Source organism: Vipera berus (assembly GCF_964194415.1).
Source record: "Vipera berus genome assembly, chromosome: 6".
Taxonomy (NCBI): Eukaryota; Metazoa; Chordata; class Lepidosauria; order Squamata; family Viperidae; genus Vipera; species Vipera berus.
The window spans coordinates 27,990,061-28,134,239 of record NC_138208.1 but is presented as its reverse complement, the minus strand read 5'-3'; the positions used below and the strand labels follow the sequence as shown (position 1 = coordinate 28,134,239).

The following is a 144,179-nucleotide window of genomic DNA, read 5'->3' as shown; positions in this document are numbered from 1 at the left end:
TCGCATACAGTCTTAAGTCATCCATGTATAGTAGATGGTTTATCTTGCCATGCTGGCTTGAGATGTGGTATCCCAGTTTTTGTGTTTCATAATATTATTGTCAATGGAATTAATGCAATGTTGAACAGTAGTGGTGAAAGTGAGTCCCCTTGGAAGATTCCTCGTCTGATGTTGATTTCACCAATGTTCTCCCCATTTGCTGTTAGAACTGTTTTCCATTTTTGCATATTTGCTTTCAAAAATGTACAGATGTTTTTGCTGATTCCAAAGTTTTCCAAACATGCATTAATCCAACTGTGGGGTAATGAGTCAAATGCTTTCTTGTAATCAATCTATGCCATATTTAAATTTGTTTTTCATCGTTTTGCATTTTTAAGTTGTCAATGAGCAGCTGATCTTTTGTTCCTCTTAATTTTTTATAATTTCCTTTTTGTTCTGCTGGATACAAATTGTTTTCCATCAGATGATTGAATACTGAATTTGCCAGTATTCTTGTAAAAAGTTTGAATGTTGTTGGCAGACAAGTAATTGGGCGGTAGTTGCTTGGTTCTGTGCTCTTTTCAGGGTCTTTCATTATCAAGTATGTTCGACCAGCCGTTAACCATTCTTCACTTGTGGCATTTTGAAGCATTTCATCAAACTGAGTGGCCATGTGGTGATGGAGGCTGGTGAGGTGTTTCAACCATTATCCATGTAGCTCGTCCAGGCCAGGTGCACTCCAGTTCTTGACCTTCTTTACTTGTTTTGCAACCATATCAGTGGTTATTACAGTATTCTCCATTTTGTTTTGTGTTGCTTGTTTTTGGATATCTTTGGTCCAGGAGGCAGTTTTATTATGTTCCACTGGGTTTTCCCACAGTTCTTTCTAAAAGTTTAAGGTTTTTGCTTTACATGGTAGAACAGTAGTTTGGACTTTATTTTCATCAAGTGACTGATAGAAGAGGTGCTGGTTTTTTCTGAACTGGACATTTTCACAATATTGTTTTATTCATCCTTCATATCTTTCAATTTTCTTTGCTGTTGCTGTTAACACACTGTTTTAGGTTTTCCATGATTTCTGTTATTGTTTTTTCCTCCAGGTTATATTTTTTGTATAAACTATTTTTAAGCTTTTCGTTCTTTAGTTTTCCTTCTTTCAAGTATTTCAATTTGCTGACATCTCCTCGTAGTTTTTTTGTTTTATTTTCAAGTTGAATTTTCCACTTTGGTGTTCCAGTGGGTTTCTTTTTTGGCATTTTATAACCCAATTCTGCAGGTATAATGGCGGCTGTACTGTACATTAGTTGGTTTGTTTCATACAGTGTGCTGGATGGGATGGAAGTTAAAATGTTGTTCACAACATTTAGTAGATCTTTCACTCATTTGCTATGCACTTCACGGATGGCAGGCAGTCTTTCTTTCTGTGTTTTCTTTGATGTGGTTTTCAGCATTTTTGCTAGATTACTTAGTTCTGTACTTTCGAGTTGTTGCACAGGGGAATCTTCATCCTGTGTGGCGGCTTCTTCCGCTGGTTGGTCAGTTGGTCAGTTTGTTCAGGTATTGGAACAATTTCTTCAGCCTGTTCATCATCATTGCTTGTTGTTTTCTTTTTAGCCAATGTTCTTAGATGTTGAATTTCCACATCTGTAAAAACTTTATTACGGATGATGAAACGTCTTTGATCCATTAATCGTTGTTTGGTTACATCACTTTCAGGATGCTTTTCCTTCCACAGTTGCATCATTCTTTTTTGAAATCCCCTGGCTGTTGGTTCTGCCTGGTAGTAGCATTGGATGATTTCTCGATTTTCTTTGGTTATCCAGGTTTTGCACTTTTGTTCCAGTCACTTTACAGTTGTACACTCTGGTTCCCCAGCAGTAACAACTGAGCCCTGTGGCCCATTTTTTGACAGATGTCCAGGAGCCATAGCATCTGACGTGGTCCTTGTTGACGCGGGCAACAACCGATCCGGTATGGGATTTTTTTTATTTCTTCTCATCATTGGTGATGGGAGGTGCCTGGGTTGGTTCACAGTGGCTAAGCCACTACCAATCCGAAAACTGGTAATTCCATAACCATAGGGACCACACCTGATAGCCGTCCAGGCCCACCCATGGGATTATTATTATTATTATTATTATTATTATTGTTGTTGTTGTTGTTGTTGTTGTTGTTGTTGTTGTTGTTGTTGTTGTTGTTGTTGTGAAAGTGATTTGACAGTGGTATCAATTACCCAGAGAGAAACTAGACAACCATCTGTCTGCGTCATTTGAATTTGATGGAGCTTAGAACTGATCTTCCAACTCTCTCATTCTACAAAACAGGCAGTTGCATACCACCTGACTAGCCATTCCATAGCCTTCTATACTCTTCAAGGCAAGTCAATTCCTTAAAGCAGGGGTCCCGAACCCCTGGGCCATGACCCACTACCGTGCCACAGTCTGTTTGAAATTGGGCTACATGAGAGATGGGCAAGCACACACATGCAAAGCTCCACTTGCACGATCGGCGGGTCTCCACTTGCACGATCGGCGGGTCTTTGCACTTGCACACAAAGCTTGCATGAGGGGAGCTTTGTGCACGAGCACAAGCATTCTCCACTTAAGCGCCCTCTGCTTGTGCATGTGGAGCTTCGCACATGAGCACAAGTCAAAGGGAAGCTAGCTCTAAGGAAATGGTGGGAAGCAGTTAATTAAAAGAATGAAACTTTTCCCACTCCTCTCTGAAAGTACAGATCATATTGTCCAATACATCTTCTAGTAATTATTATGAGAACAGACTTTAGTTTCGCCAGGACAATTCTTCAGCAGCTTTGTGTCTCACGTTGTTAAAGAACACCTGTAGATTCAAATCTCTCTTCCCTTCCTCCCCCCTCTGTTGGCAAGTTAGAAGCACGCTGCGGTCCTAAAGGCAGTAAGGTTTGTAGCTTGACACCTGGCTCATAGCTATTTGTGCTTCCTTCAATAAACATTAATTCCTTGCAATAGACCTTTAGCCATCTAGATTCTGACATTGGGTAACCCTCCCACTGAATTAAGTACTGCAACTTCTCTTTGTGGATTCTGGAGTTGAGGATTCACTTAGCTTCATAATTTATTTATTTATTTATTTATTTTTGGGACTTATATGCCGCCCTATCTCCCAAGGGACTCAGGGCGGCTTACAACAATAAAAACAACAATACAAAAATTAAAAAACGAATTAAATAACAGCCCCAAAATAAATTAACTACAATTAAAAATTAAAACATATTTAAAAACCCATCATCAATCCAGGTCAGCCTGATGGAAGAGAAAAGTTTTGAGGTCGCAGCGAAAGGACCGGAGGTCCGGGGCCATCCGAAGCTCAAGGGGAAGCTGGTTCCCCTTCCCCTCTATGGGGCCAGGAGAAGCTGTGTTTCCCCTTCCCCTCTATGGGGCCAGGAGCCACCGTCCCTACTTCTCTCAGCATGGATTTCTTGTATGGCTTTAACAGTGCTTTTTTTGTAAAAGAAAAAGGTGCCGGAACTCACACATGTCATACAACCCGCCTTGCCTACCCTACAAGGTTCCATCCAAAAAAGGTGCCGGAACTCCGTTCTGAGCGTTCTATGAGGAAAAAAGCCCTGGGCTTTAATAAGCTGCAATGGAGTACTGGATGCACTTTATCCAATAACCTTGGTAGTTTTAACTCTACAGTTACTGGGTTGATTACTTTCACTATCAGGAAAGGGCCTATGTATTTTGGACCTAACTTCTTGCAACTTTGTTTCACCTTAAGATACTTAGTGGACAGATACACTTTCTTCCCTACATGGAATGCTTCCTGTGGAGCCCATTTCTTTTCTCCCTGCTTTTTCTGACTCTCAGCTGCCTTAACTAGAGCCTTCTTTGCATTTCTCTAAATTCATTGGAACGAACTCACTCAATCTCCCAGGGTGATCGAAAATGGGAGCTTTTGGGGGCATTCTGGCATTGGCACAAACTCCACCCCTGTGGCCAACTTAAATGGAGTGAAACCAGTGCTCCTGTGTCACCTCTGCAAATGGCACCAACTCTGCCCAGTTCATTTGCTGGTAGTTGACATAGCAACATGGGTACTGCTTCACTATGGCACTATGGTCCGCAAATCCATTCATACTTAGATGGAAAGCAGAAGAGAACCCCTGGGAGGATCCAATCATCCTCACAAACTCCCTCCAGAACGTAGCAGTGAACTGGATCCCCCGATCTGAGATGCTATACTTAGGCACTCCATGCAGCTGATAGATTTGCTGCAAAAAGATCTTTGCTAGCTTCTGGGCTGAGGGCAGACCAGCACAGGTGATGAAGTGGGTTTGCTTGGAAAACAAGTCTATTATGGCAGGGCTTTTCAACCAGTGGTACAGGTACCACCTGTGGTACATTGGCACTTGGCAGGTGGTACACCACCATCCTAGAAAAGTGGTAGTGGGGGAGGGGAAGGAGCTGAACCGGTGGCAGCACTGCACAAGCCTAAGCGAGACGGCTGGAGCTGCAGGGCTGTCAGGGCTCAGTGGAAGTGCCAGGATCAGCGCCAGGCTCCAGCTGGAGCTCGGTGCTGATCCTGGTGCTTCTGAGCCCAGAAGAAGTGCCGATCAGCTGGAATGTTGCAGCATCTCCAGGGTCTTGTGATTTACATTCAGATGCTTGGCAACTGATTCATATTTATGATGGTCACAGTGTCCCAGGGTCATGTGAAGAGAGCAAAACCTGCTGCAACCACCCAGCAGATGGGGGGGATAAAAATCAAACACCCCCCCACCCCACCCCCACTGCCAATCCTCAAAAGAAATGCTCACAACAGTGAAAACCTTGGACAGGAGGAAGAGTGCTGCTGGGCAGGCAAGCAGGTGTCTTGCTCGGCTGTGGCTTGGGGGGCACTTTTTTCAATGCCATTGTAATTTCGAAGTCACTAAGTGAACTGTTGTAAGTTGAGGACTACTTGTACTTCATCCCTTTTTTCCTTTTTTCTCTTTTTTTTGTCATCAAGTTTTTGACAGCTTGCTGGGCGACTGGTGTTGCCATATCCTAAAAGTGGTACAGTGGGTGAAAAAGTTGAAAAGCCCTGTATTACGGTACAGATCACGGTATTTCCCCCACTCTTAGGCAGCTCCATTTGCTGTCTATCGGGAATGACCAGACTCACCACCTCCTGCTGAGTGCTTTTGTATTGGGGCATGCAGGACAGGGCATCAGCCAGGAAGTTCTTCCCCCTGGGATGTATTTTAGCTCCAAGTCAAATCTTTTGAAATACTGCTCCCATCTGACTTCTTTGGGAGAAAGTTTGTGGGGAGTTTTTAAGGCTTCTAAGTTTTTATGGTCAGTCCACACTTCAAAGAGGATTTTGTTCCCCTCCAGGAATTGCCTCCAGGTTAGCAATGCCCACCAAACTGCAAAAGCCTCTTTCTCCCACACTGCCCATCTCTCTTCCTTTTTGTTTAGCTTTCGAGATGTGTATGTGCACGGCTGCAGGTCCATCCCCCTTGTTGTGATGGAGGAGGACAGCTTCTACAGCCACATCTCTGGCATCTGCCTGACTCACGAAAGGGTCCTCTGGGTTAGGGTGACTTAGCACTGGCTCAGTGGTGAATAGCCCCTTCAACTTTTCAAATGCTGCTTGACATTCCATTGTCTAGTTCAAGGGCTGATTTGGCTGAGGCTTCTATTCCCCTCTTCCTAATATTTAACAGCTCAGTGATTGGCAGAACAATGTTGGCAAAAGAGAGGATGAATTGCCTGTAGAAGTTTGTAAACCCCAGAAAATTTTGCAGTTGCTTGCAAGTGTAAAGGGCTTATCACTCCAAGATGGATTTCACCTTCCCTGGGTCCATCTCTATTCCATTGCATAACACATGGTAGCCCAAGTAGTCCAGTTTATATTTGTGAAATTCACATTTAGACAGCTTGGCATACAGCTTAGTGTCTAATAGCTTTTTTAGTACTTGCCACACATGCTTCACATGTTTGTCCATGGTTTCAGTGTAAATGAAGACATTGTCAAGGTTCACTAAGACACCTTGTAAAGATACTCATGCAGCACCTCATTTATGAGTTGCATAAACAATGCAGGGGGCCCTATAGTCCAAATGGTATTACTTTAATCTGGTAACTCCCCAGGGGGCAATTGAAGGCTGTCTTCCACTCATCGCCTTCTTTAATTCTCACTCAGTAGTACACCTCCCTCAGGTCTAGTTTCGTGAATATCTTCCCTTTGGCTAAGTAGCCAAGCATGTCCTTAATGAGGGGGAGGGGTACATGTTTTCCATGCACACTCTGTTAATTCCACAAAAATCCATGCACAATCTAAGTGTCCCATCTTTTTTTTCTTTAAAGAATACTGGGGCCATGGCTCGAGATTTCATGGCTTGAATAAACCCCCTGGTACTTCCTCAGGTCTTTCATTTCCTTTGGAGTCATGGAATACATCTTTGGTTTGGGGAGTTTTGCTCTGGGCAGGATCTCTATGGCACAGTCCACGGGGCATTGTGGGGGACAGGACATCATTCCTTCTCACTGAATGCTTCCAAAAGGTCTCAGTACTCCCTTGCGATGGATTGCAGTCTCTCCTCTTCCTCTGATGCTCTCTTGCTGCACTCAGGAGTTCTCTTCACCACTACCTTCTTGGGCTGCTCCTCCCTTCTTTCTAGCCAAGCCAGACCCAGGATCATGTGCTCTGCCATCTTTGGGATGACCATGAAGCGAATGGTCTCCTGGTGCTCCCCTAATTCCAGTTGAACTGGCTCAGTCGAATGGGAAGCTGCTCATTATCAGTGAGCCATCAACCTGTTTGAACATGGGTTTTTTAAGTTTCCTCATGTGCAAGCTCAACTTCTACACCATCACCTGACTAATTAGGCAACGGGAGCAACATGAGTCCACAAGGGCTTTAACCATCCCCTCACCCCTGAGGGGGATGCCTTGATGCCCACGCTAACCTCATGGGTCATCATCACTCACCATCAGGTCATCTTCTCCCTCATTTTGCTATCATAAAGGACTATCAGCGGTTCCTCTTTGATTGGAGTTCCATCCCCTTCACTCTCAGGATGAAAGTCCTCAACGACCTAAGTTGCCACCTGTGACCTCCTTTCCTTTCTTGGGTGGCTTCTTTGGCTTCAAGGGAGTCAGGGGCACAGGAGCCATCTGGGGCATCAGCGCCAGGCACATTGCAGCTTGGTGGCCCTCCTGGCTGCAGCAGAAGCACACAACAGGCGCACACTTGGCCAGCCTTGCAGGTGTCAGGGCCACTGCTGCCAATTGCTTTCTCCCCAAGACACACTTCTCCTGGAGTTTCTTCAGGAATGGGCTGATACCCCCACCACCCTTGTATACTGCCAGGTCCAGGTCCACAGTGGTGACTAGTTGGTACCAGACCTCAAGCCAATTTGGGATCCCTCAGGCTAGACACAGATGGAATAGGTTGCAGCTCAGCTCCTTTTGAAAGTACTGGGTCAGGACCTGTTCTGGCCAGTGCCTCAGCCTCCCCTTCATCTGCCTGAAGTCTCAGATGTACTCAACTACGGGACTTGTCCCCTGCTTGACCCTCCAGACTTCCAGCTCTGCCCACTGGGTCTGCAGGGTCCCCAAACTAAGCTCTGAGGCCACAGAGGAAAGCATCTGGATCCAGCAGCTTAGGGGCACCTTTGTCATGGAGGATGGTCACCCATTCTGCTGCTTCCCCTTTGAGATTAGCCACGACAATATCCACCCGGGCCACATCATCAAGGTAATCATCTCCATGCCAATCTAGGTGGGTTCAGACTTGATTTAGGCAAAACACCAGCTTTTTTGAGCTCCCATTGAACATTGCTCTCAGCAGTTGGGGGTGGAGGTGGCCTGGGTGCTGTTTCCAGCTGAAGCCGCTACAGCCATGCCCTGCGGTCTGGATACTTCCCTGGCTGTGCTCTGTACCTGTGATTCAGTGGGAGTTGCCAACCCACTTCCCCAAGCTGTGGAGCAGGTGGTGACAGCAGGCTGTAGGCTCTCAACCCCAGACTGGGTCTCAGAGTGGAAGGTAGCCCAGACAGCAAGCTAACTGTCCCCTCCCCCCATCATCACAGCTGCTGCTCCCACTAAGTGCTGGGGTGAAGGGATCGATGTCAGCCTCAGGGTCGGGGCTGAACCTCCTTGGTGTCTGGTATCCAGCTATGGGACCAACCCTCCTCCACGGACCTCCAGGCTGCTGAACTGCTGCCTCAGGTGCTCCAGTGACTGACTGCCACACCTTGGCCCCTGGATGCCATTCCCTCTGAGTCTTCACATCTCCCCACTGCTCCATCCCCTTGGCTCCTTTGGGCTGGGGCAATACGATCAGAACTCACCTTCAACAGTTCTCCACAACTCTTCTCTCCACCTCTCCAACTCAGGCCAGTTGAATGCTGCCACTCCCCCCATTCACTCCAGGGTTGGCTCCCTCCATTCAACCTGCTGCTTGGATTGGGTTGAGGCTGGTGGGGTTACAAAGCCTCCCTCAGCTCCAGATGGAGTTCCATTGATCAATCCCAAGTAGCTCCAGCTGGCTTCTCCATTTCAGGCATCTTCCCCTGAGTCTTCACCACCTCCCTGGAGGCTTCCAGCAGGGCAAAGGGGCTCTGGACCTCTCAACAGAATTTAATTTGTTTAGACAGCTAGCTTAGTGTTAACCCTTGGCTGAAAAGCCCAACCAAGCAAAACATCAGAGCCATTGTAAACTTCTAATGATTACTTTTATTGAGCAGAATCAAATCTGTGGGGTCAAAGGGAAGCTAGCTCTAAGGAAACAGTGGGAAGCAGTTAATTAAAAGAATGAAACTTTTCCCACTCCTCTCTGACAGTACAGATCATATTGTCCAATACATCTTCTAGTAATTATTATGAGAACAGACTTTAGTTTTGTCAACACAATTCTTCAGCAGCTTTGTGTCTCATACTGTTAAAGAACACCTGTAGATTCAAATCTCTCTTCCCTTCCTCCCCCCTCTGTTGGCAAGTTAGAAGCACGCTGCGGTCCTAAAGGCAGTAAAGTTTGTAGCTTGACACCTGGCTCTTACTTTCATATTAAAAAGTAGGCATGAAACCTCTTACATAACTATTTTTGCTTCCTTTAATAAACATTAATTCCTTGCAATAGACCATATATTACAACCTTTCCATTAGCATGTCAGACTTCACCCAGTCCAATGTGGAAATAGAAGACACCCAGTTCTTGATAAGTTAATTTTATTTCTAGGAAAGTCTGAGATTGTATAAAGAAAGGCAACAATAGCAGACTCTGAGACCCAAGCTTTATATATACAGAACCAATTTTCAACTCTGACATTTCTTTATCCTGTCCATTTCTCATGACAGGCTGAGGGCCATTTGTTCTTGGGTGGGAGAAACAGTTGACAGTGATGCATTGTTTTTATAATGGATCAGTCTGGTCTCAGGCCCTGTGCTTCTGACTTTGCCCTCACAGAACATTTTCACATCTTAAAATTTCTTCATTCATTTTCCCATCTTTGGTAAGCATTCTATTTTAAGGCAGTGTTTGTCAACCTTGGCAACTTAAAGATATGTAGGTTCCCAGGATTCCCCAGCCAAGATGCTATATTAAAGCATACCAACCAATCTCCTTCTTCTAGAAAATGTATAGCTTGTAACGATTCACTCCAACTGCTTTCTCTGACACAAGTATTTTGGTCTTTTATGCATTAATTTTCAGATCAATATTTCTCATTGTATTCTATGTGAAAAATTTGATTTCTATACACAGTATCATTTTATATGAAAGTATAAGTCCATGCCCATTCACATCTCCAGCAAACACACCTCAAAATCAACATTTATACATAAACGTATGTATAAGCATATAAAATAACCAAGGGATATCACATTCTCTGTATTATTCTCTGTTCAATTTGTTGAAACATTTATCATTACAAGCTTACCAACCATTCATTCAGGGACTGTTCAAAGTACAATGGCACTAAAAAAATTAGATTTAGGAACAGTCCTCAAAGTTGCAGCCATCATAGTGTCCCTATGGTCGTGTGATCACAAGTCAGGTACTTGGCAACTGGTGCACATTTACAGCAGTTACAGCATCCTGTGCTCACATGATCACTACTTGCAACCTTCTCTGTTGGCTTTTGACAAGCAGGGTCAATGGGGAAGCTGGCAGGAAGTTGCAAGTCATGGCATTGCACTTAACAGCCTACTGTGATTTGCTTGCATCTTACATAAGTCAGTGTGGACCTGTGATGTCATGCTTAAAGGCCATGTTGCTGCTGTGAATTATGGTCAATGAGAACTAACTATATTCCATTTATTCTCACACATGCCTTACTTCCATCATATACCATTCTTACCATATTTAACACAAACCATCAACTCCTTATTCATGCCAGGTGATCCATAATTCAAGCCCATTCAGTTTATCTTTCTCTAAATGAACAAAGATACAATACATGCTTTTTCTCACATCCATACATTTCTCATAATTTTTCATTGCTAGTACTGTACCTTTGATGACTGAGGTATAGCAATTATTACAAATGGCAGGATCATCTAAAGCAGGGGTGTCAAACTCAATTTCATTGAAGGCTACATCAGCATTGCGGTTGCCCTCAGGGGGCCGGGTGGGTATGGCCAGGGTGGGCGTGGCCTACTGGGTGGGCGTGGCTAGAGTGCGTATGGCCTACTGGGTGGGCGTGGCCAGCTCTACATCGTTCGCATCAAGGGTGCCTATGGGGGCCTGGGCAGGAGTGGGACAGATCTGAGGGTCTCTGGCAGAAGGAGGGTCTCTGGGCCAGGGCCAAGGCAGTGGGGGCCGTTCCCTCACTGTTTCCAGGATGGCTTCGCGGGCCACATGAAACCACTTCGCGGACCATATCCGGCCCCCGGGCCTTGTGTTTGACATGTCTGATCTAAAGTATGAGTAAAGTTGAAGATCCCCTTGAATATTTGGGAGAACCTTATCTTTAACACTAACTAAGCAAAGGCCAGGGCTTAGTTTAAGCACTGTGGGACAATCACTTCAAATGCTGTGAAAGGAGGATGGCAGCCACCCAGAGAATTCTCATTAATTTCTTTGGCAGTTCTACTCCTTTAGAAGGAAAAAAAAAGCTGCTCTTCCTTTGTATCCATTTGAGGAAATAATCATACGTCATCAGCAAACTTTTTTACCTGAGCTAAAATTATTTTGATGCTAATTTTAGAACAAGGTTTTGGGAAGAAGAAAAACAAAACTATTGATGAAGTGTGGCTAGTGGGGGAAGAATACAAAAAAACAGATGAATAGAAGATAGAAAAAGTATCTTTTTCCTTCTTCAGAGCAAGTAGGAATGGAGGAAGAATGAATTGGAAAATGTTAATCACTCTCTGTTTCTTACTACAGCTATATTCAGTCCCAAAAGTGACTGCACTGCTGTTTTTGAAAAAAGAAATGAGTACAGTTTTATTTTTTAAATGTAAAATGTATTTACTTCTAATTTATGATATTAGGATTACAAAACTGATGGGGGGCTAAGCTATGTAAGATTCCAGAACATTTTTGAGCACTATTGCTAATATTGCCTCACTACATACTCTACTGTAGATTTATTTTCCAATCTGGCTCAGAGTGATATTCCAGATATAGTCTTTCTCTTGCACACACAGCCAGGTTCCATTTGTGCTTAAACTTAAATCTCATAATCAGAAACTTTAGAATTTGTATGATTGTATGATTTTGTCTTTCCATGCCATTATGTTTCTAAATCTTGGCAACTTGAAGATGGGTAGACATGCTGGCTGGAATTGAAATCCATGCAACTTCAAGCTATTAAGGTTGAAAAACAGAGTGTTAGAGCATTTGATGACTATAAATAGATTATAAGTGTGTTTTTAACAAACACATCCATAAGTTTCAATGATGCCAATGACACAGATGTCTAGCTTCTCTAACATTCACAATGACCCTATTATTTATTTAGAGCTGCTTCATGCATGAATAAGGTTAGGTTAGGAAGTCCAACTAAATTCTTGGGAATTTACTCTGTGCCTGGTTTTTTTTTACATGCATGTAATCTTGATTATTTGGGTAGATATTATTCAATTTGGAATGAATTGTACAACCTGCACCTATGTTGACTCTCTAAAAAAGATTGGGACTTTGAAAAAATAGCTCTCTTATGTTTTCTTCAGAAAAATGTCTACAAGGGCTTCTACAGAGGGGACCAAAAAGGCAAAATGGGACCTGCAAGGGCACAATCAAAACTCCACCTCTTTTTTATATGACCCGTATGTGTGATACCTTTTGTGTACTGCGTTCATTGCGCAGGAATGAAGACGAGGCGAGTGAGTTCAGCAAAGATCATGGTTTATTGCTTGCAGGATCTGAACTAAGGAACAGGAATGCAGATGCAGCAATTTATACCCTGGCCTCTAGGCAGTGGCCAATAGGTTTGAAGCAACCCATTGCTGCCCTAGAGACAACCAATAGTGGCGCTGGAGACAGGTTGTCTGAAGAGCTGGAAGCCATTAGCCAGCTTCCCTGCTCAAACAGCCTTCCAGCATTTACCACGTGGTGTTCCCTTAACAAAGCAAGCCCAATACATTACACCCTTCCCCCCTAGAATGAACAAACATTATAGCAACAACAGAAAGTAATTACAGCAATACAATTTTACAAAAGGTATAACAATGGTGTGAGAAAACAGGTTTCCTCTTAGCTAATACAGGTGTTTCCTAGCTAGCAGCTCAATAAGGTACTTACGTATAGTTTCATTATTCAGAACAATCTTGTAGATAAGCAGGCAGTACAATATGGTACATACAACATTATAGCTTTATTATTTTGGGACAAAATCTTGCAGATAAGCAGGAGGTTTGCGAGCCCTTGTGGAACACCTGGGGGACCCAGGCACTTCTTGGCCTACCAGCTTGCCCGCCGGGCTGGGTAGACCAGTGTCTCTCAGTTCAAGCAATTCAGGATGGCTCGGTGATCTCTGGCTGGCCTTTTCAGGTTGGCCCACCCCAGAGTCAGTTTGTTCAGCAGACTTAGCACAGCGGCTGTAGAACTCAGGTTGGCTTTCTTCGTCAGGGGACCCATGTTGCACTTCCGGGCTTTCCTCCCCTACAGCCAACTCCCCGTTGCTTTGGCTGTTTGAGCCTTCACAGTCTATGCATGGATCGGCCTGGCTGCCGGTTTGCACCCCTTGGTAAGGACTTATGATGAAGTCCTCGCTTTGTGGCCGTTCTGGAATACGCTTCCTAAGCTGATCAACTGGACAACTCACCCGCCCTCTAGGCCCACTTCATATGAGAGAGGGCCTGACATTTTAGTGATTTTTCCTGGCACCCACAAGTTCCCATGCCCATAGTTTCTGGCCCACACCCCATCGCCCCCTCGGGGGTTTGGGGCGAGAGGCTTCTGCTGCTACCCGGTCTGGGTGCAACCTGTCCAGTTTCCTATCAGTCGCCTCCCCAAGCGCAGTTCTGCTGGGCTTTTCCCAGTAGCTGTGCATGTTGTGGAATGTTGGCAAAGCAAAAAATTGGCCACTCTGTGGTGCCAGTCCCCAGTCACTATATGCCTCAGCGACTCTTTTGTGGTGCGCACCATACGTTTGGCTTGACCATTAGTAGATGGGTGAAACAGAGCCGATGTCACATGCCTAATGAGGTTTGCTCTCAGGAACGCCTGAAATTCTGCTGCATTAAATTGGGCCCCGTTATCGGACACTACGACATCCAGCAGCCCATGTGTGACAAAGAGTTTCCTAAGCACCTGGATGGTCCTAGCAGTAGTCATATGCCAGTTGCCCTCTGGGTGAGATTCAAGGTGCTGGTTATGACCTACAAAGCCCTACATGGCATGGGTCCGGATTACCTATGGCAGCACGTGCTGCCGGCATCAACTTCCCTCCGTCCAGTGCGTTCCCACAGAGAGGGCCTCCTCAGGGTGCCTCCAATCAAAGAATGTCGATTGGTGGCCCCCAGGGGGAGGGCGTTCTCTGTGGGCGCGCCAGACCTGTGGAACCACTTGCCGGTTGAGCTCCGGATGGCTCCCGACCTAGGCTCCTTCCGGCATGATTTAAAAACTTATTTATTTGAACAATCTGGCCTGGTCTGATGGGTTTGGGGTTGGATTTAGTTTTAACACACTTTTAGTATTGTATTATTGGGCATAATTATTTAATTCTTTTTAATCTCTTTTTTAACTTTTGTATTTATATTTTGATATTTATTGCCCTGAGTCCTTCGGGAGAAGGGCGGTATAAAAATTTAATAAATAAATAAAATAAATAAATAAATATTTGCAATTGGTATAACTTCTAACCATTTAGAGTGGCTGTCAACCACTATAAGAAAGACCTGTCCCTGAAAGGGCTTGGCGAAGTCTATGTGAATCTTAGACCAGGGAGTGTGAGTCTCCTCCCACCTGTGAACTGGAGTGTGCGGCATTTCAGGCCTTGATTGCTGGCATGTATAACAACCATGCACCTGGGCCTCAATGGCTTTATCTAATCCTGGTCACCATAAATAGCTTCTAGCCAATGCTTTCATGCGAACAATACCTGGATGGCCTTCATGCAGTGATTACAAAACCCTGTCTCTTAGTGAGATAGGAACTATGACCCTGTTCCCCCAAAGAATACAACCCTTGTGAGCTGATAGCTCATGTCTTTTTGTAAAATAGCTCTGAAACTCAGGGCCTGGGCTTTTATCTAGCCAACCTGTGTGTACCCAAGAAAGCACTCTACTTAGTGTCTTCTCTGCTGCCGTTTCTGTGGCTATGTCCCCTGCATGGAGGGGAAACTCTGGCAAGTCCTGAATGCGGGCCACTGGGGCCAGATCTGGTTCAATTTGTGGCAGTGGAAGCCTGCTCAGGCCATCTGCATGGCCCATACCCTTGCCGGGTTTGAGAATCAGCTTAAACGTATAAGCTGTTAAAAAAAATGGACCATCTCAGCATTCTAGGAGATAATATGTGGGGTGTCTGTCTGTCTGTAGTGAATAACCCCAAAAGCGGTTTATGGTCTGTGAAGACCATGAAGTCCCTGCTGTATAAGTAGTCGTGGAATTTTTTAACTCCAGCTACAATGGCCAATGCCTCTTTGTCAATTTGAGTGTAATTATGCTCAGCAGAGGACAGTGTCCTTGAATAAAAAGCAATTGGAACTTGAGTTCCATCTTTTTCTAAGTGACTTAAGACTGCACCCACCCCGTATGGGGATGTGTCACACGCTAAGCAAACTGTTTTAGACTCCTTGAAATGGGTGATGGTGGAACTGACCGACAGAAGTGCTTTCAATTCCTAAAAACTTTTTTCGTGAATGCTATACCACTTCCATGGAGCATTTTTATCTAACAGTCTGTGAAGTGGCTCCGCCACTGCGGCCTTGTTAGGAAGGAATGCATGGTAAAAATTGAGGAGGCCCAGGAATGCCTGCAGCTCTCCTTTTATTTTAGGGCTAGGTGCCATCTGAATGGCTTTTACTTTCGACTCAGCAGGGTGGATGCCATCAGCATCAATGCAAAACCCCAAGAATTCAGTTGAAGGAACCCCAATACTGCACTTATTCTTTTTTAAGTTTGAGGCCTGCTTCTCGCAGCCTTTGCAGGATGGCTCTGAGCCTCCTTGCTAGCACCTTAGTGGATTCTCCGGCAATAAGCACATCATCAAAATAGGGGCAAACCCCCAGAATGCCCTTGAGTGTACGTTCCATGATGCCCTGAAAAATGCCCGGGGCTACACTGACCTCAAATTGCAGGCGCTTTACTTTAAATGCCCCCCTGTGGGTTACAATTGTCTGTGCTGCGGCCGTGGCCTCATCAACAGGCAGTTGCTGATAGGCCTGAGCCAAATCTAATTTCACAAAAATGGTGCCACCCTGCAAGGACGCAAGGATGTGGCTTACTACTGGAACTGGGTATGTGTGTTCTTTGAGGGCCCGGTTAATTGTGCATTTATAATCTGCACAGATTCTGACTTCCCCATTGGCTTTTAGTGGTGTTACAATAGGAGTTTCCCACTCCCCACCATCTACTGGTTGCAAAACGCCCTGTTCAACAAGTTTATCTAATTCAGTGTCTATTTTGTGCTTGAGGGCAAATGGGACCCTACAAGGCTTAATCCTGACTAGCACTACATTCGGGTCTAGTTTGAATGCTATTGGCGGGCCCCTGTATGTTACCAGAGCTGAATCAAATACATCTGTGAATTCCACGCATACTGTCGCTAGACTCGCGACTTGTGTCCGGTTGATTCTGGTTACTTGGATACCTAGCACATCAAAACAATCAAGCCCAATTAGGCTCGTTCTCTGGCCCCCTACTACAACAACATCCAGGTGCCCTGAAAACCCCTTAAATTTAATGGCTAGAGTGGTCTCACCCTTGACTGCAACTCTGGCATTCTGGAAATCAGTTAGTACTATGTCAGAATGCCTCAGCTTTGCCCATCTCTTACTGTGGCTACAAACAAAATTAAATGTTTCAAGGGAAATAATAGAAACGGCGGAGCCTGTGTCCAGCTCCATCTTACAGGGGACCCCTTGCACCTCCACCTGAAGTCTATACTTGAGCTTAATCGGGCGGCAGGCCCCGGTACGGCAAACGCTTCTGTGGCTGGAGCAAAACCCCATGCTGTACGGCCCTGGGGCCCCAGTACTTCTCCTGGTCAGATCCTCCAACTGGCAATTCACAGGCCGGTCCCTCTGGCAACCTCTGCAGATGGACATGATGTGGCTGGTCTTCCCGCAGGCCCGGCACGTGGCTGTCTGGAACCTACAGTCCAAGTGTTGGTGGTGGCCGCCACAACCTGGACATCTAAGGAAGGGATCTGCCTTGTAAATAGTCTCTTGTTGCTTGTTGCTGCGACGCTGTTGGTCAGGTTGTTTGTGTAACTTGTTGACTTCTGTGTCTTCTTTGGGGCCTTCTGTGTGTTCGGCGTCCTCGTGGTGGACGGCTTCTTTGCATTGTGCAGTTTTGGCGGGCCAAATAGCTCATACGGCTCCGCCAGCGGCTTCATCTGCCATGACTTCCTTCTGTGCATCCAAAAATGATAGGACCTCTCTGGCGAATAGCTTCTGCTCTGGCGAAAAGCTTCTCGGTTGCAGAGGCCACAGACAAGCCAGTCTCATAGTCTCTCCTCAATGTCAGAGAACTGGCACAGGCGTGTGGCCTGCCTCAAGGCCGCAATGTACTCAGATGCGGTTTCTCCCAGTTGCTGTATTCTTTGCTCGAAGGCATAATGCCAAGCGATCACTGACATCTTTGGCTGAAAATGTTTTCCGAGCTTCTTTTTCAACTCCACGAAGGATACGGACTCCAACGGCATTGGCATGAACAGGTTCTTGGCTAAATCAAACGTTGCTGGGCCACACACAAACAGTAGCATGGCAGCCTTCAGTCCATCCTCAGCGACCTGGTTCACTCGAAGGTAGTTCTCAACCTGGGACAGGTACGAGGGCCACTCTTCTGGCTGCTTGATGTTGAATTCTTTCAGCTTTCTGACCTTGGGCATTCTGCTGGTCTTCACAGCTGGTTTTCAGTGTCTTTGAATCCTGCTCCTCCGTTGCCCAGGGACTGGTCCTCTGAGTGCGTGGTCTCTAGCATGGCTGAGCTAGCCGACCATAGGGGGGGGAATTGCTTTCCCGCCAGGCATGCGCTGCCTCTCCCCTAGTGACTTTCAGCTTCGAAGGAGAAGCAGGATCCCACCTTCATCGCCAGTGTTGTGTACTGGGTTCATTGCACAGGAATGAAGACGAGGCGAGTGAGTTCAGCAAAGATCATGGTTTATTGCTTGCAGGATCTGAACTAAGGAACAGGGATGCAGATGCAGCAATTTATACCCTGGCCTCTAGGTGGTGGCCAATAGGTTTGAAGCAACCCTTTGCCACTCTAGAGACAACCAATAGCAGTGCTGGAGACAGGTTGTCTGAGGAGCTGGGAGCCGTTAGCCAGCTTCTCTGCTCAAAGAGCCTTCCAGCATTTACCATGTGGTGTTCCCTTAACAAAGCAAGCCCAATACATTACAATACCCATAAAAAAGAGTGGGAACTCTAGATATAGCTGCCACTTTTGACTTTTTTAACCTCCTACAATGTCACTTGATGTATGCACTGCAGCTTTTCTTAGCATAAATTTACCAAATTATTTTAGGTTGCTATATTGCACTTACATGCTATAGTGAGTAAACATGAAATTATTGGCTTCTGCTGTATTAGACTATAATCAGAGAGATCAAAGTAATAAATCAAAAGAGCATATACAACTTCACAAATATATATTTCCAGGTTCTTATTTCTTAATGATGTTGGACTAATAATAAAATAAGACTCTTTCTCCTAAATTCACATTTAAAAAAAAAGTTTTTTATTGGTGATCTTGCTGAGCTGCCATGTGACTGAACTGTTGAAGTCAATATGTTGTTGCTGGCAGCCATACTGTGGTTATCAGATCCACTAGGTAAATGTGGTTGAAGGTGCCTGTACTGTATTGTATCATTGTGAGAGGGAAGAGTTGGCTTTTACAAGTTGGCATGTAGCCAGCGGATCAGTCCACACTGAGGCCTTTTCCCCATTGCCTCCTCCATCTCTGTTCTTTCAAGGTACCTCATTACTTTCTGAAGAATTTCTCCCACACTGTAGCCCTTTTGGGTTGCTTTCTGAGCCAGTTGTGGAAGGTCAGCCAGTTCTCCTTCTCTGTCATTTAAGAATGTCAGGTTGGGCACATTGAAATGAGAAGCCACCATCCACTGGAGGACAGCCTGCAGTTCTTTGTTCAAAGAACCATTTTCACCATTCTGATTAGTTACTATAACTCCATTTGTGCCACCTTGTCTCATATTAGATCTGACTAAAGCAGCTGTTCTTGGTCCTCCTGAATTTTGAGATGAACCATTATATTGTTTATGTGATGTGTCTCCACTGCCTAAATTTGAGCCATTGCCTCCAGTATCTAAAAGACACAGTTTAGTCATAGATTTCACTAGCTGGTCAATATCTAGCATGTTCATACGGTCCATGTTGCTATACATATCCAGTGAACCACTGGGTAGTTTTGAGGTAGCCTTTATTCTCTGAGGTTTGCTTTCAGGAGGAGGGGCTTGCCGAAGACTTCTATTCATGTTGTTGCTATTGTTGTCTACATTAGAAACAGCTTCACGCATGACCTTCTGGATGGTTGATGTGAGGATGCTTGAAATATCTTCTTTTCTTGATTCTTGGTACTGAGCTTCCTGCCACCCCCCTCGTTTTGAAGGGTTAAAGTTAGGGATAGTGACACCCATGGTCATCCCTGTCCTCTCGTAATTGGATTCCTGATGTTTGTAGTCAAGTGAAGGATTATTTGACATACAAGGTCCACCTTGCTTTGCTTTTTTCATTAGCTGCTGCTGAATCTTCAGTAATGCACTGTCAATAATAAGTTTGGCACAGTCATCCATTGAAATTATTTGTTCTAAACTTTTGCTTCCACATGGATGAGGCTCTGCTTGTCGATTTCTTTTTTCCTGTCCATTACTACGGGTATACATTTTGCTGTTTCGAAGCTGAGCTTTTCTGATGACCCTGCCAGACTCAAGATGTTGTCTCTTCTCTCAGCTTTCTAAGCTCTCCTGCTCATATCTAGTGTATGCCCAGTGTAGACTAATCGTTTCTATGGTAGCAGTGACATCACAAAGCACCAGTGTATTATCCAGTTGCTCTGGCCTGATGACAATGCTCCCACAAATGATTCACTTTTAAAAATATCATCCCTTTGTTGTTGTTAGCTGCGAAGTCGTGTCCGACCCATCGCGACCCTATGGACAACATTCCTCCAGGCCTTCCTGTCCTCTACCATCTTCTGGAGTCCATTTAAGCTCGCGCCTACTGCTTCAGTGACTCCATCCAGCCACCTCATTCTCTGTCGTCCCCTTCTTCTATTGCCCTCGATCTTTCCCAGCATTAGGCTCTTCTCCAGTGAGTCCTTCCTTCTCATTAGGTGGCCAAAGTACTTGAGTTTTAGCTTCAGAATCTGGCCTTCTAAAGAGCAGTCAGGATTGATCTCCTCTAGGACTGACCGGTTTGATCGCCTTGCAGTCCAAGGGACTCGCAGGAGTCTTCTCCAGCACCACAGTTCAAAGGCCTCAATTCTTTGGCGCTCAGCCTTTCTTATGGTCCAACTTTCACTGCCATACATTGCAACTGGGAAGACCATAGCCTTGACTATACGCACTTTTGTTGACAGGGTGATGTCTCTGCTTTTTAGTGTGCTGTCTAGATTTGCCATGGCTTTCCTCCCCAGGAGCAAGCGTCCTTTAATTTCTTGGCTACAGTCCCCATCTGCAGTGATCTTGGAGCCCAGGAAAATAAAATCTGCCACTACCTCCATTTCTTCCCCATCTATTTGCCAGGAATTGAGAGGGCCAGATGCCATGATCTTGGTTTTCTTAATGTTAAGTTTCAACCCAAGTTTTGCACTCTCCTTCACCTGCAACAAGAGGCTCTTTAGTTCTTCTTCACTTTCTGCCATTAGAGTGGTATCATCTGCGTATCATCTCTTACTCCATAATTAATACTTATTGTTGAAGAATATGAATGTCTATTATTTCAGTCATTGTTGAAATGTGGAAAATAATTACATTAGCAGTATGAAAGTATTGCTCCAGGAATCTAAATATAAACTTTCTGTCATGATTTGGAGCTTCCATTCAATCATAGCCTTTATTAATAGAATTTTGGAAATCATCCTACAATAGGTACAAATAAATGGTGGACTTTAGATGTTGGACTGCAACCTTTATATTCTTTGTCATTCCAGCTAGCATTAATAGGAGTAAGTGTGAGGCTTACCTTCTCAGTAGAGCTGGACCTTACAAGCAAACTTTTCACCCTTGAACAAAAGAATAATTCCCATTTTAGAATTGTTATATAAAAGTTTAAATATGGCTCTTTTTGGAATGAGTCACTAATGACCGAATTAACATGTTTGCTGAAACATTTTTATAATAACACTGTTTTTAGGTGCTCTATCAAATAAATATATCATCTGTATGCTCTCAAGATAAGTCCTCTAAATATACACATTCAATGTAGAAGCAAAAATACAGACAGAAATGGTTTAAAAGATACCAAATCATATTCAATGTGATTTCTTTCTTTTTTTAAAAAAAAGCCATTCACACATAATACCAAGTCATAATCTGTGGTTTACAATTTACAATGGCTGTATTCATACAAAACTGAACATATAAACCACTCAGAAACTGGGAGACCTTGCACTTCATATCACATCACTGCTATGTTAGCATTGAATTCCACTTTCTTTCCAGATGCAATTCAAGATACTGGTTATCCCCATTAAATCTCTATATGGCAAGAGGCCAGATTATTTGAGGGAGCACCTCTCTCTGAGAATATCTATCCATTACATGAGATTGGATATGGTGAGCTAATTTCAGATCCAAGTCTTATCTGGCAAAAACTAGGAAGTGAGCCTTTTCCATAGCTGTGTCTGAGAAAGTAAGGGAGATTGTCTTGCTCAGGTAAATAGGGCTGAAGTATTATTTAAGTCCTGAGAGGCAACATAATATTCAGAAGTGGCTCAGGCAAACACTTCCCTGATTCGCTGATATATAATGGTGAGGAAGCAAAAGTATAATTAGACTTGTGAAATTCAGTTATTATATCCAACCTTAGGTATTGTTCAAGTTTTCCTGTGCAATTGATTTTCTGGTCAGGTTTATAGGTTTACAGTTTCTCTTTTTTTAAAAGAGAAGCTGAAGATCTCACGTTTGTTAGTGGAAAAGGTCTCCGACCTCAGGACATTCCACTGTCTACAAAATACCTTGGTGCAGCTTTTTTTTTTTTGCAAAACCAATAACTAATTTGTAAATAATTTGTAGCAAAATGCTACCATGCAATCAAGACAACAGTTGGAACAGAATTTACTTCAACCACCAACAGCAGAGCAGCCTGCAGCCTCTTGGACTTTTATCTGAATTATTAATTTTCCATTTGATCCCAGTAGAGTATTAATGATTATTTGGTATCTCATTTATCCTACCTTGCAATGTATCTACTAACCAGGCCTTATAACTTTGTCTCCATGGTAGAATATCAAAATGTTTCAGACAACCCATTTTGTGCTTCTATGTCAATCTGTCAGCACTGAACACAACTCAATGGTCCTCTGGCAGTGCAGGAGTCACATGGTCAAAGGTTCATGCTGACTCCATGTCTACAATAGCATAAGAGATAGCTACAGCAATTTACAGGTCTCCATATGTTTTGGTGGCCAAGGCAGTTTTAACAATACATTTTATTTAAAACTGAATTGTGACCTAACTGCTGCCGGAATCATCTTCTGATGGTTAGCTTTGTCAAGATTTGTTATTGTTAAGAGAAGAGAAAGCTAACAGAACATTGGTTGAATAAACAGGAATGTATGTTTACATGATCTTCTGGCTTGCTTCAGATCTCTCTTATATTTAGAACATAAAACTAGTTCTTACTTCTCAGAAAAGTCTCACAAAAAAGTACATTCCTTATTCTTATCCTACATCATAGGTTTGTGACCCCAAAAGACAATCCAAAGTTAAAATTCTATTTTTAAAAGCAACATGCTTTCTTAGTAATTTTCCATGTCCCCAAATATTTCTGTTTCACTAGCTATTAATAACCCATAATACAATCAGAATACCTTGTTTGGGATAAACCTTCCCAGGGCAAAAGCATGTTTCTGATAATGTCACCTAGATGCAATTATTAGGAAACAGTTGTAAACCTAATACCAGCAACCACTCCAATTGGACAGGAAAGTTCCTCCTTTTTGTCCAGTTGATATCCATAGGTGTCATTTAGAAAGCTTGTTGTCCTATTGAAAATAATATATAATATAGTGCATTGTACAGAAGTTGCACTCTGAAATGGAAGATGTGCACGATGAACACAGACCCATTATTTCTTTGACTAAAAACCTTCCTTGTGCTGCTTTTCGGCAGCATTTGCTAATGTGGTTGATCAAAATCAGCAAGATAGGAACATCATTGTGTCACAAGCTCTGCCCACATTGAAGGTGCACTTTCAAAAAGAGGTGTGGTTTCCATCCAGCCATCATGTTGTTGATTTTGACCATCCCCCTCTGGATATCATTTCTGCTATTCTCCTTACAGAAAAACAGATAAGGATAAAAGCCATGCAGCCCAATCACACTAGGATTTTTGACCCTTGCTGAAGATCATATCAAGTGTGCTTTTAGAAGTTAGGAATGACTTCATAACAGGTTTGTGAAACACAACAAAGGCCTTGTTATCATTATCTCATAAACATTGACTATTAACTTCATTCTATGAAGGCAGTTGACTGTGCCTTCATTTCACCTTGATTTCAGCATCAATATCTACAAGAGTTCTTCCACATTCCAGATAATCTAACTTCCCCAGAATATTATTTGTATAATAGGAGCTTTACATGCATAAGATTTACGTATATCAAGATAATCAATAACTAAGCAATCTAGAAACTAGATAGTGAATTCATGACAAAGAGATCCACCTTAACATTGCTTTCCATTTTATGACTAGCTAGAGCTGCTGAAGATCAAATACCATATTTAGGTATTTACAGCATTTTAAGATACAATTTAAAATACAAGTAAACTTTTATTATTTTTTGTAATATTCATAACAGTTTTTAACGACTGTATCTTATACCACAAGAAGTCAGCTTTTATTTCAGTGCAAACTGGATCCATGATATTTGGCATGGGATTAAAGTCCTTATATTGTATACAATTTTACATTTTTTACTCAAAACAAACTGCCTAAATATATAAAGGGATTCCAAAAGCTAACCCCATTATTGTTATGACAAAAATATTTTGATAATATCAGGCATATGTTTTAGTTCTTGATTTCTTGTGTGCTTCATAAATGAATATCCATACAATCTGCACCTGCACACAGGATTCAGAAGACAATGGACTTGCCGGAAGTAGCAGCTTAATTTTTGCTTTGTCTACATTGTTTGGGAGGCTTAATTTTTTTTAACACAGGAAGCAGCAACTCATTCATATTACTAATGGAGAAAAGCAAATTCTGGAAGAGATCCATTCATTCAGGGTGGTCGAGGGAAAGGCAATAAGGAGGACTTTTGTACAGGCCTGGAAATAAGGGCAGGGCTGTAATTGTGCTGACTGCATGACGAAGACTAAGAAACTTCAAAGACTTGACCCTGTGTACCACGAAAACAGATGATGGGGAAGAGGCTCTAGAAGAAAACTAGAAGAATATATTGGAGAATTGCATCTCTGGGAAGCCACCAGTTGCTGCATCTGGATGAACAATGTAGCTCAATCATGGGACCAAGTTGTAAGCAAAAAGCCAGGAAAGTTCCTGATTGTTGTGGTTGAAATGGAAGACCTCTGCAATGGGATTGCTGAAATACTATTCTTTTCTGGCATTGTTCTTGTGCTGATAACAAATATGAATCCTCAGTAAGGATTAACTGGTGAAGTTTTGGTAGATAATGCAAATATGCAAGAACTTTAGCAGTTTAATTTCTGCATACATACGTCACTTAGCAATTGAACACAAAGAAATTAGTATTCCTAGGCTGACCAAAGGAGGAAACACATGATGCTTAGTGGGCAGCAACAAAAACAGAACTGGAAGTGATTTCAAAATATAATCCCAGTGGGTATTACCCTGAAAGCCCTAAACTCTTTAGCTCCCCGTTGTTTGAGCAAATGCCTGTGATCAGGGAGTGAAATTTGGGTTCACATATCACTTTAATCTAAAAATAATAATTTTTAGATCAAAAAACAGATCTGTAAACATCTAGAAACAAAGTTATAACTAGTAGCCAGCACGGGTTTGTTAAAAACAGATCATGTCAAACCAATCTTATTTTATTCTTTTCATTCTGACAGAGTGACTAAATCAGTAGACCAGCAAAATGCTGTTTATACTGTATTCTTAGACTTCAGCAAGGCATTTGACAAAGTTGACCATAACCTGCTTCTTGGTAAACTAGAAAAATGTGGGATAGACAGCATCATCAACAGATGGATTTGTAACTGGTTGACAAATTGTACTCAACAAGTAGTCTTTAATGGTACTACATCTACATGGAGAGAAATATGCAGTGGGGTACCACAAGGTTCCATCTTACTCTTCAATATCTTCATAAATGATTTGGATGAGGAAATAGAAGGGTAATTCATCAAATTTGCAGATGACACTAAGCTGGTAAGAATAGCCAACATCCCAGAAGACAAGCTCATGATCCAAAAAGATCTTGACAGACTTGTACAATGGGCCCTATCCAACAAAATGAAAGTTGACGTGGAGAAAAGCAAGGTTTTGCACCTAGGCAGGAAAAACCAAAGGTACAAGTGCAGATTAGGTGAAATCTGGCTCAAAACGCTAACTGTGAGAGGGATCTTGGACTCCTAGTGGACAATCACTTAAACATGAGCCAGCAGTGTGTGGCAGCAGCCAAAAAAGCTAATACAATCTTTGGTTGTATAAACATAGGCATTAGTATTAGTATGACCACACCTGGAATACTGTATTCAGTTTTGGTCACCACATTACAAAAAAAGATGTTGAGACTTTGGTAAAAGTGCAAAGAGCAACAAAGATGATTAAGGGCCTGGAGACTAAAACATACGAAGAACGGTTGCAGGAATTGGGTATGGCCAGCCTAGAGAAAAGAAGAACTATGGGTGACATGATAGCAGTATTCCAGTATTTGAAGGGCTGTCACATAGAAAAAGGGGTCAACTTATTTTCCAAAGCAACAGAAGGCAAAACAAGAAACAAAGGATAGAAACTAATCAAGGACAGAAGCAATCTGGAATTAAGGAGAAACTTCCTGAAAGTGAGGACAATTAACCAGTGGAACAGCTTGCCTCCAAAAATCATGGGCGCTCCATCACTGGAGATTTTCAAGAAGAGGCTAGACAGTCACTTTTCTGAAATGGTATAGGTTCTCCTGCTTGAGCAGGGGGCTGAACTAAAAGAGCTCCAAGGTCACTTGCAGATTCTATTCTATTCTATTCTATTCTATTCTATTCTATTCTATTCTATTCTATTCTATTCTATTCTATTCTATTTCTCCTACTTGAGCAGGGGATTGGACTAGAAGACATCCAAGGTCCCTTCCAGCTCTATTCTGAATAAAGATACCTCTTTAAGCCATAATGCATGAGAATCCAGCTACTATAGTTGTAGAGCATAATTTATAGTTTTCTGCACTAAATCAATCATGAGTTATTCAATAGACTGGGTGATTAAAATAAACCAAGCATGAACAAAATATGTGAATCCAGTCTAGATAAGGAGGTCCAACAAGAGCTGGAAGCCTCAAGCTTTCCGTCTGCTTTAATGTGCAAAAAGGGAATCAATCAAGCATTAGGACCAGGGCATTATACTGTAAGATGCAAATACTTTGCAAAGTCTCATGCACTCTTATGGCTTTACATATCAGGGTTCAAAGAAGCTCAGTGTGCCTGGGTCTGTCAAATCAACCCCATGTCGGAGAAGGAGATTCATTAAGTGCTGCTTTCCCAACCATCTGATGCATGTTCCAATGAAAGTAGTGATGCAACCTTACCTAGTTAGGCAATTGTGCATGCAGAAGTTCAACAGGTCCAAAATCCATCTACAGTCACATTGAGAGATATACATGTAGAAGTCAGAGTGTTCAACTCAAAGATTTCAACATTGAACTGTGATTATTTTAAGTACAAATTACTCTTCAGGTTTTGACAAGGTAGCATTTGTTCACATGGTTAAATATGAACTGCTGCTGCTTTCACACTAGTCACAAATAGTTAAATGATAGCAAATTATATTGTGTTTGTTATCAAACACACACACATGCATACACATATATAGTGTTCTATGAATTGTTTTATGTAAATTTGTTAAGGTTCTTTATTTGTGACCAATACAATTAACCTTGTAGATCTACTTGATGTTGTTTGAGAAGGGTTGTGTTAGCACCCACCTCTTCCCACTTCTTAAGAAAGCAGCACTCTTGGAGACAGGGTTTTCCAAGCAGGATCTTTTACTAAGAAATAGGAGATAGCAGGCATAATAGACAGGATCTGAGGCATTCTCTTACATGTCAACAATTTTAAAGTGCCCCCAAGCAAACTCCCCCCACAGTTCATTTGGTCAGTTCCAGATCAGCCAATCTCCAGGTGGTAAGTCCATCATGGGAAAAGAAAGATAAAAATCTGTTTGCAGCACGATCATTTCCACAGCTCCTCACACTTCCCTTGGAGAAACAACCCAGATCCTGGAGGGTTGTATTTCTTCCCCCCATCCCCTTTTCTAGTTGCCCGGTGAGTTCAGAGAGAATGCCTAGTAAGAAAGCAATTTGGTTTACATTGTAATAGATAGCAGACAGGCGGAACAAACAAAAGGTTACATTCAATGAAAGAAGTGAAAGCAACAAAGCCCCATGCTTGTTCCATCTCCACCTTGGGAATGGCAGAATCCAGGGGAAGATGAGATTTGGTTTTTGCACAGAGGAGATAGTTAGAAATGAAATATAAATGGATTCTGACAGGTTGTTTGATTTGCTTTTAGCTTTGTTTGAAAATTCTATTGACAAGTTTTAATATCATAAACAATACCAGCTATGGTAGATACTTGAGGTGCTGTTTGTGAAGCTGAATACAATTGGTTTTAGCTTTCATAATGTGCTAAACTATAGTTGTTGAAGAAGTTATAATTATTGAGTTTACAAGTAGGCTAAACTATAAATGATGGTTTAGAAACTGTAATAGACAGCTTCACATAAGATGTTAACCCAAAACTAACAACAAATTACATTATGGATTATTGTCCCATATGATCAGGCATATACTGTATATGGTATGAAATATTCAAAGAAGCCCTGAATCTGCCATTTCCTGGAGCACAAGTGGAACTTATCTTAAACTGTTGGTATTGAAGCTCAGCTACTTGGCAGTTGTTCAACTGAAATAAGTGGGGCTTACTTTCAAGTAAATGTGTGGAAGCTCTGAACTGTTAATAAACAGGATCAGCCCAAAGATTCAGTACTCTGTATGTAATTTCCTGTGCTATTAGCTGCTTGCAAGAACTCTAAAAGTAGGGAGTTGGCTGTATCCTTTCTCCCTGAGTTGCAGTATTGTATTAGGGTGAATTAGTATGTGCCCTCTGTACAGTTTTTGCAACCTTTCACTTCTGAAACATTGCTCTCTCTCCCTCCCTCCCTCCCTCCCTCCCATAATTCTCACTGTCTTACTAACTGCAAAGCTACATGGAAGAAACAAACAGCCTTTATTTAGAAACCATTGTTTCCCTCAGCACATTGAGGCAAGTTTGCATGGCACCATTTTTCAAAAGAGGGTTGCCTCAAAAGTATTTTGTCCTCCAACTTACATAAATATTGCTGCTAAATATTGCATGCCACATCTTGTTTCTGCCATCTGTGGTTATAAGAGAATTAACCCACAAAGCCCAACCCATGCATACTCACAATATATACTTTTCATAAAAGACCCATGCATTTCTGCAAACAAATTCAAAACATAATTCGAACATTAGTGTTTCTTTATGCTGGTCAAATTCTTCTTTGTTTGGATTCCTGCCTTTCTTATTCTCAACCTTCCTGGACTTCTTAATTACAGAGATAACAACCCTACTCTAACATTCTTGGTGTGGCCTCTGGCATTCTTGGTGTGGCCTCTGGTTTCTAATCATGAATCACACTTCAAAACTCTCAATCCTTGATGCTTAAATAAGGATCATGCTACAAATTGCCTGATACTTAAACATCACTAAAAATTCTTTCTTTTAAAGAATCAAGTGATTTCACCTGTTTCACTTCAAGGCATCTTAGAAAAGATGGGAGCTGTACTGTACTGCTCTCCCTGTGATAACTGAAATACCATGAAAAATATTTCAGACATGATGAAGAGTTTACCTGTAATATGAGCCAAGCATCATAATCCATTAAACTTCAACATTTGATTCTGCATTATAGTGTTAATTGATAATACTTATGAGGTTGATTTTATCCTTTATGTTTAAATTACCCTGAAGATGATTTTAAAGGCAGCCTAAAAATACAGAGAGAAAAAAGAGAATCAGCAGTATTGACCACCAGAAAAAAAGAAACCCGCTCAGCAGCCGACCAAAGAAAAGACAAACTGGGTTGCCCAGGAGCCCGTCACCCAGGTCGCATCGCCTACACAGGAGAGAGTGGAAACTCCAGCTGGATCCACCACCACTCTGGCTTCATACGACAGTGATGATGAGGGGGAAAACAACCTGATGGTGGGTCAACCCATTCCACCTTTTTCACTCGCTGCCAAACTCATAGTCCCTAAGACAGGGGTACAAATGGATTTGAAGGTGCAAGTGGACTCAGGGTGTTCCCCATGCATTATCAGCTTGCCAATTGCCCTTAAACTGGGCATACAAGCAAGGTTACTCTCCAAACCCATGAGATTTAAACAAGTGGATGGATCTCTTAACTGAACCAGTACATTTAGAAATAGGTGAACATTGGGACTCATCCATTTTGTGGTGGGCCCAAAATGACTGAAGCTGTAATTTTAGGTCTAGCATGGCTAGACAAGTTTAAACCCTTTATTTGGTGGGAAAACGGGATGAGGACTGTAAGATTGCTGGTAGGACCCAACCCCCCTCGTGACTCTTTTGACATTAGCAGAGAGCCTAGTCCACCAGCAGAAACAGTGAAAGTAGCCACCATTCCCCTGCCAGGGGAGCCACTCATCCCCAGGGAATACCGAGATTTAGCGGAAACATTTAGTGGGAAGGAATGTGAAATCCTACCACACCGGCCCAATGACTGCACCATTGAAATATTACCAGGAGCCAGTGCTGCCTAAACCAAAAATGTACGCTATGTCCCCCCTTCAAGATGGAGGAGCTACAGCAGTATGTGAATAAAAAACTAGCCAGAGGCTTCATTGAGCCGGCTAAATCCCTGGTGGGGGCTCTGGTGTTATTCAAGGGAAAAAAAGATGGGTCGCTGAGGCTCTGCATGGATTATAAGGGATTAAATGCTGTGAGTGTGGAGAATAAGTACCCCCTCCCCCCCCAAAGGACCTACTAATCCAGGGGTGTCCAAACTTTTTTCAAAGAGGGCCAGATTGGATGAAGTGAACATGCTGGAGGGCCGAACATTTTTCCGAACATTCTTTGAACAATTGCAATTAAATGCAAATGAATTATTTTATGCCAAGTTAATTGCAAATGGCATACTTTTCATTTTATAACATTAAGATCAACTGTCAGCTGAGTTTTCACAATGTATTTTAAATAAATTTTAAAAAAAACTTACCTGCACAATGTGAAGGGTGAAACTGAGATCATCTTTTCTCCTACCCTCTCAAGTTGGTTTTGAATGTGGAATCTGATTTAGAATTTTACCCATCCAGTTGTGTATCATCTGGAAACTTACAGAATTCATCATTTTCCCCCCCCCACAAGTCACTTTTAAAAAATAAAGGTAGGGGATGGAGGGCTGAATCTAGTCACATCCCACCTAATCTCTCTTTCTAATTTCATGAGAAAAAGTTGCCAATCACTTAGCTAAAGTGGAATTGAAAAAAGTGCAGGCAACTGACTTGATCCCTGCCAGAAATGGATGTGAAACATTCAGAGATCAAGAAGAGAAAGAAAGAAAGAAAGAAAGAAAGAAAGAAAGAAAGAAAGAAAGAAAGAAAGAAAGAAAGAAAGAGGGAAGGAGGGAAGGAAGGAAGGAAGGAAGGAAGGAAGGAAGGAAGGAAGGAAGGAAAGAAAAAGAAAGAAAGAAAGAAAGAAAGAAAGAAAGAAAGAAAGAAAGAAAGAAAGAAAGAAAGAAAGAAAGAAAGAACTCCCCATTCAGACGACCAGCGGGTATTTATAAAACCAGAAACCGTTTTGATTTGCAATGCCCCATTTTAAGAGAGGCTGCAGAGTTTCCACAGGTGGCCTCTGGAAGTTGCCTGAAGCATCCAGGGTGGGATTTAGAGTTAAGGTTCTGGGTAGAAAAGCCGCCTTTTGCAACCTGGGCTGATTTCCGAACACGCCTGACTTGCAGGAATCAGTGCAAAGCAGAAACCGAAACTAAACGGGCTGCATAAAAAGGACTCGCATCCACTTGAGCTTCACAAAAGCATCGGAAACCTTCGCAGACTGAATATAATCTGTTTTGGCTCCTCTCCAGTCTGATCTTCAAAGGGCAACAAGTGCCGATGTGAGCCTCTCTCTTTCTCTCGGGGGAGGGGGTGTTTTTTTATGGTGGTTCTCACGATTTCTTTTACGAACAGATGACCATCCAGTTGTGTCCTTAACGGAGCATAAAACTTTCTCCCGCAGGGGGTGGAAAAAGCAGAGTATCGTGTGTGGGGGGGGAGAGAGGCAGAGATAGGCTGATTTTCTGGCTATGGACGGTGAACTGAATGAAAGCCCAATGAGGGGAAGGAGACAGATTCTGCAGTGGAGGTTGGGGGTGTCGCGCCTGAGCTACTCGTCTTCCAGGTTTGGGCGGTGACGCCAGGATGCGGCCCTCTCAGAAGGGAGGGCCGCATTTACATAGAGCAGGGAGGGCTGTCCGAGGGCCATATTAATCTGCCCCGCGGGCCGCAAATGGCCCGCGGGCCGGACTTTGGACATGCCTGTACTAATCCATCTAGCACAGGACCATATCTTCACCGAGTTAGATCTAAGAGAAGCGTACTACCGAGTAAGAATAAAAAAGGAGATGAATGGAAAACTGCTTTTAACAGTCCTATGGGCAGCTATCAATTCAAAGTTATGCCATTTGCACTAAAAGGAGCTCCAGCTGTTTTCATGCAGGTGATTAACCAGGTGCTGCATGACCATCTTTACAAGGGGTTTTTGGTGTATCTTGATGGCATCCTAATCTATAGCAAGAATATGGCTGACCATGTGAATTTAGCACGAGAGGTGCTAATGAAACTACTAGATGCTAAACTGTTAAATTATCAAAGTGTGAATTCCACCAAACCTGACTAGATTATTTGGGCTACCAGATCTCCAGTGAGGGCATAGAGATGGATCCTGGCAAAGTGAAACCCATAATTAAATGGCAACCCCCAATGACTCGGAAGCAGCTTCAAAGCTTTCTGGGATTTGCAAACTTCTATCGTCAATTCATTCCTTCTTTTGCTGAAATTACTTTATCTCTAACCAACTTTTTAAAAACGGGTAAAGATGGGGGAAAGCCATAACCAGGCCAACCACTAATATGGACTATGAGCTGTCAAACTGCTTTTGAGAATTTAAAAAGACTTTTTGTGGATGAACCGAGCTTAAAGCACCCCTGCCCGGGGAACCATTTGTGATTCAAGCCTATGCTAGTGATGTAGCAGTCAGAGTGGTACTGTTGCAAAAGAATAATAAGGGGGTCTTACAACCCTGCACCTACACATCAAAAAAATTCACCGATTGTGAGAGGTGGTGGGCAGTTTGGGAGAAAGAAGCTTTTGCAATTCATTGGGCTTTATTAACCTGGCGGCACTACCTGGAAGGGAGCAAGGTGCCTTTCAAAGTATGGACTGATCACAAATACCTAGAGGCACTGAAAACTCCTCACAAACTTTCCCCCAAATAAGTATGATGGGCACAATAACCGATTTAACTTCACCCTAAAGTGCATACCGGGTGTGAAAAACTCTTTGGCTGATGCTCTGTCCATATTGCCTCAGTATAAAAGCTGGCAGGAACAAGTCAATGATTCAATCATGCCCACAGCACAGATTGTTTCTCAATTAACACTGCAGAAAACCCCATCTATAGCAGATCTGAAACCAGGTGACCCCATGACGAGAAAGCTGAAGCACAAACTCCTCCATGATCAATGTTTTAAAGACCATCAAACCACCTTAACCTGTAGAGATGTACTAGCTTACAAGGGGAGAAAATTATATTTGCCTGAAACCCTTCACCTCCTTGCACTTCAACACAGCCATGATGTAAAACAAACCAGACACTTTGGCTATTTGAAAACACTACATTTAATTCATCGGCAGTTTTGGTGGCCATGTTTGAAGAAGGACATGGAAAACTATCTCAAGAGCTGTGCAGTGTGTGCCACCATGAAAAGAATTCTGGGGAAGGCCCGTGGACTATTACAGCCAGTTGTGGACCCTTCCCAGCCATGGGAAGAGAACACTATGGATTTTATAGTTGAGTTACCTGAAAGCAGAGAAAATATGGTAATATGGACTGTGACTGATTTTTTTTCAAAGCAGGCTCATTTCATCGCCTGCAAGGGAGTCCCGTCAGCCCAGAAACTAGCCAAAATGTTCCTTAAGCACATCTACAGGTTGCACACTGCACCAAAATGGATAATCTATGAAAGGGGGGTGCAATTCACAGCCAAGGTTTGGAGGGGTTTCCTGAAAATAATTGGCTCGTCACAAGGATTGTCATCAGCTTTTCATCTGTCTACGAATGGGGCGGCTGAAAAAGCAAACTCAATGGTGGAGCAGTACCTTAGGTGCTATGTGGACTACCAACAAATGAACTGGACTGACCTCCTCCCTTTTGCTGAGGTGGCTTATAATAATATTGTTCATAGCAGCATTGCTTTCACTCCTTTTAAGATTGCCACAGGAAAAGAATTCAACCCAATACCTGAGTGTCCTCGAGGGCCCTCTACCTTCCAGACTCTTGACCAATGGATGTCAAAATGGGGAGAAGTTTAAAACAAAAACAGCACTGAAAAAATCCTCAGAAACATAAAAAACAAGCTGATAAAAAGCAATCTCCTCAGAGATCTTTCCATGTTGGGGAAAAGGTTTATTTATCCACAAAATATCTACGACTTAAGTTGCCTAGTAAGAGGTTGGGACTGAAATACCTAATCCCTTCCCTATTGTCAGAATTATAAATCTAGTTATGGTGGAGTTGAAACTCCCATGACTTTTAGGGAAATTCACCCTGTATTTCATTGCAGTTTATTAAAACCATTCAGGGGTTCTACTTTACAACCTCCTCCCAGGAAAGCACCTGGTCCCCTAGTGATAGCTGGACAAACACATTATGAAGTAAAACATATTCTTGATTCTAGGATTTTTAAAGGGAAATTGCAATATTTAGTACAGTGGAAGGGATATCCATTATCAGAGACCACACGGGTAAAATCCAATGATGTGAAAGCTAAGAGGCTCATCCGTAAATTCTATGACAAACACCCCAACAAGCCAAGGGGCAACCCTTAACCTATGCTTTTGTTTAAATCACAGGATTACTCCTTTCTGTTAACCCCAAAATGATGTCCTTATCATCATGGGGGATTGGAATGCTAACGTAGGAAGCCAAAAGATAACTGGAATAACAGGCAAGTTTGGCCTTGGAGTACAAAATGAAGCAGGGCACAGGCTGATAGAATTTTGTCAAGAGAATACGATGGTCATAGCAAACATACCTGGCGCCCAGCTGTGTGGCAACAGCCCTGCCTGAGCTGCTCGACACCCTCTCAGGGTTGGCGGTGGAGTTCCCCAGGCTTATAGTCCTGGGTGACTTCAACCTGCCATCACTGGGGGGATCGTCGGAGTTAGCTCGGGAGTTCATGGCTTCCATGACAGCCATGGGCCTGACCCAGGTTATTGAGGGCCCTACTCACGAGGGGGATCATACTCTCGACCTGGTGTTCCTGTCTGGACAGTGGTTGGATGATCTGGGAGGGGGTTCTCCATCTATCACCCCTCTGTCATGGTCAGATCATTACCTCCTGAGGCTGGTTTTCCGTCATGCCATCCCCCGCCGCTGGGCGGCAGAACCGACCAGGTGGTTCCGCCCCAGGCGCCTAATGGACCCGGACCAGTTCCAGAGGGCGCTTGGGCCGATACCTATCACCCTTACCCACAGCCCAGTCGATGCTCTGGTGGAGGCCTGGGAAACGGCTGCCACCAGGGCACTCGACTGCGTTGTACCCATGCGACCTCTGACTTGGCGCAGATCCCGTTGGGCCCCATGGTTCTCTGTGGAGCTCTGGGAGATGAAGCGTCGGAGACGAGGTCTAGAGAGCGGTTGGAGATCCAGCCGATCCGAATCCGACCGATTGCAGTTAAAAACCTTTATAAGGTCTTATCTTGCGGCGATAAGGACGGCGAAGTCTAACTACTTTGCCGCCCTTGTCGCATCCGCAGATAATCGCCCGGCCGCCCTGTTTAGGGTGACTCGCTCCCTCCTTAACCAGGAGGTGAGAGAGGATCCCTTGCAGGGACGAGCCGAGGAGTTTAGTCATCATCTGGCGGACAAAATCGCTCGGATCCGGACCGGCTTGGACTCTGACTGGGCAGAGTCTGATGTGGAGGAATCAGGCGGTCTTGAGCATGTTATCTGGACTGAGTTCGACCCTGTTTCCCCTGATGATGTGGACAGGATCATGGGGAGACTGAGCTCCACCACCTGTTTGTTGGATCCGTGCCCCTCCTGGCTAGCTTATGCGGCTCGGGAGGGAACACGAGGCTGGTTCCATGCAGTAATAACTGCTTCTTTGAAGGAGGGTGTCTTCCCTGCCGCCTTGAAGGAGGCGGTGGTGAGACCCCTCCTCAAGAAGCCTGCTTTGGACCCGGCTGTTTTAAACAACTATCGTCCAGTCTCCAACCTTCGCTTTCTGGCGAAGGTTGTTGAGAGTGTGGTGGCGCATCAGCTCCCTCTGTTCCTGGAGGAAACTGATTATCTGGACCCGTACCAATCGGGCTTCAGGCCCGGACACAGCACGGAGACGGCATTGGTCGCACTGGTGAATGATCTCTGGAGGGCTAGAGACAGGGGTTGCTCCTCTGTCCTGGTCCTATTAGATCTCTCAGCGGCTTTCGATACCATCGACCATGGTATCCTGCTGCGGCGTCTCAGGGGGTTGGGAGTGGGAGGCACCGTTTTACGGTGGTTCTCCTCCTACCTCCGGGGCCGTTCGCAGTCGGTGTTGACAGGGGGGCAGAGATCCGCCCCGAGGTCTCTCATTTGTGGAGTTCCTCAGGGGTCGGTTCTCTCACCTCTCCTGTTCAACATCTACATGAAGCCGCTGGGCGAGATCATTCGTGGTTTTGGGGTGGGGTATCACCAGTACGCTGATGATACCCAACTTTTTCTTTCCACCCCGAACCAACCCAGTGATGCCCTCTCCGTGATGTCCCGGTGCCTGGAGGCGGTTCAGGTCTGGATGGGGAGAAACAGGCTTCGTCTCAATCCCGCCAAGACTGAGTGGCTGTGCATATCGGCGTCTCGGGATAACCATGTTATTCCACCTCTAATGATGGGGGGGTGAGGTGTTACCCCCCGTTGATAGGGCTCGCAACTTGGGCGTCCTCCTGGATTCACGGCTCAATTTTGAAGATCACATAGGAGCCGTGACCAGGGGGGCTTTTGCACAGGTTCGCCTGGTGCGCCAGTTGCGTCCCTATCTGGACCGAGACGCCCTACGCACAGTCACTCATGCGCTTGTGACCTCCCGTTTGGACTACTGTAACGCTCTCTACATGGGGCTGCCCTTGAAGACCACTCGGAGGCTTCAACTGGTGCAGAATGCGGCCGCGCGAGTTGTAATGGGGGTTTCACGATACTCCCATGTAACACCTCTACTCCGCGAGCTACATTGGCTTCCGGTTGCCCTCCGGGTAAAATTCAAGGTGCTGGTTATCACCTATAAAGCCCTACATGGCCTGGGTCCGGGATATTTGAGGGAACACCTGCTGCCGGCATCAAACGCCCTTCGCCCAGTGCGCTCCCACAGGGAGGGTCTGCTCAGGGTGCCGCCGGTGAGAGATTGCCGGCGGGTGACACCCAGGGATAGGGCCTTCTCAGTGGGAGCGCCTGCCCTATGGAACCAGCTGCCGGTGGAGCTGAGGACTGCCCCTGACCTCCGATCATTCCGCCGGGGCCTGAAGACCTGGCTCTTCGAGCTCTCGGGCCCAGGCTGAGGAGAAAATTTTAACTGGGGTTTTTAAGTGTACAGGGTGAATTTAATATTTTTTAACTGGTTTTAACTTTTGTACGTTTTGATTTTTAATTCCCTGTAAACCGCCCTGAGTCCTCAGGGAAAGGGCGGTATATAAATATAATAAAAATAAAAAATAAAAAAATAAAAAATAAATAAAATAAACACTCTTTTCCAACAACCCAAGAGACGGCTTTACACATGGACATCACCAGACGGTCAACACAGACATCAGATTGACTATATGCTCTGCAGCCAAAGATGGAGAAGCTCTATACAGTCAGTATAAACAAGACCAGGAGCTGACTGTGGCTCAGACCATGAGCTTCTTGTTGCAAAGTTTAGGCTTAAATTAAAGAAAGTAGGGAAAAGCGCTAGGCCAGTCAGGTATGAACTAAATCATATCCCTGTTGAATACACAGTAGAGGTGACAAATAGATTTAAGGAATTAGATCTGATAGACAGAGTGCCTGAAGAACTATGGACAGAGGTTTGCAACATTGTACAAGAGGTAGCAACCAAAACCATCCCAAAGAAAAAGAAATGCAAGAAAGCAAAATGGCTGTCTGAGGAAGCTTTGCAAATAGCTGAGGAAAGGAGAGAAGCGAAAGGCAAGGGAGAAAAAGAAAGATATGCCCAATTAAATGCAGAATTCCAAAGAATAGCTAGAAGAGATAAGAATGCCTTCTTAAATGAACAATGCAAAGAAATAGAAGAAAACAATAGAATAGGGAGGACCAGAGATCTTTTCAAGAAAATTGGAGAGATGAAAGGAACGTTTCATGCAAAAATGGGCATGATAAAGGACCAAAATGGCAGGGACCTAACAGAGGCAGAAGGGATTAAGAAGAGGTGGCAAAATTACACAGAAGAACTATACAAGAATGAGATTAACGTCCCTGATAATCACAATGAGGTGGTCACTGACCTCGAGCCAGACATCCTAGAATGTGAAGTGAAGTGGGCCTTAGAAAAGCTGAGCAACAACAAAGCTAGTGGAGGTGACAGTATTCCAGCTGAGCTATTCAAAATCTTAAAAGACGATGCAGTAAAAGTGCTACACTCAATTTGCCAGCAAATTTGGAAAACTCAACAGTGGCCACAGGATTGGAAAAGATCAGTTTACATTCCAATTCCAAAGAAAGGCAGTGCCAAAGAATGTTCAAACTATCGCACCATTGCACTCATTTCTCATGCTAGTAAAGTTATGCTTAAAATTCTACAAGCTAGACTCCAGCAGTATGTGGATTGAGAACTACCAGAAGTACAGGCAGGATTTCGAAGAGGCAGAGGAACTAGAGATCAAATTGCTAACATACGCTGGATCATGGAGAAAGCTAGAGAGTTCCAGAAAAACATCTACTTCTGCTTCATTGACTATGCTAAAGCCTTTGATTGTGTGGATCATAACAAACTCTGGCAAGTCCTTAAAGAGATGGGCATACCAGACCATCTTATTTGTCTCTTGAGAAATCTATATGCGGGCCAAGAAGCAACAGTGAGAACTGGACACGGAACCACTGATTGGTTCAAAATTGGGAAAGGAGTCCGGCAAGGCTGTATACTGTCGCCTTGCCTATTTAACTTATATGCAGAGCACATCATGAGAAAGGCAGGGCTAGATGAATCAAAAGTTGGAATTAAGATTGCCGGAAGAAACATCAACAACCTAAGATATGCAGATGATACCACTCTAATGGCAGAAAGTGAAGAAGAACTAAAGAGCCTCTTGTTGCGGGTGAAGAAGGAGAGTGCAAAAGTTGGGTTGAAACTAAACATTAAGAAAACCAAGATCATGGCATCTGGCCCTCTCAATTCCTGGCAAATAGATGGGGAAGAAATGGAGGTAGTGACAGATTTTATTTTCCTGGGCTCCAAGATCACTGCAGATGGGGACTGTAGCCAAGAAATTAAAAGACGCTTGCTCCTTGGGAGGAAAGCCATGGCAAATCTAGACAGCACACTAAAAAGCAGAGACATCACCCTGTCAACAAAAGTGCGTATAGTCAAGGCTATGGTCTTCCCAGTTGCAATGTATGGCAGTGAAAGCTGGACCATAAGAAAGGCTGAGCGCCAAAGAATTGAAGCCTTTGAACTATGGTGCTGGAGAAGACTCCTGCGAGTTCCTTGGACTGCAAGGCGATCAAACCCGTCAGTCCTAGAGGAGATCAACCCTGACTGCTCTTTAGAAGGCCAGATCCTGAAGCTAAAACTCAAATACTTTGGCCACCTAATGAGAAGGAAGGACTCACTGGAGAAGAGCCTAATGCTGGGAAAGATTGAGGGCAATAGAAGAAGGGGACGACAGAGAATGAGGTGGCTGGATGGAGTTACTGAAGCAGTAGGCGTGAGCCTAGATGGACTCCAGAAGATGGTAGAGGACAGGAAGGCCTGGAGGAACATTGTCCATAGGGTCGCGATGGGTCGGACACGACTTCGCAACTAACAACAACAACAACTCCTTTCTGTTAAGGGGGACCAGATGTCAATGCTGTGACAATGGATGTTGTCGCTCTGACAACTAAGAATCAGCAGCCATTTTTTACTTTTGCTTCTAATGTGCTTTTTCTATTCTTTTAAGAGTTCAGATGTAGAAAAGGGGATTGAGTAAATGCTTGAGGGTTTAGCTAGCCACAACAATGTAGAAGTGTGGGAACTCAAGGACATGGTCTGATAAGGTTTTGGCAGGCTGAGGGGCTGGTGAGAAAAGCCCACGTCTTGCATTAATTTGGGAATGTGATTTATGATAGTGTTTGTGGGGTGGGAATTGCAAACTTGTTACTTTGTATCTGAGGGGAAGGAATCTCAGTTTGGGGTTCAACTATGTAAGTGCCAATACTTTGTTTCCTGATAAAATGTTCTTTAAGGAAGAATTCTTACCTTGAAGTTCTTTTACTGGTTTCATCTATTGAACCATGACATAGAGTTGATTTTACTTCTTCAGTGCCAGGATGTATATTCAATAAAAAATTATCTCTTATGGCATCTCAAGACCACAGAGTTTCTTTAATGTTGAATTCAGCAGCCAGAAGGTTGATAGAAACAAACTACAGTTCTTGAAATAAATTGCCAGGCTCACTGCTTCACTTTTAACATCAGACTAACCTAATCCCAATTTAATGACATAATATAATTGCTTACCCATTAGACACTAGAACTGTAGTTTAGAAAATCTTGCAGAGTCCACAGTTGTGTGGTACATTGTCTTTTATTAATATAGTAACCCATTTACTTGTTTGTTTGAAGCACTTTTTTTGCTCTTCACGAAACAGAATCCCAAAGCAGTTGATGTATAATTAATGAAAAAAAATCCTTGTCTGCAGGCTGACAGTCTAATCCAAATAACAAATCTTTTGGGCTTGGCGTGTCAAAAATTTGGAAAATGTCTAATTTGACTCTGCTAGCGTGTCACAAACATATACGCCCTGAACAAAAGAAAAACAACTATCACCACACACACACACACAATCTAGACCAATCTGAATAGCAGCACTGAATGACAGCACTGAACCTGGGCGTGAAGTTAAGCCTCATCCTTGACTTCAGCCCTAGTGCCACCACTGCCCTTCAAATAGGTCACCTCATGCTCTTCTCCAAGATGTGCAAGCCTTGGGAAACATGTGATTGCTTCTGTGGGCCAGAACTCCCCAGGATCTGCCGCATGACACTTAACTTCAGGCGGTGTTCTCTTTCTGTTGAGAGGCCCCTGTGGCCTACTCAAGGCTGCTCTAGGCTGCATGAAGACTTCACCCTTGAAGCAGCTTCAGAGAATGCTTTTCTGTGGCCACTGAAGCCTCCAAAACTATGCAAAAGCATGCCCCATTCTGTTGTGATTTTTCAGAGGCCAGAGACTTTGCAACAATACACCCCATTCTTGCACAGTTTCCACAGCTTCTGAAAACCACCCATGAATAGGGCAGGCTTTTGCCCTTGGATGCTGCTGAATGCTGGCATGTCACTCAAAACATGGTTTTCTTTGGCACTCATGTCATATGCTCACCATCACTGATCTAATCTCAATAAACCAGGAGTGCTTTTCTGTAATGAATGTGTATAATAATGTAGGGGCCCTCAGACCTTTGAGGATAGTCAGCACCTTTAACATCTTGAGAGCAGGTGGTGGGCTATTACAGAGAAGTGGAACTTCCCATTCATAAACTGCCTAAGTGGTTCAATTGGTACATGAAAATGTTTTGTCTAAGTAAGAGTATTATTCATGACTAAAAGACACCTTCATTGATATAACAATTATGAGCTGGTCAGAAATGATTGCACATAACACAGATTGCTATGATTTCCAAAAAGAAGGGTGCTTATTTTTTGGTTGAAGAAATCATGATTCAGTAGCTGTCTAGCAGAACAATATGACCAGTTTCTGTTAGGGAAATCCTTCCTACAAAAAAAATTAGCCCTAAACTTTTAGCAACTTAGGAATATGAAGAACCTTTTTATGTTTAGGGAAGATAGCTATTTTGTATGAAAAACAGAAGTCTGTGTCATGCAGATTAAACAGGAATATCCTCTATTTGTGGATCAAAAGATAAATGAATGTGCAGTTCCCATTGTTTAACTTTTGACTAGTGTTGACTTGTCTCTTTTTCACCTCTATACAACCTACAAGACAAATAGGGTTGCTAATTTTTTTTAAAAAAAGACCTGCATATCTTACTTCCAATCAAGTGAGATCAAAGAGAAAGAAATACTGAGAACCATAGGTGAGAACACAATTTGGTGCAATTGTAGGAATTGCCACAAACTGAGTTCATATTGATATTGCCAGTGTATGTAATACCTTTCTTTCTAATGTTAGAAGAAAACTCAGGTCCAGTTCCAAGCTGGGAGAGAGACGCTAGAAATAAAATGGAGGCTGCTTAGGAAAGAAGGTTTACAGTATTGATGAGCAAAACCAACAACATACAATTCTAGGACAGTTGACAAAATAGTTGGTTAAGTGGATGGATTTTTATGGGGTTATGGCGCTTTGAAGTTGAGATGTTCCAGGTGAGTTGTGCAATGTGTTGAGTTTTGTGTCTTTTGCTATTATAAAGGTGTTAGGTGATTCTTATTGTGCCTGAAAGGTCAACTCCTAATATTTGGATTTAGATAGGTGAATGCAGATTGTAAGAGTCTATATTTTTCTACTTTTTCTAATCCCATCAGCTTTGGCCTTCTGTGGGAGCTGTGTCTGAAGGAGTTTTGTGTATGAATGGATTACAAAATCTACATTCCCAAAGATTTCAGGCTGCCCTGCAACAGTAGGAAGATTGGGGGGTGAATTCTGCCTTTAAGAAGATGTCTCTCCTCTTCTCCTTTAGGAAATATAATATTCTGCTTCTTTTAATATTCCCCAAAATATTACATTCTCTGAAAATAGGGGAGGGGCTTCCCACACTAATACACATTAGACACTTCAAGAAACAAGAAAGAAGCTACTTGTTTTTCCTTCTTTCCTAGTGAAGCAAGCAAAAAATGTGCATGCACTATTTACTTAAAGTAGCCGAAAATGCAAATGATTTGCAAGCTTTCATAATGATAATCATGAAGCGCATAAAAAATGTGATTAAGAGTAAACATAAAGAAGGCCAAACTAATGACAACAGATAAAAGCAAACAACATTGAACTATCAATGAAGATATTGAAGTAATGGGTAGTTTCTACCTTTTACTTTTCAACAGTACAGTTACCAATAAACAAGATCTATACCACAGACTAGCATTTGGTAGGATAGCAATGAATGAATTGGAGAAGCCAAGAAAAGAAATGAATGGATTATAGAGCAAATCTATTCAGAGTTGCCACTCAAGGCTCAAATGACCAGACTCAAATTGTGATATTTTGAACACATTATGTGAAGATCCAACTCTCTTGAGAAGTTTTAATGCTGAGAAATGTGGAAATAAACAGAAGAAGACAACCAGCAATAAGGTGGTTGATTCAGTCACAACAGCAATGGGTGCCAGATTGGGAACCAATCATCCTTTGAGAAGGTTATGTGGTTGCTAAGAGTCAACACTGATTTTATAGCACATAATCAATCAATCACTTAAGATAACTCTCACATAAAATTCAGTAGAAGTTATACAGAAATAAAGTATATTGTTTACACTCTACTAAAGCAAAATTCTTAATACTCAGTAAGAAACTTTGCAGAGTTCAGTTGAATTTAGCTAGGTAGTTAATATTCATAGTCTGGATCATCTTCATCATAAACTCTTCCATGGATTGTTGTTTTTTTTAATTCCACCTACTTTGTACTTCCTTTCTTCTATTTCCTTCAACCTTGCTAAGTCCAATCACATTCTAGTTCATCAAACATTACATACATGAATGTTTACTTCTGGATCATTACCTGAAACTCTATTTGACCCAGGAATTACTTGTTGCAGTCTCTAGAACTCTATGCATTTGTTTATCAAATTTGTATGGTGCCAATTTTATGCCAACTCATGGCAGCATCCAGTTTGAAACTTCTCTCTTCTGCCTGTCCTTCTTTCTCAATGACCTACATTTACAGCCATTGTTTTAAATATTCTAAACAGTGTTTCACTGAAATGTAAAATAATCTTGCCTAAACTTGCCACTGCAACTTACAATATGGTAAATATTTTTAGTGTTGCATCTGGTTCACACACTACATAATAAGCAGTATTCTTCTATGAGCAAGAAAAATCAAGACATGTAACTGTTGTGTACCTATTGCAAACCTACAAAATTAGTGATTATGGAGAAGAATATACTTGAAATGACAATGAAAAAAAGATCAGAGACATAAACATTTAAAACAAAAAGGGCCACTTTTGAAATCTTTGCAGTCCATTTGAGTCCACTCTCTATTTGAATCTACTAAAAAAGTGTTCATTTTATTTATATCAAAAGTGGGGAGGATGTATGTCTTGGAGTCACTGGGCAATAGTTAAATAACTGTTATTTAACAGTGTGTTAAATAACACACACAGAGAGAGAAAGGCAAACACCTCCTCCCTCCTTGTCTGGCCCATGATGCCATTTCTGAAATTATAGTAGTGAAATAATAATTTTCCATTGTACCCCCTGACATACATAAGAAATGATACTGAATTATTGTGAGCAGAGTACTTATTGCACATGTTTGTACAAAACAGCCTTTGCCCCTTATTTTTGGCTCTTATATAGTACAAGATGGCCCTGGAACTTGTCAATCATAACAATGCCTCTGACCACATATGGATTTTCTTTTTTTCATAGTCTTTAAAACTACTTTCTCATAGTAGTCTTTCTACTCCATTATTTGCAGAAGCTAAAACTGAAACTGCCCTTCTACAAGCAAAGGCATGGCCTTGAATAATCAGTAGCGATTGTGTTGTGGCTTGTTTTGTCCATGTTGTGTTTTTTTATTCTTTATTTTTAAAAGCTATAGAATATAAGCTGCAACGCTCTCTACATGGGGCTGCCCTTGAGGACCACCCGAAGGCTTCAACTGGTGCAGAATGCGGCCGCGCGAGTTGTGATGGGGGCTTCCCGATATTCCCATGTAACACCTCTACTCCGCGAGCTGCATTGGCTTCCGGTTGCCCTTCGGATGAGATTCAAGGTGCTGGTGATGACCTATAAAGCCCTTAATGGCTTGGGTCCAGGTTATCTGAGGGAACACCTGCTGCCGGCATCAAGCTCCCTTCGTCCCGTGTGCTCCCACAGGGAGGGCCTTCTCAGGATACCGCCGGTTAAGGAATGTCGGCGGGTTATTCCCAGGGGAAGAGCGTTCTCTGTGGGCGCACCTGCCCTTTGGAATGATTTACCTGCGGAACTCCGGACCGCCCCCGATCTGCGTTCATTTCGCCGGGACCTGAAAACCTGGCTTTTCGATCTATCTGGCCTGGACTGAAGGGGTTTTAGCTTTTTAAACATTGTTTTAATTGTTGGGCTTAATTAATTTAATTTATTTTAATTTATATTATCTTTTATATTGTATTTTATGCTGCCCTGTAAACCGCCCTGAGTCCTTCGGGAATAGGGCGGTATAGAAATTTAAATAAATAAATAAATAAATAAATAAATAAATAAATAAATAAATAAATAAATAAATAAATAAATAAATAAGCAAAGTCCCAAACACATAGATCAACAAAGCAATCCTAAAAATAAAATTAATAAAATCAAGAATGAAGTGGGGAGAGAGAGAGAGAGAGAGAGACAGAGAGAGAGAGAGAGAGAGAGAGAGAGTCTACCTTATATATTACTTATAGATAGGACCAGTGCTTTTTTTTGTAAAAGAAAAAGGTGCTGGAACTCACACATGTCATACAACCCGCCTTGCCTACCCTACAAGTTTCCATCCATTCTATGAGAAAAAAAGCCCTGGATAGGACTCTTCGGATAAAGTTAAGTCTCCAAAACTTAGCTGTCAAAGACGCTGCCTTTCTGAGCATGCGCGGCTGCCAAGTGGGTGCGTCTGCCACTTCTATGGAGCTCTGCCGTTCCTGGGCCGCGCAACTGGTTTGCGGCAGCGGCAGCCGCAGAACGCGCGCCGGGAGGGCGTCGCTCGTGGGGGGTCCTCTGGAGCGTGGTCTGGGCTTGGCCTCCTCTGCCCAGCAGCACTCTAGTGCAGAGCCCAGGGCAAAGGAGGGGGCCACCGACAGGTGGGGGAAGGGAAGGCGTCCCCGGGCACAGCCCAGGAATTGCGCCGCCAGACTCAGGCTGCCCAGGCGAGCGATCATGGGGCTGGAGAAAGAGAAAATGGACACCAAAATCTTCATGGATGAGGACGGCTTCAATCGGAGCAACAGCCCCGCGCCGTCGGAGACTGACAAAAATCTGGAGAAAGCGCCCGACCGGGACCCGCACGGGCTTAACAGCCACCTGAAGGTGAGGGCGTCCTGATCCCCGCGCAGACTCTGGCGTCCCCGCCGGACCCCTGTCCTCACACCTTTCAATGTCGCCTTCGAACCCCCTTTGAGGAAGTGGAGTGTTTTCTCTTTATGCCATTTAAGGTGAATTTAGCGCGTGGGATATTCCCCCCTCCCGATCCCAGCCTGTGAGAATTCCTCTGGTCTGTTATTTGGGGGGCCGGTTTCCTCGCTCGCTCCCTTGCTCTTCAGAAAAGGAAAGGAAAGCCCGTTTATTTAGGCTCAGAGGTAGTTTCTGAGTTCTCGGTTGTACCTATTTTTTGAATCCATAAACGTCTAAATCCTTCCATGCTAATCAACCAGATTCTTTCAGAACAGTAACAAAAGCAACAGGTTATTCCTGCTGCCTGCTGCTTTCCCTCCCCGTGAAGACCCCACTCTGCATTTCAAAAGAGAAGCTGTGTTTGCGGTGCTCATGCTTGTTTCCCTCTGTTCCAGCTGGGGTTTGAGGATGTGATAGCGGAGCCTACATCCACTCACTCCTTCGATAAAGTCTGGGTCTGCAGCCATGCTCTCTTTGAGTTCAGCAAGTATCTGATATATAAGCTCCTCACACTTGTCCTTGCCATTCCCTTGGCACTGGTTGCAGGGATTCTCTTTGCTGTGCTCAGTTGCCTGCACATCTGGTAAGAATTTCTACTGAAATGTTAATTTCCCTGTGCAAGTAATGTGAAAAATGTAATCAGTCATGTCAAGTGATCCCAAAGATTGCAAAGAGTATGTTAGAGTGATTTATTTGGAAGGTAGCAGGCTTACAGTCTAATTGCATTACATTTGCTGCAAATAAAATCTACTGAGTTGATACTGTATGTATAATGAATGCCAATTAGATGGAGTTTAGCATCACAGGGTGCCAACTTACCCTGTGCTCAGCTGGCTGCAGATTAGAAGGCCAAAAACGAAGACCTAGAGATATTGGAGGGTGGGGGAGAGAGGTTGCATCTATTTCCTGGCTGACTGATTGGTTGGTTTCCTTTTCTCCTTAAAACAAAGATATCTTTATCTTCCTTTGCTTACAGTAAGAATATATTTAGAACAGGTCTCATACCATTTTCTGGCAAGACATATGGAAAAACGGCAAGGTTGCCTAATTCCCAACCATATCCTTTGAGGAGATTTTTTTTGAAGATGGGATTTCCCAACCTCAAAAATTTAAATGACTCAACAAATGAAAATAAAATAAAAATCTGCAGTAAATCTAAATATGGGACATGATCCCATATTGAATTTTTTCTCCAGCAAAATGGTTGGCGCTCTTTTTTTCACTATGGAGAGGTTTTCAGATCAGTTCTGCAGTATCTTAGATGTTGCTTCAGGACCAGTGCAGCATTGATTTGCAAAATGCTTTGAACGCTTTATGACATTATTGTAGCTGTAGTTTTAAATTAGACCAAGTTCATACCCATGCCCTAAAAACTTGGCTATTCGAGCTTGCCGGCCTGGACTGAGGGTTTTTGGGTTAAGGTTTTAATTTTTACTTATTAGGGCTAATTTAATTTAATTTATTTTAACTTTGTATAGTGTATATTGTATATTGTGTTTTAATTGCCCTGTACACCACCCCGAGTCCTTCGGGAGAAGGGCAGTATATAAATCCAATTTAATAATAATAATAATAATAATAATAATAATAATAATAATAATAATAATAATAATAATAATAATAATAATAATAATAATAATAATAATAATAATAATAATAATAATAATATAATAATAATAATAATAATAATAATAATAATAATAATAATAATAATAATATTCTTTCAACAACAGTTATCAGGTGATAAACACACATGTGAAGCAGACATTGTTTTTAAACAAAATTGGGCCATTCTTTCCCAGAAAGTTTAACTAAACCCTAACTCCCAAGCACCCCTTATTTATTATTTATTTATGTACTTACATATTTACCTAACAATATGTGTAGAACACCCCACCCCCTTAAAGAATGTCACCATTATTCTCACATTCAGATACGTTTAAGACACGGGTATCAAACTCACCATGTAACATGACGTGTCATGACATATTGCAACTTTTTTTGCATTGTCGGAGCTGGGGTGGATGTGGCATCCGTATGATGCAACCATCCCATGGGCTGGCAGTTTGACGCCCCTGGTTTAAGAGGTAAAGAGATATCTTGCCAGAATGCATAAAATAAGCTGATTGTGACATGAGTTTGTCAACTATGAGCCTCAAACTTTTCAGTCTGTATGTACGTGAAAGATACAGAAAGTGTATGCATGTTATTTGTTGCAACATGCAAAATAATAACAACACTGTCAAAAGGAGCTATTGAGAAGTGCTTTTAGTGAGTATTGAATCCCTGCATTTCAACCACGACTGTAAATTATCTCACTGAAGATGTATCTCCCTATAAGGCATTACTATGGCACAAATATATGAAAGTGATTTTCTATATTATGAGCATTTGTGAGCATAAACCCTTACAAAACTGCATTCAAGATATTAACTTTTTCAGAAGGGATGTGTTCAGTAAATCAGGAAGTGAAAATATTTTCATTAATGAGGTTTTTAACATCCAGAAAAAACTATCTCCAAGCTTATTTAGGGCTTTTTGTGCTATGATTTAACTAGAATTCATTTATAGATTGTAAGCTGTCAAGCAAGTTGATTTGCTGTAGTTGATAATTTCAAAAATTCTATGATCACTGAAGAAAAGTGATACTTGGCACATTTTATAAGTCCTTGGCCAAACAGTAGTCTATCCCATGGTTATCAAGTTCTTGATTATAGTTGTTTTATGGAACCTAAAAACAGATGGAACTGCCTTAGAAGGATGGAAAGCTGAGTCAACCTTGAGCCTGGTGGGATGCAAACCTGCACTAATTGCAGGCAGCTGGTGTTACTTAAGGAGGCATTAGCCCACTGCTCCACCAAGGCTCTTATGAGAATCCAATGCATGTTTCATAACTGAATTCCCCTGGGAAAGTGAAAATGCTGTATCAAATAAGTCTGGTTTTATAGCCCTTACCCATAGAAACAGAGCATTTAAGGTCATTTCATTTTAGGACTCCCCAAAGGGTGATTTCCCATTCCAGTAATGCTTGCCCAAAAATCTGAAGGCTGAGTCAGGTGAATGGACACGTGAGACCATTGTTCTGTCTTCCTGTGGAATCCCTTTGGTTAAGGAGTGTGCAACCGTTGCTTGTTTTGAGGGCAGGGTAGTGAATTCTTCTCAAATGCTCCCAATGTCCTTTGGGAAAGAGCCAAAGTAACTCCAGTTTGTGGATAGTTAGATTACATTCGCAGATGCACAACACACACAGAGACGCATACACAGACATGTACACACGCCTTGCTTCATGCAGTTTCATAAGCGAGTGCAATTCTAGTGCCATGTTTTGTTTCTTCATCTTCAAAACAGGGACTTTATTATTAACATGCTTTAAGACAAAACGTGTTGAAGGTTGAATACCACCACCATGGGTAGGGAAGCACTGCTGACGTGCCAACAGAAAGGAGTTGTTACACTGTTAGCCTGCCAAAAATTCACAGAAAAACTTGACCTCACATTCCTTCTACACCCAGAATGCACCCTGAGTGGAGAAACAATTGCACACCCACATTGGAGGACAGAGAGTTTCACCTCTCCATGAATTAAGAGTATGCTCAAAAAAATAATTTCATCAGGCTTGGTGGACAAATGTTTTTAATGAAATCACAATAATGACAATACAGTAATTTGTTTTTTAAAAGCTATGGTTGCTATTTTAATTTAATTTGGACCTTTAACTTATTGTACCTTTTGTAGGTTTTGTTATACTGGTGGCCATAGTTACATTATCTGTTAGACATAAAAGAATAATCTGAACCTGTGCCAATGCCAAGCACTCTGAATAAGCTGTTTGCAAGCATGTTCTAGAAAAGTTGCTGCTCTGCATTCTTCTGTTGCCTAAATAGATCTTTCTCCTTTTCTTTGGCTGCAGACTTAAATTTAGGAAGAAATGTCAAGAAGTACATTGCAAGTGCTGTATGAATATTTACATATCTTTTAAAATAGATCCTTGTGGTATATGCTTGGCGGTAATTATGTGATCTATTGATTTACTATCAATGTCTCCAGTAAAAGATGCCAAATTCTGTCTGTAATTATAGGAATAAGATGGAAAACCAAACTCCTAAAATGAAAACAAGAATTTTAATACATGCAATTCACTGCAGATTTATTATTTTATTCTTGTTTCCTGGGAGGATTGAAAGAAATGTCCTAGATCTTCCTCACTTGTATGGATTGCTATTGTAACCCTGGCAAAGGTAAATCAAATTTGTGATTAATTGCTTGCCTGTTTGGATTCCAAAACTATCAAAGAACCTCAGCAGCAATTAAAAACACAACTTCTGTTTTTAGATGAAAAGCTCCAACTAACATCAATATATAAATGAAAATAGGGCATTAAAAGTACTACTAGCATCTCATGATACTCTGTGGAAAACTCCAATATTAGCAAAATTTATTTGTTTATAGATATAGTTTAGAACAAGAGTGGGTGGGGCCAAGCAGGCTTGAGGTCCCAATTGTGGGTGCAAAATCAAGAGAACTAAAGTTTTGACAGAAATTAAAGGGGAAAAACAGAAAATCCTAAGAATTGCAGAATTACCCATTGTACCCCTTGAAAAAAATATCTACCTTCAAAATGCAGACTGAACTTTCCTATTTGTTTTCTGAAAAGGATGAGGAGATCATTCTATAGTTCCAGCAGAAAGAAGGAAGAAAAGAGGACAGGGTTGTTTTCAGTTTGTCAGGAATTATTAGACAACACAAGATAGAATATTAACAACATTTTGTTGCTACTAAATTTTGAATCGTCAAATGGCTTAATGTGATACTTGCTTGTTTAAAAAAAGTTATCAGAAATCTTAAGATTATGACAGTCAGAACATACTTTGTTCATATAGAGTATCAAATAGCTGCTTGAAATATAAGTCATCAACATACCCTTGTAATATAACAGCAACCTGTCAGATGTTGCAGGAGCGCCCAAGCTAATAAAGCCATTAGATTGATAGAGGGTCATGCTATGCCAATGCCATCACCGGAGTGCATTTCTAAGCAGAAGTGATTGGATTCTGATAAATTGGTGAAATACATTAATCATAACATGATGCAGGTCTTCATACCGCTTACCCTTAACAGATCAGCATGTAATACAGTGCAGCTGGGAAGAAGAGGTAAGACAGTAAGGATAATTAACTTAAAAAAACAACACAGTGGCATGGATGAGAAAGGTAGAGTGAAAACCAAGAGAAAAGGCTAGAGGTTCCCCCAAATACAAACTTAACCTATCAACTCCCAAACCCTGATAGCATCAGTGCTGCTTTTGTTGAGTAGAATAAGGGTTGCATTTGAGCATATCCAAGTTTTTAGTAGTTGCAAGAAAGTTGTATGAAAGATCATAGCAAGATGATATCTAGCATCTGCTCAAATGTCAGAATAACTAGCTTGCAAACAGGCAAACTGGGAGCAGAAAAAACTTTCTCTTGGGCATTGAGCACATGTTCTTTAGGTAGAAAAAAGGGGGTGGGTATTTCTTTATTAGTTCTACAAATAGCTAAGTGTAATCCTGTTAATTGAGACCTAACTGGAATTGGGAATAAATGTTGACCTATCAAATTAGGGCTACAAAAATTTAGATAACTATGAACTGGGAGGGAAAAAATACAGAAACTCTTTTCTACCATTTAGTGATTATCAGATTTTTGCAACATCACTACAGGAGAACTGAACCCAGGAGAACATTTTTTTTCCTTTTTAATGTGATTAGAAAGCATTATTTCATTTTCATACAACCAAAGAGCAAATGACAAAATAATAAATAGTACTCAACAATGAAGGAAGTTAACAGAGCCCTGCACATATTTACTAAAATCGAGACCCAAAATGTTCTATGGTGTTCATTCAAATTATGTGTTAGTGTGATTGTAGGCTAAAACGAAACAATATCCAGGTTTATTGATCATGCCATTGTGATTTTAATTCATGACTTACTGAATAAAACATATAGTTACTAGATCTGCATATCATACTACATGGTAAACCATGTTTCACAGTCATTTTTGCAACAGGTGATTCTAAGTGAATTAAAAGATTTTGTAGCCATCTATAACCTACAGTAAGACCAATTCTATCTTGCTGGTGCTGTACTAAAATTAGGTGTTATTCAGGATGTTTCAGATCTAGCCATCTTCATTACAAAGGTAATGAAGTTTAAGAAATGATTGCTAATAAGTGTCTCTTTTTTGTCTAGGGTTGTGGTGCCATTCACAAGGTCTTGCCTTTTGATCTTGCCGTCCGTGCAAGCTGTATGGAAGAGCTTGACAGATGTTTTCATTGCACCAGTGTGTCACAGCATGGGACGTTGCTTTTCAGGAATCAACATACGTCTTGACCAAGAGTGAACACTTTGGATCCAATGCTATTTTAGTCTTAAGTTCTATTAAAGTCTCCTTATTGGTATAATATAGAGACATAAGCATTCATTCCAAAGCTACTGCTGTTTAAAGGGCTGACCTTTCCCGCCTTCAGCTGGGTTGCACTTTTTATGGGGGGAAAAGCTTTATTTGGGGACAGAAAAGATACTAGCTTATATTGTAACTAAGAGATAACAAGTGACACTTAACAATGTTAAGGTAATGGTACTTCTAATGCTTGGTTTCCATAAATGTGTTGTGGATAACTAAGAGAGGTCATAATGAGGTATATCAATCAAATGTTCATCTATTGTATCACTCAAATTTCCTGGACATCATGCTACCAATAAATTAGGCCTATTTATTGATGTTAGGCTATACAGCTCTTAGAAATAAGAACAGAATATAAAAGATTACTTTTGAAGAGTTTTCTTATCTGAATTCTGCTGGTCAACTTTTCTAGCCACATAAACAGCTAGCTGTGTTTGTATATAGATTCTATAATCTATCAGCTTCTTGAACTATATAACCTCTTAGTATACAGGTAGTCCTCGACTTACGACCACAATTGAGCCCAAAATTTCTGCTGCTAAGTAATACATTTGTTAATTTTGCCCTATTTTATGATCTTTTTTGCCACAGTTGCTTAGTGAATCACTGCAGTTGCTAAATTAGTGACATGGTTGTTAATTGAATCTGGCTTTCCCATTGACTTTGCTTGTCAGAAGGTCACAAAAGGTGATCACATGACCCCAGGATGCTGCAGCCATCATAAATATGAGTCAGTTGCTAAGAATCTGAATTTTGACCATATGACTGGGGATGCTGCAACAGTTGTAAGTGTGAAAAGTGGTCATAAGTCACTTTTTTCAGTGCTGTTGTAACTGAACTATCAGTAAATAAACTGTTGTAAGTCAAGGACTATCTGTACTTCATATTTCAAGTACTGACAGTTTCCCAAACCCATGGATTTCCAACACAATAGGATCTTAAAACCTGGTAGAATCTATGCACAGCTATATTTGAACTCTTCAGTGAATAGTAAAAGTGAAATTTCGATGATTGTTTAGAGCACAGCAAGTCAGAAATGTTTATAGTACAACACAAGCAAAAACCAGGTAAATGCTTACATGGACACAGCCATTTGAGAAGCTAAGTTCAGTATTGCCTGCAAGCCACTGGGGCTCTTTTCCCTGTTTTTATGCTTTAAAATGTTTTGGAACATATATACACATATCCTTGGGTAAAAATGTGCTCCAAGTGCCGTTTCCTAATAACAGAGGCATTCATGCAACCATTTTTCTTCATTTGCATGAATGTGTATAGGAGAAGAGCCTAATGCTGGGAAAGATTGAGGGCAAGAGAAGAAGGGGACGACAGAGAATGAGGTGGCTGGATGGAGTCACTGAAGCAGTAGGCGTGAACTTAAATGGACTCCAGATGATGGTAGAGGACAGGAAGGCCTGGAGGAACGTTGTCCACAAGGTCGCGATGGGTCAGACACGACTTCGCAGCTAACAACAACAACAACTATAGGAAAGCTCTTGCAGGATTTCTGTGAATTAGACTAACATGTAAAGTCTCCAAGCTGGGTAAACAAGCATATGCCTTATGGAAGGAGGGAGGTTATAAGGGATATCTTTTAACAGGATTTGAGGGTTACCAAAATTCTGTAAAGAGTTGTATAGCAAGTAGACACAAAGCTGAACAGATAAAGGATACTGGCTGAATACTTTTCGTATCGTCCACTGTGTATATTCTTAAGTATCAGAAGAAAAAACCTTCCAAATTCACTCTTTAAAATGAGATGTTTATCTGAGAGGAGAGAAAATCTTTATGCTATATTTAATTAAACTTGACTTTTTTGTATATATTGTGTTTTGTATGTAAATGACAAAGTAAAAGTTATCTTGAAGCATTATTCTTATAATCTTGCCTAATGGTTATTCTAAAAACATGCACTGCTTCAGCCAGTGGTCTGCTCTAGAGATCTGCCTTGCATGGAAAGACAATTTCATGCATGCAAGATAGAAAGAGTAGGGGATCCAATGAAGTTGAATTCTATAAAAGAATCAAGCACAGCACTTATTGTACCTGGTGAACTAAGCATCTCACATAGAACTAAGAAATTTGTAGATATCCTTTCTACCCTAAGATGTGCACATACTTAAACTACAAGCTATGCTCTTACTTTGTGCAATATCTATATCCATTTTAAACACACAAATGTTCAATTAGCTGTATTAATCAAAGATTAATACAGCTTTGATTAAGTTATATAAAACTTCAATTGAAATGCACAGGTGCAATTAAAAACATACAGAAGTCCTCTTATAATTTCCCTTTAATGCTGCAAACAATCTGGCAAACAATTCCATAGTATGTATCTTAAAAATTATTTTTATTAAAGTGACTAATATAACATTCATTTTTTTCTGTCTTTATGGTTGAATATAAATACTGTACTTCTCATAATAAGTATATTACTGACAGAGTTAGAAGGATGTTCTCTTGCAAAAAAACATTTATTTAAAGTTTATTATAGTCATAGACAAAAATTGCAGAAATAGGTATGTCAATTCAATTGCCAAGTGGACTGACATCAATAAGCAATATAATGCCCATGAGCACCTTTTCCAAAGTGTCAATGGAATGTTGGGCACCTGCTAGGATCCCTTTTACACCTGACTTAAAAGAAAACAAAACAGTGAATGGTTGGGAGAAAAAGACAGTCAGATATGTTATGACAGGCCAGTGTTTAGCATATATTAGCACAAGAATCTTTATGCCCAGGCAGTCGGGTTTCATGCTAGCAACATGGATTGTTCTTTCTTTTAGGCAGTTCAATGTCCTGGACAATCTTGTCCAGTCCTATGTTATAATATTCCTCTTATTTTCACTTGACATCTACTTTGCAAGTGTTGCAAAGGCACCTTGTTTTGCAAATGCTCACATTTACAAATCAAACTCTTGGCACCCAAGTCATGTTAATTTCTTTTAGCACCTGAATCCCAAGTACCAAGAATACAATGACACATTAAGTAATTTATCCCTGCCTTTCATGGCACATCAAATTGGTGCTTGAGCAAGAGTAAATGGGCAAAATGACTGATTCTAGAAAAAGCAATTTGTGTGAATATCACTATACACTGTATTCATATGCTGCAAAAAAATACGCAGAATGTTTTAAAAGGCTTTAGAAAATCAGATTGGATATGACCTCCAGGTCTAATATAGATGTGAAATATGGAGTAATTTGTATTTTCAAAATTCTTTTAATGAGAATATAAAGTTCTCATTAACTGCAGTTGAAGGTTTTATTTATATATTCAACAAAGCAGACACCAACTGAAGTTAAATTTTTAACATAGAACATTTGTATACTACACATGCTTTCCATATGTTTGAATAATGCATATCACCTTTGGTTTCTGGGATAATAATTTGGGAATTGGCGGCATGTCTTCAGAATCATCCTTTTCTGTCAAATTAATCACTGTCAGAATGATATAAAGTGAGATGTCAGCCCTTTAAGGAAAGCCAAACAGAAAAAAAAATATTTTAAAAAAATCAAATGTTGGTATCATTTCTACTTATGGCCCTCTGAATGTTGCTGAACTACAATTCCAGCAACCCCAGCTAGCAGAGACTACAGTAGGGAATGCTGGGAGATGAAGTTCAGCAAAACCTGGACAGATATACATTCTCCAATCCTTTGGGGCCCTAACTAAAACATCACTGAGAGTGACCCTTTCCTACAGCATAGTGACAATGTAAAGAGATCGGGAGAAATATGGGCATCTGGTTTAACTTGTTGTCTTCTAGGCCATGAAGAGTACAAACTGTATCAGTGTAAATCTTCTCTGGCAACAACACTGACAGGTTGCACCGGTTGGGTATCATTTAGCTGAAGCAGTCGGACACTTTCACTTAGCCAACGTTACTGGCCCCTTCCTTTTCCACCGTCTATTGATGCACTTGCCAACATGTCACACAAGGAACCTGATATTGTAGCTTCCTTCCAAATCCACTATGCAACCAGTTGACTTGACAGAGTTTCTGATTCCCAGTTAGGTATACTTTAACAATATAGAGCAAAAGTGAAGTTTATTTGTTTATTTATTTAGTTGCTCCAAATAGAATAACTAGATTAGTTATGGAAGCACCCTCCAGAATGGAAAGGAAGGGTGGCTGCATTCTTGCCACTGTTGCCTTCATAGGGTTTTTTTTCTTATTTGAATTTCTTTAAAGTGTTGTTTATGTTTTAATTTCTGGCTGGATCCAGTATTTCTCTATTTTAATTTAGTATTATCTTATTAGGCATAACTGTCTACTGAAAGAATGGTATTCATCAGAGAAGAAAAAAGTTTGGAGGGAAGAACTTGAAAGTGATTTGTTACAGTCTTTTTCTAGGAAGTTTTTTGACCTCCAGTCTATCTTATTCTCCTGATATTGCTCTCCCATCAGACATAACCAGTGCTAATTCTGCTATCTCCAAAGTCCAGACAGGATCATCTAGAATCTAATACATGTTGCAGCTCTATCTAGTAGTCAGTGCTGTTAGGACTTCAATTAAGATCCTGACCAAAGATGCTTGCTGCACCTCCTCTAAAAGATTCTAGGCCCACATCACTGTTATTGGACTATCTTATAGTGAATGGTGATGTAGAAATGTGATAAACAAACACACAAATGTGGCACCTCATGACTCTACTGTGTTATTAGTACAGGGGTCTGTACTGACACCAGTCCGTGCCATGCCAGAAACTGGTATGCGCAAACAAGCAAAGCCCCATCCTCAGGACACAGGCACTACATGAAACCACACCCCCTCCAGTCCACAGAAAAACCTCTCTCCATGGAACTGGTCCCTGTTGCCCAAAAGGTTGGGGACCTCTGATCTAGTAGATAAAACCATTCTGTTAACTGCATCTCACAACTCTGTGCAATATATAGCAAAGGGCCCCCAGAAATGGATTTACTACATTGTAGCAATTGTTTGACTTTGTTGGATGCAAAGAAGCTGACACTCAGTTTATTGAAGAAAGGACAATCCATACCCTTAATCATATCTTATTCTATTTTCAAGGATGTGTTATGTATCTTATTTTTCCTTCAGTAAATAATTGGTAGAAAAGAATGGAGGCATTTTCATAAAAGTGGCTTTACAGGCTGCCAGTTCAGAGGCATTCTAGATATGAAAATGTTGGTTAACGGAACTATAACTGCAACTGCCTTTCTAGATCTTAGTGATGTGTTTCATTTATCACAAGTTGTTTCAAATATCTGCATTTCTTATATATTCATATTTCACAACTGAGTTTAAGTAGCTACATTTGACCACTTTACCAGACATCACAATTCCTCCTAACCTGTTCTGAAATTCATCTGACCAAATATAAACTGTGCCAGCATGTATGTAACATTCCATGAACTGTGTCTTGCAATGTTGCATGGTTATTACAAAAGAACACCAAACGAAAAAGTTACATAGGATTTTAAACTTCTGACAAATATTGTTTACTGAAGAGACAGATGGCATTGTTATGCCTAGTGCAAATAAGTAAATAGGAAGGAAGGAAGGAAGGAAGGAAGGAAGGAAGGAAGGAAGGAAGGAAGGAAGGAAGGAAGGAAGGAAGGAAGGTAGGTCTTAAAACTCAGAAATTCAATGACTTGAAATTAGGATGAATGAAGGTATGCCTGGATCATGTTTTTCCAGTGACCCATCAAGTCTTCAGGGAAAGCACTGCTTCAGATATTCCCTTGCTCATGAACCACAGGGCTTGAAATGCTTATGATAAATGATTTTTCAGTATTTATTACTGAATATTTGCATCTGAGATGTGGCAAAATTCTCCTGCTTAGGAGCTGGAAGTGATCAAGTTATCATAACCTGTCCTCTTGACAATTCCAATAACTTTTGGGCTAAAAGTCTTCAAGTATGAACCTCCCTTTAGACGTTATTTAATGATTCCCAGAAAGGGTCTGCAAACCCAATATTTTTCTCTGCTCTCATGATTTATGCAGCTTTATCCTTTTGGGGGTTGGTGGGAAGGATGAGCATAGCAGGACTGGATGCAGTTGAGGTTGGCTACTGTGGAAATACTGAAATTCACAATCCTTTTGTATCGACACACTGGATTCAATCTTGACACATAAAAAACGGCAGCAGTGAATCCAAAATACCAACACTGGAACATATGAAAGGGAGTGGTCTCCTAAAGAATGAGAATTCTGGAATACATTGAACTAATGAAATAGATATGCAAAATAATTAGTGTGATCTAATGTTAGTCTTATTATTGAAGTCAAGTTTGTGCATGTGTTGTTTTGTATGATTTCTATTCAGTTTTGACTCCTGGTGACTACAAGGGTATCCATGTACAATAGTTTTCTTGGCAACATTTTCAGACATTACCTTTTTTCTGGAACTGAAAGAGAAGGGACTGGCCCCCAAATGACCCAGCTGGCTTCTCCATGGAGGACTAGAATTCACAGTTTTAGCCCAATGCACCAACTTGGCTCTCATTGCAGCCAGTAGAATGACTGAATCCTTAGCAGCTTGTTTATTTTAAGCAAGACCAAATCACTGCTGGTGTAGAAAGAAAAATCTTCATCAGGGTCTAGTCCAAACTGGGAATAAACAACATGGAGACTGCTTTAGAAAGAAGGTTGTAGTTTATTGAATAGCAGAGCCAGTGAGAAAGATGGCTCTGGAAAAACTGACCACATGGAGCAGAGTGGTGGGCTTTTATACATTCTGGGGCTCTTGAGGTTGTTTCTTGTTCCTGTTTGAGGCTTTGTATTTCCTGTCTCATGTACTTTGACCTGTCTTTGTGTGCCCTTTTGGTATTGGTGGGTTAATCCTATTATGTCTCCTGTCCTTAGAATTTGGGTGAGGGGGATGTAGTTTTTAGGTGTCTTTTTCTTCCTAATTTCTAGCTTCCTGGTGAATGGATTATTACATTTGCATTTCTAAAAGCTGGTTTCTGCTGAGTTGTCTGGCTGTGGGGTGGGAGATGTTTCTGCCTTTTTAAGGATCTTCTCTATTATTCCTTTGGGAAAATATATCCTGCCTTTTTAATATCCCACAAAATATTTCTTTCTCTGGATTCTTCCCATACTGGACAACCAGATGTTTGATTAAATTTCCAGGATTTTGCTGGAGGATTGGACCCAGTGCCCCAACTGTCCCGTTCTAAGTCTCTATCTACTTTGACTTTCTATTTTGCTTTCTTGAAGCTCCTTACACTTTTTTATTTTGCTGCCAGCAACCACACCCTGAATTCCATGCTTTCAGTATGAGCAAAACAGTTTGGAGTCTCTCTCCTCTTCTCTGGCATTAATGCCCTTTAAAATACTTATGCATTACCATCCAACCCCATATGCCCTTTAAATGATCATTTCCAATACCAATGCAATCCAGGTGGTAAAACCTTTGTAAGGCAACACATTTGCTATTTATGGTATCATCAATAGTTTATGTTTAGTAAAACACCATGAAGAACAAACCAGTTCTTTAATATATTCATATGCATACTATACTAACTATGGAGGCAGGGTTTTTTGGGCTGGGAGGGGGAGAAAGAACCAAGCAAATAAAAATATTTTGAAATGTAGCAGCGATGAACGAAGGTCCCTATGTCGCTCAGAGGGAAGCCCAAGTTTTCAAACAGAGGTTTTTCGCAGAAGCTTCGTAATGACCATCAGCTTTGATCCAGCTGGATGACCAACTCTTTCAATCGTTCCGCATGATTCCTCCTCTTGGGGCAGAAGCCCCAAGGCAGCCCGTGACTTTTGCATCACAGCTTTGACAGCAGGAGAGAGGCAGAACAGTAGAGGACTCTCTCTCTCTCTCTCTCTCTCTCTTATTTATTTAACCGTTAAGAAAAGACCGCAACCCCAGCGACGAGCAATTGCAAACAAGGCGACCGTGTTCTTTTGCTTTTTTTTTTACTTTAGCCGGAGCAGCAGGACCGCTCAAGAGGTAGAGCCGGCGCGTGGGCCCGGGGACTTTCAGGGTTGCTGGGACTGAACAAAAAACAAGCATCGCCTCTGGCTTCCAACTGGGGAATAAAGTGGCGGGGGGGGGGGTCTGTTGAACGTGGTTAGGCTGTCCTGTAGTGGGTGGCATTCCCCCGCCCCGCGTGCCCCCGCATCCTTAGGGATGTGGCTCGAGACCTCTCAGCTCTTACCCAGAGGTAGCAGCAGAAGCAAACTCTGGCGGACGGCCAACCCGGTCACTTGGAGATGCTTCCCACTCGGCAGCCGCCTCTGTGTGTGCGTGCGGGTGCGGGGCGGGGGGAATCGTGTGTGTTGCCAGCGTCAGGTCCCGTCCCTCTTCGGATCCTGCAATTTATCCATCAGAAACATTTCTGCAGCGCCTCGAGCCAGCCCAAGACAGCATGTCTGGGAGCAAATACGTAGATTCAGAGGTAGGAGCTGCTTTGCATTTTTAAAAACTGCTTGACATTCCTGGCAGCCGGTACCTGCACCAGCTGCCTCGCGAGCCCTCTTGACTCGCCTCTTATCTCGTTCTTTCCACCTCGGAGCCCCTTCCCGAGAGGGGAGGAAGCCCGGACTTTTCTGGGCAAGGGGAGGTTATTCGTGTCGGTGGTGGCCGGTAACTCGATCTCCTTGGCTGGGTACTTCTCTTTCCTTCCCCCTCCCCCCCACCCCCGGAGCTGGGTTGCTCAGTTTCTTTCGCCCCGCAGCAGTCTAAAGATCGCACCAGCTAGGGCGTCTCCACCCTGAGGCCAGAAGGCAAACGACTCTCGGCTCGTAAGTGCAGTGGGGGGGGGGGAGGAGGCTCTGCTGCTCTGCAAAATCTCTCGCATGCAAGACCCCCACACACACACAGAGAGAGAGAGAGAGAGAGAGAGAGAGAGAGAGAGAGAGAGAGAGAGAGAGAGACCGCGTTGTGGTTATTAATTAAGGTGGGAGAGAGGATTTTTGGAGAACGCAATCCCCAAGTCCAGCGGCCACACGTCTGTAGAGGGGTCTTTCGCTCTTAGGTGGAGCAGATCTGTTGCACCCCATCCAAAAGAGGGAAGCGCGAGTTTGGGATTGCCTTAACAGAATGCCTCGGGTTGGGCCTCCGCCAAGGAGTTTTCACTTCTGACTACTGAGGTTTGGGGGCTTTTTTGTTTTGTTTTGTTTTGTTTATCCTTTGAAGTAAAACCGACTGGGCATAGGAAAGGCCGATTTCCTCTTCTATTTTAGGAACGTCTCCCCAGAATTCTGCAAGTTGCAAAGCAGGTTTTCTTTTCCCTGGGCACCATCAACCAGGCAGCCTTTCCGACGTGGTCCAGTCTAGATTCAGTGACCACGCTGGCTGGGTGCTGGATATTAGAGTGCCAAGACTTTTGAAAGGCTCAAAGTTGGAGAAGGCTTGAAACTTCACTTTTCATTGTCAGTTTACTTCAAATTAAATATTTTGAAGTCTCATTCATCATTCCGCGATGTAATGAATAGTTAGCTATCGCTCTCTTCCGCCCAAATCTGCCTGCGGGAAAATCGGACCAAAATTGTCCTAAGTTGCCCTTATAATGATTGCTGCGTGGTATATTTGTCACCTACCCTAATTCCTTAGAATGCTCAACTGATGCCAACCTCAGATCCTGCCTAGGTAGTCCAAGGAGCCATGTTTGTAGCAGACTGTAGAACGAAATAAAAGGAGACTTTAGGCGATGCACTCGCGTTTCCTCGAGAGTAACTTGATCAAAGGGGAGTTCGTGCAATGCGCAAAATATCGTGGGCACTGAAGTCAAGAACCTCCGTCTAACCAAAGGATCTGTGAAGTTGTATCTGGTTTTCTCCCAAGGAGTGGTGGGCGGGTAATTTTTGCATTTATCGGCGATTTCGGCGCCCGAAGCCTGGAAGCGCCGGAATTCAAGGGCGAGGTAGCCGCTCCCTGCCCCGCGGAGCTCGCCTCGCCCTGCTTCTGCCTCTAGAGGCCCCCTGGTGGCTCGAGGAGGAATTGCAGCTCAGGCAGGTTCGCGGAGGGGTGTGGTGAAGGTACTTTTTTATAAACACACTCTTGAGGACAGTGGCCGGATGATCAGCTCCCCAATTCAGTCAGCAGCTCTGAATCGTAGCGGGAATTATTTTTCCCACCCCTCCCCTTTCCTTTCCTTTCCTTTCCTTTCCTTTCCTTTCCTTTCCTTTCCCAGGGACGCTCAGTTCAGGCAGCGCGGCGGACTGATCGTTTTCCCACCCATCCCCACGTCCCTCTCTAGGGTTTTCTCTACACGGGGCCTATCCGGGAGCAAGGCAACATCTACAAGCCCAACAACAAGGTCATGGCTGACGAACTTAGCGAGAAGGAGTTCCAGGACGTCCACACCAAAGAAATCGACTTGGTTAACCGGGACCCCAAGCATCTCAACGACGAGGTAGTGAAGGTAGGAGATGCAAATCCGTTTCTGCGCCCGCCCTCCCCCCCACCCCCGTGTTGGAGTGGACGGAGGGAGATGGGAAATCCACGGAAGGTGCGCAGGCATTCCCTCGGGGAAAGTGATGACGGTTTCTTTCTTAAGCTCGGGCTTTCATACAAGGTTAGAAGTTTGCATAATGTCGCTCAGGACTCACTTTTTTAAGGGCGATGGATAAAATCTGACGCACGAGCCAGCAGAGAGTTGCAGGATGTACACCTTTATTACGGTTAAACAATTTTGATGGCAGAAAGAATCAGTTAACATGTTTAGAACGAGAAAAGCACTCTACTGCAGGCTTGAAGCTTTTAAATGTTTACCATCCTAATGGATGCTTTGAGTATATTATTACCTTTTAGAAATGTGACTTATTCCACAAATAATCATCCAGAAAAGCTGCATGCAACTGAATGTGGGTCTCTGTTTTCCAGCAAATTAATATTTGAATGACTTGTTGATCACCTGTAAAATGGAAACAATGCTAGTGACAAGAGTGCTAAAGCTATGAAAAAGTAAAGTATCACAAGATACATAAAAAAGAACAGTCGATCTTGTAGAAAAGTGTTTTGGTTTTGGAGGGGGGGGTTATGGATATCCTCCATAAAGTTTTTGGTATTCTGCATGGGTTAGTGTTTAGGATGCATGTAATTCATTTTTTTTAAATACCGGGTAATTTTACTTCTACACTCACCTCTCAGGGCTTATTGTTGAATAACCATTGCATTATTTTGCAACATTTGCTCATTGAAGAGAAAACAAGTTGCTGCCTAAAATAAATTTGGGAGGTTGTATGATTAAGAAGAAACATGCATTTGAATATTTTCTCATTAAACATAACATTATTCACAAGATCCTGACGTCAGAAGATTGGAATAATTAAAGGGGGGGGGCGGAGAGGAGAACAGTGAATTCATTGGTAAGCTAAACTAATGGAAAAGAGTAGATCTGCAGTATTTAATCACTTTTGGATTATTTAATTCTAAAATGATGAAATTAGGCAAATTGCTTTTTTTAAAAAAAATAGGTATTTTCAACAACTGTAAATAGGGAGTGCCGCTTAGAAACCTATTCCACTTTTTCTATGTCACCGATGGAAATGCCAGCAATAAGATGATATTTATTAAAGGGGTAGAAAGGACAAAAGGAAAGTAAGGATGTCAGGAAGTGTATTTAGACATTTATTTATTTATTTTTGAAATTCCTGTAATGTCCATCACATTTGCATGAATGACTCTAGGCAGTTTACAAATAAAATAAAATTAAAAGCCATAGTCAAAAACAAAGTTAAAAACAGGAGTTAAAAACAACAATTGCAAAGTTGAAAGGCACACTTTGAGATGTGTATTGGAGGTCACACATAAAGTAGGCAGAGCCTGCCAAAACAAAATAAAATTTGAATTAAGTTAATTCTTAGGACATCTTTCACTTCTTCATCCTTCTGGAGATGGTCTAGAAGTCTCATATAAATTTTGGGGGGATTACATATGGCCTCACATTAAAAGCCATAAATATAGCAGTGGTGACATTTTGTTCTTAACCATTGCCCAGTACAAGTAAATTTAGAATGTGATTGTATGCAGATTGGTCTTAGAATAAATCTCACGAATTCTGGATGCACAGTATTAAACCCTGATTCAGTTTTCAAAGGGTTTTCTTTAAAAACCTCACTCAAATGCAGTTAACAACAAACATATTTTTGTGGGACTTGTATTCCCACAAAAAAATGCCATGGTCTCCATTTTGTTGCTCAGAGATTTCAGTAAGTTTGTTGCTGATTAACAGGTTGTACAGTTTGAAAAAAAAATTGCAAACCCATGCTCTAAATCATTAAAGGATGGTCCAGATTTCTTTAACTGAAAAAAAGATCTGAAAATTTATATGACACGTATTTATGGTTGATGAAAGCACTCTATTTCCTAGCTTCAAGGGTCAGTATTTCTGCCTATGCAGGCACTGTGGCATCACAGATCACAGATGGGATAGTGTGGGGTGGCAGAATTAGAATTTGTGGAAGTATAGAAAAGGACAAACCAAACCAAAATAGTGGAAGGAGTGTAAAAACAATGAGAGAGAGGGTTTGCCAAAAGGCGGCTCTATACTAATGCCCATTAAAATGTCAGCAGCAGACATTTGCACTCAATAGAGTGAGTCAGAGGAATGGTGCCACTGCAACGGCTGCATGGTCTATGGAAGAATCAACCAATATTGTGGTGCCGGGGTGGGGGCAGATAGATAGGAAGAAAAATAAGGATAAGGTTCAATCTGCCTTTCTTCCTCACTTTTTCTCTTCTGATACCTGAAGCAGCCAATGTACCATATGTCTACAATAATGTCCAGGTCATCCCTGGGACCGTGCATTAGAGATGGCTGAAAAGGGTCTGGCTGGATTCTATACTGTCACATTGTGCTGGAGTTCCATCTGATCTGTACTGCTTCTATTATGTTGATCTGGATTGCAAGATGTTTTGCAAAAGAATCATTTCCAGCTTCACCAGTCCAGACTGCACCTGGAGAGACCTTTCCCTGTTAAAAATGTGTCATTTCCCCCACCACCACCACCAAAAAAGAAACATTACAAGAAATGATTGGGCAGAAGGACTCTTTTGAATCTCTTGTTGCTTTGGTAGTCAAACTTGGTCCATTTCAACAAATCTGGGTCAATAGAAATTACTGGGGGGCGGGGTGGATTATCAAAGATAATTCTGGATATTTGCATTTGGAGATATGACTGTTGAGAGCGAAGGGGATATAATTGAAGTCTTCTTGGTTTAGAAAGCCTTTCCTTCTGCAGTGTACTTGACTTAAAACCGAGACATGCAACAGCTGAAAGTTTCACTTGGCTTTTCGATGGAGTGCCAGAGACTGTATGCTGAGGAACAGGACCCAAAGTGGGAAAAGCTAGAAGGAAAATGGTTTGGTTTTTATTTAATGTAATTAATTAAAACCCATTGAAACTAATTAAATACAGTTAAAGTGATTCCTGTCAGTGTATTGTATCATTTTAATGTTTTTCCATACGAGAAATTGCCATTTGGTGACAAATTTGGGAAGAACTTCGAAATCTTAGTTAAGGCTGTACAGTACTATCAGGGCTGAAACCTATTTATAAGAGTTACACAGTAGTGTTCCCTAATGGATGTTATGTAAGGGGAAAAACTGAGTTTACACTATTGTTAGAATATTGGAGTAGGCAAGATTTTTCTAATATTTCTGAGGAAGGTTGATATACATGAGAAAGCTTTGTTGAATACTGCCCAGAGTCACTTTTTTTGTGAAATAGGCAGCTATGTAAATTTGACAAATAAATAAACTAAAAGGTTTTTTTAGGCCAACAAGCAACTGAATTTGTACTTCTGGAATTTAATTTTCCAAATTTCTATGAAGGACTTTTATGAAATTGAAAGAGACTCAAGTTGATTCTGGTTATTTTTGTTTTAGTTAACTTTATAAAATTGTAGGTAATTTGTAGTAGAACAAGAGTATATAAATAGTGACATCTGTGAGGAAGTCAAATAATCAGATGGTGGTTATGTCTACATGACTGAAGCTCCACCACATTTGACATGCATGTCACATCAACACATATACCAAAAGCCTCAGGGCTTTGATTGCAGAGTTATGACCTCCATCTTGACTTCTTTGACTTATTCTGCAAACACCCCTGGTCCCTGTATATATATGGAGCATCCATTACAATTGAATAAACAGATGCTACATAAAATATCAAAGTAGATATTTTTCAACTGAGATTAAAAAACTAGTATGTTCATATTTCATAGGCTTGAAGTAGTTTTTAAGCTAGTTCGTATCTTGATAGGAAATTATATCATTTTCACAGTGTTTTGTTTACAATGGTTTTGCTCACAATGTCTTGCTTGCATTATTACATTTATTTTGTCTCAAAGTTAATTCAGAAGTTTGCATAGCACAAGTGGTTCAGTGAACTGGTTAAGAACATATATTACTTAAGAGATTGTATATTTGGACGTTTCTGCATGTTATATGTTTCCTAATGCTAGAACTCACTTCTGAGATTCTTTCAAGGATTTTCTTTTAATTGATTGCCAAATGAGCAATTATCACTGTCTACTATATCTGTATTCTATAGTAGTACACTGAAGTGAGCCTTGTCTCATTTCTCCTCTGGGTTTCCATTAATTCTTAATATTTATGAAAAGGATGGGAAACTTTCACTTTGTCCATCAAAGAATCCTTGTTATGATTAGCCAAAGGGCCTTCTAATCTATACCCTTCCACCAGTCACTACAATGTAGGTTCCTCTTCTAAACCCAAAATCATCCAGCAGAATTTCCACACAAGTCAAATATTCTGATTTCAGCCATTACAAATCAAAATTTAGAGAACAACACACTGAATTAGATTTGGGTTTTTCACCATAAGACAACATTGTCTAAATAGTTAATATTTCTTGCAGATCAGTGCATGAGAAAGTAGATTAATACTGCAACATAGCTTTTTTTAAGTTGGAAGAGAAAATAGGCTTAGAAAGAAAGGAGCATTTCTGGAATTCAGAGAACATACTTCCTAGCCTAGCTTGTTCTTCAGAGCAGCTGAAGGTTACAAAGCAAGAACATCTTACAAGGCTTAGTGATATAAGGAAGGCAGGATGGAATCTACATTGGTCTCTAACAACATATCCAAACAGAAATAGATGGATACTACTGGGAATAAAAGGCAGCTCACACGAAAGAAAAATAAGAGCAAAAATGCATATTTTAGGGGAAATGTTTGCAAACTTTCCTCTAGAGGGAAATCAGATATGTCAGTTACATCCAATGTCTTAAAGAAAAATGGGAATGCTACAAACAGGTTTAAATTATGAACCCATTAAATACAAAAGATTTTCCTCTCCCATCTCCTTGTACTCACATGCTACTGGTGAGGCATTTCAAAAGTATAGACTCATCTGCTGCTTTTTTTAAAAAAACTCATGTTGGGGGATGGAGGTTTGCAGCATTTTGTTTTGAAGATAATTCTTTCATTTAGATAAAACAGCAGCCAGCTTTTCATCACCTTTAAGAATACTTTAGAACCAGACCCAAGTTACAAATATGAACTGGGTGATGTTATGTAAAGCTTATTTCAGATTGCAGTGACTAGGGGACAGACCTAATTTTTGGTAAAGTTTTGCATCCAAATTGAAAGTTGCTATTCTATGTAATTGCATCGGGGCAGGGGAAACTTCAAAATCAATAGAGTAGAGTAGAGTAGAGTAGAGTAGAGTAGAGTAGAGTAGAGTAGAGTAGAGTAGAACAGAACCTTGGAGGTCTTCTAGTCCAGCCCCTTGCTCAAGCAGGAGAACCTATATACCATCTCAGACAAATGACTGTCTAGCATCTTTTTAAAAATTCAGAGAAGAGCAACTATGATGATCAAAGGCCTGGAGACTAAAACATACAAAGAACAGCTGCAGGACTTGGGTTTAGCTAGTCTAAAGAAAAGAAGAAATAGGGGAGACATGTTAGCAGTATTCCAGTATTTGAGGGGCTGCCACAAAGAAGAGGAGGTCACATTATTCTCCAAAGCACCAGAGGGAAAAATGAGAAACAGTGGTTGGAAACTGATAAAAGATAGAAACAACCTGGAATTAAGGAGAAACTTCCTGGCAGTGAGGACAATTAACCCGTGGAACAGCTTGCCTCCAGAAATCGTGAGCACTTCATCACTGGAGATTTTCAAGAAGAGACTAGACAGTAACTTGTCTGAGATGGTAGAGGTTCTCCTGCTTGAGCAGGGGGCTGGACTAGAAGACCTCCAAGGTCCCTTCCAGCTCTATTCTATTCTATCTACAAGTGGTTGCAGACTTACTTTCTGCCCAGTCTAATAGGGATCTTGAAGTAAATGTTACTTTTGAACTGCAATTGTTTGGAACCCTGGTAAATACTTTCAGTCCCTGAGTAAAGGACAGAGAAAAAGTTCTCCTACCAATGTCTGGAACAAATAACAGGGCAAATTTGCTGCCTTTTCAAATGTATTTCAATTTTATTTATTTATTTATTTCGATTTATATACCTTCAAAAGCTGACGCTATAACTGGAATGAAAACGGAAAGCATATTTTTGGAGGGGTAATGCTGAATGATTATCACATTGAAACATGAAAACCAGCTGGGTGATTTTATATTTATATATATTCTCAGCATTGTGAGAATTATAAAATAGCAGTCCCACACTTACCTGCCTGCTACCAGTGACCCATGGTTAGTGTCAATAATGTGTTCTCTTGGGTGCTTATAAGCCAATATTTTCTCAAAGATGCCTGTGTGGGTGCCAGGTCTTTTGCCATGTAAGTAAGCTTGTTAAAGTGGAAAGGGGTTTCCAGGTTTTGTTGTATGCCTACAGGGGAAATAAGAAATCAAGTTATGAAGAATACATTAGATTAATAATGGAAGATATAAATATGTAACTATTGCTAATAGATTTACACTCTTCAAAGTCACTTTTTTGCATGTATGGGATCCCTGATTTATTCCAGTTAATTGGTTTATTTTATATTCTGTGCATTGTAGCCATTGTTAGGATTTTTACATTGTGTTTTCCTAATAGAAATAGCACTTAGACTTATATACCACTTCACAGTGCTTTACAGCCCTCTCTAAGTGGTTTACAGAGCCAGCCTTTTGCCCCCAACAACCTGGGTCCTCATTTTACCAACCTGGGTCCTCATTTTACCAAGATGGAAGGCTGAGTCAACCTTGAGCCGGTGAGACTCAAATTGCCAAACTGGTGGCAGCCAGGAGTCAGCCTGCAGTGCTGCATTCTAACCACTGCACCACCAAGGCTCCCTAATGCCAACACCTACATAGAAGCACATAGAAGCACAGCCGAACACGGACAGATGATTAAGCAAAGGCCAAGGAATCTGCTCTGTAAGCAGTTCTTTACATGGCTTCAGTATTGTTTCACAAAGTGCTTCGTAAAGTTATGTATTTGTTCATTATTTGGGGGTGTTAATATGTCATGTGCCAAGTGCATAAACTTCATGCCAAAGGGGACAGAGACATTTACAAGGCAGAAAGTAACAAACACGCAGAGGGACGTCTCAGAAGGAACTAAATTTAATGTTGCTGGATAAATGTTGCTGATTTGCATGGACAATGTTGAGTTGCTGACACTGCCTAAGCTCCTTGGCCCTCTGACGGAATAACACAAGAATAATTCACACAAAATAACACAAGTAAGGAATTCTTCAGATGTCTTAAGTATTGTTTCCAAAACTGTTTTGCAATCTGTGAGAAACAGTGGATTTTTTTATAATTTTACTATTTGTATCCTCTGTATAAATAGTACAGAGGATTTTGTTACAGTGAACTAAGTAATAAGAAACTTAAAAGCAAGTCAGAAGATGCTCTGAGCTAGTTTTTGGTAAAATCACTGACTTGGGCTAAGAATTGTATTAATCTATACATCTAACCTATAAAAGTCTAGACATCCATTCAGTGACAGTGGAGTTAGAATTTTCTGTTTCACTTGTTTACCATCTAGCAGTTATCTGGATTCTTACAGACCTCATTAAACCCGAATTGGGAAATTTCAGTGACCAGAAGCCATGGTTAGCATTTCTGGAGCAAAAGTTGATGGGGTGATAATTCAAAATGAGTGACTCCATTATCTTCTATTTTTTCCGGTTTGGAAGACTTTAGAAGCCCTTTTTAAAATTGTGCTAATGGATTTATGCCATCATATTTGTTCCCAATATCAAAATAGTAGAAACCGTAACGTAAATCAGTGTTTTCAACCTTGTCCACTTAAAGAAGTGTGGACTTCAACTCCCAAAATTGGCTGAGGATTTCTGGGAGTTGAAGTCCATATTTCTTAAAGTTGCTAAGGTTGAGAAATATTAGCATAGATAATTGGCAATGGAACATGGGATCTAAGGCTGTAAAGAGAAATTTGAGCTGCAGGCAGCCCTTAAATTTTGGATTTCCATATATGCACTAAGATGTAGTTTAATAAGAAACCATTTGATTTCTACAGTATTTTGCATTTAGCAATATGTCAAAGCAAGTTGGCATTTTTTAATCCTTTTTTTGTGGACACTTGCCTTTAACAAATTATACAGGCATGAATATAATTGGAGAAAGCAACTTAAAGAAATCAAAAGGCAATGAATTAAACCATTTTTTTCCTATATTCCCTCTCCCTTATCACTTTTCCATATTACCAATGAATATTAAATAATTCACATTTAAAGATGGCTGTTTGAAAAAGTTAGATGGTGTTTCTCAACCTTAGCAACTTTAAGAAATGTGGACTTCAACTTGTAGAATTCCCCAGCTGGCTGGAGAATTCTAGGGGGTTGAAGTTCACATATTTTGCAGTTTCTTTGAGACACACTGCTTTAGAAGAGAGGCTTATCACAACTAGGCTGTGATAGGTCAGTATGGAAACCACAATCAAAGCAGCTACTTGTAAATAATCAGAAATTTGAGATAGAGGGTAGGAAAGGCTGTTAATTTTAAACAATTTTTGGAAACCCTGGAATAATCTAGCTGATGAAGTTGGAAGCAGGTATTTGATCAGTTACTGAACAGAATCTTCACCCCCTTCACATGTGGGGGAAAAAAGCACCAAGTAGCTCATACTGAGAACTTTAAAGTTTAAATTCTCTTTAAACTTCTTTAAAAGCTTGCTCAGTTATAAGATGGTTAGTTCCCCATAAGCAGTCTGTTGAAAGTTTATTTTCCTTATAAAGCAGCATAGCCTCTTCACTTTTTATGTATCTTACACAATCATAATATACAGTCACTAGAACCCATAGAACTGCTTTAGAATGGGAAAGAATGTATATTTGTTTATATTTGTCTGAACGTTTTAGCATCCAATGCCAGCATGAATAGTTGAAAACTGTTTAAAATAAATAAAAAAATCTAAAACAGACATAATCTAATGAGAAAAAACCTTAAAATTGTAACATTAAATATGTAAAGAATACACAGGAGAGAGAGAGAGAGAGAGAGAGATGCTGGAAGAATCTCATTACACGAAGTCCAGAGGCTATGTGTCCAATGTAAAAAATGGTTATGACGCTTATGTACATAATTCTGTATGTTAGTTGGAATCATTCAAATTTTTTTCCAATGCTTTTTTGTTTCTTCCCCAAGTACATCCTCTCTTTACACCCACATATGGCCTTTCTCTGAATCTGTAAATATTACCATAGATTTACCAATAGATTATTGTTTTCAGCCTGCTTGAGCACAGCCAGTCAAATTATGCTGCCTCTCGAAAGGGTGCAGCTGAGAGAAAGGGGCCTTGTATATGTGTGTGCCCTTTGCCAGCTCCTACTCATGGTTGTCTATGACTTGTTTCTCTTAGTTGCTTTTTAAACTAAAATTATAATCCTGTACATGCTTACTGGGAAATAAATGCCTTTCCAATTGGTTAATATTAACTTCGAAAGAAGATGAGGATCTGGCTATTAGACCCTTTACACATTTGTTTTCATCAGAAGCAATCAAGCCATTAAAAACATTTGTGGAATGGCTTGGTATTACTGAGCAAAGATCAACAACATTAAGCCATTGCACAAGTGCAGTTTTGTTATTCAGGTCATTCACTTTATCAACTCTTTCAGCAGTCTGGTATTACCTCTCATCAGGATTAGACATAGTCCAGATACTTAGTTTGGAGATTAATAAACTCTTGCCAGCCCCAACTAGGTATGTTGGCTTCTGGAATCGATCATATTAGTTACACTTCAGTGCTGATCAGAAATGTTGGGTTATGCATTTTAAGAGAATAACTGCTGAAGTTGAGTAAAGTCAGGTTGACTGGTTCAACTGAAGGCATTATTCACATTAAAATAATGCCTAGAACTACAGTTTCAAATACATTGGGAATGTGAAATTGGTTTATTATTACTGTTGGAATTACTGATGGGGGTACCCTCAATGTTAGCCTTTGCATTTAACTGATGGGCATTTCCTCAAGATAATTTATTGGAAAATAATACATTAGTTGGACTTCTGTAGCTCTGGCTTTACAGATGGGCTGATAAAACTTATCTTCTGCACCAAAAGCCCATTCAATTTCAAACTCCTTTGCAATGCACCATAAGTCCAGCCTGCTTTTCCTTCCCTTTCTCCTCATCTACAGCACATCACAAAAACTTTCAGGCTCCTGCTGCCACTGATTGCATGACAATCAAATCAAATTAAATCTTAATTATATTCATAGATGACATAAATAACTAAGAATCATGAGCTGGGCAGGCATGGATGTGGCAGGCAGGCAGTGTTTCCAATGAAAAACAGTACACTGGAGAAACATGCTGGAATGTGCATTCCATCTGACACAGCAGCACAGGATGGGGGAAAACTCAGCTTCCCATAATAATAGAACAAGCTTTTTATTTGCTGCTTGCATTGTACCAGTGTTAGAATACTGCTGCGCTATCATTGATGGGGCATACCTTGCAGCAAATAAGGTATAATCTTCTATGTCATGACTGTCAAACTTGCCGTGTCACGTGATATGTCGTGACATATCATGGGCACAGCCTCTGCATGATGCAACCAGCCTGCGGGCCGGCAGTTTGACACCCCTGCTGTATGTGAAAGACATAGTTCCCTACCTGGCTTCCCCCTCCAGTCAGGTTTTGTATTCTGAAATGTTGGTTTTAATGATAGAATTCAGAGATGCATCATCCCTTGTATACTGTATATCTAAGCCAGCAACATTGAATTACAGGTAGTCCTCTATTTACAACCATAATTAAGCCCAAAATTTCTGTTGCTAAGCAAGACAGTTGTTAAGTGAATATTGCCCCATTTTACCATGAAATGACAGCATATAGGCGAGGGGTCTTCAAACTTGGCCCTTTTATGACTTGTGGACTTCAACTCCCAGAATTCCTCAGTCAGGCACGCTGGCTGAGGATTTCTGGGAGTTGAAGTCCACAAGTCATAAAAGGGCCAAGTTTGAAGACCCCTGATATAGGCAATTTTGGCTGATCACAAAAAGAAAATAAAAGAACCTGTCCTTACAAATTTCAGGGCTTTAGGCTAAACTGAGAAGTCAAACAAACTATCCTGGAAGAAGGCAGTGGTTTCTGTACTGTCATTAAGAAATGAGATGCACCAGGCATCACACTCAGTTGCAAGGAAATTTATTTACTTACTTTATTTACAGAAGAATAAGTGAAAGAAAGCATTGACATATACCTCCTGAATCAAACTCTATCCTCAAGTGTGCGTGTTTAATGTGTTTATGACTGCTGTGCTTGCTTCTGATTTAACACTGCCCATCAACTGACGCTAGCATAGTCTCTTTGTTCGTAGAAATGGGATTTAAAGGACTGGAAAAAGATTGGTGATGTAATAAGATGTCTATAAAACATTTTTGGGAGATGTTGATGTCTATGCTGGTGCTCTAACCTTCATTTTAACAGTAAACCATTACTCAGCAAAGAAAAGTCCACATAATGAAAACTAGAGAGTAAAATTGGATCTTGGATGTAGGATAGTCCATCTTCTCTGCTGTGACCTTCCAAATTCAATTTAATATTATGGTTTGTTCCTTTAGCTTAGTGTGATGTGCGTACAATACTTGAATCTATAAGGCTAAATGTGTTATATGCAAATTATATCACTCAAACCTTGGTTTAAAAATCCTACTCATCAATGTAATGTGTCCTTATCAGTTAAGCAAAACCATTGCAAGGAGCCACACGATGACTGGGATCAAGAATATTTAGATATGGCTGCTCAGTGTGTTGAGCTCTTAGAACACTGTTTCTCAACCTTGACAATTTTAAGATAGATGAACTTTAACTCCCAGAATTCCCCAGCCACCATTGCATGTCTTCCTGTTGGTTAATATTAAATCAACTGGATCCATCCACTCAGAAAGAATACACAAGGATTCCTTGTGCAAGATTTTCATGGCTTCAGTTTATTCTTTCTATCTTAATCCCTTGAATCAGTTCCTGATGCTGCTTCAGTTTCCTGATACTGAGAGTTGCCTGTACAACTTTACATCCAATTCTAAAAGATAAAGGAATTCAAACAGACTCTTGTCTTTTTTGTTAGCCACTGAACTATAGAGCAGTATTGCTAACTTGGTAGAACTTGGAAGAGGGAGAGGAAGAGGTGTGTGTGTGTGTGTGTGTGTACACAAGCACATCTACTTGCATACATATACACAGAGAGAGAGGGATACGTGAGGGGTTTTGTGTAGAGATTTACAAGGCTCAGTAATATTTGCCAGCTGCAAATTATTTTCATTAGGTAGTTTAGCACTAAATGTTTTAGATACAATCAGACCCACACATTTGTCCTAAACGTTATCTCTTGCAGCCATGTGGACAGTGACCTATCATGGTTTTCCTCTTCAAATGCAATGTTTCTTTGATAAGTGCAGTGAATGTCCGGAAGTCTGTGAGTTACATGTATATTCAAGGAAGTGGAAAAGTGCTGGTCAGAGAAACTTTTGCTAGTTCCATTACTTTTTTGGAAATTCCTCTGTAGCTTTTTGAAAATTTAGGTCCAACTTGCAAGGTTCTCCAAACATTTTAATGTTGTTGTCGTTGTCATCATCATCATCATCTCAGAGTATCTCAGAGTTTATGGATGAACCCCTTTTAATCTGGCAAAATTAATTGTTTGGCAGAATTGTAAATTTGGTGTCTTCTTCTCCTCCCCAAATGTAGATTTGTAGGAGTTACTCACGACTATTTTATGATCAAAGCCTATTTTGACCCCTTTTAATTGTTATAAAAGGAAATCAGGCTATATGAGAACATGACTACAATAACAATCTTTCTCTAGTGTGATAAACCTAATCTGTTTTCAACTGTATAGTTTGGGACATTAAACATTCAAAAACATTGGCCTTGATGTGACCGGTTTCTATGATTTCAGTAAACAAGTTTGTGTCGAATCTTCAAATAGATTCTCATCCACACACAAAAATAAATATTTAAACAATATAGATGATTGTGTCAGTAAAGAGTTAGATAATCATTTATGAACAATATCAGTTCCCTGAACATGAATTCTTAATCTGCAGCATTTCTTATTAAGTACTTTAATAATGTCGATATAACATTAGATAACGTTTGCGTTTTCCCAAAGATAGGTCCCAAAATGTAAAATGGTGTTATTCCAAGATAAGTAGATATAAGAGTGGAGGCATAAGACTGATTAACTTCCCTTAGTCAAATTTACTATAGACTAAGATAATTATATGTTGTCAACTCAATGTGATTTCTTTGAGACCACATAGATCTTCTCCACAATTTCTTGATTCCCAATCTGCCCCTTCAGGTTTTCCAAAGGTTTACCCATTGCCATTATAACCAAGTCCATCCTATTCTCTTTCCCTTTGCATTTCCTAGCTATATGGACTTCACAAGGGAGCTAAAATTTTGCATGATACATTCAAAATATAATATCAGCCAGATCATTTGGGCCTTAATGATGTATAGAATGATTTATTTTATGATCCATTTATTCATTTTATTTCTATTTATGGTATTATCAAGTCTCTCTCCACCACCAACATACAAAAGAGTCAACTTTTTTCTATTAGACTTCTTTAATGTTTAACTTTGATTTCTGTAGAGCTTTATGGGGGGAAAAATGTCAGCCCTATTCTGATCTTCATATACCTTGTTTTCCCAAAAATAAGCCCTACCCCAAAAATAAGACCTAGCTTGATTTTTGGGGGTGGGCCTAATATAAGCCCTACCCCAAAAGTAAGCCCTAGCATTGTGGTTGCCTGCGGGGTGGCGTGGCCAGCTTGATGTCACTCACATGGGACATGAGGGAGCCCGGGCGGGGCTGGCGAGGGGAGGGACAGGAACTACAGAGTTTTGCATGGTACAAAAGAGGTAGAAGATACAGTTACCACAGCCATTTAGTTCAAAGTGACCAGTGAATGTGGTTTTAGCTTTTACACTGTCTCTTGACTAGAAAGGGTCTAATTCAGGAATTGTTCCCCTTTTCCTTCAGCCCGGCCCAAGCTCCCTGCACTTCTTTCCAATTCTGCCTCAAAGCCTCAGTGATTCAGTTCTCTCCCTGCCTTCCCAGCATGCAAGCCTAACACCACCCCTTACCTTCGGCTACCACCTCCTCATTTCCATCCATGAGGGGCAGTCTTTCTTTCTCATTGCTTGTTCTTCTCCGGGACTGTTTTCTTGCGGAGTTGACTTTGAAGAAGCAGCTGCCTGAGTTTCAGTTGCCAGGTGTGGCATCTCAATGCTGTGAGTTCACTGAGCTGCAAAAGTTTTGCTTGTTTACTTTCTCAGCAGCAGAACACACACACACCACTCTGAAAGGAGAGGTTTTTGGCTTATTGGAGGGCTTAGCCTGGTTTGATGATTGGCTCTTCAGCCTGGTATATGCTGGATGCTGAAGTTCTGTCCAAGTGAGGTTTAGCAGGCCAAGCCACTCTATGGCCCCTGACTCCATGGAGGAGTCAGGTTTGCTCCATGGCAACAGCGGTGGTGGCAGCAACAGCATGCCAAATCTGCACTCTCCGTAGCATTGGCTGGCAGTCTGGTTTGGGGCTGCTTGTGCTTTCTCTTCCTTGCATACTGCCTGCCAGACATGGGAATGGGGGCCAGTCTGGGAGCAACAAGTCCCACGAGACCTCAGCAGGCCAACTCCCCATTCCTCCTGTAGGGCTGGGCAGCACTGCCAGGTGCCTGCACTTGCCAGGCGGGGGCTCTGCCTGGCTGTCCTCCCACTCTCATGAAGCCGTGCTGGGACAGGAGGCCATTCAGTATTAAATGGAAAGCAACACAAGGAAATGGATGGGGAGCGGGCTAAGTTTAATACAAAAAAAGACCCAATTAATGACAACTAGTACAGCAAAGAGCCTAGCCTTAGATTTGAGAGTGCAGTTTTAGACAGCTCTTGTCTTTAAGACTGATTAACATGGAAGAAACTGGCAATCAATAAATGTGCCGCGAGGAGAGTAAGAAGTTCGAGGATTCCCATTTTCAAAGACCTTTCTATAATCAGTGAAGCACATATTGACTTCTTTTTTTAACTTTCACAGTTATCTAGGATGTATCAGCAATAACGTTCTTTGTTTCCTATCCTTCTCTGAAGCCAGCTTGAATATTTAGCAGCTATCTTTCCATGTAGGGTTCAATCTGTGTTGGATGATTCAAAGTATTATTTGGCTAGCATATGAAATTAAAATTACTGTGTGATAGTTTGCTCACTAGTGAACCTTCTTTCTTTGGCATTGGTATATAGATTTCATTCTGTAGGGCATTGAATCATTCTTCATATTTGCTGCCTTTTGTTGCTTGTCATATTACTATGAGATATTCCATCCATTCCTACAAACCTCTGACTTGGTAATCACAGAATGCTGATGTAATTTCTTTTTCTAGTACAAAAGGTTCTTGTAACTATGGAACATCTTTTAAGTTATTTTGGAAGTTGACATCTCTACTGAATGGAAATTTAATATAACCCTTCAATCTTTCTTGGAACTTCTGTTGTTATCTATCCACTGGCATCTTTTACCTACCAATTTGAAATTGGAACCTCTTCCTGAGTTCAGAGATGTTTTGGAGGAATGATCTTGTTTTTCCACACTAGTTTCTATCTTTGATGCCTTTACATAAATTGTAATACTACCTCTTGCCTCTTTTAGCAGCTCTCTGATGTCTCTGTTAAATTCTTTTGTCTTTCTTGGTTTTTAGCTTCCCTTATCTTGGCCATTTCCACTATTTATTCTGACATCCAGTTTGATTTCTTCTGGGTCTTTGACAGTGTCTTTTCATATTTATCCTTGACAGCATCTTTAATTTCAATGTAAAGTTCCTCTGGTTCTCAGAGTGATTCCTGATGTTCTCCTTGAAAATGGGATGCAGAAGAAATATGCCTAAGATCATATTGTGAAAACTGATTGACTTTGTTCTTCTATTTTAGCTTAGCATGGGATTTGCTTATGAGTGCTTCATGATCTCTTCCACACTCAAACCCTGGCCACAACCAAGGTTTTCATTTTTTTATACTAACAGCATAGTCAGTTTTGTTTTTGTGCACTTCATCTGATGATGTCATTGTATATACAGTTGCAAGAAAAAGTATGTGAACCCTTTGGGATTACATGGAGTTTTGCATGAATTGGCCATAAAATGCACTCTAAACGTCATGTAAGTCACAACAATAGAAAAACACAGTCTGCTTAAAATAATACTACACAAACATTAGCTGTTGTCATGTTTTAATTGAACATAAGATGGAAACATTCACAGTGCAGGGTGGAAAAAGTATGTTAACCTTAGGACTTAATAACTGGTTGACCCTCCTTTGGCAGCAATAACCTCAACCAAACATTTCCTGTAGTTGCAGATCAGACCTGCACAACGATCTGGAGTAATTTTGGACCACTCCTCTGCACAAAACTGTTTCAGTGTAGCAATATTCTTGGGATGTCTGGTGTGAATCGCTCTCTTAAGGTCATGCCACAGCATTTCAATCAGGTTGAGGTCAGGACTCTGACTGGGCCACTCCAGAAGGCGTATTCTGTTCTGTTGAAGCCATTGTTTTGTTGAATTACTTGTACGCTTTGGGTCATTGTCCTGTTGCATCACCCATCCTCTGCGGAGCTTCAGTTGGTCGTATGTTTTCCTGCAAAATGTCCTGATAAACTCTGGAATTCATTTTCCCATCAATGACAACAATCCGTCCAGGCCCTGAGGCAGCAAAGCAGCTCCAAGCCATGATGCTCCCTCCGCCATGTTTTACAGTGGGGATGAGGTTTTGATGTTGGTGTGCTGTGCCTTTTTTTCTCCACACATAGTGTTGTGTGTTTTTCCCAAACAACACAATTTTGGTTTCATCTGTCCACAGTATATTTTGCCAGTAGTGCTGTGGAACATCCAGGTGCTCTTTTGCAAACTTCAAACGTGCTGCAATATTTTTTTTGAACAGCAATGGCTTCCTCCGTGGTGTCCTCCCATGTACTCCATTCTTGTTTAATGTTTTCCTTATTGTATATGTGTCAACAAAAATGTTAGCATGTGCCAGAGATTTCTGTAGGTCTTTAGCTGACACTCTAGGATTCTTCTTTACCTCATGCAGCATTATGCGCTGTGCTCTTGCAGTCATTTTTACAGGACGACCACGCCTAGGGAGAGTAGCAACAGTACTAAACTTTCTCCATTTGTACCATTTGTAGACAGTCTGTCTTACCGTGGACACATGAACATCAAGGCTTTTGGAGATACTTTTGTAACCCTTTCCAGCTTCATGCAAGTCAACAATTCTTGATCATAGGTCTTCTGAGAGCTCTTTTCTGCGAGGCATGGTTCACATGAGACAGTGCTTCTTGAGACCAGTAAACCCAAAACAGGTGTGTGTTTTTAAAGGGCAGGACAGCTGTCAGCAACACATCCAATATCATCACAGTGGTTGGAGTCAAGGTTGGCTCACTCCTGGCTCCAATTAGCTCTTGGAGAAGTCATTAGGCTAGGGGTTCACATACTTTTTCCACCCTGCACTGTGAATGTTTCCATCTTATGTTCAATTAAAACATGACAACAGCCAATGTTTGTGTAGTATTATTTTAAGCAGACTGTGTTTTTCTATTGTTGTGACTTACATGACGTTTAGAGCACATTTTATGGCCAATTCATGCAAAACTCCACGTAATCCCAAAGGGTTCACATACTTTTTCTTGCAACTGTAAGTGTTATATTGGTAGGGAGAGAGCAAAAAAAATATGAGTGGTAATATTCCACTCCACTTTTGTAGAAGCTCCTTCAGCCAATTCCAAGAATACATCAAAAGTGCTTTCTAAAAATACTTATTTTGAAATAAACACGTTAATACTTTGGAACTAGCTCAATTATTATTTCTTAATGCCATTCATTTAGATGGAAATGGATATTACAGAGCATGCACTCTATAATGAGAAATACCCATGTATTTTTGTCCAAATGTTAGGGATTTACTCAAATTTTTCAAATCTTTCTCATAGAAAGTAGCAGCATGTGGCAGTTTTATGTTATATAGGTAATCCTTGACTTACGATTAGAATTGGGACCAAGTTGGACCTGATCATACAACCATTTTATGATGGTCATTGTTAATCTGCAGTCGTAAGTGTGGATCCATTCTTCAAAAAGGGTGTTTTTGTGGAAACTGGCAAAAAAGGTCACAAAAGGCAATCAAGTGAGTGCAGGACACTGCAACAGCCATAAATGTGACCTAGTTGCCAAGCATCTAAATTGCAATCACATAACCATGGGATGGTGTGACATTGATAAGTGCAAGGACCAGACTTTTTTTCAGACAGTCATTAAATGAATGATTGCAAGTCAAGAACCCAGGAAATGACAGCCAATCAGTTTAACATTAATACCTGGGAAGATCCTAGAAAAGATAATCAAAAAACAGATTTGCGAACAACTAGAGGCAAACAAAGTTATAACTAGTAGCCAGCACAGGTTTGTTAGAAACAGATCCTGCCAAACCAATCTTATTTCATTCTTTGACAAAGTGACTAAACTAATAGAACAGCAAAATACTGTGGACGTAGTATACTTAGACTTCAGTAAGGCATTTGATAAAGTAACCACAACCTACTCCTTGGTAAGCTAGAAAAAGGTGGAATAGACAACAGCATCATCAGATTGATCTGTAGCTGGCTGGCAAACTGTACTCAGTGAGTAGTCCTCAACGGCACTACATCTACATGGAGAGAAGTAAGCAGTGGGGTACCACAAGGTTCTGTCTTAGGCCCAGTACTCTTCAATATCTTCATCAATGACTTAGATGAGGGAACTGAAAAGGAACTCATTAAATTTGCAGATGACACCAAACTGACAGGAGTAGCCAATACCCCAGAAGACAAACATTTAGGCAGGAAAAATCAAAGGTACAAGTACAGATTGGGCAAGACCTGGCTTAAAAACAGTAACCATGAGAGGGAACTTGGAGTCCTAGAGCACGGCTTTTCACCTTTTCACAGATTGTACACTTTTAGGACATGACAATATTTGAGTACCACCAGTGCTTAGCAAGGTGACAAAAACTTGATGACTAAAAAAAGGGGAGGGGGGATTTTGGATTTTACTGATTAGATTCATTTGTTGTTATAGAAATGGCTAGTTTGTAATATTATGGAAAAGTAAAAAGTTGAGGTTCAATGTTAATGCTTCCTTCTACTGCAACAGAGGAAGTCTGTTCTTCTTCCCTTCTCCCCCTCACTCCCCCCCTTTTTCCTCCCCAGTGTCCTACTATTTGCTTTTGTATTTTTGTATTTTATTCTATAATCTAATGAAATATTACAAACTGTAGAAAAAAGGAAAAGAAATTTTTGGTGGCTGTTCCTCTGCTGAATCACTTTCTCTTTGCACTGACAAATGTATGATGAATTTATCCATGTTTATTAATATGCACAACTACCAGCAAGCTCAGGGTCTTCAAACTTGGCCTTTTAAGACCTGTGGACTTCAACTCCCAGAATTCCTCAGTCATCATGGCTGGATGAGGAATTCTGGGAGTTGAAGTCCACAGGTTTTAAAATTGCTAAGTTTCTGGACCCCTGAGCTAGCTGGTCGGCCCTTCTTAGCTCTCCTTCCACAGTGTAGTAAGAATGCACCCCCACCCCACCCCCAATCCCTTCCCTGTACCCTTAAAGACACAGGAATCAAGTGCAAAGCAAGATAGGCTCACAAAATAAGAAACACATAAATTCAGGGGGGGGTCTTTAAGCTGCCACAGGCGTTCACATATCACAATTTTGCAATCCAAGACTGAAAGGCTCCGGCAATTGAGAAAAGCTTTAGCTTTGAATTAAGCCTATTTACCTTCAAAGAAAATTTTCTAAAAGCCATAGACAGACTCAAGATAAAGGGGTAAAACTAATTACATTTGTTTAAAGGGATTAAACCTATGGAAGTCAATGCTTTGGATTCATTGCTAGCCTAAAATACAGACTAAAATATTCCAATAACCAAAGCACACGAAGGAGCCTCTGAATTACAAAACACTGTAAAAACTGTACAAAAATCCTCCTTTCCGACATGCCAGCTTTTCATTTCATCAGCACTGATCGCATTCTTCTGGCTGGAGAAAACGAACAAGAGGACCTTTTCTTCCAGCAACAGCTGCTGTTTCCTCTCTGTCCCTTTTTCCTCTGCTGGCTGACCTCTCCTTCTCTTTCCCTGTTGTCTTTTTCCCCCTTTCCTGCCCAAACCACCTCCTTTTATAGCCTCTTCTCTCCTCCCCCCCTTTTCTTCATTTCACCTCCAGCTCCACGCTGCTTCCAGAAGCACCATCAGCTGGAGCCAATCGTCTGGAGCCCTGCCAGCTCCTGGGGTGTCTGCCAGCCCAGACAGTCCTGCAGCTGCCTCTCCCTCAGGCTTGGGTCGCTTTGGCTCATTCCCCTCCCCTGCTACATTTGGCTAGCAGTCATGTACCACCTGCCACATGGCAAAGTACCACTGGTGGTCCGTGTACCACCAGTTGAAAAGCCCTGTCCTAGAGGACAATCACTTAACCATGAGCCAGCAGTGTGCAGCAGCAGCCAAAAAAGCTAATACAAACCTGGGTTGTATAAACAGAGGCATAGAATCAAGCTCATGCGAGGTATAAGTACCACTTTATAAAACCCTAGTAAGACCACACCTGGAATACTGCAGCCAATTTTGGTCACCATATCACAAAAAAGATGTTGAGAGTTTGGAAAAAATTCAGAGAAGAGCAACTAAGATGATCAAAGGCCTGGAGACTAAAATATATGAAGAACGGCTGCAGGACTTGAGTTTAGCTAGTCTAAAGAAAAGAGGGCTGACTTGATGCACATCATCAAGACCTAGTCAAACACAAAGCGGATTTCACTCTTGGAAATGAGCCATCTTTGTTTTGAATATGTCACCAGCTGCATTCCCAGGAAGGGTGGGATGTGGCTATATTCTTATGAAAGTGGTTTTCAGAGGCATTGCTCTTCAAAGAATTAAATGTGAGATACTATGAAGTTAGGTCAAGGATCAGATCAGATGGCATAGGAGCTATTGTATCAGCCTTCCTGCTGCAAAGCATCTTCCTTTCTTGGAGTGCTTCATGCTGCGACTGTTTGGCAGTAGAAATCCAATTTGTCTTCTCTAGAGGAAGAGGTAGCTCAGGAATTCACGGCCACCATGGCAACCATGGACCTAATGATGTTATCATTAATTAATATCAGATATTGTCATGGTCATACTTATGGTAGTTTGGGGATTTTCTGTAGCTGTTCCCTGTCACAGGGAAGAATGGTGGCTAGGACTGGTGCTCAGAGTTCTAGCCACTGCAGTACCTTACCCCCACCCACGTGATTGTGATCAGGGTGGTTGACAACCTGTTTGTTCTTACAACTAGTTACCAAGCACCTCATGGTCATGTTATTGACAATTGGAACCTTCCCTATTGGTTATAATGGTATGTGGGAATGATGTCGAGAAATGGGAAAGATCAGATAATAAGAAGAATGCATTTTCCTTGACTCTCCCTTCTGTACCCCTGCCCATCCCCTGACTCCGTCTCCCATCCACAGCAGCCATGTACTTGCCTGCAGACTGGGGACTTTGGTTGTGGTCACCATATCACAAAAAAGATGTTGAGAGTTTGGAAAAAATTCAGAGAAGAGCAACTAAGATGATCAAAGGCCTGGAGACTAAAATATATGAAGAACGGCTGCAGGACTTGAGTTTAGCTAGTCTAAAGAAAAGAGGGCTGACTTGATGCACATCATCAAGACCTAGTCAAACACAAAGCGGATTTCACTCTTGGAAATGAGCCATCTTTGTTTTGAATATGTCACCAGCTGCATTCCCAGGAAGGGTGGGATGTGGCTATATTCTTATGAAAGTGGTTTTCAGAGGCATTGCTCTTCAAAGAATTAAATGTGAGATACTATGAAGTTAGGTCAAGGATCAGATCAGATGGCATAGGAGCTATTGTATCAGCCTTCCTGCTGCAAAGCATCTTCCTTTCTTGGAGTGCTTCATGCTGCGACTGTTTGGCAGTAGAAATCCAATTTGTCTTCTCTAGAGGAAGAGGTAGCTCAGGAATTCACGGCCACCATGGCAACCATGGACCTAATGATGTTATCATTAATTAATATCAGATATTGTCATGGTCATACTTATGGTAGTTTGGGGATTTTCTGTAGCTGTTCCCTGTCACAGGGAAGAATGGTGGCTAGGACTGGTGCTCAGAGTTCTAGCCACTGCAGTACCTTACCCCCACCCACGTGATTGTGATCAGGGTGGTTGACAACCTGTTTGTTCTTACAACTAGTTACCAAGCACCTCATGGTCATGTTATTGACAATTGGAACCTTCCCTATTGGTTATAATGGTATGTGGGAATGATGTCGAGAAATGGGAAAGATCAGATAATAAGAAGAATGCATTTTCCTTGACTCTCCCTTCTGTACCCCTGCCCATCCCCTGACTCCGTCTCCCATCCACAGCAGCCATGTACTTGCCTGCAGACTGGGGACTTTGGTTGTGGGAAGCCAGCTGGAAGTTGCCTCCCTAACAACTGTAGGATTCAGAGAATGGAGGTAACCAGGACTACAGGATTTGCCATCAATGTGGTTGCACTTTATGACCACATCACGTAGTGACAGAAAATCCAGTCCCAATTGCCAGTATGTTGAGATCTATCCGAATTTAAATAGGTGATGGCCCCATATGGATGCTGCATGCTGTAAATTAGTAATTGTTTTATGTTTTTATGGCTTTTTACTCTCGGTTTTTGAATGCAGAAATCTATGCAGAGTTGATAGTCTACAAATGCTCCTGATAAATAAGTAAGTTGCATGCTCACAAATAAACTGTCCATCATATAATATTACAGTACATGAGGGATAATAATCTCATTTATTTAGCAGTGTGCACTGCAGTGTGATAACTAAAACTGTATACTGCCAATCAAAATGCCTTGTTAATTGATTTTCTTCAGGGTGAGGTGATGATATTTATGACAAAATTGTGCACAGCTGCAGATATTCTGCTAACCATATACTTTGGTTATATGCACTGCCACCAGTATGGTATCTGTTTAGCTAGAAACATGCTTTTACATCAAAACCCTGTTTTCTACCACAGTTCTTGGCTGAGAGTCTAAACTTCAATTTTCATGCAAGAATGCTCATGTTTGAAACCGCCCTCATTAAAATACCAGAATTCACTGCATCTATTTTTAAAAAAGGTAAATCATGACCCCAATGCAACACTAGCTTTTAGTGTTTTATAGCAAAAATGAACAAAAGACACTGTAAAAATAACATGCCCCAATTCAATAGTGGGAAACAAAGAAGCACTGAGATCAGGATGTGGGCTGCAAATGAAAACTGCTGCTGCAGTTTAAAATCTTTTGCCCAAACAAATGGTTTTTACAAGTTTATTGGCTCTAGTTAAAGTGTATTTTTTTACTTCCTATAATTTATTATAGTAAAAGGTAAGGTAAAGGTTCCCCCGCACATGCATGCTAGTCATTTCTGACTCTAGGGGCCGGTGCTCATCTCCGTTTCAAAGCCAAAGAGCCAGCGCTTGTCCGAGGACGTCTCCGTGGTCATGTGGCCGGCATGACTGGACGCCAAAGGCACACGGAATGCTGTTACCTTCCCACTGTCATGGTCCCTATTTTTCTACTTGCATTTTTACGTGCTTTCAAACTGCTAGGTTGGCAGAAGCTGGGACGAGTAACAGGCGCTCACTCTGTTACGCGGCACTTGGGATTTGACCCGCCAAACTGCCAACCTTCCGATCGACAAGCTCAGCGTCCTAACCCACTGAGCCACCGCATCCCTTATAGTATGATTAGCATTTTAATATATTTTAATATATTTTATAGTATGATTAGCATTTTAAATGTCCAGGTTATTTCATAATATGCATTGATACTGCAAAAATTATACATAACTTACATAGTTGGTGTATCGTATTCAGGTTGTATATAATTTATATATTATAGGAATCTGTTATTAATAGGTAAAGGTTCCCCCGCACATGCGTGCTAGTCGTTTCCAACTCTAGGGGCCGGTGCTCATCTCCGTTTCAAAGCCGAAGAGCCAGCGCTTGTCCGAGGACGTCTCCGTGGTCATGTGGCCGGCATGACTAGACGCCAAAGGCGCAAGGAACGCTGTTACCTTCCCACCGTAGTGGTCCCTATTTTTCTACTTGCATTTTTACGTGCTTTCAAACTGCTAGGTTGGCAGAAGCTGGGACAAGTAACAGGCGCTTACTCTGCTACGCGGCACTCAGGATTCGACCTGCCAAACTACCGACCTTCTGATCGACAAGCTCAGTGTCCTAACCCACTGAGCCACCGCGTCCCTTTTCTGTTATTAATAGACATTGGCAAATCTGATGAGTTGAATTAGTCAAACTACTAGAGAAAAATGTATTTCTGTGATGAAGTTGCTAAAACAGCCTCTTCAGTCTGAAGATCTTCTAGTGATTATTGCACTCCATTTTCATCTTCATGCTGGCTGTGGAATAGATCATCTATTTTATTTTTAATTTTATTTGTTTGTTTGTTTGTAATGCTTTTATTATTTTTACAAATAACTCAAGGCGGTGAACATACCCAACATACCTTCCTCCTCCTATTTTCCCCACAACAACAACCCTGTGAGGTGGAGTTGGGGTGAGAACTCGTGGTCTTCTAATCTGGTGCCTTAACCACTAGACTAAACTACTAGAAGACTCCAAATTAAAGAGTTTATCACAGTAAACTAGGGAGGTGTTGGTTTAAATCCTTATTGAACTTCAGGGCTTTCTGTGTAATCTTAGGGTATTTATGAATTGAGATCAAATTTAAGACTAAAATACAGTGTAGTTGTTTGATTTTTGCTTAGTGTGTTTAGCCCAGTAATTTCCTCTGGTAAAATAAGTTGTGTTGGCACAATGTGTGAACAAAGCCTTTCTCTTCATTCTCCTCAAGAGTAGGAAAGTACCACATAGACTACTTTGAAATTTTCAGAGGGAAGAAGAATTAAATGTATAAAAAAGTATCCCTATAAAAACCTAATAACCAAATTAAAATTATAGAATAGTTATAATAGAATTGCCACATAGTTAGCATTACATCCCTTCAACCTAATGCTATTTTGTTGATATAAATCAAAGATAAGTGAGATTTCCAGTTTAAAATGTGCTGTCAAGTCTTGGAAGTCTTACCCAGCTGTTTATATCAGAAATGATTTATTCTGCTAAAGTGTTTGGATAATATTGAAGTAAAGAATGTTTTTGCTGACCGTGTTCTCCCATTTATTTAAAATTTGTAATTCCCCAAAGACTTTATCATACATGCATTGTGGATCAATGCATCAGAATATATAATCTAATAGTGTGATGCAGACAATTACATGGAATTTTTTTTTACTTCTTGGTCTTGGGCTTCAAAATGAATTACAGTATGTTATTATGATACTATAATTTGGGGGTAGAAATACAAATAGGTCTCACTATTTGTATTAATATTTGTTAGACAAAGCATTTTGCAGGACATGATCTATCTCTTAGCAAGAATGATCAACATTTATTAAAGTCAGCCTATAATCTGGAATATACTTAGCCTATAATTGGCTTTTGTAGATTCTCAAGACCAAGGATGGTACAAAACTGGTACAAAATTTGTAGTACATATAACAGATGCAATGTTTAACATAAAATTTTCTAAAGCAGACTCTCTTTTATACACATGTTGCCTTGAGTAGCACATTGATGTTTTATGCTTAGTAGATTTGGATATTAGCAGTAATTTAGTCTTTAACCTTGCATTCATTGCAAATTCGTTTGCTTTTTTCCAGATTTTCTAAATATGGAAACTTCAAATTTTTTGACCCCATATCCAACATTCTGACTTACATGTATGCATTCATTCATTCAGCCATCCATCCATCCATTCCCTATCCTTTGTGTATCCTTTTTATTCTTTCCAACACAATACAATTTAAAAAAATTCTATGTAAAGAGAGTCAGAACTCTATCTATCTCTATCTATCTATCTATCTATCTATCTATCTATCTATCTATCTATCTATCTATCTACAGAATAGCATTTTGGGAGAAAAAAACAGGCTAGGGCTATATGCTATGATGGGAAAAGCCAGCAAAAGAACTAAAAATAGGGTAGAAGGGGCTTAGATCTGCAGAAAAAATATTTTTTAAAAAAACTCTTTAATCAAGCCTGTTGTTCTGCGCATGCATGTGCGTGCGCGCACGTGCGCACACATTTTGCAGCTCCCAGGGGTTTTTTTGTGATGGAACTGGTTCCGAGTGGCTCTTTTACTGTTTCAGTTGCTGACCCCTGACATAGATATTACCCATAAAAATACACAATATATCTCAAAAATATTTACCCAATATATCTCATACAATATATAGTATATTACATTAAAGAACTTAATGTAAAGTTAAAGAACTTAAATTGTAGATTTCTTTGTGAAGTCATCTTTTTTTTAACCAAAAAAGTCTTGATTTTCCCTACACAAGTAACGGATATTTCATAATGAAACCCTAAACCATATTTTTGACCAAATTCAGCACTGTTTGATAGTCCACTTGAACCTAAGAAAAGACTACTTTTACTGAAAAAAGGTAATCCATTGAGATTGTGTTTCAAGATATATCTTTTAATTTAATCAGAGTGTTTTATAAACTTGTGTACTACATCAAAGTATCCATTCTAATTTATGATTCATCTTAAAGTATAAACTTTTTATCACTAACAGATTGCCAGAGGAAATCCTTTGCTGGAGTATATTTTTTGGGATATTCAGCACAGAAGGAATAAAACTCTTGCCAACTGAGCAACCTTATATTAGTTTTAGCTTTTAAAAAATGTTTCCAAAAGTTCAAAATTTTCAGAAATGTCAAGAGTGTTATAAGATTGCCCACCTTTAAGAAACTGCTGGAAATCTTGAGCAAAGTTTTTTTAATGGCGTACAAAGCAAATACAGTGATCACCAGGTCCCCAGCTAGAAGTAGCAAGAACCCCAAACTTTCCAGTGAACAAATATATAGGAAGGGAGATTATAAAGGTATCATCAAGATGTCACGAATAACTAATTTATGACACTGGCACCTCTGCATCTGAATAAGTTTTCTCTAGCCATATCTTCATACCAGAAACACAGTGTTTCTCTGGCAGTAGGGATGTTCTTTACTTTTGTCCTATGACATGCCAGGTCTAGGTCCAGTATTTGTCTCCTAAGCCATTATCCAGAATTACTGATTCACTAGAACAGGGGTGTCAAACTCAATTTCATTGAGGGCCGTATCAGCATTGCAGTTGCCCTTGGCCCACCAATGGTGCCAATGGGGGCCTGGGCAGGAGTGGGACAGATCTGAGGGTCTCTGGCAGAAGAAGGTGGGACCGGGGCAAGTGCCAAGGCATGGTCCACTGGAGGAGCCTCACTGTTCCTCTCAGGCCTTCGGGGGGGGGGGTTGGACGGTGGCATGGAGGTCAAATGCCCAGCCCAGCTCCACTTCCCCAAGGTGGCGCCCAGCTGCACTTACTTCCTCCTCAAGGCTGCTGCTGCTGTGCAGGCTCTCCTTAGCCAGGTTGCTCATGATGGGTATGAGGGCAAAGTCAAGAGGGAGGCCCACTCCCTCTCCATATGAGGAGACCTGGCTTTGTATCCAAAGCTTCCTTAGCAATAGGATCGGAGACACCCCCCCCCCAGGATAGGCCAGGAGGAGGGGGCAAGGGGATGGTGAAAGGGCAGCAGGGCAGGACTAAGGCAGGACTTCCCTCAGACCCTCCCTCTCCTTCCTTCCTTCCAAGAACAGAGTGGTAGGAAAATATTTGAGATGAGGGAGGGAGAAAAATAGGCAAGAAACGCAGCTGGGGAAGTGTCATCCTTCTTGAGGAATGAAGAAATGCACCATCGCCTGGAAGTGGCCAGCACATGGCTCTCACTTACTTCACATATCCAGCTTGGTGGGCTCTGGGGGAGGGGATGCCATGAGCAGCATGAGAGTCAATGTTACCTGCACAATGCTGCCTAGCCCCCAGCCTGTCTGGTTTTGGCAGGCAGTGGGGCACTTTCCTGACAGCGCCGGGAGGCTGAACCGAGTGGCATGAATCTGAAAAGAAATGCAATGCTGCCCAGGCCCTAGCCTGCCCAAAGTAGGCAGGGTCATATGCTGGCCACTTCCAGGTGATGGTGTATTTCTTCATTCCTCACAAAGGGTGATAACATCCCAGCATGCTCCCAGGGGGCAGTGCCGATGTGGCATGGGCCGGTCCCTCACTGTTTCCAGATGGCCTTGTGGAGCTAAGACTGAATGCATTTCAGCATAGATGACTACCACGAAATTGTACATTGGCTTCTGGCTGGCCGGGGCCAAGGCAGCGGGGGCCATTCCCTCACTGTTTACAGGATGGCTTTGCGGGCCACATGAAACCACTTTGCGGGCCGGATCCGGCCCCCGGGCCTTGTGTTTGACATGTCTGCACTAGAAACATAACACCCAGCATTCCTATAGGAAATATTACAAAAGTAATTAGCAAACTAATTATAAGACCTTTAAGGAACATGGCCAGTACTAAAAGGTCACGGAATACAAAAAAATATCTTAATTACTATAAATAAAACAAATTTAGTCTTATGCATCAAGCCATCTCTTATTCTTTATCAGTGATTATATAACATGTTGATGGCAGGAGGCTTCTCATAGTTTACAGCCAGAAGTTTCATTCCCTTCTTACTAGTTGTACTGGTTTAACGTTTCCCATTTTAATATTGTTATCCTGAAAAAGTGTACTAAAAATGATAGGGATTATCACTGAATTCACATAAATCATAGGAAATTTAATTACAGCAAGTAACTCATTAATGTACTTAGTCTAAGAATATGTCTATCTTGAGTAGAAATTATTGTCCAGGATATGAGCAAAGTGTTTTACCCTAGTGTTTTGTGGAGATATACCGTAGTTTCCGGCGTATAAGACTACTTTTTAACCCATGAAAATCTTCTCAAAAGTCAGGGGTCGTCTTATATGCCGGGTGCTGAAAATTTAGGGACAGGGCTGGCTGGAAAACCTGGAGCAGATCTCCCATTTAGTCTGCGCAGGGAAAGCGGGACCAATTGGAGAAGAAGCTGCAGTCTGTGATTTTTTACAGGCTGGGGTCTGGGTGTCTTTTCTTCTAAAGTTGAAGAGCAGCTGTAGTCTATCCCAACTTGAAAGGCAGGTGGGGAAGGCAGCAGCCAGAGCACCAGCTTAGCTCTAAGGACACATTTGACTCAGGAACTGGGCGGGCTGGCTGGAAAACCTGGAGCAGATCTCCCATTTGGTCTTTTTTTTTAAATCCCATTTATATCCTGCCCTTCTCTGAAGACTCAGGATGGCTTACAATTTAAAGCACAAATCAATGTGCTTAGCCATAGCCTTCATTCTGTGTATATGCCTGTTTATTAGGGCTTTCACCCCCCCCCCAGCAGCATTATTACAAAGTCAGCTTATTGCCCCCAACAATCTGGGTCCTCATTTTACCTACCTCGGAAGGATGGAAAGCTGAGTCAACCTTGAGCCTGGTGGGATGCGAACCTGCACTAATTGCAGGCAGCTTGTGTCACTTAGGGCTCTGCGCAGGGAAAGCTTTAGAGTGAATTAGGAAAAGTGAAAAAGTGAATTAGGAAAATAGGGAATGGTTGCTGGAATCAGGGGCTGCCACAAAGAAGAGGGAGTCAAGCTATTCTCCAAAGCACCTGAAAGCAGGACAAGAAGTAATGGATGGAAACTAATCAAGGAGAGAAGCAACCTAGAACTAAGGAGAAATTTCCTGACAGTTAGAACAATTAACCAGTGGAACAACCTGCCTCCAGAAGTGGTGAATGCTCCAACACTGGAAGTTTTTAAGAAGAGACTGGACAGCCATTTGTCTGAAATGGTATAAGGTTTCCTGCCTTAGCAGGGGGTTGGACTAGATGACCTCCAAGGTCCCCTCCAACTACTTCTTCTTCTTCTTCTTCTTCTTCTTCTTCTTCTTCTTCTTCTTCTTCTTCTTCTTCTTCTTCTTATTATTATTATTATTATTATTATTATTATTATTATTATTATTATTATTATTATTATTATTATAGTTTAATCCACTTGCACTGTTTTATGTTTACATGTTTGATGACAAACAGCCTTATGTTTATAAGTGACAGTTTTCCTACTAAGCACCTGCATGTCATAAGCATTTGAATTAAAATTACCATATTAAAATCAAATCTCATGTTTTTTAATTTTTATTTGGTGTGCGTTGGAAGAGGGGTAGTCTTATACGGTGAGTATAGCCCAAACCCTATAATTTAACAGGAAATGTAGGGGGTCGTCTTATACGCCCAGTCGTCTTATACACCGGAAAATACGGTAGAATACAAATTAGTTGCAGTATTTCTCTTTCAGTAATATTCATCTTTTCAACTGAGTTTCTGAAAACTAGATTTTTTTCACCAATTCTAATTTGTAAAGAAATAAGAAACATAAACTAATAAAAATAATGTAAAATAATATTACATTATTATGGTTAGTTGCACAGTCAGCCAGATGTTTAGATGGTGTTAGAGGTATTGTCACAGTACGTAAGCTATTCCAAGTAAAGCTGCCTTTTGCAATTGACTGATGGTGATTTTGCTCAAGTAGTTTTTGGACTGTACCCAAGAAGCCTATTACTATTGGTACTATATTTGGTGGGTTTTTGGGTTTTTTTGCCACAATCATCCTATTTCTCTTTGCAGGTTTTTGTATTTTGAGATTTTACCCAGTTCTTTCTCTTCTATTCTGCTATAAAATAAAATATTATTTTATAATGTTATAAAAATAATTTTACAAATTCATATAATATTTTAACTTGCTATTGATTAATCTGTCTTCTGTAATAATATTTCTCTGAGAAAAAAATAGATGGTAGAAATATCTTAAGTATCAAGTAATACATGGATTGATTGTTTAAAGAAATTAATAAAGCAGAGGCTGTAAATAATTTCAGAACTATTGCTTCCTTCCAGTTTTTTAAGACATTTAGGGTAATTTTTTATGAAATGCTTAGATAGTTTAGCACACATTCATATCATATTGACAGATTTAATTGAAGCTTATTTGAGTATTGAAAAAGGGCTTTCAATACTATAATAATACATATCAGGATCCATTTTGAATATCCCTATCTTCCTGAAGAAAACTAAAATATCATCAATGGACACATAAGATTTGAGAAAATGTCATATGATTCTAGTGCCAGTGTATCCAATATCCTCAATTCTGCACTTTCTCTGAGTTAGTTTTACTGTTCACTGTATTAAAAATGCTTTCTGATGATGTGGAAGAGTATATCTGCTATGAAGCAATATAGAACAGGAGACCCCCAACCCCTGGTTCATGGCCCTGCACCGGTCCTCAGCTGGTTGGGAACCAGAACATGCAAATGACAAATGAGTACACAAAGCTCCATTTACACAAAGCAGTGGGCATGTATAGGAAACCATCTCCTCCCTCCACAATTGCCACCGGTTTCTGAACCAAAAAGGTTGGGGACCACTGATATAGAAAGTTTCAGACAAATGTAACACATTATACCCAGTGGTGGCAGAGCACTAGCAGAGCGCTGGTGGGTCAGGGAGTGTGTTGAAGGAAGCTGGTGTCCTGTCTGTAGCACCCATGCTGGTTGCCCCTTCCCTGCCAAAGCCAGCATGCCATCGTATTTACCATAAGTGCTGGTATTGGTAAATGCCGGCCTTCCGTCTGGCAGGCCTGGGCAGCTGCTAGAGAGAGACGGATGTGTTTCAGGCCTGGTGCCCTTAGGGGGGTGGCCCTTTCACTCCCTTTCCGAGCCAGACTCTTGGCACTTTTGATCACCAGGTCCTCTTTGCAGCTTTGCCCACACAGCCACTGAAGTGCCAGGTGGAGCGCCAGAGCTGGAAAGCATCACAATTCTCTGCCACTGTGGAGCTGGAGAGCTTGCCTCATCCACCACTGCCCAGATGCCCTCCCTTCCCAAAGCATTTCTTTGCTAACCTTTCCAGCTCTGATGCACTCCTCCACCGCCATGGGCAGTCCCACAAACAAAAGAAGTTTGTGGGGACTAAAAAAAAAGTGGAGTCTGTGTGAACGCCTGCCTTGCATCCACCATGCTCTCCATGGCACTGCAGCTGATCCAAGCATGGAGAGCACAGCTGATGGGTGAGTGTGTAGCAGGCGCACACACAGACTCTGTTGTTTTCAGTGGAACTTCGGTGCCTGGCCAGCCAGTTCAAGTCAGCTTCAGTGCACCGTGGAGAACATGACAGACACAGGGCAAGCGCGAGGCAGGTGTGCACATGGACTCCGTTTTTTTCGGTGCCCTCCTGAGAAGCGGCATGGTGATTGGTTGGCAGACACACCACGAATGGGAATTTACCACTCCCCAAACCCTGCCGAGTAAGAAGAGGAGTCCATGTGCCTGCCTGCCACATACTCACCCTGCATTAGCCGTGCTCTCCATGGCTTCTTTCGCAGCAGCAGGGTTTAGGGGATGGTGAATCCCCATGCATGGTGTGTCCGCTGACCAACTGCCATGCCACCTCTCAGGAGGGCACCAAAAAAAGCAGAGTCCATGTGCATGCCTTCCTCGCACTCACCCTGCATCTGCCATGCTCTCCATGCCATGCTGCAGCTGACCCAAGACGGCTGGCCAGGCACCAAAGCACCGCTACACACTCACCTGTCAGCCATGCTCTCCATGCCTTGGGCAGCTAGCTACAGTACACTGTGGAGACCATGACTGATGCAGGCAAGGCAGGTGTGCACACAGACTCCGCTCTTATTGGTGGTGCTTCAATGCCTGGTCGGCTGCCTTGGGTCAGCTGCAGTGCACCATGGAGAGCGTGGTGTATGCGGAATGAGTGCAAGGCATAAACTCTGCTTTTTTCAAGTACAGTTTTAACAACTGGTTTGCCAAACTCAAGAGAAAGTAGGTAATGGTTCTGCCTGAACCCCACCACTGATTATACCACTTATAAAGAACAATAAAACTGGTGAATTCCAGATGCTTAACAAAGAATAACAGATTATGAAAATTGTTATGACCTCAAACAGCTACTACTATATTGTCTTATTTAATTGCAGTAGGTTCCCAGCTATCTGTAGCTCCTTCTCAGGAATCTGAGAAACTTTGAGTGAAGAGTTTCTCACAAAGTCTATTGTGCACATGTTTAGTGTATAGCTCATTAAATTCAAGATTCTGTGTTATGTTTTTCCTGTGGACTTGACATACCTCTATTATTTGGTTATTTTAGCTGCAATAAATATCCTGTGCTGTGGATTATATCAAAGACATGGTCATGTGATACATAGAGTTTATGTTTTGTCTCAAGTTGTTTCTGTTAATTTTCTATTTGGAAGTGTTATGACACTTCTGGGATATTTTGGCATTTCATTTGAATATGTACTTCCTTGGAAAACATTTCATGGAATACTAAAATTCAAACTCCCCAAATTTAAAAAAAAACCCTGGATATTTCTTCTTAATAGTCAAATTATATGTTTGCCTATCAAAACAAGACCCAGCATTTCATATAGGAATATATTAATACTTCCATAATAAAAGCATGAATCACACAAGTTATTTAGTTTATTTTTATGCATGACATTACTTCCACAAATAAAGCTAAAATAGTAGAGTTTCTAAAAGGGGTTGGATGGTCATTAGAAATTTGGAATTCAAAATTATTAGCACACTGATGGACCTTAGCTCTTCTGTCTCTTCTTTCCACCTGTAGCTTTTTGACAGCTGCCTGGAGTCTGTATTGCCTAGGGTCCAGAAATTAAAACTGATTACAGATAAGAAAGAGGTGGTGTAAGATGGGTGGTTTTCAGCCTATGAAATTAAAACCTGGCTTCTGTATGTGTGTGTGTATAGCAAGTGGGTAAGGTGAGAGTTATCAGAGGAAATTGTGTGCTCCATGCGCAGCATTCAGTTCTGAAGTAATGTAGTAAAGTGCTTTGTACCTGCCAGCAGCTCCATAAAGAAGTCTTATTTTTTCTTAGCTATTCACAGTATCCATACAGATTCAGGAAAAGAATTGTCTGAATTCAGAAGGCATTTATGGTTTCTCATACCAAGATAATTTATTAAAGGAATTCTTGAGGAATGTTTTCAAAATTGTGCCCGTACCAGGTTCTCTTTTACCAATTAGTAGAAGAATCCTGCTCTGCCATCTTTCCTGGCTTGGCAGAAGTTCTGATGGCTACTCACTGTCCCCACCACAGTCAGATGACCATACTTTGGGGATTCAGCAATCACCCTAGTTTTATACTGTTTTGCACCATCCCGCAGTCACATGACCACAGTTTGCAATGTTTTTGCCAAAAACCAGCATTTTCTTCCAGTTTTCAGCAAAACACCCTATGGCGAACAATTCATTTAATGATTAAATATAGCTAGTCCTTGAGTTATGACCACAATTGAGCCCAAAATTTATGTTGCTTAGTGAGACATTTGTTAAGTGAGTTTACCCATTTTATGAGTTTTCTTACCACAGTTGTTAAGTGAATCATTGCATTTGTTAAGTTAGTAACACGGTTGTTAAGTGAATCTGTCTTCCCCATTGATTTGGTTTGTCAGAAGGTTGCAAAAGCTGGACACATGATGCCAGGACACTGCAACTATCATAAATATGAACCAGTTGCCAAGCATCTGAATTTTGATCATATGATCATGGAGATGCTGCCATGGTTGTAAATGTGAAAAACAGTCATGTCACCTTTTTCAGTGCCATTGTAACATTGAATGGTCACTAAATGAACTGTTGTAAGTCAAGGATTAGCTGTATTTGCTTTACAACTGCTGAAAAAATATTGTAAAATTGGGTCAGTTATGTGATGAACAACTTTATGGTTGTCACGACCTATGACTATAATTGGCCAGCTTCATTACGCTGTAAGTCGAGGACAACCTATATTTTTTTGGTTGACCTGCTGAGCTCAGAGAATTTTACTCTAAGCATGTTCTTGGCTCCTGCTGATACTGAGATTCAAGATGCCTTCATAAATCCAGGAAGTCTTCCCCTTCAGAACCATTTTAAAAGCTCCAAAATGCACAGAGCACGTGCTCGCTTGAGTTTGGTAAGGTGTCAGTAGAGGATCTGTTTTTCTCCCTAGAGTTGTCAGTGCAGAAATCTAAGCTGGATGGCACTCCATTCATCCTCTTATTCAATGCTGATGAATAGAAATTTTGCTGAAAAGCATGATTGAACTTACTGGTTTGATCTTTCTACTATAGTTCCATCCCTTTAGCATTTCAAGTGTAAAAAGGGTGAATAACTCATGATTGCTATTTTGATCTGCATGCTGCAAAAGATGTAAATGTAATTAGCTTTTAGCATGTAAGTAAAAATTCTGGTGTGGAAGACAGAAGATTTGAAAGGGAATATGAAATATGGCTTTCTTTTTCATATGTACCATTGAAATGTTTGTCTGTTTATTGAGTTTGTGGCCAGGGGCATCCTCAGCAGAGTTGAAAAATGTCTGTATTATCAACATTCATAAAAAAGGAGTGGGACTTCAACCTCGTGGTAGGAGCTGCCAACTTGACCGTTTTGGACTCCACTTGTGGATACCTCTGATTGTAACTTAAAAGTGTCTGTGTTGAAGCATCTGTTATGAATTTCATTCTAACTTATGTCATCTTTTGTGTATAGATTGATTTTGAAGATGTGATTGCTGAACCTGCAGGAACCCACAGTTTCGATGGGATCTGGAAGGCCAGTTTCACCACCTTCACTGTGACAAAATACTGGTTTTATCGCTTATTGTCTGCAATCTTTGGCATTCCCATGGCTCTTATCTGGGGAATTTTTTTTGCCATTTTGTCATTCTTCCACATCTGGGCTGTGGTGCCTTGTATCAGAAGCTACCTAATTGAGATCCAGTGCATTGGCCGAGTTTATACTATCTTTATCCATACTTTTTGTGACCCATTCTATGAGGCTGTTGGCAAAATGCTTAGCTCTATCAGAGCAACAGTACGAAAGGAAGCATAAATGACATTTCAAGGAGCTGAAGAATGAGGGGGTTTTTTCCCCTTCCTTCATATTTTGGTGCCAGTCTCAAGGCTGCCATAAATTAATAAAATGACTGGCACTTAACAGCATCACTCAAAAAAAACCCCAAACAATCAACTTGAATGCAGCAAATAATTCCTTTTTAACGTTCTTTGCTACTTAATCCCTCCTGGATTTATGCTATTCACTCTTTTCAGGAGGAAAGAATTTGCATTAAACAAACACAAACAAATTAAATAGCTGCTCGTCCATTTTACCTGCTTGTTGTTTTGCTGACCTGACTTGTTCTGCTTACCCTTTCCATTCATTTGTTGCAAGTTAAATTCACATTGATTATAATGCAGAACTGCAAATACGCTTTCCAGCACTATCACACTGCTCTTCATTTTACTGTGAGTAAAAACGTTATAAAAGCTACTGCAGCATAATGAACATGGCAACAAGCTGGCTGATGTCAACAGAATGTTCCTTTTATAGATGTATTGTCAGATGACTGTAGCGTTTTACTGTAGTGACCATATCTAATTGCCACACACAGATTTAAAGAAATGACTACTGTAACATATATGCTCAGAGAAAGAAATCAAGTGTCTTTAAAAAGACAAAGCTTTCAATTCAAACAACTAGGCATATTGACAAAAAGCTATTAGTGCTGCTTCTGACTTATCTTGTAATCCCATGACAGATTATTTGGATTATAAATATATAATATATGTCACTAAGAGAAATTGTAAGGGGTGAGCTTAGTGCTTTTCTTTAACCAAAGAAATTATGAAATCCTGATGACACTTGCTTGAGAAGTTTCATGCAAAGAACGGACCCTTTTCCTTGAGATCTTCTTAACTAGAAATGACAGGATCTAAACAAAGAGCTTTTTAGAAGTACTACACAATTTTATCTCTGAACAAAGACTTCTAAAAATTTCAGTATATAAATCAAAAGTCAAGATAGGAATATGGTTGGATTTATTTTCTGAAAATGTTTCCATCAAGAAAATCCTTATGGCATGCACATATTGAAAGTTAATTTATCCCTAGATTCAAATAACAAGGACACTATTATATTTAATTTTTGAGCATCATTCTTAAGTACATATGTTCTAATTAATTTAAACAAAACTTACTACAAAAGGACTAATTGTTCTCTTAAAAGTAAATAGCAAGGTAGATACAAATTGTTTTGAATCATGCCAACTATAAACTGGGTTTGTAAGAGTGATTTGGCCATTTTCTATGAAGGACAGCTTTAAGACTCTTTAAACCAAATTCATTAAATCTAAGCAAGTCCCCAGTGTGCTAGTCCAGTTTATACATTGCTAACTTTTCCCTAATCATCCATACAAGTGGTTTGGGCCGCACTATGTTATGGTTCACTGTTTTCCCCCCTTCTAAACTGAGCTGTACATAATTCAAGAAACCTTCCTGGTGCATAAAAGTCTCTGAAAAAATCAGAAACAAAGCATTTATAGCATTATTTAATATTGTGATGTAGAATCATTACTGTCACCACAGTGACAATGAAGTGAGAGAATAGCTTCAATGGTTTTGTTTGAATGTGCTAGTTTTTTATAGCTATTAACCAGGATGAGCTTTCTTAAATATAAACTGAGGAATTTCAAAATGTGTTCTGCTTTTGTTAGAAACTAGTTACAAGGAGGGCTTACTTGGATCTTGAGTATCTAGAATAGGTTCCAGGTACAGTCCTAGCATAATTAATAATAATGCCCTGGCTAGTTTTTTTAAACTGATTGCTTCAGCCTGTCTATTTTTATAATGCAAGCCTAAGCATATGCACTAAGAGATTGGTATCCATCAACTGAAGGAGGCAAGTGCTGATCCCAAACATGTTGCTTATCTGAACTGGATCTCAAATGGCACTTCTCTTCTCCCCCACAGCTGCCCCTGTAAAATAAAAATAAAAATCCACTCATATCTCCTTGACACTTCATGATAGCACCAGTCCTGAAGAGGACCTCTTCATGAAACTAACATTATATAAGAATTGCTTGGATAGCCTGTATATGCCTTCCTTTTTGCAAATCCAGGTTTTACTAAGAGTAACCTTGGTGTCCTTCATTAAATTACATTCCTACTATTTTAGATAATTAGCTAATTAGATTTATCTTTCATGTGCATTGATACAGAATCATTGCAGCCCATTATTTTGAATAAATGATGAGCATTTTATTGACAATAGGCAATTGTTGCAGTAGATACAGGTGTAGCATCATTTTTTCTTTTATTACTCTCCTATGCTAACAGTATACACACACACACACACACACACAAATGCAAGTAGGTATCACTTCAGTTGGAAGGTAACAGTGTTCTGTGAGGTCATGCTGGCCACATGACCACGGAAATGTCTTCAGACAATGCTGGCTCAATGGCCTTGAATCGGAGATGAATACCACCCCCTAAAGTCAGCAACGACTAGCAGAGTAAAATCCACAGGCACTCCTTTACCTAAGCTAATAATGTAGAGGCTGAAAAAATCCAGAAAAGAACAATTACATACCACATTATTTCAAGAAAACTGTGTGGACATATGAAACTGAACTTCAGAATGTCTTTATTTATACAATATATGATATATATTCAACTGTATTTTGACTAATATTTTATTGCTTGAAAAATGCAATGTGCCAATGATGGCATTTATTTATTGGCTTCATAGGGGTCAAAAGTCTGTACCATATTTTGGATTACCTATTCAGAAATCACATTAATGTACTAGAAGTAGCTATTGATAACAGTAATTTAGTCAATGAAAAATATAGTGAGCACAGCAGACTCACTTTCCATTCTCCCAGAAAAAGTGTTTTATCATTTCATTTAGGCTTGATCTCCCAAGGCTTTAGTCAGTTCTTTCTAGTATGTAATCTACACTGAACAAAGTTTATCTCCCAACTAAACTTTGTGGGGAGTGAAATAATCTTTCCTAAACTATTATACTTTGCATGTTTTAAATTCTTACTTCCCATAAATTCCAGCCCCTAGAATGCTGGTTAGGAATTATGGAAACTGAAATTCAGGAGTTGAGGACATCAACCTATGTAACACTGGTATGGAATATGGAAACAGTGGTGTTTATTCATATATACTGCTCAAAAAAATAAAGGGAACACATGATAAGACATCCTACTATTAAATAAGTACATTGTGTTGTTTAAGTGTTCCCTTTATTTTTTTGAGCAGTATATTTTGCTCAAAATTGTTAATATAAAATGTATTCATTTCATGAAAGAGAAAAAGGGTGTGGTTGAATATGTAGTCCAGACCATTAAGATCAGCTTGAAATCACATGAAGTAATGAGAATGTAATTACAGTATATACAGTTTGCTCAATAAATGTAAAGTAGCAAAAGCTTTGTTGCCCAAGAAATTAGTACAGGAGCCCTGGTACTGCAGTTGTTAAAATATCAGTATTGTAAGCAAACTCTGCCCACAGCCTAGAGTTCAATCCTGACAGAGCTCAAGGTTGACTCAGCCTTCCATCTTTCCAAGGTCAGTAAAATGAGGACCCAGATTGTTGGGGGCAATATGTTGACATCATAAACTGCCCAGAGAGTACTGTAAAGCACTATGGTGCAGCATATAAGTGCTATTGCTACAAGTGCTATAGAGTATTACCCACAAATATCAGTTTTACTCAGGAGCAATTCCCCATAAAATTTCAGTCAGCTTTCAGTACTGTAACTCTAAATACTACCATAGTAGACATTTTATAAAAGTGCTTTTTTTGTCTTTTGAACACATGTTTTTGAAATATAAATAACTTTATATGTTTTCCTTTTGCATTTAAAACATACACTGGTCTGGCCATAACTTTTATAATGTACATAAAGGAGATATATTATTTAGATATATATCTATATATGTTGTAATACAGCAACATCATACTTTTGGTGAGAATGTAAACATATTTTAATTTTATATAATTAAAAAAACACTTTGAAATATATTGTCTAGAATGGTATATTCAGAAAGTGCATTCCAAAGCAGATAACATTATTGATCCAAGATATTCACATATGCTTACAAGATGTAACTGGCATTTTTTTATTCTGCATGTTCAATAGCCATGGTTACAATCTGCACAATAAAAGCTGTTTTAATACAAACACTGGTGTGAATCACTCTTCTCTTTAAAAATAAGTTCTAACTACTTAGTACAAGTTTTCAGATAGTTTCAAGAAATTTAAGTCTGTTCACTGCAGCTCCCATATGATAGTTTGTCAAAGTTTGAATAACTATGCAGATTGATTGGGTTCACACTTTGATGCAGAATGGCCAGGTTCACACATTACACTAAGCCATGTTCTATTTGGCTATGGTTTACTCAAGCCATAATTATCTGATTGACTCAACATACCACAATTGCTGATTTCATACTAAAACTAACCAGTCCACATCATGACTTAAGACAGTGGCTCAATTTCCCAATTTTGGGAAGCTGATCAAAACATCTGGAATTTAGAGAATGTGGAGTGTTCCTTCTTGAATAATTATTGCTGTATTCAAAAAATTCTGCCTGACTTCTGTTATACTCTGCTTTGCTCCACAGAGTACTTGAAGGAAATGAACTATCTGGACTCATTCAGTTGGGTTTCAAACTGAATACAGAAACAGTATTGGTTGCACTTGTTACCCTGTGGCAGAAGTATGTGGAACACATTTTTGTGTTCCTTGACCTTTCTGCAGCTTTCAATACCACCAACCATGATATACTTCTGGAATGGTTTGGTTTGGGATGGAGGTCATTATCTTACAATGATTTTCATTCCTCTGTGGCCAGTTGCAGTTGGCATTGACAGGAAACATGTGTCTGCAGTCCTTCATTTATGGGATGTCTTAGGGCTCAATGTTCTCCTCCCTCCTATTTACCATCTACATGAACTTATAGAGTGAGGTCATCTGTCACTTTGGAATTGTGCAAAGAATACTCCAAAATATGTCTTAACCCTAGGCTGTCCAGGTGATATTGTTAACATCCTGATTCAGTATCTTAAAGTTGTATAGATCTGGGTGGGAAGAAAGAAACATGGGCTGTATTTGGCAAGACCAAGTGGCTCTGTTTGGCTCTTCTATTTGACCAGTCCATATTTGTTTTCAGATAGAGTTTTGCTATCCTATTTTTAAAAAGGTGGGCAATCCGGGGGTTGTCCGGGACTCACAGATCCTGCTTGAAAAGAAAGTGGCAGCTGTGTCCAGATGAGTCTTTGCACATGTCTCTCTAGTGCACCAATTATTCCCTTTTCTACAGTAGGAGGCCCTTCTGGCAGTCACCCATGACTGACTATGACTTAATCAACTTACGAATGGACTACTGTAATACAATCTACATGGGTTGCCCTAGAAGGCCACTCAGAAGCTACAGCTGGTCTGAAATAGAATAGCACACCCCCGGGAGATCTGTTTGGCTTCCACTTTTCATTTGTACTGAAAGTCTCTTATATATACTGTATATATTATTGAAAGTTTTAAAAACAAAAGTAAAATTAATATAAACTAAAACAAAACATGAAGGAAAAAAGAAAAAAGAATCCTAAAAGAAAAGAAAAAGGGGAGAAGAAAAATAGAAAAAGTATAAAATGTGGTTTCCAGTCTTTTTCACAGCAATTATAAGTCTAATTGTAGATTTACCACTTTCTCTAAAGTTACGTCGTGACTATCATCTTTCTATAATCTATCCTGTTTAATCATCAAAACCATAGAACATGTTTATTTTTTTTCTGTTTAAAGCAAGTAAGCCCATATATTGCTTTCACTCAGCAATAAACATGATATTGGTCTTTTCTTTAATCAGCAGGTTTTATCATCTTCACTAAATATTCCTCTATTTAGATATTGCCAAATCTTTCCAACTTTGTGCCTAAACAGAAAACTGCTGTTTTTCTATATAAAAATAAATGTTCATGACTTTTTTCAAAGTGTTTATTCATCCGTCCCTTATATATCAATCTTCAAAATCCTCTGAAAGAGTACTGTATATGGATTTGAACCCAAAATCTTCTAGCTTTTTTGTATGTCCACCAAGCATAGTAAAAATGACCCTGCTTATTATTCACATTTCCAAAATAGATTTGAACCACTTTTATATAGGACATTGTAGATAATTTTTCTGGTAATCATATATCAAATGTTACATCATTTAGTTATACTAGAAGTCTTTGAAGATGAGGTTTTGTTCTCAGGTCTGGGGTTAGGGGGATTGCTGAGCTCCTAAATGTAATTATTTTAGGTTTTTTGCTGTGCTGTGTCTATTCCGAAATATGTACAGTTCTTTTTTATGTTATTGTTTAATGTTTTTTTTAAAAGGGACGCGGTGGCTCAGTGGGTTAGGACGCTGAGCTTGTCGATCAGAAGATCGGCAGTTTGGCGGGTCGAATCCCGAGTGCCGCGTAACAGAGTGAGCGCCTGTTACTTGTCCCAGCTTCTGCCAACCTAGCAGTTCGAAAGCACGTAAAAATGCAAGTAGAAAAATAGGGACCACTCCGGTGGGAAGGTTCCGTGCGCCTTTGGCGTCTAGTCATGCCGGCCACATGACCACAGAGACGTCCTCAGACAAGCGCTGGCTCTTCGGCTTTGAAACGGAGATGAGCACCGGCCCCTAGAGTTGGAAACGACTAGCACGCAAGTGCGGGGGAACCTTTACCTTTACCTTTTTAATGTTTTTTAGAAGTAAGCAAACCAGAGTCGTCTGTAGATTGGACATTCTCCATATAAATAAATATAAATACTCAATAGATAATATGCTTGAACAAGGACTACATCATGGATTTATCTGTGCAATTGTGAACTCCACAAGCAAGCACAAAAAGGAATAGGAGTGAGGAAATACATTCAGCTTAAGGTGGACACTGGAGACACTGCATACCTAGAAAGCAAAAATGATTTTCATACTCTGGATTTTTTACACAGAAAAACACATACACAATAGACAGAAAATATTGAGTCATTGGAAAAGGAACAAGGGAGCAGAGGAAGCTGACAGGGTAAAGAATGGAATCTGCTGGTGGTGAATAGAATATAATGGCAGAGGCCGACTGAATGTCTTACAATAATTGAATAGCTAGCTACAATACAACAGTCATTGTCCAGAATGGTCATTTATAGGCTTTCACTGGGCTGCCATTAGGACATTGGAGAGATGCCCATTAGCTATCAACAGAGAAGGTTAGTTACAGCTAGGATTGGCCCCAAGAGTATCCATGCCACTATTGCCAATGTCAAAAATTCCTCGTGCCTCTCAAGTTGAATGAATGCCAATCTTTTACTGTGCCTCCTTTGATCTTCTAAACTGGCTGCATATGAAAAATGTGTGTTCTGTTGATTTGATGTTTTCATTTTTAAAAACATTTACACATAAATAAAAGCCAAGATTCAAGATAGGATTTCTTTTTGTTACGGTACTATTGTTAGCTAAACACACCAGAAGTGCATTCCAATGCATTTTGCATGATTTTACTTCAATATACTAAATCACTACCTTAATTCACTGAGTATCCATAGGCAAAACAGCACTATCTGTACAGAAGTGGTAAAGTGGGTGGGTGGGGGAGTTAATTGAAAAACAAATTTCAAAATAGTTCAATGAAGCCTGCATATTTTTAGTGGCTACAGAATTTTATGTTTTTGCTGGGAAGTGAATGAAGAAACAAATTCAGGCAATGGTCATGTATTTATAACAGTTGTAGTGTCCATGAGTTGTCTGAGTTTTAATCACATGATTGTAGGAATACTGCAACAGTTATATGTGCAAAGAATGATCGTGAGCCACTTTTTTTAGTGCCACTGCAACTTTGAACACTCACTAAATGAACAATTGTAAACTGAGGACTACCTGCATTACATGCATATGTACTACTCACTTTTGTTAAAATCTAACTATTCCCAACTAGGGGAAACTGTTTTTTCAATTCTTCTTACCTTCCCATCTTTGTCTAGCTATTTTCCCCCATCTAGAGTTGAACATATTGCCTAGGAATTAGGGGCATTGTGGTCCAAAATGTCTAGACAAACCAGGCCTCATTGAGTCATTTAGTCATATAGTTTGATATGTTCAAAGGGATATAATATAACATGCTAAGCTTTTGCAAATATGATAGCCTTAATAGACAAGTCTTGATCATTTGAATGCAGATGTTGCCATCTGGTGGCTGTCTGCTAAAAGGGTCTCCAGAAATTTATACCAGTATATACAAAATAAAATAAAAAGCCTTTGATCTTGAATAGCCTACTAGTTTAGGACAAACTTTATCTGATCCTACTGTCTTACTCTGCCAGAAAATATTGTCATGAAGAGATTGTCTGGAGTGCAACATATTCCAAATGTATAAAATAAGCAAATTGAATAAGTCAAAGGTTTTTGAAAAGGCAGAGCAACGTTCCTAACTATTTTACGCACTAATTATGATTTTAATTAATCTAATTTCTGCTACCCAGGAGCCATTTTAATAGTTTAGTTTAATTTAATAGCTTATTTAATTTGCTTCATTATATACTTCATACTTCTGAATGCAACCTACTTTTTTCGTTTTTGAACACAGGTTCTTTGAAGGATAGCCTATGATTAATTAATTTCAGTAATTTTTTTAACTAGCTGACTGTTGAGGTGAAATAGAATAGAAATGAAATGACAGAAAAAAACAAAAACAAATATGTACTAGAAATCTTATTTTAACCCAGAAATCATTCAGCAACTCAGGCAAACAAGATTCTAACTATTAGGAAAGGAGGGAGAAAACATTCCAAATGTGCCCAGAAAACTGTTATGTTCTCTCCACAAAAATCTCAGGTTTTGGATATCACTGGGAAACCACTAATGTGAACTCCAGAGATCTAGACACAAGCATGTCTAAACCCAGCTCTTCTCCAGCTGTTCTTTAGAAGAGCCATATAATGTTAACGCAGGAGGTTTCACATCAATAGCACCTGTGCCTTGACCTCTGCTCCAGGAGGAGGGAGGAGGAGCCAGGAAGTGGAAATAAATGCCAGACAGATGTTCAGCATCAAATTATTTCTCTCTTGCAAGAAATACTGACATTGTTATTCCTGAGATAATTTGTTACTAAAGAATCGCAGCACTGGGAGGTTGCACTATGGGAGCCAGTTACAAAAATGTCAGCCCCCTCTCCCAGAAGAACCTGAGAACTTGAGGGTCTGATCAAATGAGTCAAGGGCTTGAAGATGATTAAAGGAGTTTTCATGGCATTTAATTTATTGTGCTATATTAAATGGCTGCACCATATGGACATATTGCCTATGCATATTAGTCTACAGATTGTTTCAAACATTTCATGTGGGGTAAGCCCTGTCAAGTCCTGTGCTTTTATAAAGTACCATATGTTACACATTTTTCACAAGTTTAGCAGTAATTTTTCAAATCTCCTTGAAGTGAGAACTTTTAATCAAGAATAAGCCCATCTTCACCCTCAGACTTCCAAAAGAATGTGACATTATAGCATCTTCTGAGCATTACAGATTCCTTCAGTGATCTCTGTATATATTTTTCATCTCACACTTTACAAGGAAATGTGTAGCAAGGACTGAAGATATTATTCCAGGTGGTATAACTTTCATCTAAGTGGGATCAAACCAGACTAAATTCTTTAGTGGAATAGCCTTGAATTTCAGGGTATATTAATATGTTACACTATATCTGCTGAGTTTAAGATTGGTTATATCAGATAACTACAGTGAACAAGCTAATTATATTTCAGATAGGCGTTATTTGTTTTCTGGCCAGAAGTAATGCTGGCCTCAACCAAGGGTGCTAAAATGCTTATCTGGAATAAAAATAATAAGAGTTTTTGTTGCTGTAACTAGAAAAGCTACCTATCCTTCAGGTGTTGTGAATTGCAATGTAGCAACTGTAAATTGGCATGTAAATAATGTATTATTATTATTATTATTATTATTATTATTATTATTATTATTATTATTATTATTATTATTATTATTATTATTATTATTATTATTATATTACACTAAAGCACTGTTTTTCAAACTTGGCATCTTTAAGAAGTCTGGACTTCAATTCCCAGAATGCTGGCTCAGGAATTCTAGGAGTTGAAGTTCACACATCTTAAAGTTACCAGATTTGAAAACACTGCTTCAAAGTGAGAAGAGAGTGTACTGTACAGCAAAGTGTCACCCCACAATGTGAACTTTCTAGCTGGTATTAGCAGTTTATTGACATTTGTTCCAAAACTTTCAGTTTCTATTGGCACACTATTTTTGTTGGCTTCAATCAGCTCCCAGTGCTGAAGAAGATCATTTGCCTTCTGGATAGGCCAAGAAGTTGGTTTCCATCTTATTTTCCTTCTATCTGAATCTTTAAGACATGCTTCTCAGCTCTTTCATCTCCATTTGTCAGAACCCACTTCAGCCCACATCTTAAGAAAGAAGGACTCATGGAGACAAGATTTTCCAAGCAGGAACTTTTACTAAGAAATAGGAGATAACAGGCATAATAGACAGGATCTGAGGAATCCCCTCACAGATCGATATTTTTAAAGTGTTCCCAAGCAAACCCCACCCCACAGTTCATTCGGTCAGTTCCGGATCAGCCAAGCTCCAGGTGGTAAGCCCATCGTGGGAGAGGAGAGATAACAGTCTGTTTGCAGTAGGATCATTTCCACCCCCTCACACTTCATTCAGAGAAACAAACCAGATTCCAGAGGGTTTTATTCCTCCCTTTTCCACCCCCTTTCCTAGTTTCCCCTAAAATGAGAGGGAATGCCTAGCGAGAAAGCAATTGATTATATTGTGATGAATAGCAGGCAGGCAAAATAAGCAAAGGTTACATTTAAGGGAGGAAGTGAAAGCCATAAAGCTCCATGCCTGTTCCCTCTCCTCCTTGGGAATGGCTGAATCCAGGGGGAGATGACATTTGGGGTTAGCTCAGAGGAGATAGTTAGAAATGAAATATAAATGGATTCTGACACCATTTCTATGTTAAAGCTTTTTTTTTAACAACCTCTTGATTATTCTTTTTTGTGGGGTGGGGAGGAAAGATGACAATATATTTTTTTTAAAGATTTTATTAGTTCTTTTTTCCTTACATACATTTTCAACTAGTGTGCAGTCTGGGTTCAAAAGCTCTAATACATATTCAAGTCCTAATCTTTGGTTCTTTCTTCTAGCCATTTGTAGAATGACTCCCAGGTTTGGTAGTATTCTGTTTCTTCTTTGTCTTTCCATCTCATAGTTAATCTGTCCATCTCTGCGCATTCCAATATTTTTTTAGTTACTTCTTCCTCTGGTAGTATTCTTTCATTTTTCCACTATTGTGCGAAGGTTATTCTTGCTGCTGTTGTAATATGTAGAAGCAAATATAAACTTTGTTTATTAATCTTTTCTGGTATTATACCTAATAGAAAAAGTTCAGGACTAAATACTACATGTTCTCCCAACATTTTTTCTAACCAAGCATGTATTTTTTTCCCAATAAGCCTTTGCTTTACCACATGTCCACCAGATATGATAATATGTGCCTGAATTATGTTTATGTTATGTATTTACATGTTTAATCATACACATCAGTCATTAATACAGTTCAACGGGGCTGAGGTAAAAGCTGCCGGAGATTAACTACGCAGGCGCAAGCTGGCTGACAGCTCTCGGCTGTCAAAGTTGCTGGCTACCGCGCACGCGCCACCGGTTTGACAGCTCCGAGCTGTCAAACCGGCCCGACACCAATTGGCTAAAACAAACAAAGCGGGAAACCGGCACAGCCCCGATTGGTTAACATCTGACAGCTGTAAGTATAAATAGGAGCGCTGTTTACTTGTTCATTGCCTGGTTCAGAATAAAGTTAAGTTCTGTTTAAACCTGCTGTCCTGCCTGCTCCTTCAAAGCACTGGCGACGAGGATGGGATTCTCTGCTTCGCGTAGCTGAAGTCACCGTCTAAGGGGAGAAGAGATTTTTTCCCTTAGTCTTGAGCTAAGTCACTAGCTGAAGTCACTGACTGGAAGCACAGCTTCCACTATAACGCGAGCAGTACCCACGATCGGACAGCATGACGAACCACGGCCATATCCGCGAATTCAACACCCGCCACCCAGAGTGCTGGGAATCACATTTAGGCCAGGTGGAAGGGTACCTGGTGGTAAAGAAGATAACCGACGACCGGGCCAAAGCAGCAGCACTTCTCTGGCTCAGCAGGCCTGCCGTATATGATGCCGCTGTGGGTCTATTCAGTCCGGAACCCATCGCGACCATAACATACGCAGAACTCACCGAGGGACTGAGCAAACATTTTATGCCAACAAAGTCAGAGCTGTTTTGGAGAGTGAACTTCGCCCGGCACGTACAACTCCCCGACAAACCTGCCAACGACTTCATAACTCGAGTCAGGCACGCTGCACGGCGATGCCGGTTCCCTGACCTGGAGGACCGGATCCATGACCAGATCATTATCGGGCTGAAGGACGAGCGCCTGCGAAGAAAACTAATTGCCAAACCCACTCTAACGCTGGCAGAAGTAGCCATGGAAGTCATCGCCTATGAAGATAGTCACAGCGACAACCCCCGACCCCCTGATAGCGGACCCAGCGGGTCCGTGCACCAGGAGGACGGTGCCTACAGCGCCCCAGAGGACGACGACGTCTCCACGGACATTGATGCCATTCAACGCCGATTCGAGAGGCTCAAGTCCCAGTGCAAAAGCCGAGGGGGTTCCTTCAACAACAACAACAAGAGCCCCAGCTACCAGCCTAGCAAGGTCAAATGTGCCAGCTGCAGTGGGAACCACCCGAGGGCATCGTGCCGGTTCCGCAGTGCCAAATGCCACAGATGCGGGAAAACAGGTCACCTCAAAGCCGTGTGCCGTAGCCTGAGCCGAGAAAACCTATAATGCCGCTTGCGGGGGTGTGTGAAAGCCCTAATAAGCAGGCATATACATAGAATGAAGGCTACTGCTAAGCTTGTAAGCCGCCCTGAGTCTTCGGAGAAGGGCGGGATATAAATGGAATTAAAATAAAATAAAAATAAAGTTAAGGTGGACGTCCTAATCCACGGAGTTCCTTGCGAGATGGAGGTTGACTCGGGGTCCTCCGTCTCTCTCATCTCATGGCAAACTTACAAAAATATTTGCAGCCGTAGTCGGCAGCAACCTGTTTTGCGACCCACTAAACTCCGCCTGGCGGATTTTCAAAAAAAACCCATTAAGCTCAAGGGAAAAGCCTCAGTCCCAACGGAATTTAGACAATTTAAGGGACCCCTCACTATATTAGTCACACAAGAAAACAGGACCAGCCTGCTGGGGCTGGACTGGTTCGAGGCATTAGGAATAGCACTAACAGGCGTCAACAACACTCAGCTGTCAAACTTAGACGCCGTCTGCCATCAGTTTGTGGACGTTTTTGATGGCTCATTAGGAAAGTATACAGGACCCCCGGTGTCACTAAAATTGAACCCTAACGTAATGCCCATAAGAATTAAGGCTAGGAGGGTCCCATTTGCATTAAGAGACAAAATAGAAAACGAACTAGACAGGCTAGTTAAACTGGGAGTTTTGGAACCAGTCGAAGGGGCCGAATGGGAAACACCTATAGTGACCCCAATCAAGCCCAATGGACAAATTAGACTCTGCGCTGATTATAAGGCCACCCTGAACTGCGCATTAAATGCCCACGCTTACCCAGTTCCGGCTGTCAAAGACATCCTCGCGGCCATTAAGTCAGGCGCCATTTTCGCTAAATTAGACTTGACGCAGGCGTACTTACAACTGCCTGTCACCCCGGACACCGCCCTAGCACAGACAATTGTCACGCACAAGGGAGCCTTCAAAATTAACCGCCTACAATTCGGCATATCTGCAGCCCCAGGGATTTTTCAGGAAATTATGGAGAAAACACTCAAAGGAATCCCTGGGGTCTGCCCATATTTTGACGACGTTCTAATTGCAGGAGAATCCGAAAGGGACTTAGCGACCAAGCTGGCAAAAGTGCTCCATAGGTTCAGAGCAGCAGGGCTTAAATTAAGGCGGGACAAATGCTCCATAGGGGTGCTTTCAGCGGAATTCCTAGGCTTCAAAATTGATGCAAAAAGAATACACCCCACTGAGTCTAAAATAAAAGCCATCAAAACAGCCCCTATCCCAAAAAACAAACAAGAACTGCAAGCCTTCCTGGGGTTAGTTAATTTTTACCACACCTTCCTGCCACACAAGGCTACCATAGCAGAACCCCTCCATAGACTTTTAGACAAGGGCACCCCATGGTCTTGGTCCCCACAGCACGATTCAAGTTTTAGACTCCTAAAAAACTTACTGTCCAGCAACGCCACCGTAGCACTGTTCAATGAACAGTTACCCCTGTGCTTGGCATGCGATGCCTCCCCCTACGGCATCGGAGCAGTCCTAAGTCACCTGACGAAGGAAGGAACCCAAACTCCTATAGCGTTCTATTCCAGAACGCTGTCAAAACCTGAGCGCAATTACGCTCAAATCGATAAAGAGGCTTTAGCCATAGTTTACATTCCCAACATCTATCTGACATATTTTTAACATTTTTGCTAATCTTGCTGGTGGTAGGTGCCATCTATAAAACATTTTATATAGCTTTTCTTTATATGCAATTGACATTGTCAATTTATAATTTCTCTCCCATAATTTTTGCCATTTTTCTAGTTCTATATTATAACCAAAGTTTTTCACCCACCTTGTCATAGTTTCTTTAGTTTGTTCACTTTCCATCTCCAAAATTAACAAAAAATTATACATTTTCTTAATTAGTTTCTCATCAGAGGTTAACAATACTGTATCTTATCAAATACAGTTTGTTCTTTATAAAACCCATACAGTTTCACATCTTTTTCATATCTATTTTGCATTTGTAGCTGTGCCCACCATGACAGATTGATACCCTGATTTTCCAATTCTTGTTTCGATTTTAATGTCCCATCAGTTTTTAAAATATCTCTTTCGATGTGAGAAAGCTTCCGTAGTTGATAGCCACCCTGGAATTTTTACATATATTTTAATTTTATTTTTTCCCCATACTGTTATCAAAGATTTCTAATATAGTGATTTTGGAAATACTTATGAATTTTATTTTTCCCATACGACAAAAAAGCATGCCACCCCAATTGTAAGTCATGTCCCTCCAAATATAATAACCTTTTATTTCTGAGACTTATCCATTCTTTCACCCATGTTAATACAGATGCTTGATAATACAAAGCCCACTCAGGTAGCCCCAAACCTCCATTTTCCTTAGCATCTTGCAACATTTTCCTCTTTATTCTAGCGTTCTTTCCTTGCCAAACAAACTTCAGAATTAATAAATTTAAATCTTGGAAGAATTTTTTTCTCAAGTTTTATCAGAATTGTTTGAAATAAAAATAAAATCTTAGGCAATATATTCATTTTAACTGTAGCAATTCTTCCTAGTATTAACAGTTGCAAATTCTTCCACTTTTCCAAGTCTAATTTTATTTGTTTCAATAGCCTTATATAATTGTCTTCTTTTATTGTTGAGCATTTGGTTGATAAATATATATCCAAATATTTAACCTTTTTCGCTATCTATACCTCTATTGATTCTGACAATCATGTTTTGTTTTTTTGCTTATCTGTAAGATTCTTTACTATTATCTTAGTTTTTTCTTTATTTATTTTTAATCCCGCTATTTCTCCATACTGTTCTATCTTTCCCCACAATTTGGGAATCATCTCCAGGAGTTCTTCCAAAATAAATACTAAATCGTCAGCAAATGCTTGTAGTTTATATGTTTCACCCTTTATCCCCAACCCTTTAATTTCTGTATTGTTGTGTACTGGGTTCATTGCGCAGGAATGAAGATGAGGCAAGTGAGTTCAGCAAAGAGCATGGTTTATTTCCTGCAGGATCTGAACTAGGGAACAGGGCTGCAGCTGCAGCAATTTATACCTTGGCCCCTAGGCGGCAGTCAATAGGTTTGAAGCAACCTATTTCCACCTAGGGGCAACCAATAGTAGTGCTGGAGACGGGTTGTCTGAGATGCTGGGAGCCGTTAGCTAGCTCCCTGCTGTAGCAACCTACCAGCAATTACCACGTGGTGTTAACCAGCAAGCCCAATACATTACACCCCTCCCCCCTTAGAACGAACAACACTATAGCAATAAAAGAAAATAATTACAGCAATACTCTTACAAAGGCTTAACACTCGTGTGAATAGATTCCACTTAGCAGCACAATAAAGTACTTACAACATTATAGCTCCATTATCTATTACTATCTTGTGGGTCAGCATTAAATACAAGGTACATACAACATTATTTATTTATTTATTTATTTATTTGTTTGTTTTATATACCGCCCTTCTCCCGGAGGACTCAGGGCGGTGTACAGAGCAATAAAGTAAGAATACAATAAAGCAATAAAGTGAGAAAATTTTAAAACCCAAATCCATCAGGCCAGGCCGGCTTGTTGGAATAGATAAGTTTTTAGATCACGCCGGAAGGAGCAAAGGTCGGGGGCCATCCGGATTTCAGCTGGTAAGCGGTTCCAAAGGATTGGCGCACCCACCGAGAATGCTCTCCCCCTGGGGGTCACCAGCCGACATTCTCTGACCGGTGGTACCCTGAGGAGGCCCTCTCTGTGGGAGCGCACAGGACGGAGGGATGTTGACGCTGGCAGTAGGTGCTCCCGTAGGTAATCCGGACCCATGCCATGTAGGGCTTTGTATGTCATCACTAGCACCTTGAATTTCAGCCGGAAGGCAACTGGAAGCCAGTGCAGCTCACGGAGCAGAGGTGTAATATGGGAGTATCGGGAGACCCCCAAAAGCACTCGTGCAGCTGCACTCTGCACCAGCTGAAGCTTCCGAGTGATTCTCAAGGGCAGCCCCATGTACAGAGCGTTGCAGTAGTCAAGACGAGAGGTCACAAGTGCATGGGTGACTGTACGCAAGGCATCCAGGTCCAGATAGGGTCGCAGCTGGCGCACCAGACGAACCTGGGCGAAGGCCCCTCTAGTCACAGCTCCTATATGATCTTCTAAGGAGAGCTGTGAATCTAAGAGGACACCCAGATTGCGAGCCTTATCTATGGGGGGTAATAACTCACCCCCGATATTTAGAGATGGAATAATCTGAATATCCTGACATGCCGGTATGTACAGCCATTCAGTCTTGTCCGGGTTGAGTTGAAGCCTGTTCCTCCCCATCCATTCCCGGACCGCTTCCAGGCAACGGGACATCACGTCGAGGGCATCACTGATGTGGTTTGGGGTCGAGATGAAAAGCTGGGTGTCATCAGCATACTGATGAAAACCTACTCCAAAACCACGGATGATCTCACCTAGCGGCTTCATATAGATGTTAAACAGGAGAGGTGAGAGGACCGACCCCTGAGGAACTCCATAAATGAGAGGCCTCGGGGTCGATCTCTGGCCACCCGTCGACACCCACTGTGAACGTTCCAGAAGGTAGGAGGAGAACCACTGAAGAACAGTGCCTCCCACTCCCAATCTCCTGAGACGCCGCAGTAAGATACCATGGTCGATGGTATCAAAAGCCGCAGAGAGGTCTAATAGGACCAGGACAGAGGAATGACCCCTGTCCCGAGCCCGCCAGAGATCATTCATCAGAGCGACCAATGCCGTTTCCGTGCTGTGTCCGGGCCTGAAACCCGATTGGTACGGGTCTAGATAATCAGTATCTTCAAGGAACAGAGGAAGCTGATGCGCCACTACGCTCTCAACAACCTTCGCAAGAAAGCGAAGGTTGGAGACCGGGCGAAAGTTGTTTAAAACAGCTGGGTCCAGGGAAGGCTTTTTGAGGAGGGGTCTCACCACCGCTTCTTTCAAGGCTGTGGGGAAACTGCCCTCTTTTAATGAAGCAGTTACCACTGCATGGATCCAGCTTTGTGTCCCATCCCGAGCCGCATAAACCAGCCAGGAGGGGCACGGGTCCAATAAGGATGTAGTGGAGCTTAGCTTCCTCATGATCCTTTCTACCTCGTCCAGAGTCACAGGATCGAACTCTTCCCAGATAACATTATAGCTTTATTATTACCGAACAAAATCTTTCAGATAAGCAGGAGGTTTGCGTGGCCTTGTGGAACACCTGGGGGACCCAGGCATGTCCTGGCCTACCAGCTTGCCTGCCGGGCTGGGTAGACCAGTGTCTCTTAGTTCAAGTGATTCTGAGTGGCTTGATGCTCTCTGGCTGGCCTTTCCAAATTGGCCCACCCCAGAGTCAGTTTGTTCAGCAGAGTTAGCACAGCGGCTGTAGCCATTAGGTTGGCTTTCTCTGTCAGGGGACCCATGTTGCACATCCGGGCTCCCCTCCTCTACAGCCAACTCCTCGTTGCTTGGGCTGTGTGAGCCTTCATAGTCTATGCATGGGCTGGCTTGGCTGCTGGTTTGTGGACCTTGGTAAGGACTTGTGATGAAGTCCAAGCTTTGTGGCCATTCTGGGAAAAGCTTTCTAAGCTGATCGATGTGGTGCCGGACAACTGACCCACCCTCCAGCCCCACTTTGTAAGAGAGGGGGCCTGATGTTTTAGTAATTTTTCCAGGCACCCACAAATTCATATGCCCATAGTTCCTGGCCCACACCCCATCGCCCACTTGCAGCCCCCTCGGGGGTTTTGGGCACAAAGCTTCTGCTGCCACCCTATCTGGATGTAACCTGTCCAGTTTTGTGATCAGTCGCCTCCCCCAGCACAGCTCTGCTGGGCTTTTCCCTGTAGCCATGCAGGGCGTGGGATGCTGGCAAAGTAAAAACTCTGCCAATCTGTGATGCCAGTCCCCAGTCACTATACGCTTCAGTGACTTTTTTGTGGTCCAGACCATCTGCTCGGCTTGACCATTAGAAGAAGGGTGAAATGGGGCCAACATTGCGTGCCTGGTGAGGTTTGCTCTCAGGAATGCCTGAAATTCTGCCGCTGTAAATTAGGCTCCATTGTCAGATACTATGATGTCCGGCAGCCCATGTGTGGCAAAGAGTTTCCTAAGCACCTGGATGGTCCTAGCAGTAGTCATGTTAGCAACTGGAATTACTTCAAGCTATTTAGAGTGGCTGCCAACCACTATAAGGAAGAGCTGTCCCTGAAAGGGCCCAGCAAAGTCTATGTGAATTCTAGACAAGGGAGTGTGAGTCTCCTCCCACCTATGAATTGGAGCGTGCAGCATTTCAGGCCTTGATTGCTGGCATGTGCAACATCCATGCACCTGGGCTTCAATGGCCTTGTCTAAACCTGGCCACCATAAGTAGCTTCTAGCTAAAGCTTTCATACGGACAATACCCAGATGACCTTCATGCAGTGATTGCAAGACCCTGTCACTTAGTGAGGTGGGGACTATGACCCTGTTCCCCCATAGGATACAACCCTTGTGAGCTGATAGCTCGTGTCTTCTAGTAAAATAACTCTGAAACTCAGGGCCTGGGCTCTTATCTAGCCACCCTGTGTGCACCCAAGAAAGCACTCTACTTAATGTCTTATCAACTGTTGTTTCTGCAGCTATGTCGCCAGAAACTCTGGCAAATCCTGAATGGATAATATGCAGGCCACTGGGGCTGGAACTAGTTTAATCTGTGGCAGTGGAAGCCTACTCAGGCCGTCTGCATGGCCCATTACTTTGCCGGGTTTGTGAATCAGCTTAAACGCGTAAGCTGATAAAAAAAATAGATCACCTCAGCATTCTAGGGGATAATATGTGGGGTGTCTGTTTTTCTGTGGTGAACAACCCCGATAATGGTTTGTGGTCTGTGAAGACCCTGCCATATAAGTAGTCATGGAATTTTTTAACTCCAGCTACAATGACCAATGCCTCTTTGTCAATTTGAGTGTAGTTACGCTCAGCAGAGGACAGTGTCCTCGAATAAAATGCAATGGGAACCTGGGTTCCATCTTTCTCTAAGTGACTCAAGACTGCCCCCACCCTGTATGGGGATGCATTACATGCTAAACAGACTGGTTTAGACTCTCTGAAATGAGCGATAGTGGAACTGACCGACAGAAGTGACTTCAGGTCCTGAAAACTTTTTTTGTGAATGCTAGTTTACTTCCAAGAAGCTTTTTTTATCTAAGAGCCTGTGAAATGGCTCTGCCACTGCAGCCTTGTTAGGAAGGAACGTGTGTTAGAAGTTGAGGAGGCCCAAGAATGCTTGCAGTTGTCCTTTTGTTTTAGGGCTAGATGCCATCTGAATGGCCTTTACTTTGGACTCAGCTGGGTGGATGCCATTAGCATCAATGCGAAACCCCAAAAATTCAGTCGAGAGAACCCCAATACTGCATTTGCTCTTTTTTAGTTTGAGGCCTGCTTTATGCAGCCTCTGCAGGACGGCTATGAGCCTCCTTGCTAGCACTTCTGTGGATTCTTCAGCAATAAGCACGTCATCAAAATAGAGGCAAACCCCTGGGATGCCTTTGAGTGTGCGTTCCATGATTCCCTGAAAAATGCCCAGGGCTACACTGATCCCAAATTGCAAGCGCTTTACTCAGAAAGCCCCCCTGTGTGTCACAATTCTCTGTGCTGTGGCCGTGGCCTCATCAACAGGTAGTTGCTGATAGGCCTGCACCAAATCTAATTTTGCAAAAGTGGTGCCACCCTGCAAAGATGCCAGGATGTGGCTCACCACTGGGACTGGGTATGCGTGCTGTTTAAGGGCCCGGTTAATTGTACATTTGTAGTCTGCACATATTCTGACTTCTCCGTTGGCTTTAAGTGGTGTTACAATAGGAGTTTCCCACTCCCCACCATCTACTGGTTGCAACACACCCTGTTCCACAAGCTTGTCTAGTTCCATGTCTATTTTGTGCTTGAGGGCAAAGGGGACCCAATGAGGCTTAATCCTGATGGGAACCACGTTTGGGTCTAATTTAAATGCTATTGGCAGGCCTGTGTAAGTTCCTAAGGCTGAATCAAATACGTCTGTGAAGTCCTCATAAACTGACGCTAGACTCGCGACTTGTGTCTGGTTGATACCGGTTACTTGGATGCCTAGTGCATCAAACCAATCGAGCCCAATTAGGCTTGTTCTCTGGCCCCCTACTACAACAACATCCAGGTGCCCTGAAAACCCTTCAAATTTAATGGCCAAGGTGGCTTCACCCTTGACTACAACTTTTGCATTCTGAAAATCTGTTAAAAGTATGTCAGAGGGCCTCAGCTTGGCCCATCTCCTACTGCGACTGCACATGGAATTAAATGTGTCCAGAGAAATAATGGAAACGGCAGAGCCTGTGTCCAGCTCCATCTTACAGGGGACCCCTTGCAGCTCCACCTGGAGTCTATACTTGGGATTAAGGGGGCGTCAGACCCTGGTACAGCAGACACTTCTACGGCTTGAGCAAAACCCCACTCTGAACGGCCCTGGGGCCCCGGTATCTCTCCTGGTCGAATCTTCTGATTGGCAATTCAATGGCCGGTCCCTCTGGCAACTTCTGCAAACGGATGCAATGTGGCCGGTTTTTCCACAGGCCCGGCACGTGGCTGTCCAGAACCTGCAGTCCGAGCGTTGGTGGCAGCTGCCACAACCTGGACATATGGGCAAGGGATCTGCCTTGTAAGAAGTCTCTTGCTGCTTGCTGCTGCGGGGCTGTTGTTTGGGTTGTCTGTGCAACTTGTCGACTTTGGCGTCTTCTTTGGAGTCCTCTGTGAGTTCTGCGTCCTCGTGGTGGACGGCTTCTTCGCATAGCATTGTTCTGGTGGGCCGGATCATTCGGACGGCTCCACCGGCAGCTTCATCCGCCATGACTTCGTTCTGGGCATCGGTGAATGACAGGACTTCTCTTGCAAAAAGTTTCTGCTGCAGCTCTCTGTTGCAGAGGCCACAGACGAGCCGGTCTTGAAGTTGCTGTTAGACGTCTGAAAATCGACACAGGCGTGTGGCCTGCCTCAAGGCCGCAATGTACTCGGATGCGGTCTCTCCCAGCTGCTGTATTCGTTGTTCGAAGGCGTAGTGCCATGCAATCACCAACATCTTTGGTTGGAAGTGTTCTTCAAGCTTCTTCTTCAGTTCGGCGTAGGAGATGGATTCCAATGGTGTGGGTGCAAACAGGTTTCCGGCCAGATTGAACGTCGCTGGGCCGCACACACAAAGCAGTGTGGCCGCCTTCAGTCCATCCTCTGTGACCTGGTTCACCCGAAGGTAGTTCTCGACCTGGGACAGGTACGAGGGCCATCCTTCTTGTTGCTTGATGTCGAATTCTCGCAGCCTTCCGACCTTGGGCATTCTGCTGGTCTTCGCAGCTAGATCTCAGCATCTTCGGCTCCTGCCTCTCCATTGCCCAGGGACTGGTCCTCTGAGTGCATGGTCGCTAGTGTGGCTTAGCTAGCCGACCGTAGGGGGGGAAATTGCTTTCCCGCCAGGCGTGCACTGCCTCTCCCCTAGTGACTTTCAGCTTCGACGGAGAAGCAGGATCCCACCTTCATCACCAGTGTTGTGTACTGGGTTCGTTGCGCAGGAATAAAGACAAGGTGAGTGAGTTCAGCAAAGAGCATGGTTTATTTCTTGCAGGATCTAAACTAGGGAACAGGGCTGCAGCTGCAGCAATTTATACCTTGGCCCCTAGGCAGCTTCAATAGGTTTGAAACAACCTATTGCCACCTAGCGGCAACCAATACCAACACTGGATATGGGTTGTCTGAGATGCTGGGAGCCATTAGCTAGCTTCCTGCTCTAGCAACCTACCAGCCGTTACCACGTGGTATTAAGCAGCAAGTCCAATACATTACATGTATCTTGTCTAATATTTTGATTTAAAATTTCCAAGGTGAAGATGAATAACAGAGGGGATAATGGGCATCCTTGCCTTGTACCTTTTCTTGTCTCAAAGCTCTCAGTACAATCTCTATTCACAATCACTTTGGCTGTCTGTTTGTTATATATTGTTTTTATCATATTTATAAAATTCTGTCCAAAGTCCATTATTTGTAGTTGGTGAATCATAAATTGCCAGGAAAGATTATCAAATGCTAAGAATATTAGTGCCATTTGTTTCCCTGGATGTAGCTCATAATATTCTAATACATCTGTTATCACTCTTAGATTGTTTTTAATTTGTCTCTTTGGTAAAAAGCCATTTTGATCTGGATGTATAAATTTGACTAAGTATTTTTTCAGTTTGTCAGCCATTATTGAAGTAAAAATTTTATAATCCACATTGAGCAGTGAAAACGGTCTATAGTTCTTAATCTGAGTCAAATCAGAATTTTCTTTTGGTATTAGAGTAATATTTGCTTCCATCCATGTAGTTGGAAGTCTAGCTTCTAATAAAAGTCCATTGCAAACGTCTTTCAGTGGTTCAATTAGTATCTCTTGGAGGTTCTTATATAGTTCTGCTGGAAGCCCATCTGGACCTGGTGTTTTTCCATTTTTTTGTCTTTTTATGGCCTCTGATATTTCCATCATTGTAACACCTTCATCTAATATAATTTTAAATGTGTCTGAAATCTTTGGAAGGTTATTTTCTTCCAGATATTTTACAGTTTTCTCTCTTGAAGTTTACTCCTTGTCATACAATTCCTTGTAGTATTCTTTGATTATCTTTTTTATTTCTTCATTTTTATATTGTAAATGACCTTTCCCATCTAGTAAGTTATGTATCTTTTTTTTACTTTTTTTTTAACTTTATAAGCTAGCCATCTTCCCGGCTTATTAGCATTTTTGAAAAAGTTCTGTTTCGCTCTCTTTATCTGTTCTGCCACTTTTTCTGAATCCAACAGATTTAGTTTATGTTTTATTATGTCCATTTCTCTTTTCAAAGTCTTTTTTGTGGATTTTTTGGAGTTCTTTTTTCTTTTAATATGGATTGATTTAAAGTCCATCTTGGTCTTTTTTGTATTCCTTTCCAGGTCACTTTCAAAGGGTTATGATCTGCCCATGTGCCTATTTCTATCTCCATATCCTGTATGTTCATTCTCACGTCAGCAGTCATCCAAATCATATCAATCCTTGACCGAGATTTTTGACTATTTGAATAAAAGGTGTATTGCAATTTTTGTGGATTAATCTCCCTCCAGACGTCTTGGATTCCAATTTCCTCCACCATATCAAAAAATGTCTTAGGTAACCTTCTTCTTCCAGTTTTTCCTGTTTTATTACTTTTATAATCAATTTTTCCATCTATTATTGTGTTGAAATCTCCTAGTAAGCAGATATTTTGGTACTTCATTTCTATTATTTTTCTATGTAGGTTTTTATAAAAATTTTCTTGATTGTTGTTTGGTGCGTAAATTGCCACTAACAATATTTGTTTTTGGCGCAAATGTATTTCTACCATTAGAATTCTTCCTTCTTTATCTGAGTATACCAATTTAGAATCTATTGTCTCTTTAATATATATGGCGACCCCTCTTTTTTTCTGCTGCGCTGATACATAATAACGTTTCACAATTTTTGAGTATTCCAATAATTTATGATGTTGTTCTTTTATATTTGTTTCTTGTAGACAGATTATGTCTAGATTCAATTTCTGTAACTTCCTAAAAACCTTGTTTCTTTTGATTGGGGAATTTAGTCCATTTATATTTACTGAAAAGATTCCATTTTCTTTCTCCATTTCCATTTATTTATATTTAGGTCTAGTGGATCTAGTAGTCCTCTGTTCTCTGGCAGGTCCTTCACCTTCGCCCTCTTGATCGTCTTTCTCTTTCCTTTCTCCTGTTTGTGCAGTTGCTCCTTGAGTCATCTCTTCTGTTTGCTTCTGCTCCTTACTCTCACCTTGTCTTTGTTTCACTCCTTCATCTAGAATTGCTCTATTCCTTACTTCAAAATCTTCTGCTTTCCAGACTGAGTCCAATGGATATCTTGTATTGTTCCAATTTATTAAAATGCCTTCCGGCATCAGCCATCTAAAGTTTATACCATTGGCAATCAGCTTTGTAGTCAGGAAGTGATAATATCTTCGAGTGTCTCTTACTCTTTTAGGTATCTGCTTTAAAACCACAATTTCTTTATTTTTATATTGTATTGGCTCGTCTCTAACTTTCCATAGTACTTCATCTCTTGTTGTCTTCTTTATAAACCATACATGTACTTCTCTTGGCAGTTTATTTCTTCTTGCATAGCTTGAGTTCATGCAGAATATTTCATCGACCTCTAATTGAATTTCTCCTCTATCTGCCTTTAAAGCCTCCTCCAAGATGTCAATAATGACCTCTGCTATGTTTTCTTCTCTATCCTCAGGAATATTTCGAAATCTTAAATAATGTTCCACTTTTTCCATCTCTAAAATCTTAATTGCATTATCTAATTTTTCATTTTCTTGTAATAACATTTCTATCTTTTTATCGTTGTCATCTGACTTTTCTTCAATTTTCTGTATTCTCTGTTGATTTTTAATTATCATTTGATTTTGAGCTTCAAATTTTTCCTTTATATCCAAGATTTCTTCACTTACTTACTCAAGTTTACTTTGTATCTCTTTGTGGTTTTTCTGTGTTTCTTCATGATTCCTCTGCATCATCTCTTGGTTACGTTGCATCATCTCTTGAAGCAGTTTTAATGAAGTCTGTATTTCGCTTTGAGCAGTGCTTATTTTTTCACGTTGCAACATTGCTTCAATAGATCCCTGTGTTGTTGGACTAGATCACGGGTCGGCAACCCGCGGCTCCAGAGCCGCATGCGGCTCTTTCAACCATCTCCTGTGGCTCCCAGTCCTCTGCCATGTGCAGTCCGAAAAAAAAGTGGGACTAAAAAAGTTCCACCAATCAATTCAAACTTCTCATGGGAAAAAAAAACTTGTGAAGTTTGAATTGATTGGTTGAAGTTCTCTTTTTCAGACTGCACATGACGACAGCGGAGGAAGAGATGGAAGGACTGCTGGAAAGGTGAGCGGGTCGGTCAGATGAGGCGTACGGGTGTGGTGGTGGTGTTTCTGAGCAGCATATGGAGTCTTGGGTGCTGCCAGACCCCCTCCCTCTTTTTCCCCTTCTCTCTCTCTCTCTCTCTCTCTCTCTCTCTGTGTGTGTCTGTGTGTGTGTGTGTGTGTGACCCGTGGGGAATGGCTGGTAGGGAGGCGGCAGTCCAGCATTTTTTTCACCCCTCGTTTATGTGTGTGTGTGTGTGTGTGTCGGACCCGCGGGGAACAGCAGGTAGGGAGGCGGCAGTCTGGCGTTTCCCCTCCCTCGTTTGTGTGTGTTTGTGTGTGTGTGTGTGTGTGTGTGTCTGTCAGACCCGCGGGGAACGGCTGGTAGGGAGGCGGCAGTCCGGCATTATTTCTCCCCCTCATTTGTGTGTGTGTGCATGTCAGACCCACGGGGAACGGCTGGTAGGGAGGCAGCAGTCCAATATTTTTTTCGACCCTCGTTTGTGTTTGTGTGTGTGTGTGTATTGGACCTGCGGGGAATGGCTGGTAGGGAGGCAGCAGTCCGGCATTTCCCCCCCCCCTCATTTGTGTGTGTGTGTGTGTGTGTCGGACCCATGGGGAATGGCTGGTAGGGAGGTGGCAGTCCGGCATTTTTTCCCCTCATTTGTGTGTGTCAGACCCGCGGGGAACTGTTTTCTGTGATCCCTTAGCAGTTGGACATAATAGCATGCAAGCACGGCGCTACCAGTCCCACACCGTTGCTCCTGCTGCCACAGCTGCCAAAGATGGCAAGCGCAGCTGCTCCCACACCGGGCCTGGAGCACCTGCAGCATCTCTTGACGAGGGCACTAGGGCACCCCAACTGTAGCCACCGCTGCCACCTTCCTGTTGTTACTGCCCGGCAGGCAGGCAGTTCTGCCCGGACACACCGCTGCTCCTGCCACCAAAGACGGCAAGCACAGCCTTTCCCAATCTTTGCTTCTTTCACTCTTCAATTAAGTCTCCTGTTTTGTGCATGCACGAGCACGCGCACATGCGCGAGTGCTTTTTATGGCTCCCATTTTTTTGATTTTGTGAAAGAACCGGTTCCAAGTGGCTCTTTAACCCATTCAGGTTGCTGACCCCTGGACTAGATTGTCCTACTGAGGGTGCAGAAGAGGTTTTTTCATAAGTCTAGTAATGTTTCATGAACTCATTTTACAGCTTATAGTCTAAGGCCAAAACAACATCTGTTTATGTTTAGCCAAATTCGACAAAAGTAACTTTAAGAAGTCTTTTCCCTTACAATCTCACAACAGGGAACTTTTGTTATTTGCACCTTTTTCCTCCAAGGTCACTGTTGTAAAAACATTTTTTTCCATTTCTCACTATTTATTAGAAGTGTTGTTTCTTCTTTTGCCACTAGATGTCCTCTTTAGCTTATTTATGAATGTCTGATATTCTTAACAAAGAGCATTTCCCCTTCTTTGTAATTACTCGCCACTTTTAACTTTAATCCTTCTGTGGATCTTTACTTTTCAGCCGTTTCCCATCAGGGGCTCAAAATTTATAATCCTCGAGAAGGAAAGAAAATTCCTGCTCACCCAGCCTCAGCATGCAGTTGGGAATCAGCTGTTCTGCAGTGCTTCCCTTCCTGCTGGAGATGAGTAGGCCTGCCCTGGCTCCCTCGGCAGCCTTTTCTCCACTTTTTCAGAGGGTTCTGCAGTCTGCTTCAAACGGTTGCCACCTGTTCTGAGCTCCTGAAGTATCCCTCCTTCTTCGTTGCCCCTCCAGGGCAACTTTCCAACCCTTTAAGGGTCGCTAGGCAAAGAGAAACCAGACTGGAAAGCCGAGGTGCTGGCTTTTCCTAGTCGTCTCATCAGCTGCCAAACAGGAAGTCCGGAAAGATTACAATGTTATCTACCTAGTAAGGATACATGCCCATCTGTTGCTTTTGAATCTGGAATAAAACCATACAGAAACCTTTCCTGGACAAGCACTGGCTTTAGTTTCTCATTCCAGGCTGTCTTGCTTCTTATCCTAGGCATGCTACCACTATAGCTACCACTCTAACTCCATAGCACTGGAGAGTCCCTTCCACATCTTATTTGATCTTGAAAACCCATTTACATCCCATAGTTGCCTTCTCTGTGGATAGATTAATGAATTCCTAAGTGCTATTTTTATGGACTGCTTTAATTTCTTATTCTGCAGCTTTTCTCATTGCATAGATACAACAACTGGCATTCTCTCAATGTCTTTTCATGAACTTTCCAGGCCTTTTCAAACTGTTATTTTTGGTAATATAGGAAAAATGGAATCGAATCCAGTTATTGAATCTCTCTTGGCACTTTAGCTGCAGTGCATTTTTCCCCCCTGAGTCTAGCTTGCTGTTGAATTCCAGGTCCATGATGAACTCCCCACTGAAGGCTGTTGACTGAATTCATTGCTCATCTGGACATGGATAACAAGAAATTCCGGATTATTCTCTTTATTTTTGTCATCACAACAAGCAATGTTGCATATTTTAAGAATCCTAGAATTTGGCATACTTTGCAGTACAACTTATGATCATTGACTTTGCTTGAAAGAAGATGGTTGGGAAGGTTGCAAATGGTAATCACATGTGCAACTGTTGTAAATACACACCTTTTGCCAAGTGTCTGGATTTTGATCATGTGACTGTGGGGATGCTGCAATGATTGTAAGTGTAAGGACTGGTTATACATCACTTTTTCAGTTCCACTCTAACTTTGAACATCACTAAACAAATGCTTGCAAGTTGAGTACTAGCTGTATCAGATGTATTTAAAAAGCCCTCTTCCTCACATCCACAACTGAGATGTTCAATTGAGATTCTCTTCTATTCCTGAAAGGTAGGCATAAACTTTAATACCAAACATTCTCATGAGCCTGAGGCATCCTTTGCTGCTCTAATTCATAACATGTCATATGGGATCTTGGTTGATAATACTGGCAGTTACTTCTAAAATAGGTTGACTATTTCTCTTTTGAATATATAAATTTGGCATCTTGCAGCATGCACTTCATGATTTTTGTTAGAGAGTAATTTTTCTGCCCTTCTATATCATTCTGTTCTGAGATATAGAGTATTCTAATCTGAGTACAGTGTCATGCTCATTAAAGTCCTTTTTCATTTTATCTGTCATACATTCATTGCCAATATATATATATGCATAAGTGGGACCTTCTAACAAATGTGTTCCTCACCAAAACTGCCTATTTCTTTAATTTTTTTTTAATTCTTTTTTTGTATTTGGCTCTTTGCTAAACAAGTAGTAAGGCATAAATCTAAACTAATCATTTATAAAAATCAATAAATATTTATCTGTTCATGATGTTACTTGCATTGACCCACACATATTACTATGGAACAATTCTAGGGACCGCTTTGTCTCTTTTCTTACAGGAAGTAACGAACTTTTCATTATCAGGATTCAGTTGCATATGGCTTTTACCTTAATCCTTTTTTTCTATAATTTATGAACAGCATCTGGATTCCTATGATCCATCCTCCTGTGCCATAGTCTTAAATAAATTCTATGACTGCATTTTCCCCAACTCTGGTCTTATTCACTGCATAATCAATTTGCCAGAACCCATTTCCTTGTTGGGGGGATTGGTTCTGTCCCTTTCCAGTTTCCTTCTGTGGGTTCTGTCATTCTCCTGAGGGGGAGGGGAGAGGCCCTATAGAATGCATTATTTCTCCTTTGCTTAGCCACACTATATCCTCTTTGCCTTTTTCTAACTGTGGCATATTACAGAATCAGGATTAAGGAAGGGGATGAATGGAAAATGGCATTCAACTGCCCCTTAGGGTGTTTTCAGTTCAAAGTTCTGCCTTTCAGACTCCAAGGACCCCCTGCGGCGTTCATGCAATTAATAAATGATGTGCTCTGGGAGCACCTATATAAAAGGGTGCTTGTTTACCTGGATGATATCCTAATATTTACATTAAACATTAAACTAGTCAGAGCAGTACTGAAAAAGCTGTGGCAGCCCACTTGTATGCCAAATTATCTAAATGTGAGTTTCAAAAAGAAAAAATTGACTACCTTGGGTATTGCATTTCACCAAGCAGCATAGAGATGGATCATGAGAAGGACTGGGCTGTTCTACAATGGGCCCCACCCCATACCAGGAAACAATTGCAAAGTTTCCTGGGATTTGCTAATTTTTACCACCAATTCATTCCTTCCTTTGCACAAATTGCATTGCTGTTTACTAACTTACTAAAGACAAAAGGGGAGGAGAAACTGAAGCCTAGCCAACCTTTAAAATGGACGGCAGAGTGTCAAACCACATTTGAAAGACTGACAAGGTTATTTTCCGCAGAACCAATTTTAAGATACCCTGATACTGATAAACCATTTGTGATCCAAGCTGATGCTAGTGATGTAGCCATGGGGGCAGTGTTAATGCAGGAGAACGATGAAGGGAAGCTGCAGCCCTTTGCGTACACGTCGAGGAAACTCATGGAGATGGAGCAAAGGTGGGCAGTTTGGGAGAAGGAAGCTTATGCCATTCGATGGGCCCCCATAACCTGGCGGCATTTTCTGGAAGGGAACAAAATCCCCTTCCAGGTATGGACTGACCACAAGAACCTTGAAGACCTAAAAATGCCTAGAAAAACTGACTCCTAAAGAAGCAAGGTGGTCTCAGCATTTCCACTGGTTTAATTTCACCTTAAAACATTTTCTGGGAGAAAAGAACTAGATTGCCACAATACAACAGTAATAAGGCAGAAATAACAGACCCACTCATGCCATCAAAACAGCTGGTGCTGCACGTTACCACCAAAGAGCAAGCCAAAATCCAGAAGCCACTAGCAAGCCAAGCATGGATTGAATTCAAAAAAGCACTAGAGACCGACGAATGGTTCATAAACCACAAAAACCTATGCACAATGACTGATGGACTGCCATGGGTTGGAGGGAAACAGTACATTCCAAAAAGCCAGAGACTGATTTTCATGCAGCTCTGCCATGACTCAAAATCAGCTGGAACTTCGGGTTTGTGAAAACCCTACACCTAGGGTGGCCATCAATAAAAAAGGGCATTGAAAGCTATGTGGCTAGTTGCCCATTATGTGCTTCAGCTAAGAGGAGACAAGGGAGGACCCCAGGCTTATTGCAAACAGTAGCGACCCTATCAGTGCCTTGGAAAGAAATTTCTATGTACTTTATTGTGGAATTATCAGAGAGTGGGGCGAACACAGTTATTTGGGTCATAATGGATTTGTTTTCTAAGCAAGTGCATTTTATTCCAAGCCCAAAAATCCCCATTGCAAAGACACCAGCAAAGTTGTTCATTCAGCTTATTTATCGGCTGCATGGGGCTCCACAACAAATCATATCAGATAGGGGAATGCAATTCACATCAGAGTTTTGGAAAGCATTCTTGGGACTTTGGGGGACCATTCAGGGGCTGTCATCTAATCATCATCCGCAAACATATGGTGGGACTGAATGTTTGAAATCTGTACTGAAACAGTACTTAAGATGCTTCATTAATTACCAGCAAGACAATTGGACCGACAATGCAGTGCATTCCAGTACAGACTACGCTCCTTTCCAGGTTGCCACAGTACAAAGTTTCAATTACCCTCTAGCGAACCGATCATCCCTTCCCTAAAGGAATGGATCGCACAATTACAAAACACCTGGCTGGTTGTAAGGAAGGCTTTGGATGAAGCTAGGGAGGCTTATAAATTCCAGGCAGACAAAAAATGAGTTGAACCCAAACTGTTTCAAGTAAGGGAGAAAGTATATCTGTCAGCAAAATATCTAAAATCCCTGCAGTCCTCAAAAAAGCTAGGGCCAAAATTTGTGGGACCTTTTCCCATTAAAAAAATAATCAATCTGATTACAATAGAATTGGAGCTCCCTAAGAGGCTCAGACAAGTTCACCCTATTTTTCACTGCAGTCTGTTAAAACTTGAACTGCAATCACCCTTGAGACTGGCTGCAGCCCTGCCCCTCCTCCAATCATGGTAGAAGGTGAACAGCATTTTGAAATCAAGGAGATTCTAGATTCTAGGAAACATCATGGTTCCACCCAATACCTGGTAGCATGGAAACACCTGCCTCCTTCCCAGAATGAATGGTTCAGAAACGTCACATTAGAGCCCCTAAATTACCTAGTAAGTTTCATGCCTCATATCCAGATAAACCAGACTAATCCTTATTTCTGTTTTCTCTTTGTTTAATGTTTCTACAGGTGGATCTTTCTTTTTTTAAGGGGGGGCGGCATGTGAGAACCCATTTCCTTTGGGGGGGTTGGTTCTGTCCCTTTCCAGCTTCTTTCTGTGGGTTCTATCATTCTCCTGAGGGGGAGGGGAGAAGCCCTATGGAATGCATTATTTCTCCTTTGCTTAGCTACACTGTATCCTCTTTGCCTTTTTCTAACTGCTTGCTCTTTGAACTGTTTCCCCTTGATGTCAACCTGGGTTGAGAAAGGAATGTGCCTCTGGCCATCTGGCTTATCTCTCGCTGTGGAAGAGAAAGGTGTGAAGACCTAACAAAGTCTTCACAAGCATGGGAATAGACTCCGTTATCAGCTCTGTTCCCATGGCAGGCTTAACACCCAGAGATTGGCTCATTTGAACTGACCAGATGAACTATTGGGGTGGGGTTTGCTTGATGTTCCTTTAACCTATTGATCTAAGTGGGAAACCCTCAGATCCTGCCTTCTATGCCTGCTATCAACTTCTCCTAATAAAAGTTCCTTTTGGAATGAAAGTGTTCCAAGAGCCCTGCTTTCTTGGGATGAGGTTTTGAAGTGGGTCCTTACACCATTGCAATTTCTTGAAGGATGATGATTTTAAGTCCCATAACAATTGTCTTTAAATGTTACTTTGCATTCTTTTATTGAAGGCTAACTGTGTTTGTTCTAAATTTGGCACATTCAATACATCCAAAATAATGTAAGAAAACCTTAATGATTCTCGTTAAAATAAGTTATGCATCTGCTAAATAAATTGCTGATTACTGTGTCTAATTGAATAAATCTTTCCTTTTTTTATTTGTAGGACCAGAATCAATGTGCATTTCATCTTTGAACTAGAAAAGCAGGGTTGAGACTGATCTCTCTTAGTTTCATTATTTACTTACAGACCATTTTTCCCTTGTGATATGATGATTCATTCTCTCTGAAATTTTATTGAGTTGGATTCTATGATTTAGATTTCTTAGGACAATAAGCTGGCAAATAACTAAGGCCATTACAATGAAAGCACTGCCTCTCCCTGAACTAAAATTAATAGATGAACAAATATAGCATCACTCACCCACAAGCAGCTGATTCTTACTATGCCAATTGCAGCATCTCAGATTCTGATGCTGCCTTGCATCTTTGCATCTTTCTTTGATTAAAGAGGGACCAAAGATAATCAATCAATTTCTCTAGCACAAAGACAATCCGTTAAGTCTCAGAAGCATTTTTATTAGGTTCTGCTCCTTTCAGCTTCTCCATTCTGTCTTCATTCTGAAAGTTGTCCACTTTTTATCCTAGTTTTTTCTTCACTGGCTTAAGATGACCTTTCTCTTTTATTTCACAGAACATTTTATTCATTGCTCTGGGCCCATAACATTATTGGAGGAAGCAATCTGAGTGTTTTTGTAGAGCAGGAATCTAACCTTTGCAAGAACTCATAAAAGAGCTGCTTTAAACTTTAAAAAAAGGAGTTATTGAAGGAAATATCTGGGGGAAGGGGAGAACAGGCAAAACCTGGTTTCAAGCTAGCTATATCCTACTAGAACTAGACAAAGGGTCAGGGAGCAATTGACTGGGAAAGCAAAGGCAGGAAGGAAGCATGAGATTAGAAACAGCAGAGATAGAGGGAACTCAAAGGAAATTCCCAACTCTATGTATACCCAATTACTCTTTGTAGTTTGTAAAAGAAGAAAAGACAGTGCAATTGAAGTCCCATTGCCAATAACATGTCCATCTGCCTTCCCAAAGACAAAGTAAACTGAGAGAATAAAGAACATATAAAAGAACATAAAATTAGCCCTGCTGGAATTGGCTTTACGCCCATCTAACTCAACACATTCTAGACCACATAGTAGATAGCACTGAATGCATTTAGGAAGCTCATAAGGCTAGACTGGAGGACTATACCTCCCTTATATTGTTGCTGCCCAGCAGCCAGTATTACAGCCTATAATTCAGGAACCTGTAAATGCCCATCAATATTTAACTTCTATTATTAGCCTCATTCTCCACAAAGTTGTAAAGTTCCCTGTTAAAATCATCCAGATTGCCTGTCCTTTCAAACATTGCTGACAATGAGTGAATTCCATGGTTAAATATGTGCTGTGTAATAAAAAATTTTCTTCTGTTTGTTCTGAATCTTCCTGCATTTAGTTTCTATTTTTTTACATCTTTTTTCTCCTTGTTATTTATGCCATCTCAATATTATATACTTAATTGTCATTAGTCTCCTTTGTTTGAAACTATACCAACTACTTTTCACAGTGGGGAGCAGATTCATGCTTCCAAATCATTGCTATTGCCCTTTTATCCAGCTCTGTAATAACCTTCTTATTATGTGCTGACCAGAACTGTACAAAATTCTCATAAGTTTGCATTGGGGCAATATTATATTAGCAATTACATTTTCAGTTCCCTTCCTAATAATTTTAAGCAAAAAATTGCTTTTCTTAAAACAGTTGCATCACTGGTTGATATAATTGAATTGTCGACTATATGTTTATGATCATTTCCCTGATAAGCCAGTGTCAGCTCAGATCCCATTAACAAGGTAAATTTTAGTGTTAACATGTACACTTACTTATATTGAACTGCATTTGTTGTACTGAGGTCCATCCAGTTTTGAGATATGTTTTTAGAATGCTTCATAATGCTGTTTCTATTTTACTGTCATAAACATTTGGTATAATCACTAAACATGACCACTTCACTATTCAGCCCTAACACCAAATCATTCATATAATTTAATTTAATTTATTATCATTTCTATACCGCCCTTCTCCCGAAGGACTCAGGGCGGTGTACAGGGCAAGAATAAAACACAGAAATTTACAAAAATTAAAAGATAATTAAATGCATGCCCGATTAAAATACAATTGATACATAATAAAAACCCCAATAAGAATGATAAAAAACCCCACCAATCCCCCCTCAGGCCAGGCCGGCTTGCTCGAACAAGTATGTTTTCAGATCGCGGCGAAAGGAGCGCAGATCGGGTGCCGTCCGGAGCTCAACCGGTAACTGGTTCCATAGCTCCGGGGCGCCCACAGAGAAGGATCTCCCCCTGGGGGCCACCAGACGGCATTCTCTGACCGGTGGCACCCTGAGGAGGCCCTCTCTGTGGGAACGCACAGGGCGCAGGGAGCTTGATGCCGGCAGCAGATGTTCCCTGAGGTACTCCGGCCCCATGCCATGGAGGGCTTTGAACACCATTACTAGCACCTTGAATCTCACCCGGAAGACAACTGGCAACCAATGCAGCTCACGGAGCAGAGGTGTAACATGGGAGTATCGGGAGACTCCCAACACAACTCTCGCGGCTGCATTCTGTACCAGTTGGAGCCTCCGGGTGGTCCTCAAGGGAAGCCCCATGTAGAGAGCGTTGCAGTAGTCTAGACGAGAGGTCACGAGCGCGTGAGTGACCGTGCATAAATCATCCCGGCTTAGATAGGGCCGCAACTGGCGCACCAGGCGAACCTGGGCGAAAGCCCCCCTAGTCACGGCCACCATGTGATCTTCCAAGGTAAGCCGCGAATCTAGGAGGACTCCCAAGTTGCGAGCCCTATCTACGGGGGGTAATAATTCACCCCCCATAGAAAGAGATGGAATATCCAAATAGACCCGGGATGAAGGTATGCAAAGCCACTCGGTCTTGTCGGGGTTGAGTTGAAGTCTGTTCCTCCCCATCCAGACCCGAACCGCCTCCAGGCAACGGGACATCACGTTGAGGGCATCACTGGGGTGGTTTGGGGTAGAAAGAAAAAGCTGGGTATCATCAGCGTACTGATGATACCCAACTCCAAAGCCACGAATGATCTCACCCAGCGGTTTCATATAGATGTTGAACAGGAGAGGCGAGAGGACCGACCCCTGAGGAACTCCACAAACGAGAGACCTCGCGGTCGACCTCTGCCCTCCTGTCAACACCGACTGCGAGCGTCCCTGGAGATAGGAGGAGAACCACTGTAAAACCGTGCCTCCCACTCCCAATCCCCTGAGACGCCGCAGCAGGATACCATGGTCGATGGTATCGAAAGCCGCTGAGAGGTCCAATAGGACTAGAACAGAGGAATGACCCCTGTCCCGAGCCCTCCAGAGATCATTCACCAGCGCGACCAATGCCGTCTCCGTGCTGTGCCCGGGCCTGAAACCCGATTGGTACGGGTCTAGATAATCCGCTTCATCCAGGACCAAAGGGAGCTGATGCGCCACCACACTCTCAACAACCTTCGCAAGAAAGCGAAGGTTGGAGACCGGACGAAAGTTGTTCAATACAGCTGGGTCCAAGGCAGGCTTCTTGAGGAGGGGCCTCACCACCGCCTCTTTCAAGACGGCAGGGAAGCTACCCTCACTCAAAGAAGCTGATATAACTGCCTGGAACCAGCTGCGTGTCCTCTCCCGGGCTGCATAAATCAGCCAGGAAGGGCACGGGTCCAATAAACATGTGGTGGAGCTCAGTCTCCCCATAATCCTGTCCACTTCCTCCGGAGTCACAGAATCAAACTCATCCCAAATGATATCGACAAGACCACCCGCGTCCTGATCGCCAGACTCTGCCCAGTCGGAGTCCAGACCGGTCCGAATCCGAGTGATTTTGTCCGACAGATAATTGTTAAACTCCTCGGCACGACCCTGCAAGGGTTCCTCCCTCACCTCCTGATTAAGGAGGGAGCGAGTCACCCTAAACAGAGCGGCCGGGCGATTATCTGCGGACGCGATAAGGGTAGCGAAGTGATTAGACCTCGCCACCCTTATCGCAGCGAGATAAGACCTAATATGGGTTCTTAGTCGCAATCGGTCGGATTCGGATCGGCTGGACCTCCAACCGCTCTCTAGGCCCCGTCTCCGGCGCTTCATCTCCCGGAGCTCCGCGGAGAACCATGGAGCTCGACGGGATCTGCATCGGGTCAGGGGCCGCAAGGGTACAACTCGGTCAAGAGCCTCAGTGGCTGCCCTTTCCCAAGCTTCCACTAAGGCATCTGCCGAGCTGTGAGTGGGGGAGGCAGGTGGGGACCCCAGTGCTGCCTGGAATCTCGCGGAATCCATTGAGCGTCTGGGGCGGTACCATCTAACTGGTTCCACACACCCACGGTGGGGGGTGGCAAAACGGAAGACCAGCCGCAGGAGATGATGATCGGTCCATGACAGGGGCATAATAATTGGGGAGCCCCCACCAAGATCATCTAACCACCGCCCAGATAAGAAAACTAGGTCAAGGGTGTGGCCTCCCTCATGAGTCGGTCCTGAAATTACTTGCGTCAGGTCCATGGCCGTCATGGAAGCCATGAACTCCCGAGCCAACTCAGATGATCCTCCCAGAGATGGTAGATTGAAGTCCCCCAAAACTATAAGTTTCGGGAACTCAACCACCAACCCAGAGAGGACATCAAGAAGCTCAGGCAGGGCTGCTGCTGCGTGACTAGGCGAAAGGTACACCAGCAGCAAGCCCAACTGCGCACCAGGGCCGCATCTCAAGAAGAGAGACTCACAACCGACTATCTGCGGAACGGTGGCCTCCCGCGGAACTAAGGTCTCCCTCATAACAACAGCCACTCCCCCACCCCTACCCTGAGCCCGAGGCCGGTGTAGCACCCGGAAACCTGGTTGGCAAAGATCAGCCAGAGTAATACCGCCCTCTGGGCCCAGCCAAGTCTCCGTGATGCAAGCCAGGTCCGCCTGCTCACCCTCGACCAAGTCACGGACGAGAGGAGCTTTATTAACGACAGACCTGGCATTCAGGTACACCAGCCGGAGCTCAGGAGGCTGCACATCCTCACTCCCGGGACCTCGGGGTAGAACAAGAGGGTCGGAACGCCTCACCGCTTGCAAGTAGCGGAGAGGCCTTCCCTGAAGTCGATACGGCCCTCTGTTCCTGCACCTGCTGCCATTCCCTAACGTCGTGGGAATAGGCATTCCCACGACTTGCCCTGGAGCCCCGGGGGCGACCGACCTCCGCTCCTCCCCTCCGCGATCAATCCCGGCCCTGGCCTGAACAGTGGTTGCTGGACTGCCCCCCATATCCGAACAACCAAAAGAAGTTCCCACCCCCCCTCCCTAACCTCCTAAAAAATTTAACCAAAAAACTAACCAGGGGCCTCCTATTTGGCTTATATCGGAGGCCCCTACCCATGCCCAGCCATCTCTCAGGGTCCCAACACTCGGGCCCTTCATCAAGAGGAGGTGTAAAAAGTAAGGCGGGTCGCTCCCAGGATGGGGGGGCCCCCCGAGAGCGTATAAGGTCGTGCTCGAATAAGTCAGACGCATGATCTTAACAAGTCCGACAAAAAAAAACAGCAAGGCAGACCAGATCAACTCAACATGGGAGGATCTCAAAATAAATAAATCGAAGGCAAGTGACCAGAGAGCCAGCCCAGCTCCACTGCCACTGGAGCTGGGAAATCCCGGGATAGATCGAATCCCGCCCTCTCACGGCGGTCAAAGCCGGGGGGCAACCTGGTACATACAAACCGGGGGAGCAATACCCCCCAGAGCTCTCACCTCTGGGAGGCAGCAGATGTAAAAACTTAACCACTCTCCCACAGTGGTTACAACCCGGGCCTTCTATTATAGGGGAGGGGGGAGAAGGGGAGGGAGTTAGAGCAAAGAATCTATAAAAGGTCCCAATCCAGGTTCTTAGAAGCCCCTAACTCAGGATGAGAACTGTATATTTATTCTTACCCTATTTTCAGTTTTTTTATCAGTTCTTATATGATTGTAACTGTAATGTACTGGCCTTATATGCTGTAATTGCTTGTGTTTAAACTGTTTGTTAATGATTGATTTTACTTGCATGTTTTTTAACGGTTGCTGGGCCGAACTAGACTGGCTGTCTCCAGTAGGTTTTTGGGCAGGAAACTGCTGCTTTAAATCTATTGGTTGCTGCCTAGAGACCAACTGTATAAATAGATGCACAGCAGCTATTAGTTTGCTTCTGTTATGTTCTGACTCCAATAAAGCCTGTTGCTGTTTGAACCCTCTGTCTCGCTCAATGCTTGCAAGAACCGAATACATAACACTAACGAAGAAGGTGGGATGTGTTGCTTCATTGTAAGAGCCTGAAGTCACAAGGGGGTGAGGCCAGCACAGAGCCTGGCATAAACTACGTTCCCCCCCCTGCTCAGTCTACCTAGCAAGCCATGCTGGAGACCGCCCAGCCCTAAGGATCCATTTTAGGGCCTACGCAGAAGCCAGAAGCACAAGGCAATGCGAGACTCAAGCCACAAAGACTACTAACCATGGCGAAGGTTGGAAAGCTCGAAGAGTTCGACGTGATGCACCCGGAGAGATGGTCATCCTACACATCCCGTGTGGAAAACTACCTCTGCACCAATCAAGTCAGTGAAGATGGGCTGAAGGCCGCAACCCTCCTCTGCGTGTGCGGCCCAGCCACCTTCAATATCGCTTTTTGTTCATTGTAAGAGCCTGAAGTCACAAGGGGGTGAGGCCAGCACAGAGCCTGGCATAAACTACGTTCCCCCCCCCTGCTCAGTCTACCTAGCAAGCCATGCTGGAGACCGCCCAGCCCTAAGGATCCATTTTAGGGCCTACGCAGAAGCCAGAAGCACAAGGCAATGCGAGACTCAAGCCACAAAGACTACTAACCATGGCGAAGGTTGGAAAGCTCGAAGAGTTCGACGTGATGCACCCGGAGAGATGGTCATCCTACACATCCCGTGTGGAAAACTACCTCCGCACCAATCAAGTCAGTGAAGATGGGCTGAAGGCCACAACCCTCCTCTGCGTGTGCGGCCCAGCCACCTTCAATATCGCTGAGAACTTGGTCACCCTGGCGTTACTAGAGACCGTCACCTATGGTGACCTAAAGAAGAAACTCTGCGACCACTTCGAACCGAAGTTATATGTGATAACATGGAGGCATGCCTTCGAGCAACATGAACAACAACAGTCAGTGATGGAATTCATTGCAGCACTTCGGCAAGCATCACGTCTTTGAAATTTTGCCGACTTAGAAGGGAGACTAAGAGACCGCTTAGTCTGTGGACTCAGGAACTGAGAGCTCCAACAAAAACTCTTTGCTAAGGAGACTCTCTCACTTCAGGAGGCATTGAAGGAGGTCATGGTGGACAAAGCCGCCAGAGGAGCCATGAAGGTGCTGTGGCCCTCCAAAAGTGTGCCAAACACAAAGACCATCCACCACAAGGATGCCAAGTGGGTGGAAGACACCAACTCCAACCACGAAGTCGACAAGATTCAGAGACACCAGGAGAAAGGACCAAGGCCATCTGACAAGGCAGTTCTGTTCCCCAGGTGCATGGGTTGCAGAGGCCGCCAACAACACACAGATTGCCATTTCAGAACAGCCACGTGCCAGGTGTGTGGAAAACCAGGCCACATTGCCGTCATCTGTTGAGGTCACCAGAGGAACCGCCAACTGGACGAGTCATTCAGGAGAGGTACTGGGGCCCCAGGGCAACACCGAGTAGGGTTCTGCTCCAGTCATAGGAGCGTGTTCCACACTGGTGCCCACCAACCTCTTAAGCAGAAGTTGCGACTGCAGGTCAAACTTCAGGGAGTTCCATGTAAAATGGAACTAGATACAGGCTCTGCTGTGCCCATCTTCTCAATCGGAATCTTCCGGCATGTTTGCAGCTGTAGCAACAGATGGGTCAAACTTCGACCATCTAACATTTTATTCACCGACTTCAAGAACTCCAGAGTGGAGGTCAAAGCCGAAGCCACACTTGCAGTGAAATTCAAGGGGTTTTCAGGCCCACTAGATGTTATTGTGGTGGAAAGCCATTGTAACTCGATTGGTTTGATGCACTGGGCATCCAAGTAACTGGCATTCACCGGACACAAACGACAGACTTGTCTTCAGTCTGCAAGGAATTTGCAGATGTTTTTGGCCCAAGTTTGGGAGAGTACAAGGGCCTTCCGATAACTTTTAAACTTAATCCCCTGGTAGCGCCAATCCGGGTTAAACCCCATCAAGTGCCTTTTGTGTTAAAGCATAAAATCAACGCAGAGCTGGACAAGCTTGTCAGACAGAGGGTTTTGCAGCCTGTAGACAGTGGGGAGTGGAAAACCCCCATTGTAACGCTATTCAAGGCCAATGGAGAGGTACGACTATGTGCTGACTACAAGTGCACCATTAACCGGGCACTACAACAGCACGTGTACCCTGTCCCAGTCATCAGCCATATTCTGGTGTCATTGTAAGGAGGCCGCATGTTTGCTAAATTAAATTTAGCACAGGCCTAGCAACAGCTGCTGGTGGACGAGGCCACGGCAGCTGCCCAAATGATTGTCACATATAGGAGGGCCTTCAAGGTCAACCATCTACAATTTGGGGTGAGTGTAGCCCCAGGGACTTATCAAGGAGTAATGGAACATATGCTCAAGGATATTCCGGGGGTCTGCCCCTACTTTGATGATGTACTCATTGCCAGGGAGTCCACAGAAGTTCTGGCTGAGCGGCTCTGATCCGTTCTTCAGCAGTTCTGCACAGCAGGACTCAAATTAAAAAAGGAAAAATGCAAGATTGGGGTTCAGTCTACTGAATTCTGGGGTTTCGTATTGATGCTGATGGCATCCATCCTGCAGAGGCAAAGCTGAAACCAATTCAGCTGGCTCCAAGCCCTAGGTCCAAGGGGGAACTTCAAGCCTTCTTGGACCTGCTAAACTTTTATCATGCATTCCTCCCAAATAAAGCCACAGTGGCAGAGCCATTACACCAGCTCTTAGACAAAAACACTCAATGGCAGTGGACCAAGGTCCACGAAAGAAGTTTCCAGGCAGACAAAGCACTGTTATCCTCAAACTCGGTGCTCACACACTTTAATGAAAAGCTGCCAGTTTGCATCGCATGTGATGTGTCCCCTTATGGGGTTGGGGCTTTGTTGAGCCATTTGTCGGCCAATGGAAAACAATCTCCCATCGTGTATTACTCAAGGACACTGTCTTCTGCAGAGGGCAATTATGTGCAAATTGACAAAGAAGTCTTGCCCATTGTGGCCGGGGTTAAAAAGTTCCATGACTATTTGTACAGGTGACATTTCATGGTCTTTACTGACCACAAGCCTTTGCTAGGATTGTTCATGACGAACAAGCAGACACCTCAAATTCTGTCATCACAAATGTTGAGGTGATCTATATTCCTTTCGGCCTATAGCTACAGTCTGATCCACAAACCGGGCAAAGAAATGGGCCACGCAGATGGCCTTAGCAGATTGCTCTTGCTGCACATGAGCCAGATCTGGCTCCAGCTGCACACATTTTAGCCATACAAGATTTGCCAGAGTTCCCCCTACATGCGGGAGTTGTCGCTGCAGAGACAGCAGCCAGAAAAACCCTCAGTCGCATTTTGGCATGGATTCATACAGGATGGCTTGAAAATAGCCCAGGACCAGAGTTCCAAAGTTTTTTTATACGTAAAAATGAGCTGTCAGCTCATAAGGGCTATGTCCTTTGGGGCAGTAGGGTTATAGTCCCCAGCTCACTCAGGCCCAGGGTTCTCCAGTCTCTGCACGAAGGCCATCCAGGAATCATCCAGATGAAGGCACTGGCGAGGAGCTACCTCTGGTGGCCAGGGCTAGATAAAGCTATCAAGGCCCAAGTACATGGGTGTTACACGTGTCAACAATCCAGACTGGAGATGCTGCAGGCCCCTGTCCACCGATGGGAGGAAACACACACACCATGGTCAAGAAACCACATAGATTTTGCTGGGCCCTTTCAGGGACAGCTGTTTTTAATAGAGGTCGATAGCCACTCTAAATGGTTGGAGGTGGTTCCAATTTCCAATATGACTACTGCTAGTACCATCCAGGTGCTGTGGTCACTGTTTGCAACACAGGGGCTTCCGGACATCATAGTCTCCTACAATGGGACCCAGTTCTCTGCATCAGAATTCCAGGCCTTTTTCAGGGCCAACCTCATAAGGCATGCCGCGTCGGCTCCCTTTCACCCATCGTTGAATGGGCAGGCAGAACGCATGGTTCACCCAACCAAGGCATCCCTGAAATGCATTGTCACAGGGGATTGGCACCATAGGCTGGCCGATTTCTTGCTATGCCAGCACACAATGCCTTGCACTGCCACAGGCAAGAGCCCAGCAGTGCTTCGCTGGGGCAAGCGGCTGATCACTAAACTGAACAGGCTGCACCCCAACAAAGTATCTTCGGACTTGGCATGTCCAAAGGCACCAAGGAACTTACAAGTGCGGGACCGGGTTTGGACTCGGAATTAGGGGCAAGGGGCCTTGTGGGTGGCAGCAAAGGTTGTTAAGGTGTCAGGACCACTCTCCTACAAGGTGGTCCTGGAAGATGGGCAAGTCATTCACCGACACATTGATCAGTTGCCTCGGCGGCTAGCAGAGCAGTCACTGGCTCAGGACCTCCAAGAGGGACAGACACTGTCCACAAGCCAGTAATCAACAGAGCAGTTTGCACACTCTGAGAGAACTCTTGCACAAGAGAACAGGGAAGGGGCCGTAGAAGCATTCCCCCAAGGGACACAGACTGTATTACAGGAGCTGGACAGTCATCCTACAACCAGTAGCAACCCTGCTGATTTTGCTGCACAATTGGACTTTGGTTTGGGCTGACTGGGACAGGCCAACCAAAGGGACTCGAGTCATTTTGACTCCACCAAACCACAGAGCCCAGGTCTACTCAGCCTGGCAGGCAAGCAGGTAGACTGGGAGATCCCAGTAACCCCCCGATGTTCTGAATGAGCACAAAGGCCACCTAAGTATCTACAAGATTATGTAAGCAAATGAGAGTTTGTGCTATCCAGGGGAAAGGGGTGTAATGTAATGGCCTTATATGTTGTAATTACTTGCTTGTGTTTAAACTGTTTGTTAATGGCTGACTTTACTTGAATGTTTTGTAATGGTTGCTGGGCCAAACTAGACTGGTTGTCTCCAGCCGGTTAAGTAGGTTTTTGGGTGGGAAACTACTGCTTTAAATCTATTGGTCACCGCCTAGAGGCCAACCGTATAAATAGCTGCATAGCAGCTATTAGTTTGATTCTGTTATGTTCTGACTCTCAATAAAGCCTGTTGCTGTTTGAACCCTCCATCTCATTCAATGCCTGCAAGAACCAAATACATAACAGTAACTAAGTTCACTCAAAAACCTTTAGCAAGGAATTTTGTCAAAGGCTTTAGGAAAACCAAGTATATAATATCTATTAGGCTACCTTTGTATACATACTCACTGACACTTTCAAAGTTTACAAAGTTAGTTTGCAAAATCATGTCTGATCTTCTTCAACAAGAGTTGTTCTATCTTTGTGATTACTTTTGCTTTAATAATACTTTGAATAAGTTTTACTTGAATAGATGCTAAAGTAACACATTGTCCTTTGATTCTTTTTTTTTTAAAAAACAGTCACGTTGGCTATTTTCCAGTACTCTTTTAATTTGATTTTTTCTCTCTCTCTCATCTGCCATTTTTAAAACCTTCTTGCTTTTAATAGTATCTCTGATACTTCCTGCTAACCCCTCTAGTATTTTCTTGGACTTGTGATACCTTTCCTGATCTGAAGTATGTATTTTACTTGGATGTTCAGTAAACTCGGCACATTGGCCCCATCAAAGCTGGGAGGTTGACAACATAGCACAGGGCTTTTCAACCGGTGGTATGTGTACCACTGGTGGTACGTGAGCACCAGGCTGGTGGTATGCGGCGTCGCCTTCCTCCCCCCCCCAGTGTCACGCCCATGCACCAGCCTTGCTGTGTCGACTCGCCGGGAGCTCTCCATGGACTGGAGCCCATAGGCAGAGGTCAGGGCTGGCCGTATGTGCCAATCAGCTGGAGACTCCATACGGCCAGCCCTGACCTCTGGCAATGGGCTCCAGTCCATAGAGAGCTCCCAGCGGGTCGATGGCTTCCCGGTGGCAGCCCTGGCCAGTGAGGAGGCTGGAGGGTGGCCTGGTGTTGGGGCTGCCAGGGCTCAAGCGCCGAGATCAGTGCCGCTTTGCAGCTGATCCGTGCTTCTTCGGGGCTCCCAGGGCTCAAGCGCCAGGATCAGTGCCGCTTTGCAGCTGATTGGCACTTCTTCGGGGCAGTCAGGGCTCAGCAGAAGCACCAGGATCAGCACCAGGCTCCAGCTGGAGCTGCTGAGCCCTGAATAAGCACCAATCACCTGGAAAGTAGCACTGATCCCGGCACGTCTGCTGAGCCCTGAAGAAGCACTTATCACCTGGAAAGCAGCATTGATCCCTGCTCACACACACACACACACACAAACACATGTGAGCAGTTACAGCTGAAGGCGTTTCAGCCTTCAACTACGGCTCCCAGTCCTCCACCATTTGCAGAGAGACAGAGAGGCACTTGCACTTGCACTTCCCTTCTCTCTCTCCCTCTCCCTCCCTCTCTCTCTCTCTCTCTTCATGCAGCATTGCCTTCTAGCAGGGCTCCTTATTGGCCCTGTGCCCGCTCCTCTTCCTTCACCCTTTGTAGGCCTGCCGTAGAGCTAGACGTGAAGCACCTGGGGAAGGAGCCGTGGAGGCGGGCGGGTGGGTGGGTAGTGAGTTCCCTCCTCAGAGTTTCCTCCAGGCTCTACCCCCACCCAACCCCGCTGTCCGAGGGTGGATTTCTAGCCTCCC

General features: G+C 42.0%; 2 protein-coding genes across 4 annotated transcripts; both read left to right on the top strand.

Moving 5' to 3' along the window:
- Window positions 1-45,288: 45,288 nt before the first annotated feature.
- On the top strand, window positions 45,289-54,546 carry CAV2 (caveolin 2). 2 transcript variants are annotated; one of them, XM_081330725.1, is made up of 4 exons: window positions 45,289-45,710; window positions 46,190-46,377; window positions 49,874-50,032; window positions 52,024-54,546. In XM_081330725.1, exons 1-3 carry the CDS (start codon window positions 45,309-45,311, stop codon window positions 50,019-50,021), a joined length of 738 nt encoding a protein of 245 aa, XP_081186851.1. In that variant the 5' UTR covers window positions 45,289-45,308; the 3' UTR covers window positions 50,022-50,032; window positions 52,024-54,546. The 2 variants fall into 2 exon arrangements, with proteins under 2 accessions (XP_081186851.1, XP_081186850.1); XM_081330724.1 differs by lacking the exon at window positions 49,874-50,032.
- A 5,964-nt stretch (window positions 54,547-60,510) lies between these two features.
- On the top strand, window positions 60,511-102,738 carry CAV1 (caveolin 1). Of its 2 annotated transcripts, none has more exons than XM_081330169.1 (3): window positions 60,511-60,621; window positions 62,425-62,589; window positions 98,278-102,738. In XM_081330169.1, the coding sequence occupies exons 1-3, from the start codon at window positions 60,592-60,594 to the stop codon at window positions 98,617-98,619; spliced, it is 537 nt and encodes a 178-aa protein (XP_081186295.1). In that variant the 5' UTR covers window positions 60,511-60,591; the 3' UTR covers window positions 98,620-102,738. The 2 variants fall into 2 exon arrangements, with proteins under 2 accessions (XP_081186295.1, XP_081186296.1); XM_081330170.1 differs by lacking the exon at window positions 60,511-60,621 and adding an exon at window positions 60,915-60,967.
- The last annotated feature ends 41,441 nt before the right edge of the window (window positions 102,739-144,179 follow it).

Bases quoted from the DNA above. Each gene is read 5' to 3' on its own strand.
- CAV2 (XM_081330724.1), top strand. From the start codon at position 45,309: ATGGAGCTCTGCCGTTCCTGGGCCGCGCAACTGGTTTGCGGCAGCGGC. The intron at 45,711-46,189 runs GTGAGGGCGTCC...CCTCTGTTCCAG, and splicing joins GGCTTAACAGCCACCTGAAG to CTGGGGTTTGAGGATGTGAT. The intron at 46,378-52,023 runs GTAAGAATTTCT...TTTTTTGTCTAG, and splicing joins CTCAGTTGCCTGCACATCTG to GGTTGTGGTGCCATTCACAA.
- CAV1 (XM_081330169.1), top strand. From the start codon at position 60,592: ATGTCTGGGAGCAAATACGTAGATTCAGAG. The intron at 60,622-62,424 runs GTAGGAGCTGCT...GTCCCTCTCTAG, and splicing joins GCAAATACGTAGATTCAGAG to GGTTTTCTCTACACGGGGCC. The intron at 62,590-98,277 runs GTAGGAGATGCA...TTTTGTGTATAG, and splicing joins TCAACGACGAGGTAGTGAAG to ATTGATTTTGAAGATGTGAT.